This window comes from Euleptes europaea, chromosome 10, assembly GCF_029931775.1.
Source record: "Euleptes europaea isolate rEulEur1 chromosome 10, rEulEur1.hap1, whole genome shotgun sequence".
Lineage (NCBI taxonomy): Eukaryota > Metazoa > Chordata > Lepidosauria > Squamata > Sphaerodactylidae > Euleptes > Euleptes europaea.
Genome location: NC_079321.1, coordinates 63423120 through 63567298, shown reverse-complemented (window position 1 = coordinate 63567298; position 144179 = coordinate 63423120). Strand labels below are relative to the sequence as shown.

At 41.7% G+C, this 144179-nt stretch overlaps 3 protein-coding genes across 3 annotated transcripts; 1 reads left to right on the top strand and 2 right to left on the bottom strand.

The window, feature by feature from the left end:
* Nucleotides 1-8417: 8417 nt before the first annotated feature.
* Nucleotides 8418-32633, bottom strand: QRSL1 (glutaminyl-tRNA amidotransferase subunit QRSL1). Its single transcript, XM_056856196.1, has 11 exons — nucleotides 32040-32633; nucleotides 28753-28912; nucleotides 25734-25832; nucleotides 23499-23595; nucleotides 22113-22289; nucleotides 20299-20474; nucleotides 20083-20195; nucleotides 18556-18748; nucleotides 10571-10688; nucleotides 9159-9364; nucleotides 8418-8765 (listed from the first exon to the last, which is right to left on the bottom strand). Exons 1-11 carry the CDS (start codon nucleotides 32631-32633, stop codon nucleotides 8551-8553), a joined length of 2148 nt encoding a protein of 715 aa, XP_056712174.1. The 3' UTR covers nucleotides 8418-8550.
* A 495-nt stretch (nucleotides 32634-33128) lies between these two features.
* On the top strand, nucleotides 33129-52674 carry RTN4IP1 (reticulon 4 interacting protein 1). Its single transcript, XM_056856486.1, has 9 exons — nucleotides 33129-33429; nucleotides 34824-34975; nucleotides 36165-36233; nucleotides 38047-38171; nucleotides 40897-40945; nucleotides 42855-42991; nucleotides 44942-45125; nucleotides 45266-45358; nucleotides 52550-52674. Exons 1-9 carry the CDS (start codon nucleotides 33129-33131, stop codon nucleotides 52664-52666), a joined length of 1227 nt encoding a protein of 408 aa, XP_056712464.1. The 3' UTR covers nucleotides 52667-52674.
* Nucleotides 52675-55522: 2848 nt separating this feature from the next.
* Nucleotides 55523-134250, bottom strand: CRYBG1 (crystallin beta-gamma domain containing 1). Its single transcript, XM_056856677.1, has 22 exons — nucleotides 134121-134250; nucleotides 104290-105758; nucleotides 97237-98665; nucleotides 96973-97149; nucleotides 92962-93009; nucleotides 92742-92860; nucleotides 83020-83182; nucleotides 80851-80990; nucleotides 78959-79085; nucleotides 75896-75931; nucleotides 73693-73847; nucleotides 70543-70669; nucleotides 69198-69343; nucleotides 66840-66966; nucleotides 66685-66717; nucleotides 65921-66033; nucleotides 64346-64475; nucleotides 62251-62390; nucleotides 60953-61076; nucleotides 60057-60215; nucleotides 57295-57457; nucleotides 55523-55697 (listed from the first exon to the last, which is right to left on the bottom strand). Exons 1-22 carry the CDS (start codon nucleotides 134247-134249, stop codon nucleotides 55609-55611), a joined length of 5343 nt encoding a protein of 1780 aa, XP_056712655.1. The 5' UTR covers nucleotide 134250; the 3' UTR covers nucleotides 55523-55608.
* Nucleotides 134251-144179: the final 9929 nt, after the last annotated feature.

Here is a 144179-nt window from a genome sequence, read left to right as displayed (position 1 = left end):
CACCGGCTGCCCTGCCGCCTGCAATCTGCGCACCACCGCACGTAAGCATTACCCCCATAACAGTTCCTAAGACCACTGTAGCGGGGGAGGGGGTACCCGCCAAGGTTCCCATCTCCGAATCCTTGTTGAATACCCTTCGGGACCACTGCCTTTTAGAACGCTCTAATCACTCCCTACCCCCTGGTGTAATAGAACAGGGGGGCTCTTGGTACAAAGACTCAAAATTATATGTACCCAAAGCACTCCGAAAAGACGTTTTGCACTTAGCTCATGGAGTAAAAACAGCCGGACACTTTGGATTCCTAAAGACTCTCCACTTATTGCGCAGACAATTTTGGTGGGGGGGAATGCGGTCCGATGTTGATTCTTTTATTCGCAGCTGTCCTGTTTGAGCCACAATGAAACGATCACAGGGCAAACCCCCAGGTCTACTGCAACCTCTAGAAATACCCAACAGACCATGGGAAGTGATTACTATGGACTTTATGACTGATCTCCCTCTCAGCGGGGGAAAAACTGTCTTATGGGTTGTTACTGATTTGTTTTCCAAACAAATCCATTTAGTTCCATGCGCAGGGATCCCCTCTGCTCAAAAATTGGCCCGCCTCTTCGTGACACATATCTTCAGGTTAAATTCGTTTCCGCGCAAAATAATCTGTGACCGCGGCAGTGGTTTTGTTTCTAAGTTTTGGAAAGCATTTCTCAAGTTGGTGGGGGTGGAACAAGGATTGTCTACTGCATACCATCCTCAAACAAATGGTCAAACTGAACGTGTTAATGCTGTACTTGAATGTTATTTACGCTGTTATGTCAACTACCACCAAGATAACTGGGTGGAACTATTATCTTTTGCAGAATATGCCTACAATAATGCTGTACATCAATCTACAGGTTTTAGCCCATTCTATGCAGTGTATGGACAGGATTTCGGTCCTGTTACTCCCGGAAATAATGGGGAGGGGGAGGGAGACCCTGACGTTGCCTCCTGGGCACACACCCTCCGTACCACCTGGCCCTGGCTCGTTAGCAATCTCGATCGAGCCAAGCGCAAATACAAAGCACAAGCCGACAAACATCGTTCCCCCGGGGGTGACCTGCGAGTGGGTAAAATGGTCTACCTTTCCACTAAAAATCTACGTTCCACCCGTCCGTGCCCTAAGCTCAATGCTAAATTCATTGGCCCATTCCCCATCACACGGATCATAAATCCGGTCACAGTGGAGCTAGCTCTCCCCAAAACCCTGAGGCGTGTGCATCCCGTTTTCCACATTAGCCTCCTGAAGCCCCATACTGCTTCTCCACAGTGGCATCCCGATCCGCCTCCCGAACAGCCCATTATGGTGGGGGGGGGGAGGAGCACTTCGAGGTCTCCAAAATCCTTGATTCTCGTATTCACCATGGAAACCTACAGTACTTGGTCCGTTGGAAACACTTCCCCCCTGCCTACGACGAATGGGTTCGCGCACGAGATGTCTCCGCCCCCAAACTCGTCAATGCCTTTCACACTGCCTACCCGGCAAGACCAGCCCCCTTACAGACTGGGAGGGGGCCTTAAGGGGAGCAGGATGTCAGGCTGCTATCTCGGTTTCAGTATTGTTTCTGTGTCTGTGCTGTACTGTCTAGCCTCAAGGTCGACCACACATACCAAGGCCTGGGAATGCTACTCCTGGGAAAGTGTACTCTGTTTATGCGTTGCTGATGCTTTGTAATCTCCCGCCATTTACTGCTTTATATTATCGTTCAGCTAGTGAGACTCTCATAGCTGCCATAGTTCCCTGTATGCACTGTATTGCCTTTTTGACCAGTAAAAGCCATCTGCTTGGATTCTATATGACTCTGTGGTGATTTCTGGTTCGAAGGGTCAGGAGCTTACATGTGAACAGTATTTTTTATAACGTTTTCAAACTCTTAATACATTAGTGGGAATACACAAAAAGTGCGAACAGTATTTTTTATAACATTTTCAAACTCTTAATACATTGCTGGGAATACATAATACGGTAACCCCCGGAGTTAGGTTTTCTCAGTGACTTTTGTAGTTGAGTGGGGACTTTAACATGGATTTCCCTTGGTCTAAGGGCCAAGACTCAGCTACCCGGTGTACAGGAGCCCAGTTTGGATTGGGACCATGGCATTACAGTGGGGGGAGGTTTAATCTTCCCTTCAAGCCATTTTCCCACTTTAAGTGGCTTCAAGAGACTGCTGTTTGCCACATTGGGGAAAACATACAGGTACAGTACCTGTATGTTTTCCCTAAAAGGGAAAATAGCGGTTCTTTATTCTGATCCATCCAGACAATTATTTTTACTTTTGCTGTTCATCATAACTGCTCTGCCCACCTTTAAATAAATGTAAAATATCAGTAGCTGCTGCAACAGGGATTGAAATAGATTGGCGTGCTTGCATTTGGTATTTGTTCCTATTGTATGTGACACTCCTATGCTACTTTAGGGTTCGCGAGGGACTGACATAGGCTCTTGTTCATATGATCCCAATATTTGAAATCAGCCACTGTATGTGCTTGGATTGTGAACCTAAGGGCTAGGACCTATGTACGGTATTCAGGGGTACTTCTGGAGCTTCAGTAAAAATAAATGTTGATGAGATGATGAATCTAAATAAGTGCTGGTGTATAAAAGGTTCTGGGGTTGTTTCCAATATTTCATTTGCCTGTCTGAAATGAAGGTTCTAAATTGGCTAATATCTTTCTTAGTTGTGTCTTCACTGGCACCTGGAAATTATTCAGCAGAAAATCTAACCACTGAACTTTTCCAGGCTGCCAACCAGTTAGCCAAATCACCCTGGAAGCGAACAAAATGGATTGCTACATGACTTCTCTGTTCAGTTATTCAAAAATGCCGATACGGTAATTACATTGACCTGTGCTTTTGTGAGAAGTGGCGCTTGAAGGGCTATTCTCCCCCCCCCATCTTAAAATGAAATTGAAATATGTCCTGAAATGGTTGCAGAGTGATGGTATTTCATTAGCACATTTACTTTATGAATGCTGCCCAGCATGGAAATGTGACATTTGGTTAATGAGTTTGCTCGGGAAAACTCATGGGTGACGATTTAATGAACTGCCGGTGCTTTCTGTGAGAGTGGAAGGAGGAAGGAAATTCTGCACACCTCTGAGAGGTAAGCCTGGAGATTGCTATGGTTACTGACTTTTAAATCTTCATTCTCTGACAGCAGTATATACTTTTACACCCCCCAGAGCCATTTTTCTTCCTGTTTCTGAAAGGCTTCTGCACTATTCATGGCCTGTCCGTGAATCGGAACTTTAGGAAAACAGGTTTGTTCATGTAGAGCAGGAAACAGAATGAAGAAAACAATTTTCATGATGCCAGAATGGAAAGCCACTAGATCAAGCACAGCTTCTGCATTGATGTTCTTTATTAACTAAATGCAAATGTGACACTAGTTCCTTTTTAACTTTCTTCATGAAATCTAAAATATGCAATTACTTCTTTTCTGTTGAAGGCAGACCCTAAAGGGGGCTCTTTGATAAGCTTGCCTTAAGAAGGAAGAAAAAGGCCTGTGCTGCACAGACTGGTGAATAGGACTAGCATTGGTGTTGAGGTTAGGTTCGATGGATCGTTTGATTATGGTTAGGTAAGAGTCATTTAGTGCACACAAAATAAACAGAGTCCTTGTTTCAAGAATAACAAAATCCTTTCTAAGGAAAGGGTTACTGGGATACAAAACAATAAAAATCCTTACTATCAAATCTAGTTCCCTATAAACTTGCTAGAAATAATTTTCGCTGCGTCTCTGCTCATGAAAGCAGAGACATGCATCTTGATGGTGTGAAATCCAAAGTGCATATGTGTTGCTCCAAAACGTTTCTTCTCTTAACAAAGGGAGAGCAATAAAACACAATTGTCCCTATGTGACTTAAGACATGTCCTCAATGGCAATTTGCTGACCAATTAGCTATTGACACATTGACATTGCATCATCATCCTGCGTCTGTATAAACAATCAACATAAACAAATTAACTCTTTACTCTCTGACAGAAACGAAACTCGCTCTTTCTATTCCCAACAATTGGGACTAGGCCTTGTTGGGCAATTTCTAAGGCTCCAAGGCAGGGATGCCAGGTCTTCCTCTATAGCAGGAGATCTTCCAGCAGCAGCCCCCAACTCCTGCTGCCTTTTGGAAAGGTGGCAGGGGGAAAAAGCACCAAAATTTCTGTCACATTGGAACACAGGCAGGATAATGCTGCTGTAGTTTTGTTTGTGGGCTTCCTAGAGGCACCTGGTGGCCACTGTGTGATCAGACTGCTGGACTTGATGGACCTTGGTCTGATCCAGCAGGGCCTTTCTTATGTTCTAACTGGCAGCTGAAAGGAGAGAAACTGAGTGGAAGGTGTGCATAATCCTGCAGCCCACTTCCTTGAGGTCCAGAGCTACACTGAGTATTTCATAAGCCCTGAGATGTAGTGACTGGCTCAAGACAACCAAGGTAGCTTCATGGCTTAAGTGAATTGGATCTCCAGTATCCAAACCAATAATTTTGTCCAGAGAATCACATACAAACAGCACTTGAGGGTGGCTTCCTATGTTACATTTTCTACTTGGGAACCAACTGCTGAATGTGAAATATATGCACATGTATCATTTAATAAGGAGCACACAATATAGGTGATGGCTTGGATCCAGCAATGTGCAAGCAACAATACAAATGGACTTAGTGCAGTTCTGCTTGCACAAGATCTAGGGTAACACATAGTTATTTCTTCCCTGTATATTATAGTGACCAGAAATTAGAGGCACAAGATCTTGCACAAGTGGAAACATGCATGGGTTAGTGCAAGTGGCTACTGTGATCTCTTTTTTTGCATTTCTGCTAGTACAAGACCTCTGCACTGAATCCAACCCCATATCATTTCCCAACAAATGTCCAGGTGGTTACATTTTTTCAGGGAAAGTCATGATTTGCATGTGTAAGAGTTCCTAAAATGACATATGCAATGTGCACTTGGAATTTTGTTTTAAGTTCAAAATATAACATTCAAAATATAACGTATAAAGGGGCCCAGTCTGAACCCAGCAATTCCCAGTACTAAAGCCTCAGGTAGTGTTCTTTTGCGGGGGCAGGGGGAGGATTGCAATTATGTGGCCTGTGAGGCTAAGCTGGAGCAGCCACGTTGGTACAATAGACTAGCAGTTTCGACGTTCTTTTAAGACAATCCAGCATTGGAATTTTTTGTCCTGGAGTCCTCTTACATTACCATGCCAACCTGGAAGAAATCCACCCTAATGTGTGATGTCTGAAGCTTAAAATGGGGTATTAAATTGCAGTTTTGGACTGTTAGAAAGGTCTCTCACAGGACTGAATAGAAAGCAAGAGGTTCTCTTTCCTATCCTTTGCTAGTTTAAAAGAACTGCTGAGAAAAATACTACTGTCTTTGTTATTGCAATAGAGGTGCCAAAAACTTCAGCTGAGGGTAACCGAGGGGCCTGATTCCATAAAGAGTACATAGGATTTCTTTACTAACCCTGCATCAGCTAGCTGTAGATAGTATTAAAAGTCTTCAGGCTTGTCCCCTCCCCCCCGCTTTGAAGGTCTCCCAGGCAACTGAAGGGAGGGAGGAGGCAGTTGTCACAGCTTCTTTGGATTGCCGTTGGTTCTGTTGCACTTGCAAAAAGTGGTCCCCTTGAGATAGTTCTGCTAGGTTTCTCTGGGTTGACATTGTTATGCTGGACATGCAAAAGTGCCCCCTTCCTTGCTTGAGATTGTTCTGTTGTGCTTCTGTGGATTGCCCTTGGTTCTTAAAAACAAACAAACCCCACTCTGATTCTTTGGGTTGACATTGATTCTGTTGAGCTTGCACTGATACATTGGCCATGGGTTCTGCTGGACTTCTCTGTTCCACATTGGTTCTGTTGGCCTTGCAAAAGAGCCCCCGCTTGATTTTGTTCTGCTGGGATTCTCTGGTTTTACATTAGTTTTGTGGGTTGTGGTGGGATTCTTGTGTTCTGCATTGGTTGATTCTTGGCATGGGCGGCATTGACCAGTGGTCGCTGCAGGCATGCCTCTTGGCTATTGCCATGGAGAAAAAAGACTCCCCCCCCCCATTAGAAACAATGAAGGATGGATGGGGGGCATCTTGTTTGGGGGCCCATAGAATTGGACTCCATGATCCAATCTTATTCAAACGTGGCGGTTTTTCTGTGGACAAGCACCAGCAGTTGTGGAGCAATTTTTATGCCTCTAGCTTAAAAACAGCCCCCCCCCACCACCCAGATAGGTTGCCCATAGGCTATAATGGAGCTGAATAATATTGGATTCCCAAATAAATCCTAGATCTGAATACCATACCGGTATTGGGATCCAAAATATAGGGAATACTGATTATTTTTGGCTCCAATATACCGTACTTAGATCCAGAAAAAAAACTTTTTTGAATGCACACCCCTACATACCAGTCCTACACACACTTTTAATTAAATTGCCTTGAAATTAATGGGACATGCTTCCACCAAATAGTTTCAGGGTTGTAGTGCAAGAGGACTGTTCTGTTGGGCTTTCTCATGTTACAACTTCCAATCAGTTGTGATGGGATTATTTTTGATTAAGGCAACATTTTGAAAAGATTTTCTTACTGATTACCATTACTGAGAAATAGCTCTTCTTATGTGACTGCTGTTTTATGATTAGTGTTCAGAGTGATTAATTTGCTGATAGGAAGCAAAAAACTTCACTTCATCACACCCTAAGTACTCAAGCTCTGAATGCATACTCCTAAGAGGTGAAGTTTCTTTCTTTCTTGGAAGAAGGCAGAAATGCTGCAAGAACCCAAGATATGAAAAATTACTTTGTTATTCTCAAAGAGAGACCGGCTCGTTCTTTTTGACTTTCCTTAGTCTAGGCATAATTTGCAGTCTTTTTTAAAAAATCACCATACCGTTTATCTATAGCCTACTAAGTGCTTTCTTCAAATGACTGGCCTGGCCCAAGGGAGTATGATACTGATTCAACAATCCATGTAGTGGTGGAAGGCAGGGGAAATGTGTGTGGCAGATCATAAGGGGAGGAAAAGACTATAGACTTGTCCAGATCTTACCCTCTTCTAGCTTTCTTCTACACTTGAGATCTCAAGGAAATCAAATCAATCATCCATCAAACACGCTGGCCCTTATCTGGTTGGCTAAGACGCTTCTAGTCCAGCTGCTGCCATTCACATGGTATGTGACGTGGGTGAGAAAAGAAGGAAGGTGGCATGAGAAGTCTACAATGATTCCACCTCCATCATCATGTTGCCCCTGAGGAACTTGACTTAAAATTGAATACCTTCCCTGTATATTTATTCATGCTCACTGAGGTCACAAACATATTATCTTCTGTTAGTTGCTGTATGGACTAAATTGGTGGCTGCAGCTGGTCAGGTAATCTCTGTCTCTATTTTTTTTAAAAAAAACTGTAGATCCTAGACTCTAGAACCTGATACAGCTGTAGTTCAAGGGATCCAGGATTTGGATCATCTGATCTCTCTTAAAGCCCCTCACCCATTTATGCAAAAGGTTATATTTGAAAACTAGATTATGTTGTAAACTAAAGGTTTAAATGTAGCCCAGTGCTTGTTTAATGGTTGAGAGATATGACTTTTACTTTTAATGCTTTATACCTCGTTTGGAGAATTTACCTGCCTTAAATATTGTCCATTAAAACCAAACAAATCACACATTTTATTCAAGTAGTAGTAACTGCTTTCTGGATTATACCACCCCTGCCCTCCCGAAATGAGAGACGAATAAGGCTACAGCGGCACACTGTCACATTTGGTAGGATGCTGTTATCTAAATTCCCTAAGCCCAGTGTTTGGAACCGACACATAGCAGTTTTGGAGATACCCTATGTTGAAGTCAACGGAACATTTTCTGAGCAAAATGGGCTGCAGAAGTGTTGTAAATTCTAATCATAAGAGCTCACCATCATAAAACCTGGACACCACAGTTACTTGCAGTTCAAAAATATGGGTGGAGGTGTAGTACATCTCTCTGATCTTTACTGCTAGACTTTTCAATCACGTTACGTCTGTGCCTACACAGACTTGCTCAAGCCCGACTTGTACTTCTGCAGTCCACATGGCTGGCTATTTGGACTGGTGGATTTGGGTTGAATAGAATTATTTCAAGTACCATATAGACTTCAATTTAATTACTGTATTTACTTTAGAGGAAAATAAGACATTCCCTCCCAAAAAGTGTTATACCAAAAAATATTTTTTTTGGGGGGGGGGCATAACTGTCACTTGTATGCAGTTTTAAAACATCCCCCCCTTTCTTTTGATGTCATAGCTGGAAAAAAAAACTACTTTTGCATTTGAGCAAATATTGTATTTAGAAACTGATTACACTCCCAAGCCTCATACAAACTTAACTGCACTCTAAAGACTTCCGTTGATTTCTCTTTGTATTCCATTCTAATGTATTTGCTTCTTGAATCAGAGCCTTTTTCATATAGAAATTGTATTCTTGAATCTTTGAACACAGATGTAGGCTGCTTCAGAATCTGTATAGTTAATCATTTCCAGTCTTAGATCAGGGGAAAGATGCTGATTTCTCCTCTTGAGAGACAGCATCAACCTGTTCCATTATCTGTTCCTGTAGCTGAATCGCCGGGAACTGGACTTGCTCTTCAAACCACTTAGCTACAGTGAGAAGCTGCAGCTCACAGAATGCACGGCCAATAAACTGCAGCCCGAGTGGCAAGCCTCCCTCAGAGAGGGCTGAAGGAACGCTTACAGCTGGTAGCCCTGAAAGACAAAAGATACCTTTAGTGGCACCAATCGATGATAACTCATTGGTTGATCATAAAACCCAGGCTATAGCTATCTGCCCTGAACTGAATGGCCTCACAGAATCCATTTCAAAATCCTCAATGGAAGGATGCTTTCAAGCTATCCAAACTGTTTTGATATAGCAGTGTTATGAGCCCTGTATACTGATCAGGCTGATGAGGTGGTGGATACGGGACAAAATAGTCCTGGGTCAGTGGAGTATCTGAGGAAATCAGCGTGGATATAATTTTTTTAAGGATCAGAGGTTGTACAGCACTGCTGGAACCTTCCAGATCACAAAGATGGCTGAGTGGAAGTGACAAAGACTGGAGGGAGAGGGAGAAAAAGAAAAAAACAGTGAATTGTTACCAGCCATGTTAGCAGCCTGAGTGAAAAGGTCATCCTGGGCGCTGCGGGTTCTATTATCTTCTTTGATGAACTCTACATATGGCACACTGTGGCTGAGAGTAGTTGGAGTGAGCAGAATGTCAACACCGGAACTGAAGACTTTTGCAAAATCAGCAGCAATGAGTCTTCTCACTTTCTGGGCTTTAATGAAATAGGTCTCGTAATTCCTAAAAGACAAAACAAACAAACAAAAAACCCTCCTGTGAGAAGTGAGACCAGGAAAGTGACTGCCAGTCTTCCAGTACTAGAGCTGAATGAGAGCTGAGAGGGATGTGTCCAAGTTACAGTAGGAACTCAATTCTTCTGAGGCTGTTGCTCAAGAAAAGGCATTTTCTCCAACCTGCCCATTGTTAATCAGCTTAAATTATCTATCTATCCATAACACACAAGGTCTTCTGAATGCTTTTCTACAGCACCATCTGTAGCTCACTGCCATATTGGATTTCGCGGTTCCTGTTCCTGGTATGTTTCCACATCACAGCTAACCAAATTTCTCTTTATATCCAGCATTGGATCCAGGGATCTGCTGGTGTGAGAACTGCAGGTCTTTCCTTTCCCCTCCCCCACAAGCAATTCCTTCTGAGCCCAGGAATATGGCAGAACCACCATGGAGTAACAGCCTTACAAGTCAGTTGGCTGCAGTGAGGAGGGGGAAGAGGGCGAAATCGCTCCCTCTTCCATCAGCACAGCTCCTCTGAAAAGAAGAGGAAGCAATTTTGTTCCCTTTCCACTCCTTCCTGCAGCCCACTAGCCTGCATGGCTATTACCCCATGTGGGTCCCATGACCCCATGAATCAACTTTTCCAGGGTCAGAAGCAACTGCTGGGGGAAGGAAAAAGAGGGGAACACCTGTGACCATCACTGCCCTCCACCAACATATTTCAGGATTCAACCTGCAATATAGAATGTACTTTGATGTTTCTTAAGGCACTAAGTTGAACTAAAAAACAAAACTAAACTAAACTAAAAAACAAAACAAAAACAGCCTTGCCTCTCCCCGGTCAGTCAAATGAGACTGCAAGGGAGTGCCTCACCTGTCCACAGCAAACAAACTTCTGAATTATCTTGTTTACCAGAAGAAAGAAACTTGTTTTTAATACGTATACATACAGACATCTTAGATTAATGAAAGCACCAATAAGCTCCCAGCTAGGAGACAGTGTGAGAAGAAAACCACAATCCACCTATTAGATAATGAAGAATTTTAGGAAACAGTGTTTTGCTGTATAATACAGCTATAGCAGAATCAGCAATAATAATATTGCCTTAACTAGGTGGAAAAAACTGTCCAGCATGAGTAATTTCATCCTTAACTGCACAACAAATAAAATGCTGGCTTTGTAGATCTGAGCTTTAAAATGTGCTGAACTTACTGTTTTAGCAAGAAATAGTTTCCCGACAGAATTCGTCCCCTTACAACATCATTAAAGCCTTCCCGGCGCGTTGCTGCATACAAGGCTTCGGTGGACTTGTCAGCACGGCTGCGATGCCCTGAAATTAAAAGTCACCAGCAATTTGGGGAATGTGTCCAAGAGCCGTTCAAAATGACCTCATGCATAACCAACAGAAATCACCGGAGTGTATCAGTTTGTACGCTGTTGTGTCAGACAGCTAGATGCCACGGCATCCTGTTTGCTCCTTGGCAGAACAGCTTAAAAGTGACTAAGGACCAGCGGCCGTTTCAGGTAGCTAGCCAGGCGGTCAAATGGCCCATAAGACAGTGTACTTCAAGTGTGCTTCCACAGATGCAGGAATATCTGTGCAGAAGTTCTAGAACTTACTGTCTATTGTCGAAGGCTTTCACGGTCAGAGTTCATCGGTTCTTGTAGGTTATCAGGGTTGTGTGACCGTGGTCTTGGTATTTTCTTTCCTGACGTTTCGCCCACAGCTGTGGCAGGCATCTTCAGAGGAGTAACACTGAAGGACAGTGTCTCGGAGAGTCACACAACCCGGATAACTTACTGTCTATTGTTCCTACAACTGGAATACACACACTGAAGTAGCCTACTGATGTTGGCAGGCCTGTATACATCAATAATAGTTACCTACAGGATTAGAAATTTAACAGATATTAACTAGTAGGAACACACTTGCCACACCAGTGGAAACAGGGGAAAACATTCCTTAAGTGATAGTTATCAGAGGAAGATGGAAATGTTGTGATGATCTGTGGCTATTGTGTAAAAAAATTTGGTTTCTGTTAAGGTGATCCGGTTAAGCACTGTATGCATGATCTTTGTGATCTCGAGTGCAACCTGCAACTTGCTTTTGTACTGTCCAAGAAATCTAGTTAATGTTTATTCCAGTATCCACCACAAATATGGATTAACAGAGCTCTATGTATTTAATAGCTAAGTTCGCAGATACTTAAATCTGCAGATTGGGGCCACACTGACAACGAACAGATTTTTCTGCAAACTTGGGGCACCCCCCAGGTTTGCAAAAAGATCTGAAATGTTAACAAAAATACACTGGGGGATTTAAATTGCCCCCCAAATAAAAAAGCATTCTCTGTGCAAGTGTAGAGAACGCACCTACCTTTGGCATAGACATTGGTGGCGCCTGGGAGCCGCAGTGGGGTTGGCGGCAGCTGCCAACAAGCCCAGGAGCTGCAGTGGGCCCAGCGGTGTCTGCCAAGGAGCCCAGTGAAAAGGTGGGTGGGAGATGGAATTCCCCCCTGCGAGTATCATGGGCCCACACTTACAGCTTATATTTCTGTTCAGCAGACTCGTAAGATTACTTACATTCATGCCAGTTATAAAATAGCCCTACACATAACCATTTAAAAACACATCTGTATATTAGTGCTGTGCAGATAGCATTTTAAGTCACAATAATTTCCAGTGCTACTATCACTTACTATGCCAGTAACAAGAGTGACACCTTGGCTTATGTGCCCTGCTGTAGGCCTTCCATGTACACCTGGCTGGTCCCTGAGTGAAACAGGATGCTGGACTAGATGGACCCTAACTCTGAACCAGCAGACTCTTCCTATTTATATTCTGCCTTTCTGATAAAAAGAACACCCAAGGTGGCTATCAAATATAAAACAATCCCTTAAAATAGAACATGGGATTTACCCACATTAGTTAATCTAATAATAAACTGCTTGGAAACAGCCTGTGGGAAACAAGATGTTTGAATACAATATTTCAGCTGGCCTGGCACTGGAGAGTACAGGGGTACCAAACAATGCAATTCAAGGGGCTATATGAGGAGAGTTACCTGATTCCCGCTCCTGTACTTTGCAAAAGGAGTTCAGGGTTATTTCAATAACACTGTATTCCCTCATCGGTTGACCTTGAGCACAGACTAACAATAGAGTTGAACAATGCATGTACTCTGTGCTGCAGAGTACACTCTTCTAAGGACACAGCTGCGACAACATTTCTGTCATAATAAAAAACATGTTCCTAGAAATAATGATAAGACAGAAACCACACCCAGCAGCTGGAGTCAGTGAAAGACTTTTCATGAAGCTAAAGAGGCTTTGATACATATCTGATCTTTCTTTGATTAAAATGCATTTCAGAGATGATGGCTCACTGGAGTGGGAGGCACATTTCTTCTGATATCAATGAATCTGCATCTACTCCAGACAATTGGTTACATGCTGTGATTCGTGACTCAGACAGTGATACATAAGCAGCTCAAGTAGTCTTCAAAGGGTTTTTTTTTTTGTTAAACAGCTGGCTTTGGTTTTTAATACAGACTCCTGCACACTGTGGCTTAACTTCGGCTGAACCACGCCTTGCATAGCTTAGCCAGCTTTGTATCAGATCATCAGTCTTTGAACTGCTATGCAATAATCCTTGCTTTTTTGCTACAATGAACACATTAAGCTGCCTTATACTGAATTAGACCATTGGTCCATCAAGGGCAGTATTGCTTACTCTGACTGGCAACGGCTGTCCAGGGTAGCAGGCTGAGGTCTTTCATATCACCTGCAACTTGATCCTTTTTAACTGGACATGTTGGGGATTGAACCTGGGATCTTCTGCATGCCAAGCAGATGCTGTACCACTGAGCCACTGCCCCCTCCCAAAAGGCAATAGTTGAGGTTAACTCAACTCTGCAGGGTGAAGGTTTGTCTCCCATCCTCAGAGCCGATCATTTCCATAAAATATGCAATAAACCTACAACCACACTAGAGGCTTCTGTCTGCTCCTAAGGCCAGATATGCACAGTGGATTCTCCTAGGCAAAGGACCATTCCTTTCCCAGAAGCCATCTGTACTCTTAGTGTGCCTTTTTGGGAGCTTCAACCCCAAATGTCAAGCTCAACTAAGAGTAAGGACCAGGGACTGCATTAGGGTCTGAGCTGTGCAGGATTTAGGCGGCTGCCGGCCTTGTTGACATCAGCTAATTGGACAACCTGAAGACCGGGGAAAACTATTCATGTTTTTGTCTGTCCATTCTGCCACTGGGGAGTCGGGGAGGAAGGAGAAGAAAGGAAAGCACAAGTTATAGAATGCAGTTAAATTTTAGTATTAAAACGTGTTTTAATACTAAAGAGCTGCAGCTTAAATTATGCAAACATTGCTTCTAATGCATTGGTATCAATTTTCAATAGCAGATCTAGCTACTAAGCACACTGGACTGTGATAATGTATAACACAGGCCAGCAATTTTCAATTATATAGCAAGGAGGTGTGTTTCACTATCTCACCCACAACTTTGAAGTTTTCCATCTGATGTCTGATTGATCTGCTGCTTTCAGAGGCTGCTGGTCTTGTGTTCCAGCTTGCCATGTTTCTTTACAACTGTTTACATGAGCACATGTATATGCACACGTTATCATACAGTCACCAGTTCTGGAAAATCTAGCTCCAGAAAAAGATACTGTGAGGGTACGTCCCTTAGGCCCCGCCTCTTAGCCCCGCGCTCTGGCCGGTTCGACTCCGAGGGTGCTTCCTTGGCCTCAGAATGGGAGTTGAGGAAGGACTTTCTCCACTCCTCTCCACCCCACGGCCGGTCTCTGCTCCACTGAGCCCACACTCCACAGCAGACCGCCTCTTCCTCCTCGGCCTCCGCGCCCCTCCCGGGTCATATAGGCCAAGCCCCCTGGGGTCCCGCCCCTTTCTGATCCTCCCCTCCTGCCCTGCTGGGGCTCCCCCGATCATCCCCCACCAGCGCCTGCGTCCCGCCCTCCCCCTCAGCGAAGCCGCGGTCCTGGCTCAGCTGTTTGGCGGTTCCTGCCCCGCCTCCCCCGCTCGCACCTTCCCGCCTCTCTGGCTTTTCCTCGCCCGGCTCTTTCCCCGCCGGGAGAGGCTGCAGCTGAGCAGGGGGGCCGGGCGCAGCTCTCGGAGGCGGCGATTCTTGAGCCCTGCCGTTGCTGGGCTGCGTTGCCGCTCTGCCCGGCTCTACCTGCCCTTGGCCAGGCAGATGGCTCCCTCGGGGGTTTCTCGGGCATCGGAACAACCGGCTCCGTCCTCGCGCCGAGGGATGGGCAGGAGTCCCACCCGGTAAGTGCTCCGCCGGGCAGTCCCTCCGTGAAAGGAGGGAGGGGGGAAGAGACATGGGACCAGCTACAGAGACAGAACAAATGTAGCTCATATTGTTAATTAAAGAAAAAGGACATAGACCAGTGCTAAGTTGTGATATTATACCCTAGTTGGTTTGGAAACCAGGGGTTGAAAACCAGGGATTGGATCCCATGTAGAGTCCCATGGGCACAAGTGGAGAGGGGCTGCCTGATCCAGACCGAACTGCTGCTCCTCTTGGATGGTGGCCACAATATAATAGAGACAAAAGCCTGGATATTGGCTTTTAAATACTGGATTAAAATCTACTTTAGAGCCAACTTGAAAGATCTAATGTTCCATCTTCTGAAGGATCCATATAGGGCCAGCTGGTTCTCGGCAATTTTAGCCAAACTTAATCAAATTGAAATTAACCTGGATGAATTATTAATGCTAGAGGAAAAAGCAGCGTTTTATATAATCAAACGACTCTTAGATCACCAATATCAGAAAATATGCCCGCTCACTCCACCAGTATGTTCCCCACTTAAAATGGGTTTATCAATATTACCCGGAAGGATGCAGCAATATTTTAGTACACTTGAGGAACCTCTTCAATGGAGAGTATTTATACTAGCTCGACTCAATTCCTTTCCATCTAAGGTTTTATATGGGAGGTTCACTAAGACTCCCTTTAACAAGAGGGTATGTCCATGTGGAACAGACCAGCCAGAAGCCCTACATCACATTATTTTAGATTGCCGTTTACATGAAAACCCCCGTAAAAATTTTATATTACCCTTAATCAGCAAATGGATGGCCCCTTATAGAACATCCACTTGCCAATTCTTGCTGAACGACATTACAACTGATGCTACGGTGAAGGTGGCGGAGTTTTTGGCAGAAGTTGTTAAGGTTAAGATTCAAACTCAATTTTGGAACTTCCGGTACAGCGCTGGTCCAAGCAAGATGTCTCTCAGGATTCTGAGGGACTCCAAGATATGTTTGAATAGGGGTGAAATTAAACACCCCACCCCAGCTCCAACTAGGGGACTGGGGAGCAGGATTTCCTCTGCAGCCACGAAGAGTAGTTTTTGACTCCCATATTCTCTGAGAGCGCCTATAAGCCTCCCGGAGATATGGAATGTTGTCCCACAGGCATTTGAGAGGACTACCATCGCCATGAACGTTTTCTTGGCTTGAGGCTTCGACCTCCTTTATCTATCAACACTTAAAGAACAATATCATTGAAATGAAACCCTCACCATCCAAAATCTGAGTAAGTTACAAGAACTCTTTTGTTTTTACCTTGAATCAGACGTTTTGAAAGATTGATATAACCATCAATGCAATCCGCACCTCTCCGCCCAGAATACAAGTGACTTTGTATTTTTAAAGACTATAGTTAAACGGCAGGAGCCCTATCTATCCGATCTCTACTTAGACATAACAAACGGGACATTTGAAAGACACTCTAGCTACCAATTAGATGCCAAGGTGCTAAAAGGGGTGGGAGCGAACGGGATAAATTCCTCTGGAGCTGACGTCTTTCTGATTCAAGAATGTCCTCCAGCCACGTTTTCCCTGGAAAACGTTTTGAGAACTCTGTTTTGAGAACCGGAAGACAGCAAGGAAACACTCTCGCAGCTTCACCAAGCGAAACCATCGAGACTGAAGGGGAAAGACTATCACAGGAATTCGTAGGATCAGAAGTGCGTCTCCCTTGTGCAATGGCCAAAATATTCCTACCACCTGGAATCTAACGAGAGGGGACGACGGACGGTCCGCAATTCAACAACACCCTGCTCACTCCCTCTTTTACAGCCGAACTAGAGTGTCAGTAAAACTTGATGGTTCTTTAAAACCACACTAATTGTTTTACAACGGAGAGAAGAATCTGCAGTCATTTAACCCCGGTAACCATAAAATTGATGAATAGGAAAGGTCTCGGCTCCTGCCAACATACTTAAAACAACACTCCTTCGATACTGGTGAATTTTTGGAATTATTTTCAGAAATAAACATGGAAAAGGTCGACGATATGATACAGGAAATGCTAGCAAAACACACTGATGCCTTTACCAAACAATATGAGTAAGTATCTCAACAACTGGTTCAGCTAACCAGCATATTGACTAGTCTAACCCAAACCACTAACCAGTCTAGTCAGAAATTGGACATTTTGACAAGTGATATTAAAAATATGAAATCTCAAGTCTCTACAATGAAAACTGATATGGGAAAAATGGACATCTCAATTAAAAAGGCAGCTGAAGAACAGAAAGATATCAAAAACAAACAGATAATTCAAGATAAACAAATCCAAGCTATGCATTCCCAACAAGAAAATGCCAAGGACCAACTAGCTATGATGGAGATGAAACAAAGACAATCAAACGTACATCTTCGTAATTTTCCAGAAGAACTGGGAGGTACCAGAACAACCATCATAAAATCATTGGCTGACCTGACTCATATAAATGAACAAAATCTGGACTATGCAATAAACAAAATATACAGAATTCCTTTACCCACTAGATTGGAGAAGACAAAGGCCAGGGACATTATGATCTCCTTCTATGACATCAGGATGAAAGATTATATTATGCAAACTTTTTATGACAATCCTTTGTCAGTGAAAGGAAACCCACTCATAATTCTTAAGGATATCCGGCAACATTTGATGATGAAGAGAAACATCTACAAAGAATTTTTTGGGACACTGAAGAAGAATGGAATAAGATTTTGCTGGATCTTTCCACAGAGACTTATTTTTACCTACCAAGAGGTCAGATTTACTATCACTTCACAGGAGGATGTGGAAAATTTTCTGAAAAACCATGAAAAAGATCTAGCTGGTCTTAACCATGAGCAACAACAACAAGAAGAAGAGGAGAAAAAGGAGTTGGCCTTGACACTTGAACAAAAAAGACCAGAACCTAAAAATATCAGAAGTGTTGGAAAAACAAAAACTCACAGCAAGAATAAAATCAAAAGGAAGCATGCAGTTCATGGGTGATAGAGAGATACGGAGGGCTAAATAGGGAATTAAATGATGACTAGTGAATTTTGCTACTATTGATCTAATCCTTTTACTTTAACAATATTTCTGAAATAAAAATTTGTTACTATATTAAATTAATAAACAGGTATTAATTGTAATGAACTAGATAATTTAGAATTAATTTAGTAACCAAGTTTGACGTATTTTCTTGGATTAGAACTTCTACACAAAAGAGTAGATAAATTTATAGTAAGATGGAGGAAGATGAGGGGGAAATCTTTTATTTTAACATCTTTTTATTATTAGATGAAAATGCTTTTCGATGACACAGTTAAATTTTTCTTTTGTATTATCTATTAAATGAATGTGTTGCTGAAAAGTTACCCAACAGTAAAAAATTGTGAGAATAAAAAATTTATATATATATATAAAAAGATTCAAACTCAATTTTAATCTAGATATGTATTATCTGTTTATCTCTGACCTTGTGATCAATTTTATTATGCCAATAAAGGTTATCTGATCCTCTTGGATGGTGGCCCACTGACAAAAATCATGGGGAGGGGCCGTGGCTCAGTGGTAGAGCAACTGCTTGGCATGCAGAAGGTCCCAGGTTCAATCCCCCGCATCTCCAGTTAAAGGGACTAGGCAAGTAGGTGAAGTGAAAGACCTCTGCCTGAGACCCTGGAGCGCCGCTGCCAGTCAGAGTAGACAATACTGACTTTGATGGACCAAGGGTCTGATTCTGTAGAAGGCAGCTTCATGTGTTCACCCCCACTGCACTCGCAGCAATCTGTGCATGATCAAAGTCAAAGTTTATATTACACAGTTGCCTAACTATGGTCAGAAACGAACTTACACAAATATTAATGTTTGCTGAAAAGAAGCCTTACCATACTCCAGACCATCAAATCGGGCCATGTTTGATGCTACTTCAGCTGCGCACAGGACATGGTAACAGACAATTGAGTAACAAGTGTGGGGCAGACTCACTTCAACCACTTTGGCGCCTGCTTTCTCAAAGAGGTCGGCTGCCTTGGACCACACTGCCAGCGTTTCACTTGACAATTCTGGCGCATTGTATTCCTTGGGAAGGGAAGAAAATTGCAGTGGCATTAACCCTCTTTCTGAGTATTTTTACGGTGCTCATCCAAGCTGATGTGTTGGGAAAAAACCCTCAGGTTGCTTCAAGTATGTCAAAGAAAACTTGGGCGTGCAAATTTGTTCTCTCTGAATTGCAGATCTCTTTAATTATTATGCGACCGTGTTTCCTTTGGCAGCCAGTTGGGACACTGTGTGCCCAATCAATTCTAGTTACAGATTCAGTGCCAAAATGAAGCTTGCTTCAGAAGGCCACCTTTGCAAACCATTTGGGAATGGCTGAGATGAGTCACAACAGTTTCTAGCCCAAAGAGTTGGGATGATGAATAAGGGCATAATCACCGGCAGGGAGCTCATCAATAATAATAATAATAATAATAATAATAAAAAAGAGCCAGGGTTGTCAGTGACAGCTCTGCACAAACCCAAATGCAGACTAAGGAGTTTCATGTAGTGGTGATGGAAAGGTGTGAAGCAACATAACACTTTGCATTCTAATAGCCATACTGTGCAAGGCCCAATTCCGCAATCAGTGGTGGGCAAGGCACAGGAGGAGTGCTTTTGCTTCCATAAATTATTATTGCATAAATGTTATTTCAAAACAAAAATGCACACGTACTGTTTCACATAAAATAATGTATGTAAATATATATATTGATATTATATGTTTCATTATAAACAATGGTTACTGATCTAGATGATTAAATTATTGGCATGACAGTTCAAGACCAAAGTCATGCTTACAATATAGTAATGGTTGTTTGGGGATGATCCTTCTTCACATGGATGTTCAGCTAGAGCAACATATGTTACACAAAGGGGAGGTTATCTTTCCTGCTATTTTGGGAGAGGGATGTGTATAGAATTGGATGCTGAGGAATAAAGTATTCAAGATTACCCACCTCAGTGAGCGAATGGTCTGTTTCTTCAGATTACAAAGTATCTCAGTCATATGGATTATGTATGAAAGTGCCTTCAAGACCCTCCTACAACCCTCCCCAAATGAACTGGTGGTGGAGGAAAGTGCCATCAAATTGCAGCTGCTTATGGTGACCCCGTGGGGCTTTCAAGGCAAGAGACATTCAGGGGCAGTTTGTTACTGCCTGCCTCTGCGTGGCAACCCTGGCTTTTCCTTGGAGGTCTCCCATCCAAATACTAACCAGGGCCAACCATACTTAGCTTCGGAGATCTGACAAGATTGGGCTAGCCTGGGGCATCCAGGTGAGGACATCCTAGTATGAATTAGGATACCAATTAAATGTTGTTTTGGTGCCAGTTCAGTCACTCCTGTCCAGTGACCAATTATATACCGTAGTCACCTTTGGTATGCCTATGCAGAGATGACTTGTATCTGTAATACTGGGTAGCTGGAATGGATGAAAGGGGTCCTGTACCGTCGTTGAGTCTTTTGGATCATGTCCACCAAGTACTCCTGAAAGAAGCAAAGAAATTTTAAGCTCCAGAAAAGAGTACACTACTGGAACTAAATTAGTTTTGAGACAACTGCCCTGGGGAAACAAGTACATTCGTCATACCCAACATAGTCGCTGCATCATCCACACATCTTGTCAAAATGCCTGGCACATCCATAGAATTCACAAGTGGAATGAGGCCATGACGGGAAATTAAGCCATATGTTGGCTTCAAACCAACAACTCCACAGAGAGAGGCTGGATTCCTGGTTGACCCCCCACTATCAGATCCCAGTGCCCTATGGGATGAGAAAAAAAGTTATCGTTAGGAACAGACTTCAGGTCACAGTTGGCTTTGCCCTTATACCTATGAATGACACCAAAGGTAGATTCATTCTAATAATATACAGAATAAATGACCTTTAATAAAGAACAGTCAGTCTAGTTCATATGCAATGCAGTCCTTTGAAGTTACTCCAGTCTAAGCCCATTTCAACTCAGCAAAGAATTTCATTGTTAAATGTTAAAAATGCTAACTCATCAGGCACATGGAGTGGAATGGTATGCATACAGATGCTGACGGTGGCATAGTGAAGATGAAACAAAATATGAGCAAATTAAAGAAATTCATGCTGTGCCTTCATATGTTTATCACATATCTCCAGCAAGCATTTTTTTCTATTTGTATATTCCTTGTTTTTACCAAATAACCATGGCCCAAACTCGATAGTGCCAGTTTATCAAAAACTGGGTATCTTTTAGTTATTCCCCCTCCCCACCCCCTTTTTTAGCTTTTAAAGAAATTCTTATTGTCAGTTATGTCAGTGAGAATAAACCTAGAATCAGAAGTGCAGAAAAGAGCAACCAAAATGATTAGGGGACTAGAGCAACTGTCCTATGGGGAGCGGTTAAGACGCTTAGGGCTGTTTAGCTTGGAAAGAAGGTGGTTAAGGGGAGACATGATAGAGGTCTATAAAATTATGCATGGTTTGGAGAGAGTGGACAGGGAGAAATTTTTCTCCCTCTCCCATAATACTAGAACCTGGGGTCATCTGCTAAAGCTGGAAGGTGAGAGATTCAAAACAGATAAAAGGAAGTATTTTTTCACACAACGCATAGTTAAATTGTGGAACTCCCTGCCCCAGGATGTGGTGATGGCTGCCAGCTTGGAGGGCTTTAAGAGGGGAGTGGACATATTCATGGAGAAGAAGGGTTTTCATGGCTGTTAGTTAGAAAGAGATATTAGTCATGCTGCATACCTATTCTCTCTAGTATCAGAGGAGCATGCCTATTATATGGGGTGCGGTGGAACACAGGCAGGATGGTGCTGCTGCACTCTTCTTGTTAGTGGCTTCCTAGAGGCACCTGATTGGCCACTGTGTGAACAGACTGCTGGACTTGATGGGCCTTGGTCTGATCCAGCAGGGCCTTTGTTATGTTCTTATAAGTGTTAGAGTGAGATTTTCAGACTATTCGCTCACATTGCCATCAAAAGGTATTTCATCATTAAGGATGTTGTAGATTTAACCAAATCAAAAGGTTTGTTTTTGTGAGGTTGAGGTGCTGCACAGGTTTTTGATGTCATGGCACTTCTCAAATAGCAAAGGCTAGGAAGATCAGCAACATCCTTGCTCCTTATTGCCACAAACTTCTTTTCAAGCAGCACAAAGAGCTCATGTTGAGATTATAAAAAAGAATTTAGAACAAAATGATCTGTCAAGCCTTGGGATCTAAAAAGTCAAGGTGGGGGATTACTATGTCCTCATGACTCCTTTTGATCCACTTTAATCCTGTCTGGTCCAGAATAAATTTCAAGTACTAGTTAGAAGCTGTGTAGCCTCTGGGTACTGTTTGGCACTTGGCAAACGTTTGGCACTAAACACTTAATTAGTAGCACTATGATTTTAAATTAGAAACCATTAAAAAATGCTTCTTACGCAAAGCATGTGGAAGATGACACTGCAGCTGCACTGCCTCCAGAGCTCCCGCCTGTTATCAGCCAGCTGAGCTCTTCATCCTGCAGGCTGGAGTTTCGCCTGCACTTTTCTCTGTATTGCCGTGAATAACTCCAGGGGTTCCTCACCGGTCCAAACGCCCCATCTGTACTTCCAGACCTAGAGAAAGCAAGTTGGAGGGGAGGAAGGCACAGGCTTATTGATGGGCTCAACCATCTTTTCTCTATCGAAGTGTATTCGAAACCGCTTGCTCCCGAGTGGAACCACAAAAGGTCCGTCAGTTGTCAGTCCAGACTCTGATATCTTTACACAATAGCCGCTTTCGCATGCTATACTGAACACATGTACAGCCTTACAAATGAAACCAGGGACCAGTACCTGGATCAATGTGGACTTACTACCACACCCTGAGCAGTAATGCGCATTAAATGTACACAAGAGTTACTCAATGCACGTATAAAGGCTATACTGTACATGCATACATGTATTCACTATAACGTGGACTACTGAAAGTGGTAATTCAGGGGTAAGAAATCTGTAGTTTTTAAAGGATTTTTCTGTGGTTTTATTAAAAGATATGGGAACTTCATAATTCTGGACATAATTTATGAAACTGCTCCATAACTCCGAAGAAACAATGAGATATCATTACCCCTGTTAATCAGCATGCCCATTCAACCACAGTAGCCAAATTATTTTACATGCCAATACTGGGTAAACGTTTAGGGATGCAATTTCACACAAGTACAGAATATCATGTATTTAGTTCAATATTCAAACACCTGGAGATCTTGGCTTTTTTTCTCAAAGATAAAGTGTAATTTCCAACCACCAGGTTTGCATAGACAGGCTTGAATTTGCATGGCCACTGCCTTAGAAATAAGAGTAGGAACAAGTTTCCCTTTGGATTTCCAGGGGTGAAGGATGCAAAGGCTTCAGCAGCCTGTCATCTCCTTGCAGTTCTCCAGGATAAGCATTATTAATCCTGTAATTCAACAAGAGCGAAACAGAGCAGCAAGCGCCAAGGAAGCATGCGTGGCGATTTCACCGCACTTAAAAAGGTAAAGGTCCCCTGTGCAAGCACTAGGTCATTCCTGACCCATGGGGTGACGTCACATCCCGACGTTTACTAGGCAAACTTTGTTTTACGAGGTGGTTTGCCAGTGCCTTCGCCAGTCGTCTCCCCTTTACCCCCAGCAAGCTGGGTACTCATTTTACCGACCTTAGAAGGATGGAAGGCTGAGTCAACCTTGAGCCAGCTACCTGAAACCGACTTCCGTTGGGATCAAACTCAGGTCGTGAGCAGAGCTTGGACAGCAGTACTGCAGTTTACCACTCTGTGCCACGGGGCTCCTTCACCGCACTTACCCCATAGCAAATTCATCTAGGTTTGTTTTCCCAATAAGTATAGCTCCTTGATCCAGCAATTTCTGAACTACTGTTGCATTGTAAGGGGGTACATAACCTGAAAAAAAACCACAAATACTTTATGACATAATACCGTAGTAGCTGGATTTTGCTCTTACAAAATGGGCAATTGGATTATGGACAATTGTATGTCCTAGAAAGGCTTTACATATTGTTATGTTTAGATTTTTTCAATCTTTTTCAAAAAATTTCTATTTTGGGAAATAACTTATTAAACCATCCAAGAAAGGGATTCTACAACTAACAGGACTGATTATATGAGTTACAAAAAAGCCACTACTAGAGAATGCTACTAAATTAGGTATTTATTGACTTGCTAGCTAGTGCATCATTTAACAACCATCTCTAGTATTGTGCATACAAGGAGTCTTCTGCTGGTCTTAGCCTTACAATAACCTGTGTGTTCTGGATAGTAATGAGGAATGCTCCAATTAACTGCTGGCTAGAGATTTCCAGTTTTGCTTCTGCATCCTATGGGGCTCAGGTTCAACTCAGTTCTGCAGCTAATCACTGTGTAAGCTCAAATTTGCAACTGCTCTCAATTTTAAGAAAGCTATGAGCTGCAGAATTTTAGGGCATGATGGATGAACCCAATCCCGCCTCCTCCTTTTTTTGTAAATATCCAGCCTGACAAAGAGGCCTGGGGAATTCAAAGGCTTGCACTCACTCATTTGTGATGTTCTGGTAGGTTACACTACTGTATTCTGGTAGGGATATGTGTGCACATGTAGATAGAGTAGTGTAACTTTGTTTTATATAAAACTGAAGAAGAGAATAAGAGTTGGTTTTTTATATGCCAACTTTCTCTACCACTTAAGGAAGAATCAAACCGGCTTACAATCTCCTTCCCTTCCTCTTCCCACAACAGACACCTTGTGAGGCAGGCGAGGCTGTGAGGTAGGCGAGGCTGAGAGAGCGCTAAGTGAACTGTGATTAGCCTTAGGTCACATGCTAGATTCATGTGGAGGAGTGGGGAAACCAACTCAGTTCACCAGATTAGCATCCACTGCTCATGTGGAGGAGTGGGGAATTAAACCCGGTTCTCCAGGTCACTGCTCCTAACCACTGCTCTTAACCACTACGCCATGCTGGCTAGAGCAGTTTACGTACTAAAAACATATTAGCATATTTACATGTGTTGTATATTTGCCCCATGTCAGAGGATTTACTGAAATACATTATTCACAGAACCAGACTACTGCAATATCATGCAGATTTTTTAAACTTCAAAGCCTACAGTAATTTCTTCAAGCAATCATTTAAAATAATTATATCTAGCAAACTTTATTGAGTCACCAAGTGGCTAACAATATTGAAACAAAACTTAAAGCAAACAGAGAAACAGAAGCAAGGTAAAAACAACAACTCCTTTAAAAATCTAAATTTGCAGTATTACCTAAACACCAGCTGAAAGCCAACAGCAGTAGAAATGAATACAACTAAAGTAATCAGCAGCATACCAAAGAGTCTGCATAAAATTTATCATAAAAGGATCAGAAAATCAATCCATAGAAAGATGCAAAAAGATTTGTTGGATTTATACAGGCATAATCCACACAAAATTAAAACACAACTATATTTCATTCTGCTTGTACCTGTGACATGGCAGCTTGCACAAAATTCTTTATAATTCTCCCCCATGCCAGCCCCCCTTTCAGGACCTTCACACCATTCCTAAGGGTTGATGGACCCCAAGAGCCAAAAAGGGTACTTCAGGAAGGGAAAGGAAGGAAACTTTCATTCCTCAGGCACCACCCCTGGCTTTCACCAAGGGCATTAACTACACGTTTGACCATCTCCCACTGAATGTTCTTAACTTCCGCTGGTTCCTGCCCAATTTACATGATGAAAATAATCGTGTAAAAGAATAACTGTGCTTGTAAAGAAGATAAAGAGGCAGGAACAATATCATTCCTACAGTTATCTTAAAGCCTTAAAAGTGTTCATTTGGCAAAGAAATAGGCTTGAGCTACAGCTACCCTGCTTGATGCAACTCTGACAGCAAATCCTTGGGCTCATTTAGGGCAGCTGCATATCAATAATCCAATGAATCCACACATCGATATAGTTATATGAAAGAATACATTTTCATGTCTAAACAATAACAGTCCTGTCTGTTTCCTGAAATGATTTGAGATGAAAAAACAACCCCCCCCCAAAAAAAACCCGATTTACCTTTTAACATATTGGATGCACATGTTGTTTCAATACCCATTGTACTGAAGTTGTCTTTCACTGCAATAGGAATTCCATCTAAATCTCCCAGCCTCTGACCTACATTATGGACAACACAAGGACATTTTAAATCTTATATGTATGGAATCTTATTTACATTACTTTTCAGAGGCAGCAAGGTACATTCCTTCAATAGTGTAGGATCAGGCATCCTAACCCTTTTCATTTTATACCCTTTTGCAGGTACTGTTGTGCTTAGTGATAAGTAGCTGTACCGTACCAAAGCAAGACAATATGGTATTTCTTTGTGGTTGCATTAGGAATCTTGTGTTCAGTCACATAATCTGCCCTGACAGTGTGGTTGAATGTGCATGGACACACAGTTTGTCACTTTGTTTATCATTTGGAGAGTTCCTCCATCCAACAAAACTGATTTTCAGGCAGCCAAATCCTGTGTTGGTCTTTAATATTTGCAACACACATCTTAGTGAGCCTCAGTCATACCAACAGCAACTTGCTGTTGCACTTGACACATTAAAAAAAAGTTTCTGATGTAGTTTCACCTCTTAAGATAAATAGTAATACCTGAATGGGAAATGCTGTGGGAATCCCATGTATGTAATATCCCTGTTTCTTTAAAGGAAGTACAGCATACAAATGTCCAAGAACCAACCTTTTACCAAGGTTTGTTTTCAATATTTTGCTAAACAGAACTTTGTTCTACAAATCACTCAAGTAGGAATACTTGGTTTCAGTTGAGGTAAACTGGAAGAATGCGAAATAGACCAAATGAAAGTACTCTGTTTAAGCCAGCTAGGGCTTTAGGTTGGTTGAGTTTTTTTTAAGACCCAATGTAAGTACACGTACCATTGAAACTAACACAATATAATCCAGGTTCTTTGTTTGAGATCTGATTTAAATGTGACAGCAGCAAGGCCAAAACACCCACCACAGGACTTTGTATGGTCTGGTTTAAACTGGGTTGTAACGCATGTGCAGCAGTCACAAGAACTTCGCTTGCCAGAGATATGCAATCCTTGGGGATACTGTGCTGGCATGTGACCTGAGCTTGCAGAGCTGTTTTGCACAAGTTGTAGCCCAGTTTAAGCAAGAGGCTGAGCAAATGCAAAAGTCATGCCCTTTTCCTAGCCAGTGTCATGTTCAAATTGGGCCAAGATTTGGCTGCATAACAGCAGCTAAATATCATGGAACATGACTCCTGCTAACAATACACAGACAGCATGACAGGCACGTAATGCCAGTACAAACAAATGTGCATTGAGAACTAAGTAATAAATCTGCCATACCACTAGACCAGACCTTGACAAATTTTGTTTGGCTACTGGAACCAGCCCCAAATGTAGGGATTTCATCCCCCACGTCATCTCGGGTGAAACCTCTGCATCATTCCTCAGTCAGTCAAGCGGCGCTGGGAAACCACGTCACTTCAGACTGCCTTTGTTTAGAGGGCTTAAACAAAGGAAAGGCTTCTTCCTCCCTGTACTCTATCTGCAACATTGTACCATTACAGTGTACAAGCTATTCTAATTGCTGACTTTGCCTGTTGCACTGAATTCTGCTGCTTTGGTTAGGATATAAATAAAAGACAGCTGGCTATACATGCCAGGTCTGCTTGTATCATACTGACTGCCTTGCCTTGCTCTTTCCGATTCCCACATCTGGTGACCGCGACGTGATTCAAATCCACTCTCTCCACTGGACCCACGCTTACCACGACTGGAAAAGGTCTACGAGTACTCTCATTTTTTATCCTTTAGGGCTTTAAACTTTCTAATGATTGCTATCCTCAAACCAAATCTTAAGCTCTTCACAGTTTCTCATAACTTTATTAAAGCTATGACAACAGTATTGTAGTATATACAGAATATAGGGGTAACCCTGGTTGACATCACCAAAACAAAAGTTTACCTCTAACCCTAGCCTAACCTCTCTCCAATTTTTAATAATGCCATTAATGTTTCAAAAGCTTGATTTAATTGAATATTGGACCTATTACAGAAAGCAACTGGTTAAGAAGTGAATTCATCCACCACCACTGACTGGTGTAAAAGTCTGCATACAAACAAGCAATGACAAGAACAATTATAACAATTATTAAGTTATACCACAAAACATTTAGTGCAATCCTGAAGGGGGGTGCCGAATTGGCATAGGAGCCGGCGTAACCCCGCACTGGCGTAAGTGCCCATTTATCCCTGGATAAGGGGCACTTATGCTGGCACAGGGGGCATTCATGCCAGCCCTGGCATGCCACGCTGCTAGGCAGGGCTCTGCCAGTGGCGTTGCCTCCTGGCAGTGTTCCAGCACAGTGTTCCAAGTCCCTGCGCCGGCATCTTGGGAGGTGTTCCCAAGCGTTCCGGGGGTGGTGGCGGTGGCGGAACTGCCTTTAGGCAGCATCCTAATCCCTTTCACCCTGGGAATGCCCCCTCCAGTTGCAGTGTCGCTACACCACCTTTTATAGTGGAGTAGCCTTGCTGTTTTCTTTGAGAGTATTTTCCCCATTTTACATTTTAAATTGTTTTATTTTTACTGTCAGCATCCAGGAAGCCTCTGTGGAGGTGCTGTGGCTGCTCTGCTCCCAGCTGCCGTACATCCATTCCCCTTCAGGAATAGGCTGCTCAATGCAAAATGATAAACTTTGGGTTGGATCTTAGCCAGCTTTTTTGCTCAGTCTTGGCCAATTCCTCTCCCTATTACAGCTCCCATTCCAAATGGCTTTTGTTAGGACAGGTCTCATGATCCAAAACATTTCTTCCCTTTTCACCTGTGGAAATACTGGTTGGATCCAACCCTTTGTACATCCACTTAGAACTGCTGAGAGACACTACAATAAAATCACTGCTGAAAATACTAAGCACAACCATGAAATTTCTGGGTGCCATGGAGATTTGGTTCCTGGGATATGTCGAGCCCTGCACTAGACTAAATTAAACTCAGCTGGTACAACTTTTTTAAAATAACTGTCAAGATCACAAAAAATACTGCAGGATGAAATTACCTTTTCTGTATCTTTTTTCAGATGCTTCAGCCTGCTTTAATGCTGTGTCCTCTGTTACAGTGATATAAGCATTAAGCACTTTGGTGTCCTTGATTAAGGCCAAACACTTCTGACAGAGCTCTACTGGTCTCACTTGGCCTTCTTTTAATGCTACAGAAATCTGAGATGACAGACAATTTTTAAAAGAAATTGAGAAATAAAGACATCAGGTTTCCCGAAACAGTTTCCTACTTGGAATGAACTTCGTGCATACAGTACTTTTGTATGTTAAAAAGGCAAAATAATTGACTGAGCAAACAACTTTGTGGGTAATTATATAGAATCAAAACTGTGGTTAGGGTAATGAACTAGGGTCAGAAAAAACTGTGCTCACATCCCTCTCAGCAACAAAGCTGAATGATTGATCTTGGAACTGTCCCTCTCTGTCAAGTATCTCTCATAGGCCGGTTGTGAGGATAATACTGGCAAGGAGAGGACTGTGTCCACCACCCCAAGTTTCTTTTAAGAAGAGTAGAAAAATGTAATTAAAATAACTACTAAAACATATATTGCATAAAATAGTCCCAAGCCTTTCTGGAATAACATGGGAGGCAGTTCAGCAATTAGACTTGAAATGTATGCATTTATAGACTTAAGTTATAGCCAGCCTTTCTCACTGAGATTCAGGTTCTGTTACCCATAAATCTTGTGTTAGGTAATAAATAAATTCCTACAGTGTTATCTGATCACATGTTCCAAGAAAGATGACAGAAGTCAGCAGGACTGCTAGTGCTCCAACGAATGTTGGATAATAGCCACGACTGGGGGCCACTGACCATGAAACAATCGCCACATCAATTCCCCTTCAAATTGATCGACATTGCATTTCTCTTTACATGGCAAGCACCTACCATAGGTTCAAGTCAAAGGAATATTTCTACAGATGGAAGGATTTCCACCTGTTCTCATTTCTGTCCTCCATCTGCAGCCTAAAATGCCCCCTCCTGAAATGCTGCTACTGGAAAAGCAGGAAGGGGGAGGCAAGAAAGTCATACTATGCATACAAAAACCATTCCATCTGCAGAAATGCTGAATTGGAACCAAGCCCATATGGCTAAGGTTTTAATTTTTTTAATACTATCATAACCCCCTTTATAACCAGTGATTATAGATGCTGTACACATGTTGGTCATTTATACGTGGGTACTTTCACTCACATTCACCCCCGGTCTGTCTCAGTTGGTTTTTTGAGTTATACATGAATTTTACGTCCATGAGAGATTACCTCGCTGCCAGCCCTTGCAATGTCCAGGTCTTCCCATTCTTCTGTTAACCCAATTCTTCCCTCTCCCCTAAGCATAAGGCCAAGTGCGGGGCAAGCAAGGCAGCATGTCCAGAGGCAGGGATTTAAATAATTCCTGCTTCCTCAGAGCTCATTGTGAGCACAAAAAGGCTTTTTAAAACTGAGGCTTGGATCCCCCCCCCTTTTCAGATTGCTCCGGGTTTTGTTGTTGTTCTCAAAATGCTTTTTTATGTGGCAGTTGGGTTGGATTTCCTCTCACAGTAAGCACTACAAGTAAGCCAATTAAAAAGCAACATTTAAAGGGGCAGGGACTTGATTTGAGCTTGGAGACCGCTGGTGCATAGATTCCCAACAGGAAAGTGTGGGTCTAGCCAGCAACAAACCTCAGGTAAAACTCACATGCATAAATGACCGTTGTCTCTACACCCATTCCTAGCACAAACAGAGGTCTGGTTTACACCCTGAACAGCATGCATTTTCAGGACTTGTTATATTGTCCAGACCCTGCAATTCAAGATTGAGGATCTTCTGGGTGGTAGTATCTCAACTGTGGAATTCTCTGCCCATGAAAGTCTGCCCAGCACTTTTAGGAAGCCAAATAAATCTTTTTTCATGTTGGAAATTACTTAACAGCTAAAGGTATCAGATATTTATCTTTTCTTGACTGAATTATAACTGAATTTTTTTTTTTTTTGGCTTTTACCCATGTGCAAGAAACTTACTGAAGAAGCACTAAAAGCAAGTTAGTATTCAAAGCTGGTGTGGCCAAAATCCTTGCATATTACGAGACCACAGCAGTAGTACAATGGTCTAAGGTTTCAGAGGGATAACCATGTTAGTCTGCTGAAGCAGAAACACAAGTCCAACAATTTAAAAACTCACAGCATTTTATTCCATCAAAGAACCAGGCTAGAGCCCACAAAAACATATGATGGAATAACATCTGTTAGCCTTTAAGGTGTCTCTAGACTTCAATCCAAGAGATGGATTGACTCAATAAAGTAAGCCACAGCCTTCAATTTGCAGGATCTGAGCAGGGCTGTCAAAGATAGGACATTTTGGAGGACTTTCATTCATAGGGTCGTCATGAGTCGGAAGCAACTTGACGGCACTTAACACACACACAGACGGCACTTAACATACCACACCCTCATTAGCACATTATCTTGATACTTACAGGACAATGATTAGCAGATTACCTTTGATAATTTTTGCAGGACAATGATTCAGCTCAAACCCAACCCCTGACTATATATTACTCTTCCTACACACTTGACACTGAGAGACACTGTCCTTCAGTGTTACTCCTCTGAAGATGCCTGCCGCAGCTGCTGGCGAAACGTCAGGAAAGAAAATACCAAGACCACGGTCACACAGCCCGGATAACCTACAAGAACCAATGAACTCTGACCGTGAAAGCCTTCGACAACATTTTACGCACACAGACTTCTCTTTATTTGGGCTACAGTTGACATTTTCTTCCTTGGCATGGTTCGATACTTAGCACTTTCACACAGCCCAAATGATGCACTTTCAGTCCACCTTAACGATTGTTTGCAATTGGATTTTGACCGTTCACACAGTAAAATCCACCTTCAAAGTGCATTGAAAGCGCATTACTTGGGCTGAGTGAAAATGCTGGGAAATACAACAGGTGAAGCTTGGGAAAGCTTTTCATGTTGCCTTTCCGGCTGTCACGTCTCTCTTACCGGCACTTAAGCCCTACTGGGGAACAGGAAGCATGCACTCGCAACAGGAACCCACGCTGCTTACAAGCCGACACAGCGTCGCGGCAAGCAGAAAGAGGCAGGGCAAGAGCAACGCGAACGTTTCGACCCGCCCGACGGATGGCCGACCCCAGCCGTACCCTCCCTAACCTCTCCGAGCGAGGCGCGCAGCATCTTCCCTGCGACCCTCAAGGCTTCCCCCAGAGCGCCTCTCTACCGAGAACCCCAGGGTACTAATCACAACATGGGCGCCGCCATATTGAGGCGCGCTTCCTAACATCGCCGCCTCTAATTGGCTCAAGCCTCAAACGGCTGGTATGACGCTGCGTCCCTATTGGCTCAAACCTCCAACGGCTGGTATGATGCTGCGTCCCTATTGGCTCAAGCCTCCAACGGCTGGTATGACGCTGCGTCCCTATTGGCTCAAGCCTCCAACGGCTGGTATGACGCTGCGTCCCTATTGGCTCAAGCCTCAAACGGCTGGTATGACGCTGCGTCCCTATTGGCTCAAGCCTCAAACGGCTGGTATGACGCTGCGTCCCTATTGGCTCAAGCCTCCAACGGCTGGTATGACGCTGCGTCCCTATTGGCTCAAGCCTCAAACGGCTGGTATGACGCTGCGTCCCTATTGGCTCAAGCCTCAAACGGCTGGTATGACGCTGCGTCCCTATTGGCTCGGCAGTCCGTGCTTCCGGGGGGGGGGCGGAAATTGAATTATTGGGCGAAGCAGGGAGTTGGGTTGAAGGAGACTCGGGGCAGGTTTCTGTGAGGGCGGGCTGGGTCGGTGGGAGGAAAGGGCTGAGGCAGGCCTTGGAGTGTAGGCCATTGTGGGGTGGCTCTTCCTGAGGGGGGCTGGCTTCGTCGCCTGCCATTATCCAGAGGGGACTGGCGTGTTGACACCTCAGTAAAGAAGGGGACCGAAACGCCTGTGAAACATAGAGAGGAGCGAAGACTCAAACCCTTCTTCTGTTTTAGCTCTTCCATCCCGTTTATATATGGTCCTGATTTATTTATTACCTAACACAAGATTTATGGGGCACAGAACCCGAATCTCAGTGAGAAAGGCCGGCTATAACTTAAGTCTATAAATGCACACATTTCAAGCCTAATTGCTGAACTGCCTCCCATGTTATTCCAGAAAGGCCTGGGACTATTTTATGCAATATATGTTTCAGTAGTTATATGAATTAAGCTTGTAAATGATGATGATGCACGGTGGCTTTTGAAAATAACGTAGAGTTAAAACAGTGGTAGTTTTTGATCTGATCGTGGTTGGTAGAAAAGAGCCGTTCACGGCTGGGTCATTAACTGTGCAGTCGCCCTCTGCGCTGTGGAAGAGCCTTTGACGTGCTTCTCCGTTTGTAATCATGTTACTCAAAGCACACGCGCTTGGTAGGAAAGCGTGTCGTAGTTTGTTGCACTGTCAAAGGTCAGGAGTCGCCTGCGTCGGGAAAGGGACAGTTTGGCTCCAGTGGCTCACGTGCAGAGATTTCCACGTCTCCTGCCAACGATGTATCACCATGCCATCCTGGGTGATTGACCGTTATGGGAAAAATGATGTGCTACGATTTACGAATGACATGATGCTCCCTATAATCCACTTACCCAATGAAGTCATTATTAAAGTCCATGCTGCAAGTTTAAATCCCATAGATGTTAACATGCGAAGTAAGTGCTTCTATTAAGTTTCCTGTTAATCAGCAGAAGTGACACTACCATCATGTAGAGATTTTTGGTGCTAATTACAGAGAAAATGTATGTGAAGTGTTTTTTTTTTAAACTTTGGAAAGTCGTTTTTAAATTTTGTTATTTTTCACAGTTTTTGCTGTTCGCTAAGTACAATGCTAAATCTGATTTTACATAATCTTTAGAAAGCTCAGTTTAGAAAGGTGTAGCTCTGTTTAGGGTTGCACTGACTGTGGTATGAGCTTTCATAGGACTACTTTACATTGGGCTCTTGGTACAAAAGTTTATGCCACACTGACAGCCTGATCCTGCAGAGTGAATTAGTTCTGGATGCATTCTTATCTTTTCCTGGGATCAAACTGGAAATTGGTTAGTCTTGAAGGAGTCACAAGACAGTTAGTTGCAGTGGACTGATACAGTGACTGTTCTAGAAGAGATCGCAGTGGAAAGTACTGATTGTTATAGGCTTCATTTTTATTCAGGTTTGAACATTGTGTGTGAACATGCACATGATATCATGTCTGTCTGTCTCCTTTCTGGCCAGTTCCATGCAGAGTAAAGCATACCAACTTATTAAAATTTAAGGGGTTAAGTTGGCCTAGTTGCGAATGTTTTGTGGTAGCTGTTTCTAGTCAAGAAAATTCATTAAATTTTAGAATACGCACACACAAATATATATAGTTTGCAGTTTAGAAGAAATTTCTGTCCACTTCGCTGTAAAAGTGGCTAAAATATAAAGGGGGTGGGGAGTGTCACTGTCTTTAATGTCTGTCTTAATGGTATAGCACAGGAGTGAAAAAGTGCAATTCTTAACCCTGATATTAAACTTCAGCAGTTTTCCTAAAACAGTTGTATTTACAATTCATACTAAAATGAATGCAAACTGTGAATCTCTATGTTACTGTTTAGTTGCATCGAAGGCTTCCTGGATCATGTTGGCAATATATTATTCTAATAAATAAGTGAACTTCACTTAAAACAGTTATCTAATTTCATTGTTACTGCTAGAGACACAGTTACTTTCTATAAAAGGGGAATAATGGTAGCTACTTTCTATAAAATGGGAATAATGGTAGCCTACTTCACAAGGGTATTAAATAAGATAACGATGAAGGGCTGTTGCTCAGTGGTAGTGCATCTGATTGGCAGGCAGAAGGTCCCAGGTTCAATCCCTGGCATCTCCAGTTCAAAAGAAGAGGTAGTAGGTAATGTGAAAGATCTGTACCAGAGACCCTGGAGAACTGCTGCCAGTCTGAATAGACAGTACTGACTCTGATGAACCAGTATAAGGGAGTTTCATTTGACCCACAGGGACAAGTTTTATAAATCTAAAGGAAAACTCAACAGCTCTGCTCTGATTCTTTTTTTCCTGCTAGGTGGCTATGGAGCTTCTGCTTTAAGAATGAAGCGAGATCCTCTGCACATTAAAACCTCAGGCAGTGAATTTCCACTAACGCTTGGCCGGGATGTTTCTGGCAGAGTTATGGAATGTGGACTAAATGTGTCATATTTTAAACCTGGAGATGAGGTAAAGTACCAGATACATTTCCCCCCTTTGTTGGAATGGGAAACGATTTGAGAGACAGGAACAGGAATTAGTTTTACTTGCTTTGTAAACACCCCCTTCCCATATTAGTAGAAATGAATGACTTCAGTGGGCACCTACTTTAGCCAAGAGCAGGGTTGCCTCACTAGAGGTTGCAAATTTCCTCTCCTACTTCTTTGTGTCTTGCTTCTTTTGTGATACTTACTGGGAAGAAAGGGAAAGGAAGGTTTTTATTTCAGTGGTTTTAGACTGGAATAACGCTTCTGAAATTGCACTATTATCGAAGTTCAAGCCTAAGAATGTGTTCATACATAAGCTGACATCATCTGCGCACTCACTTGCCTGATCCAGGGACCAGTTACATATCCCAGCTTTAAAATAGGCCTCTGTACTGACACAATTTATTGTTCCTTAAGACCTACAAAGGAAAAAATAATTCACTGTCATGGAATTAGTGGTTGACCATGGCTAATTCCTGGGCCAAAAAGTCGTCAGAAGCAGTGTTTCACTAAATTCTGAGTGTGTCTACTACAAGAAAAATCTAAGTGTGAGGTGGTAAGTTGTGTTAAAGAAAAAAGCCTGAAGAGCCAGTTCCTTGACTCCCTCTCTTATGTCTGGTTCTATCCGATGAATCTGAAGTCTGCCTGCCCCAGTGTAAATTGATGTGTCCTGTTTACAAGGAGCCCTGTGGTGCAGAGTGGTAAGCTGCAGTACTGCAGTCCAAGCTCTGCTCACAACCTGAGTTCGATCCCAACGGAAGTTGGTTTCAGATAGCTGGCTTGGTTGACTCAGCCTTCCATCCTTCCGAGGTCAGTAAAATGAGTACCCAGCTTGCTGGGGGTAAAGGGAAGATGACTGGGGAAGGCACTGGCAAACCACCCCATAAAGCAAAGTCTGCCTAGGAAACGTCGGCATGTGACGTCAACCCATGGGTCAGGAATGACCCGGTGCTTGCACAGGGGACCTTTACCTTTTTAAGAAATAATGCAGGTGGGGTTGGACTCTAAAGGTGGCTAGTAGAAAACAATTGAGTACCAATTCCATGGGTGGTTTTTAGACCCCTAAGTAGTTTTGCTTGGCTTGCACTGTGAGTAGTTTTGTGGAAAGCTAACTTCTGTTACTTCAGCATTGAGAAAGGATATCTGAACCTTGAGGTCCTTCTTTTTTTTAGGTATGGGCAGCCATTCCTCCCTGGAAGCAAGGCACTTTGTCAGAGTTTGTAGTGGCAAGTGGAAATGAGGTAATGAAACAAAATCGTTGCTTGGAAATGATTTATATGCCAGAACACCAGAAACAGTACCATGTGTTTAAAAATGTAAAGTTAATGTTACAATGTTGCACTAATTTTTTGTTTTGGTCATGCAAAATATCACAGAGTTTCCACTCTTGGAATCACCCTGAATTGAAGCAGGGACATTACACAGGCCCATAGCAGAGCTGCAAGTACTTATTCAGCGTGTGATTGTCCACTTCCCTGCCTTGTTTGCCATGTGCCTTCCTTTTCTGCTTCTCCTCCTGCACAGTACTAGTATGGCTGCTTGCCTTCCTCTCTCTTTCCCAGCATTAAAATTAGGGTTGCCAGGGAGAGATAACAGCTGTAAGTGTAGAGTGCTTCAGTTTCCCCAGGTGGGAAAGCACAGCATTATGCTGTGATCAGAGCTGGTACCAGCATACCCTGAGGTGGGGCATCTGCCAGGGCCCAGGGCTTTTAGGAGGGTCCATTGTGACCAACCCCAGCCCTCACTGACTTCCTAGCACTCTACCATCTGTGATCCTTGCAGTGTACATACTTCCTGGTGCCACCAGGAAAAAGGTTGTGGGTGGTGCAGGTGGCTGTGAGCATGGGCGGTGGGAAGTCTTGCAGCAGCCAGGTAAAAGATATGTAAGCAGGTTGGAGGGAATGAGGTGGTGGTGGGAAAGAGAGAGGAAGGGGGTCCTGGGAAAGCCCTGCTCAGGGCCTCCCAAAATCTGGAACCGGCCCTGGCTGTTATCATTATAGGGGAGAGAGGATAAGAATGAACTGGCTACTGCCATGGGGGCTTTCTGCAGATGGACTTGTACAATTGCAGTGCAGAGTTCTGGCAGTGTGAAAGAATCATAGAGTTGGAAGGGACCTCCAGGGTCATGTAGTCCAACCCCCCTGCACAATGCAGGAAATTCGCAACTACCTCCCCCCCACACCCCCAGTGACCCCTGCTGCATGCCCAAAAGATGGCAAAAACAAAACAAAAAAATCCTCCAGGAACCCTAGCCAAACTGGCCTGAAGGAAAATTGCTTCCTGACCCCAAAGTAGTGATTGGCATTTCTCTGGACATTTAAGAAAAGGCCACGAGAGCCAAGCAGTGACATTCAGAGACTAGTTGCCTGTTGGTAATTCTCACTTGCTATAAGCAACAAAGTCAGTTGTTATTTAAAAGACTGATGTTATCTGAATACTATTCTAATTTTTATGAATTTATACTGTCCAGGAGTTTCAAATGTCATTTTTCTTAAGTGTATACAGATGTATAGGAAACATGTATGTGTGTTGTTCGTGGATGTGTGTGTGAACAGCGTGCATCCGATGGGAAATCTCTGCTGATGGAAGAGGTGTTTTATCAGTGGAGCAGGACTTCCTTGCCTCCCCCCTCCTGCTGCACCACAAAATGCCCCAGAACTGCTGATCCTGAGAGCAGCGGACCCCCAACAAGTAGCATGAGGGGAAGCTGGAGTTCTGCAGAGAGAGGAGGAATCAGTGAAAATTGTCCCCCTCCATCAGCAAAAGTTTATAATATCTATTTTTCTAGTATGGTGGCTTCTGAACTTGTATGCGTGGCAAAACAGGTGCTTGTGTGAATTTGATATATGATAGTGTAGATGTGTTTTGTTTGGTTATTACTGTATACATCTTTATAAGGAAAATGCCATGACGTGAAGAAGGTCTGAATTGTTTCCCCATGTGTGCAAGTTATACTGATTTCTGATGCTAAGATGTCACAGCTGCCGAGACTGATAACACTTTCTACAGGCTTGGTAAAGTCTTTCTTGGATGCATGTCTGCTCTTTTGTATAGATATCTCGAAAGCCCCGGTCACTCAGTCACACGGAGGCTGCTTCCTTGCCTTACGTTGGTCTAACAGCATGGTCTGCGATAAGACAGGTTGGGGGTCTGAAGGAGGGTAATTGCAGCAATAAACGGTAAGCTATGATTTTCGCCGTCAAGGCATCATCTTTGGAGTTTATTGTATCAAACAAGAAAAACCTGAATGTCTTCTCAATTTACATGCACTTGAGTAACAGAGAAAAAAGGTCCTTCCTCATGTACACATCTGCAACTTGTGCAATGTAGTTGAACAGTTTTGTATTTCTTGGCCCTTGAGATATGCATTTTGGTTTTTATTAAAATGTAGTAAACAAGTTAAACCAAAAGACCATCCTCTGTTATAATTGTCTGAACAGTCTTCCTGTCTCGGTGTCATATATGTTTCCAGCAGCCATTATTCTTTTTGCCATTTTATAGATGAGGAACCCTTAGCCCTAGATATAATCTCTCTGGGGTCTTGTCTTATGTGTTCTGTATCAACAGAACCTCCTAGGAGCAGGTAATGAGGTGTTAACGGAGCTGATTTCAATATATTAATTCCTTATTCTTGATTGGGAATAGCATATAAATTTGTGGTGTATATAATTATCATTATATTTTTTAGCTGCTTTGGATGTCTGCTACTTAATGAAATAATTTTGTGCTGCAGAAAGATGGCACACCACTTCTCAAAACAAATAAATTTGACTAGTTCCTGTCAAAAGCAAGAAAAGCAGGCTATTCAAGCAGGATAATTTAGTTTCGGTTTAAATACTAGTTGTTAGCCTGCTCTTCTGTGATAACTTTCCCCCCCCCCCTCATCAAATCGCAGCTGATTTTCAGTGCAAGGGATCTTCGGAGGTGATCTGCCGTTGCCTACCTCTGCGTAGTGGCCCTGGACTTCCTTGGCAGTCATCTATCCAAATTCTAATCAGGGCTGACTGTTTAGCTTTTGAGATCTGATGTGATTGGGCTAGGCTGGGCTATCAAGGTCAGCTTTCTTATACTGTGAATTATTCTTGGTAATGGCTTAAGATAGGAATAATTTTCTTTTAAATAAAGGAAATGCCATAGAACTAAGAAAGAATGCCTTGCTTCTTCCTGTTTCAGTAGCAGCTTTCTTCAAACAGTTTTTGAGAGAGAAGACGTGAAAGTATTTGAGTGTGCTTGTGTGTGACAGAGGATGCAGATGCCAATACACATTTTGTCACATTTCTCATCATTCCATTTTGTCACATTTCTTATCATTCCATTCTATTGTTCAAACATTGGCCATCATACCCTAGCTACTTCTCCTAAATGAAGTTCACCTTATTTGTGGACAGGAATGAGCCTGTGGACATTGCCAAAAACCTTTTGGGAATCCAAATACACAAAGTCCCCCACCAAAGACTGCTAAACAAACTTCACAGTCATGGGATAAGAGGACAAGTCCTCTTATGGATTGAGAGCTGGCTGAAAAATAGGAGGCAGAGAGTAGGAATAAATGGTTACTTCTCACAATGGAGGGATGTGAGCAGTGGGGTCCCTCAAGGATCTGTGTTGGGACCGGTGCTTTTCAACCTGCTCATCAATGACCTGGAGTTGGGGGTGAACAGTGAGGTGGCCAAGTTTGCAGATGACACCAGATCATTTAGGTTGGTTAAAACAAAAACGGTTTGTGAAGAGCTCCAAAAGGATCTCCAAACTAGAGGAATGGGCAATAAATGGCAAATGAGATTCAATGTGAGAAAGTGTAAAGTGATGCATATTGGGGCAAAAAATCACAACTTCACACATACACTGATGGGATGTATGCTGGTAGTGACAGACCAAGAAAGGGATCTTGGGGTGGTAGTGGATAGCTCAATGAGAATGTCAACCTAGTGTGCAGCTACTGTGAAAAAGGCAAATTCCATGTTGGCCATTAGTTAGACAAAGAATAGAGAATAAAACTGCTGCTATCATACTGCTCTTGTACAAATCTATGGTGAGACCACACTTGGAACACTGCATACAGTTCTGGTCACCACACCTAAAGAAGGATATTACAGAACATGAGAAGGTGCAGAAAAGAGCAACCAAAATGATCAGGGAGATAGAGCAACTGCCCTATGAGGAACAGTTAAAATGCTTAGGGCAGTTTAGCTTAGAAAAAAGGCAGGTAAGAGGAGACATGATAGAGGTCTATAAAATTGTCCATGGTGTGAACAGGGAGAAGCTTTTCTTCCTCTATCATAATACTAGAATATGGGGTCATCTGCTGAAGCTGAAGGGTGAGAGATTCAAAACAGACAAAAGGAAATATTTCTTCACACAACGCATAGTTAAACTGTGGCACTCCCTGCCCCAGGATGTGGTGATGGCTGCCAACTTGGAAGGCTTTAAGAGGGAAGTGGACCTATTCATGGAGGAGAGGGCTATTCATGGCTACTAGTAAAAATGGCTACTAGTCATGATGCATACCGATCCTCTCCAGGGAGCATGACTATTAGGTGCTGTGGAACACAGGCAGGATAATGGTGCTGCAGTTGTCTTGTTTGTGGGCTTCCTAGAGGTACCTGGTTAGCCATTGTGTGAACAGACTGCTGGACCTGATGGACCTTGATCTGATCCAGCATGGCTTTTCTTTTTCTTAATTTTTTTTTTATTATTTTCAAATTGATTTACAATAGCAGCATGGCTTTTCTGATGTTCTTATGTCATTTCCTTGTTTTGGATTTCTAGCTTTTTTTAATAGATAGAACCATGAGGAGCTCATTGTGTACAATATAGTCTTCATCAGTTAAACTTAATCAGTTGGTGTAGAAACATATTGTGAATTAATCTGCTAATATAACTGGAATTGCTTATGCTTCACAGGATATTGATCTTTGGTGCATCGGGTGGTGTAGGTACCTTCGCTATACAGGTAAATATAAGTTACTATATGTTTTATAGGCACCCCCTTGTCCCGGCTGTGATTTTGAGAGTTTTGGAAAATAAGCTTAGTCTGAAATTCTATGCATGGCTGCTTTGGAGAACTCACTGAGATTTATTTTCAAGAAAATACAGATAATATCAGACTGCCTTTGGTAAAGGTCCCCTGTGCAAGCAACCTGGTCATTCCTGACCCATGGAGTGATGTCATATCCTGACGTTTACTAGGCAGACTTTGTTTACAGGGTGGTTTTCCAGTGCCTTCCCCAGTCATCTTCCCTTTGGTACAGCACTGTTAATCCATGAACTGTTCGCATCCTACTTTGTAACATGATCATGATTTTACTTGTTGCTTGTAGTGAATTATACATGGCACAAGTAAGTATGTTTACTGAGAAGTGAGTTACACTCACAAATAAGTGTGCATGGGATAGTCCAAAGAGGCAGTGCGATATAATAATTGGAGTGCTGGAAAAGGGCTGAGAAGAACTGGCTTAAAATCCTCTTTGGCCACAAAGTTCACTGGATGAATAATGGATGAATAATGTTCTCTCTCAGCATAATTAAACTTTGAGTTTTTGAGGATGAAGGAAAAGTGAAGCTTGTGTGCTCCCCTGAACGTCTTGGAGAAAATCTGGTATAAATATATGACATAGGATGGTGATGACTCCTCTTACCTTCATACACATTGGCCCTATCTAGTACCTAAAATAGCAGAATGCAGAGAAAAGTGATCCTAGAGCATTTTCCTCCTAGGACACTATTAACTGCAAGTGACAGTATCCCCAAAGCACAGCCAGTTAGCACAGTTTTCTTTCTGTAAACAAAAAAAAGTGCCTGCGGTACAAAAAAAAAATCACCCAGAAATCTATTCACTTTGCCATGGGGGTAGTTTTTAAACCCTAGCCCATGTATTGGGGTAGGAAAAATACACCTTGAGTTTTTTCCATTAAACATTGCTTCAGGAAAGCCCTCTAAAGTGCTCTGGAGAGGTGTTGGCCCTTCATGACAAACTGAGGACCCTTCCTGATAAATATTCACATCAGATTACATTCTTGGTATGGAAATATACCCCAAGGAGCAAACATGTTAGACATGATTACATTTTAGATATTGTTAGATACTTTCCTTTAAATTCATGAAATTTTGTGTTAATTAAATTGGGGCAATACATTGCTCAGTTCTTGTCAGTCAACCCCAAGGTATTAATAGTTCTGTGTGTGTGTGTTGGGAATGTTTCCTCATTCCTCCCATTGGGAATCAGTGCAGAATAGCATTCTATGAAAGAATGGATAAAATGTTGCCGCTTAGAAAAATGTATACAAGAGTAAAATGTGCTGCGTCTGATTGCTTCTTTCATTATTGGTGTTGTAAAAGCTAGCACCGCCTTTTATTTGGGCAGGTGCAAAAGTAGGGCTGAGAGTCAGCCATGGGATGCCGTGTGCTTTTCTGGCCTCCTCATCTCAATAGGGCCCTCACCAGAGCTTGGAAAAAGTGCAGGAAAGGGACAACCAAAATGACAAGGGGTTGGAGCGCTTTTCCTTAGAGGAAAGTATAAAGCATATGGAGGCCACCCCTGAAACAAGGTAACTACCGATTTTTATCCTGCCCTTCCTCTAAGGAGTTCCAGCTGGTGTATGTTTTCCCCCCTTTCCCCATAAAGTAAGGGAGAGGACGTGAGAGAGTAGTGGTACTCTCTCTGTGGCTTACAGGGATCCCCATTAATATTAAATGCCCTTTGTACCATCTATTTGGGAGTGATTGCTATAGTTCAGCATATGATGGGGTGTGGATGCAGCCTTGAGTCAGACAATATTAATCTTGGTGGAATTGGTAGAAAGCAAAGTTTTAATCCGAGGAATTTTGTTTTGTTTTTGTTTGGTCTTGTGTGTTCTCCTTAGCTGATGAAAGCCTGGGGCGCTCATGTGACTGCAGTTTGTTCTCAGGATGCCAGTAAATTAGTGCAACGTCTTGGTGCGGACGATGTCGTTGATTATAAATCTGGAAATGTAGAAGAACAGCTGAAAGCTTTGCCACCGTATGTATGAATGCTGTTGAATGTTACATAGCCTTGGCCTCAAACCGAAGTCAACCACGAACACTCTGGGTGTCTTTGTGTGCAGGTCGCTTATTTCTGTCTCTTCTGCATTGATAACGTAGGTTGTGAATAGCCCCATCTCACAAAACTATAGCATGGCTGAATGAATAGGCAATGTTAAGCACTTTTGCATGAAGGCTGCAATCCTATTCTTCTCTGCTAACTAGGAAGTAAGTCTAATTAATCTCATTAGGACACTTCTAAATAAATGTGCTTAGTTTGCTCTGTAGAAGTGCACTAGAAATGCTTAATATCATGGCTTGGATCCAGTGACATACAAATGGAATCATAAATGGACGTAACACATTTCCGCTTGCACAAGATCTTGTGCACCACCTGGCACTTTTTTCGCTGTATATTATGGTGCCCAGAAATGGGTTGTACAAGATCTTGTGCAAACAGAAACACACACCAGAAGAAGGGTATGAAAGAAACAAAGCAGAGGGCTAAGTCTAGCTTGCATTGCCTGTGTCCTCTGTTTTTCTTTAAATGTAGGCACTCTGCCCCCTTTCTTTACATGTGAACTAGAGGTTGCCTATCTTATATCTATACTGGGACATAATAGCAACTCAGAGAGAAAGGGATTTCTGTATGTGAAATGGCTCAGCAGGGAGATTTAATTCCTCCAAAATCTCTCTCTTCCCGTGACTACATTGAAGGAAGATGAAGATGGATCTGAGCTCTCTCAAAATCTTAATCATTGGTTTATCTTATTTTGTCCGGCTCGACCTTAGCCTGCTTTTTTCTTGCTTGTGCTACTGATGCAAATGCTGTGGAAAGTACTCGAGACTTTAAAAAAACGAAAGCTAGGAATTAAGAGAACTTAGTATACCTATTGGTATAATGTTATATCAATATAATGATATTCTAGTGCAGGAGTGGGGAACGTCAGGCCCGGGGGCCGTTTAAGGCCTGCAAAATCATTTGATCTGATCCTTCGTGGGTTCTGGCAGATCTCTATCTCAGAAGGATCTAAGACTGGTGATCCGCCCCCTCCCGCGGACAGGAATAGCCTCTATTCGAGGCGGATGTGAGTTTGTTTTGCTGAGAAAAGGAACCTTTTTTCCCCCTTGCAGAAGAATCATTAGCTATGGAGCTGCTAGGACCGCCCAAGAAACTGTGTTAAGCCTTTCTCACCCGGGCCATGGAGAAACGTATTCCCTCTGTACTACAAGAGGGCTGGGGGCGAAAGTGGCAACAATGGAGTGTTTAAAGGAGGCAGGGCCAGAATGTGTGGCGGGTGGGGGGAGTTCTTAGCCAGTGTGTCCTCATTTCACCCCTGCAGGCAGAGGTAGCAGGAGCCGGCTGTAGAATCCAGCCCTGACCATGCGGAGCAGGAGCAAATCCGGTGCAGGAATAAATCTGCAAATCATGCGGTGCAGGAGTAAATCTGGCTACGCCCAGCTGGTGCAACAGACCATCCTGTGCCACCAGGTGGGCGAGTGCGCCACCGGTTGGATGCCTGCCTGCTTGCCCGCACCCGGGGGTCATCTGGGGCAGCTGCCTGCCTGGGGCTTGGTCGACTAATTTTTAAGTTGATAACTTTGTATGGCCCGCGAATGATGTTATAAATATCCAAATGGCCCTTGGCGGAAAAAAGGTTCCCCACCCCTGTTCTAGTGCCTGGTTTTTTTAATGCAAAAGCCCTGGTGGCCCAGGGGAAGAGTGGGTGGCTGCTGCTGGGGGACAGGGATTGGGACAGGGAAACTGCCGGAAAGCTGTCAAGTGAAAGCACCGTTGCTCTGGTGCTTGATCAGCAGCTGCACCAGCAGCGGGGCAGCCATGCAAGCCTGTTCCTGTGTGGAAAGCACCCTTGTTCAGTGACCCCCTCCTTTGACGTTTTAATGTTTCATTTATTCCAATTGTTTTTGTGCATTTTTCTTTGTTCAGATTTGATTTCATCCTAGATAACATTGGTGGATCTACTGAGGAATGGGCCCCTGGGCTTCTGAAAAAGTGGTCAGGGGCCACATATGTCTCTCTAGTAACACCCTTCTTAGTGAATGTGGATAGACTTGGTGTAGCTGATGGGATGTTACAGACCGGAATGACTATTGGTACAAAGGCTGTAAAGGTATGTTGGAAAGCCCAGATGGTTTATATTTCTTCCCTTTGTCATATTCAGGTAATCATATTCTAGTACGTTTGTAAGTTTATGCTTTTTTGGGGCTACACTTCTGTATTAATGCTGTATATGTGCTTGGTCTCTCACAGCATCTTTGTAAAGGGATCCATTACCGGTGGGCATTTTTTGCACCAAGTGGTCCATATCTGGATGAAATAGCTAGTCTTGTTGATGCAGGGAAGGTATGTATGTCTGAATTGCTAATTGTATGTTCTGTTGCCGAAGAACAAGATGCTTTGGTTAAAACTTTTTATTCTAAGTTAAGAACTAAGTGTTATTCATAGTAACAAACTAAAAGTTCAACAATTTTAAGTTGTTCAACGTTCTCTTCTTCTTGTCTTTGGATTTCTGGGTAGGGCTCTTGGTTTTTGTGGTCGTTTACAGGACAAGGTTGAAAGGGTGCTATTCTTTCGCTTTCCTAGTTTTGTCCTTCAAATGTATCAGTTCAGGTGATTGAGAAATGCTGCGCTGGGGCAACGGCCTTTGCCATCTCTCTTGACCCTAAGAAGATCCTAATCTTGGATGCTCATGTTGTCTTCTATTCTGCCTCTTTGTATCTTGACTCATCTGTTCAGGGTGTACAGAATGACTTCCTCGGCTTTGTTTGCCACAATACACAGAGTAAAGCTGAGCTTCTAGTTCTGACTGTGTTGTAGTGTCACATTTGATAGGATTTGCTGCAAGGGAAAAGACTAACCTGGAAATACTCCTAGATACAACAGTTGACCATTTTACTGGACTTCTGCAGCTTCTTTTTGGCAATAATAGCAAAACTGCTGCCCTCAAATGAACCCGCACACAATTCTGTGTAACCCTTTGAGAAAATGAGAATGCTGAAAGCTCCTGATCGTTATTTGTTTTGAGTCTTAGGCAGCCTTGGCTTGTTGATATTGAAATCAGATGTGCTTGGGAAGATTCTGTGTATGCAATAGAGTAAGGGTGTGGCTTTCAGTCATCTGCGTAAGTCTCTGGACAGCTGAATGCTAATACTATTTAAATTCCCTTCTTATGTTTGTGGATACCTGGTACTTCTTTTGTTATAAGATTAACAAAGAGTATAGAAGTGTTTGCATAGGTTTTGATTCTTTCTTTACAGAGACTAGGCCTCAAAGTCTTTTTTCTTTCCAGTGTTTTTATGCTTCTCATCATTTTCTTTAGATTTCCGTAGAATGAAGGCCTTGCACGGCCACTCTAAACCAGACCTTTTTATTTGTGTCCATCTTTTAGACACAAATATTTGGCCTCCAGCAAACAAAGTTAATGACAAATGTTTACAAGCTGTTACGTCAGGATATAAATCTGGGGCATCTTGTGCTGTGAAAAACACGGCCCACAAAATTCAAGCAGACAGAAATGGGCAGATTAATTCATGTTAATATTTTACCCTGCTTTTCTCCCATTTGAGGACTTATAAAGGATATGATATAAAGCTGACTTAAATCTGGAGTTAAAAGTCTGTAGGTCTGTTTCCACATGGGTTTTTTGTCCCAGGTTCTATGCTGTTGTAAAGCATGTTTTTTCCTGCTTCCCCACAGCACTGTGGTGTGTTCATGTCATTGTGGTGCGTTCATTTACCTCTCAGGGTTCCCTGGCTTTTCTCCAATCTTTCTCACACCTGCTTTCCATGTGGGTGTGTTCAGATTTTCCCTAACCCTATACCTTCTGTGGCTACTTCCTTCCCTTGCCATCAGAGGGTGATACTTCTTCTAAAGGTAAGCATTGGGTCATTCCTGACCCATGGGATGATGTCACATCCTGACATTTACTAGACAGACTATGTTTACGGGGTGGTTTGCCATTGTCTTCCCCAGTCATCTACACTTTATCCCCATCAAGTTGGTTACTCATTTTACCAACCTTGGAAGGATGGAAGGCTGAGTCAACCTTGAGCCAGCTACCTAAAATCGACTTCTGTCAGGATTGAACTCAGGTCGTGAGCAGAGCTTGGACTGCAGTACTACAGCTTACCACTGTTTGCCACGGTACTTCTACTTCTAAATTGAGTGTCATACAATCTGTGTACCAGGATCTCTGAATTCCCAGCTTTTGTTTTTTAAAAATGTGTCCAGCCTCTTTCGTTGCAGAGAAATGAGGAACAGCATATCTTCCCAATGACAGGGGCTAGAGGTTTTATTTAAATGAAAATTGAGAATTCAGAGAAGCTGATACAACCATCTGTCACATCATATCATTATAATTATGTTTAATTGCCATTTAAACAAATAGAAAAGACCCAATAATTTGGAGACGGTGGGTGGGTGCTGCTGGGTTTCTGGCCAAGGCAGGGAAACTACAGGGCCATTGCTGCTGCACAGAAGCCTGTCCCCATTTGTGAACCACCTATATTCTCAGTTGTGCAGGAAATAGCTTCCAAAACTTGACTGAAGAATCTCTTTTCTCTTTACAGTGTCATTGTAGTGCCTGCATAGTGTCAGGCTAAAACTTGGATATCTTGTCAGGGATAACGCAGCAGTTCAGTATTCTGGGGAAAAACACACCCATATCCTTGTTTTTACATTGGCTTGTCACTGTAAACCTGGCTCCTGTCCTACTTGAAATAGGGGGGCCTTTCTGTTGAAAACTGTTTATACACACAAACACACACACTTTCAAAAGCTAGTTTCATTTAATGGTACAAACAGATGCATACTTCATACATTTTCTGCAGTAGTCAGCTTGTCCTAACAACAGGTTTAGTGAGAATTTGGTGCTGACTTCAGAAATATGGGAAAGGGGCAGTAGTTGCAGTTTGGATCCCAGAGGAATAATAAATACGAAATAGATAAAGTGAGGCAAGGAGGGATGCCCATTAAGGGGAAAAAATGTCTGCCTGCGTAAAAGAGTATTGTGAAAAGAAGAGAGACATAAACTACTTGTTTATCTGGTGTTTCACAGCACTAGTCAAATAAAACCAACTAGACAAGCTGCTAACATTAGGGAATGTTTCGCTAAGCAATCTCCAGTATCCGCTTGCCTGCAAACAGTTCTTCCGAAAGTTGAGGCTTCTCATGGCAGGAACATTTTGCCAGTTGTAATGCACCACGGCGGCATTGGCTGCATGTGGGAATACTGTGCAAGAGAGGATATAAGTCAGGCTCTGAAGATAGCTTGGCTTGCTCATTGATTCCAGAAATTAATATACTTGAGAGAAAAGTAGGTCGTTTTTTCTGCTTTCCTTCTTGCACCCTAGCAAGAGAATTGTGGGTGCCCTGTCCAGTGATGGTGTGTGATGTTAATTGAAATTAACAAATAGCTCAGATTTTGGGGACAAATGGCCCTTCATTTTTCAAAATGTATTCCTTCTTGATTTCATGCACTTCTCATCCTGTGAAATCTAAAACTAGATCTGTATTGCAGCTTCATACATTGAGGTGGTTTGGCATAATAGCTAAGAGGATGGTCTGGGAATCCCTGGTTCAGATCTCATCTCAGGATCATGCTTCTGTTTCTTCCATAAAATGCAAATTGCAAGCTCTTGATTCTTCATTTTGCCCTGGGGTTGTGCAAGGAAGGGAGAGTTATTTAACCCTTCAACCCCCTCTTGGTTTCACTATCTGAAACCAGACTTCTTCCTTTGGTTCCATTTTAAAGGAGATAAGATGTGTTGTTTACAGGTATCCTTCAAAAAGGCATTATTCTTTCAAAACATGCATCAGAGGCAAGCCACACTCTCATCTTCTGCCTCTTACCTGTATTATTCATCAATTAAAATATTTATTAGTGTGCTGGACTATGATCCTGAAAGTATGATATAGTTCTAAAGACAGTATGAAATCCCTGGTGCTGATCATCACCTTGAACTGCAGCATTAGTTGAATTAATTTGGTTGCACCAACTCAGTGTTCTTTGCAGAAAAGTCACACTCGCACATGCTTTTTCTGTCTCTTACCAGATGCTTTCCTTCTTAATTTCACTTGCTTTTTTTTTTTTAAAGCTCTATTAGAAATGAATTGAAATGGTTCATAGCGCATTGTTGCTAAAAACTGACAACTGCAAAATACACATAACCGGGAAACCGACCTCAGTACTTTTTTTCAGACTAGCAGTTCTGTGCCAGTGTGTGTAATCCTTTCCCTCCCCAGCCCTTCATCATTTTAATCCCTTTTTCCCTGAACCAACAAGGGTTTGGTGGCTAGAGGACTGATGCGTAGTTGTAAACAGATCGGACTTCCATTGTCCCGTTAATCTCCAGTTACTGTCACATCACGATTTGCTGAATGCGTTGCCTGACTGTCCGCCTGTGCACAGGATGGGGGTATTGTCTTAGTCGGGTTGATTGCAGTAAACAGTGGATGACATATTGTACTGGGGACACGGTCAGCCCTTTTCAGGTTTATTGGAACAATGAGTCTGGATCAGTTGGCCAGATAAAGTGTTCAGTGCGGCAGTCTGCTGCGATCATCAATTTAACATTAATGTCATTTTCCTGCATTGCTGAAAGCCAGCAATCCAGTCGGATCAGAGGTTTGCAACAATGTGGCCGGTGAGCCTTTTGCTGCAGCCTTTTATAATGATCTCAGGTTAAGGTCAGGGCTCCCTAAATGTGCTACTGCGCTTGTTTTTCAAAGGAGCGTCACAGAACAGTGAAAGGATGCCCCCTAGAGATCAGTTCTATGAATGACATCGCATTTTTAAAAACAGTCTAGGTTCTGAATTATGATGGCAGCATATTGAGCTTATTGGCATAGCAGCGGGGCCTTGAATAACAATAGCACAACCTGGCTTCTTGGTCAGCCCTCAAACTACATTCCACTAGTTTGTGAAAGTATTATGTAGGAGGGCCCTTGCTGGAAATTTGAAGTCAAACTTACCTATTATGACAGCATAAACACTAGCAGATTTATTATTTTCAGCTTTCATGAGATAAAGCACATGTTGTCAGTTGTATAAAGTGTTTGATAGGAATATATATGGGTACAAAAGGAAGAAATGATGGAAAAGATGTTCTTTGTGGTTTCTGTGTCACACTGATGGACCACTTGAAGAACATTGGTTACAGGGAAGCAATCTGGTTTTTGGTTTTTTTTAATCACGAGTCCAGAAAATCAAACAATCCAGGAGATGGGAACAAATGCATTAATGCTGTGAATGCTTGGCAACTGAAGACTTGTGTGAACTATGGTGATAAAAACTCACAAGTATTCTTAGTCCTGAATAGTTTAAAGTTTGAAAATGTCTGCTATATCGTCAGTTGGAACAGACAGTTCAGAAGTAGTGTGGAATTTTTTAAAGCACATGTTCAGCACATGCCAAGGCATCTGTTTCCAAGGCATGAGAAAAAGAGATCTGTGTTGTTCATAGTGGTCAATCTCATGGCTCTAGGAAGCCAACAAATAGCACTTCAGGGAAATGGCCTTCTTCTACTTTTCCCCCTCTCCAGCAACCAGTACTCAGTAGCAGGCTGGCTCTGAAGATGAGCTTTCTGCATAGCTATCATGGCTGATAACCATTGATACGTATGTGTTCAAATTACTTCTCCATACTTAGAATGCATACCTGTTTTCACTCCACATAATAATAGAATTCTATTTGCTTTCCATTATTCAGCCCTCCAGACAATGGTCTCATGTTACAAGATTCTTTGCATAAGGAGGGTTGTAAAGGTTTTAAGGGAGAGTCGTGGCTTTCATAACTGGCCTCTGCTTAACCAGACCTTTATAGTGTAACGTTGGGCCATTTAGTACATTCAGTGTAACTTACCTTACAGGGTTCTTGTAAAGGAGGGACACGAGTGTATTTCACTCTGACCTCCTTAGAAGGGGGGGTAGGATAAAAATTTAATATGATTAGGGTTACTTTTAGTTAATGGGATATAAACTATTCCTAATCTAGTAACATGTTTTTTATTAAAAACATACCCTGCACTTTCAGTTTTCACACCCAGGGCAGCTTCCAAAAGTCCGTTAAAATCAATTACAAGAAGAAACAAGAGCTAATAGAAGACAAAAAAAGTACAAATCACTAATAGCAGGATAAGACCATTTAACAGGGAAACCAATTAAATAAAACTAAAATGGCAGCATCAGTTCAAGGCCACCAGGAATGTATACTAAACTAGAATGACGACACAAGAGGAGTCTGATTTGGGATTGCTGTTAGATTTGTGACGGAAGCACAGATCCCCTTGGTGGCATTTAGCCATCACCGGTTGTAACCCCTTCCTTGAGGGAAACATTCTGGCCACAGCTGTTGATGCTCTGATCACATCCATGCTAGATTATGTTTTATGTGTCTGCCATGAAGGCTGTTCAGAAGCTTCAGCTTGCACAAACCACAGCTGGAAGGGTATTTGCACGAGTCAAGTACAGGAAGCACATTATTTCCTGAGAGCCAACGGGGTATAGCGGTTAAGAGCAGTGGTTTGGAGCAATGGACTCTAATCTGGAGAACCGGGTTTGATCCCCCACTCCTCCACATGAGCGGCGGAGGCAAATCTGGTGAACCGGGTTGGTTTCCCCACTCCTCCCCATGAAGCCAGCTGGGTGACCTTGGGCTAGTCACTGCTCTCTTAGAGCTCTCTCACCACAACAGACACCTTGTGAGGTAGGTGGGGCTGAAAGATTTCTTAGAGAACTGTGAAGCCCAAGGTCACCCAGCTGGCTTCATGTGGAGTGGGGAAACAAATCAAGTTCACCAGATTAGAGTTCACAGCTCTTAACCACTACATCACACTGGCTCTCGAATCATGGAACTTCTTCTCCATGGAGGATTTCCTGGCATCAATCTTGTTGAGGCCACATCTCTTTTACACTGAATTTTTAATGATTCTGTAAAGAGTGATTTCTTGGGCTGTATAGAGTGGCAAGATTTGCTATGGTTTTTCAGATTTTGAAGTTTCTTGATAAACATGGTGTAGTTTGTACATACTGGCCTTTAGTCTATTTTGTTCACCCAGTTGGACATTTTTTATGTTGCTGTGACCTTTGATTTGACACTAAAGAACAGCAGCAGAACAAAAGCCACAGGCTCTCTGTATTTATTTGAAAAACAAGTGCTTGATTTGGGCAGAATCTATCTGGTCTTGTCTAGTTTTCCAGTAAAGCGAGCCATTACTGACAGCTTGCCCCTTACCTCAGTTACACTGAACGCCACACTAGACATTGCAGCATCTACAGAGCAGACCCATGGATGCTTGATACCCAGCATGGTGAGACCGGGCAAACTCCTTTCCCACCCTCACCCAGTTGCTGAGACGACTGTGGAGTTGCCATTCACAGGCCAGGTCCATGGACACTGTAATGTCTAGTTTGGCCCTGAGAGAGATTATAGGCCTTCTGAGGTGCAGTTCAGGTGCCAAGTCACTGACAGGGTTTACTGATTTTATGAGCTGTGCAGTGTAGTACACAGGGTAACTATTTTTTCTCTCCCTATAGATCCATCCAGTTATTGATCAAGTCTTCTCATTTGCTGATGTTCCCAAGGCTTTCCAGAAAGTGGAAGAAGGACATGCACGTGGAAAAACAGTGATCAATGTACCTAATAAAAAATAATGTATTAACTCAGTTCTGATCCATATGATATTTTTTAGCTCATACCCGGGATTTAAAAAGGTTCTTTCCTATTGGAAACCTTGGTATGTTGTAAAATGTTCAGCGTTCAGTGGGACACTGCAATAGGAGTGTCTGTGGTGGGGAGATTTTATAATAATTTTGATATAGATGAAACATGGAAAAGTCCTTCTATACTACTTCATCTTAAGTGAGTGTGAATTCCAAAAAAAGCCTTGAAGGCCTACTCAAGGGATGTTTTTGTAGTCTGTACTTGTGTAACAATTTAAGGGGTAGAGGGAATTACTCTTTAGAAAGCAGTTGTAAGTAGTTGATCTATTTGTTAAATTTTGTATGTTTTGTATAAGAGTTCCAGGAGGCGTGGCTTAGGAGGAAAAAATGGCCTGGGAAAAGGACCCCACCTCCTGGCTCCCCAAAGGAGAAAGAGTGCATCTCCTTTGTTATAAGTGGCTCAGCATGGTGCTCATCTGAGGAAGGAGATGCTATGGGGAAGGAGATGCTGAGTAAAGAGGAGTAGGTCAGTGCTGGTATGTTCCACTCAGCAGTGGTAATTCCATTAAATTTCTATATTAGGCTAGGGAAAAACTGCTGATGGCGCTGGCTTTTTTGGTGGCGGCTGAAAGGTTCTTTCGTGTGCTCTTATTTTTGTTATGCAGCTGCTTTCATGGTGCCTATAGAGAATCTGCCACGCACAGCAAAAGCAGTCTACTGGTCCTCTGCTTCTTAGATATTCAGCCCATTCCTGAAGTGGGGGTGGTTAGATGGTGCCCAAAGGTGGTGCAGCTGTGCCACCTTCAGAGCGGCTTGCTGAAAGGGGTTAGGAAGCTGCCTATAGGCAGCTCCTCCCCCAGGAACGCCCTGGGAGGCAGCACTGGCGCAGGAGGCTCATGCTGCTGTGTGGCGCCAGCATAAGTCACCCTGTACCGGCGTCAGCGCCACTTTATGAGGTGCAAGTGGCATGGACGCTGGCATAGGGGTCATGCCAGTTCCTATGCGGCTCCACCCCCCCTCATGAATGGGCAGCCCTTGTCAGAATTCTGATCCTACTTTCAGAAAAATAACAATTTCATTTGAATAATATTTTTATTTGTAAAATAGGCATGTTTATACAACAATTTGGGTACCAAAACATTTTGAATGTAGTATACCTTAAAATTAAAAACAGTGTCAAGGACATAATTCTTGAAACAGAAAACAGTTTCTATATCAAGAAAAGAAGCAGCACATTTTTACAGAGAGGACCAGATTATAGTTCATGTGGTCTGGAATATGGTAACTAAATGCAGGAGTTTGTGCAACAAACCAAGGTGAGTCTCCTAACAGAAAATAAAGAATTAACCGAGTAACGGTGCAGAAGAAGTATTAAATCCTAATAGATTATTTTTCAGAATGCCTGACGAGTGCCACTAGCAGTTTGTAATAAATGGTCTACTTTGGAATTACTGTACAGGAATGTGGTGGCAGAAATATGACACTAAAAATATTTAAACACTGAAAAAATTATAGCAAAGACAATATTGCATGAACAGTCTTAAATTGCTTTATATATATATATACACACACACACTGGGTTGCTACTTTCTCTTGAAAAATGCTGTGCTTACAGATTTTTAAACAGGTATTTAAAGATAATTTTGTACTCAATATTGATTTATGGTATTGGTCACAGGAGAAATAGCTTCTTTATTCTTGACTACAATGTGTTTGCTACCCAAGATTAATCTAGGATGTAATCACTATTTTACCACCTTGATGGGGTTCATTGCTGGGACTACATCTAAAAATGCCTCCACTCCTGTATGGTTTGTACATAATCAGGGGTAATTGGGTGCTAAAATCTGGTTTAGTAGCCAATAAATTAGCTGAAGTTCAAGGGAGAACTTGAACTGTGGGGTTCATAGATACATCACAAAATATTGGATGCCTCATGTTTTCAAATGCATCCGTGCAGCACGTTCACTGTGTAGGGTAGCAGTGACGTTTTCTTCAGCATATAGGGGGATGAGGTAAAGCAGGGGAAATCTGGGATCTTCAGGTGTGTGTCTGCAGGTGCTACAGAAGTGAAAAATGTAGGTAACACTGATGTAACAGAGAAGAATCAGATGTATAGGAGTATGTGCAAATGCAGGTGGAAAGTTTTATAAGATCATAAAGCACAGAAGTTTATACACAGAATAGCATGTAGCAAAAAGTAAGTGGTACAGTTGCTGTGTTAATTAAGCCATTTTAAAAAATCAGGTATTTTTCTTTACACATTTCTATTTAGAAAGAACACTTTAAAATGTGAAGAAATATACTTCCCCTTTATAAAGAAGGGAATATTTTCCCTTCCCCCTTTAATACTTTAAAACTGTATAAAGCAGCCATGGAGATTCATAATGGGCAAATTATTCATGGTTAACAAATTCACTTAGCAGCCCAATATGTTTGTTTGCAAACACATTCTGGGTTGGGTACTTAGCATGATGTAAAAGTACAATCACAAGCTTTAAAACATTTTCTTTACTAAAATGTATTTGAATGTACTGTACACATTTTGTACAAGTAATCACCTAATATGATCTAAATATTTAAAGATGAAACATTTCATTTTTTGTGCTAATAAAATATATACTCATGAGCCTAAAGCACTAGGAGATTAAAATTGGACTTCAGAAATAATTTTAAATTGCACATTAAAAAATACTCTGGTTTAAAATTTAATCCTGCTATGAAATAACTGTGCTGACAGATATTTTATTTGGAAAAAAATAATGAACAGAACTGCTGCTTCAGAGCTTTTTTACTTTTAGCCAGTTAAATTGTATATATATATATTTAATCAATGACAGGCATACACCAATGTCTACTCTTCTGCCACTCTTCATGTATATTGCTCTGGATGGATCTGATTCTTAATTCTTCCCTCTGAAGCAGAATTATTTTTACACAACCAGTGGCTCCCAGCATTGTGTTGCCTTCTCTTCACTAGCTGAACTGACAATGAGGTGGTTTCGATCATAGTGTGTTCCCCCTAAAATGGAATTTTAGACATTAAAAAAATTAAAGTGTAGCATTTCTGATACAGGATTCTGTTATCTGTAACATTTAACATAAAGTTACATACAATTTTTCTGTAATGGTGCAAGGAAAACATAAGGTCAGTTACCCTCCTTGTGCTTGTACTTCAGAATAATATGAAGGAAGAAAGTGTTCAAATAAATGAAGTGTTATTGTATAATGACAATTTAGTCAAGTATTCTACTGTATATAGCCAATCAGAAGTTTTAGGTATATCTATATGTTTCCAAAAAAATGCAATACATATTTGTGCAGTAGTTAACAGATTTAACACTATTTCTAAATCAATGCCTAGTACCACAAATTAAAGATAGCGTAATAAAATTACTTTTGGATCCCAAGGAGTCCCATACCCAATAATTTCATGTATTATTTTCAATACTGCAGTTCAGACTATCCATAGCTCAACACACTCCCAAAAACAATGTCATTAGTTGACTTTGGAATCATGACACCACCAACAGATGTAAATATGAATCTCATATATATGTGCTGATATTTCTATGTTTTCTGTTCCAATCAGTTTTTGGGTACTGATTCCCACACCGAAGCATTACTTTATACAAGCAGTAAGGCAGCTAGTTTATGGGGCAATACGGGAGTGTCAAACATTTAACACCACAGACCCCATGTTACACAAGCAAATCCCTTCCAAGCACTGTATATAGTCACAATTGTGCAGGTAGGAAGGAATAGTAGTATTCCTGTACCTCTTTTTTGACTGCCATTGAAGTTAATGAGTACCTCTGCAGAAGACTGCAGTTAGTTTGCCTACTTGTGATGCATACACGTGAGAGATCAGTTGTCTTAACAGATGTGAAAATACTGAAATAGTCTGGGTATGCTTCATGACCCCCGCTATGTCCTTTCCTTTATCCCTTAGAAGCTCCTTGATCCATTGATCTCGAGCAGCATATATCTAATGTTTGAAGGATATAAGGACTGAAACAAATCTTGCCACTGACAATGTAGCCTTGGGATCCCTGTCACTTAGTAAAAACGGCATTATGTCAGACACAGAGGCATTAGATTTATATGTTAAAAGGGGAGATATATAGTGTGATCGAAGTTCCTCATAAAAGCGGCATTCCAAGTGGGCATGAGCTAATGAATTGATAGCCAGAAGAGCAAGGACAGGACCTGTCTGGATATAGTATATTCAAAATTCTGCCCTGCATAACCATAGAGGGGTTAGCATTGACCCCCACTATGTAGAACTTTCCTATATCTCATTATTAAAAGCCATGGGACTTGATAGCTGAGACAAACATGATTTTTCGCCATTTAGCAACAACAAATTTTAATTGGATTGGATCACTTGTTTAGACTTTGCTGATATAATTGGAATCCAATCTAATCCTGAAGAAGAGTCGTACACATAAACCCCTTCCATGTGTGTTGCAGACAGGTATGTCTGTTTGAACTGCAATAATTAGAACTTAATTGCAATTGCAACTATGTGGCGACCTGGTCTTACATTCTACGATATCCTATGGAATGTCTTAGTAAACATCAGAGATGTTAATAAATTCCAACCAAGAAGTTTTTACCTTTAATGTCTAGCACTAAGTTTGGTTTTATCTTGCTGTAGATTCTTCCATCTGGACTAATATTCCACTGTTGCTTTTCCTCATTCTGTTGAAGTGCCAGGCCCAGTTTTGCACCTGGAGTGATCAGACTTCCTACAATCGTCAAGCAGAAGTCCTCTGCCATCTGTGTAGTTAAACAAACAATATCAGTCAAAAGAGGCTTCTTCTTACTGCTGTACTAGTTATTAATGCCTATGCAAGGACAAAATTATTTATATTTTCTTTCTTACTAGGTACATACTGGTTTTCATGGTTTAAGGATTCCAGTAGTATTCCTGCAGATTCAAAATACTTGTTGCAGCTCTGGAAGCATCATTTAATTACAGTTTCATTATTCAATGCTATTTAAGTACTGAGGTTTCTTTAGCACATTCTACCACACAACAGGATTCAAAAGTTATCTTGGCAGACTTCATAGAGTCAAAGTCTCAGTGACACTTCTATTGTCTTCCTGTGTTTGTGAGACAATTTGCCTCATTCCTAACTACTTTAGAATGAAGAATTTCTGTGGATTTCCTCCTATAAACTGTACTGGTGGAAGCAGATTTTTCCCAGCCTTTCCCCAGCAACTCTGTGACCCCTGCAAAGGCAATGCCAAGGATCAGGGTATCCTCATGGACAAAAAGTGACACAGGTCTTCATTGTCATTTTACTCGCTTCTAAGTTCCTGTTTCTTTCGGAGGTTTTGCTCCCTCTAATGGTCCATTTGATATAACACAAGTTTAAATCCTGATTTAAACCGCAGGTTTTTATACCAGATTTACTCTTGTGTTATATCAAATCTACTAGAGGGAGCAAAACATGTGCAGAACTGGAATCCCCCCCCCCCCGAAGAAACGAACTTAGAAACAAGGAAAATGAGAATGGGTAAATGCGTAATAATGATAGGGAATCAGTAATCACCCTCACTCCCTCTTCCAAGCAAGAAATGTTGGTGGAGGAAGCTCTTTGTGGATGGAATGGGGAGGAAGGGAAGTCTGTCTGATTTTTCTCCTCTTCCTGTAGTATCCTTCCTTCCCCTTGTGTTTATTTGCACCTTGGTTAGAAGTTTCTTCTGCTAATGGTGCATAAATTACAGATAACCTTGTCAATCAATCTCAGGCACAGGATTAAGCAACTATGGGTGATGGTATGCTTTCAAAAAATTGTAAACATTTCTGTTAAAAATTTCATACTCCAGAGCTTGCCTAGGGTGGTTCTGTACTGTATAATGTAGAGGAGGAGCTAACAGGAATGACAGAAAACTTGTCAAAGCTGACAAGTATCACTTTGTCAAACTTTAAATATAAAATCCCTCACTTTGAATAATCCAGAGCTGCCATTCAAAGCCCATTTTCAACCTGAAAGTGAATGCAACCAAGTACACTTAGCTTGACCATATGAAAATATGACTCTGACGGACACTCTCACATAATTAAGCCCATCTCAATACAGTCTGCTTTGACTAGCAGTACTCCATTACGGACTCATATACAGGGTTTTTTCAGCACTACTTGCTTGAGATTCTCTTAACAAGAGACACCAGGGATTGGACCTGGGACCTTTTTCAAGCAAAAAGAATGATCTCTGCTACTGAGCAATGGTCCCTCCTGCTTTGTGCTGGGTTGCAAGAATGTAGCTGCCTGCATTCTTAAAAGAACGAAAACCATGTGGTAACACCAGGTGAATGTTACCACATGTCAGCTTTTCAATAGTTTTAATTATATTTTTGAGTTAAAAATCAACACTTCTTTTTGCAGTCTGTTGTAAGTTAAAGCTTTGGATTTCAGTGTTCAAACATGTTCTTGGCTTACTGAAAGGCAGGAAACATTCTTCTCCCCCAGAGCATAGTTGGTGTTGAGAAACCTCTCCCTTTGGCAGAATGCTGTTAATGATGCTATACAACTTTTAAGAAGTTGATATTTGGCTTGTCACTCATATTGTATTAACTTCATTTGATGTTACAGCCCCAAAGAAAACCTAAACACTTTGATCAAAGAAGTATGTAACTCAGTGGAATTTACCTGTAAGGGAAGTGTTTAGGACTCGTCTGCTAGGCTAGTGTTGGAAGATACTAGTAGGGCAAGTCTTAGGGTAGGAAATGGATATCTAAATTGATCAAAAAATGGCAGTGTTTTACTGTAAAGGATCCAGTAGCAACAGGATTCCAATGATTGCTCTAAAAGAGTTTCAACATTTCCTTACATGGAGGAAATGGAGTCTTGAGCATAGGTTCAAGATACAACTATGGAGATCAGTATAGCAGATCTATTAACAAATGGGAAAGTATGGTCCTTCAAGATCTGTTAGGAAACCCAGCTCTCTTTTTATTTTCACTGAATATAAACTGGCCTAATAATTATGCAAATAACTACAGCAAAAACCACTGTATTATTTAACAAAGCAGAAATGACTCAAGCACTGGTCTTCACAGTTAAGAAAAAGGAAGAAGGTGGTCAGTTTTTTTGCAGTCAGAATACCATGAACAGCCACACTTTAGATTAAAACTATCCAAAAACTAATTTTAGAATACATTAAAAAAAAAAAAAGAATAATCATAGAATTGCATGGGTTCTCTGAGGGGTGTGTGTGTGTGGCAAAATAATTGTGTTTTCTTTCCACAGGGACTTTTTGTGTTCAGCAGGGCTTATCCTTGACTTTCTGCTTTTCTTATGTAAGACATGTGAAGGATGGTGGATTGCATCAATTACAAGAGGCAAAAAACATTTACTGTAAAAGTTTACCATGCATTTGAGATATCCTCCTTGGTAAACCCAGACTTGCTCATCAGATTTATCATCTTCTGCAACCTGCATTCTCAAAAGATTCAAGTCATCTACATTTCCATCAGTTGATACAAACTGTCTTGTTTCTTTGTTGCGAAGTTTGAAGTATGCTCTTTTCTGTGAAAAGACCAGAGCTCATGCATCATAATATCTGAAAGCAATATGTCTTATTATTACAACTACAATGTAATGTTCTCAAGCATCAGCATATTAGGGTGCATCACTCTTCTACCATTGTTGTAACCTTGGCTTATTTACATGCACCTTAAACTCAGGGCCACTTTATTGTTATTTCCACGTGGGAAAAGAAAGTAAATATCACACGCTCATTTAGGACGGTATAAACATGGCAAACATATGTTTTCCTATGAGTAGGCGATGCCATGTATGAAGACTGGTAGTTACGAGATGAAGCAGCCCTTCATACCAAAGATGTAAATGAATTCTTACACAAGTCTCTTAAAAACTCACTAACCTATCTGTAGAGGTAGTCAAGTAAACAACTGTTAACTATTTAAGATACTTTATTGTGTGAAATTTATAAAGGAGAAAAAAATCTACACCATCACAAATGAGAAAAGGAAGCTACATTTTGGTTTGCAAAAGTGCACTCATAGGGGAGGATCATTAAATTAAATATATATATCTTGAAGAAGCAGAATTGTTAATTAGATCTAATAGGTACAATGCATGTCACCAAATCTTATAGATTTAATTTTGTGTCTGCAAGGAGATTGTGTTTGTACTATTCAATCTGATACCAGAACAAAGAATAAATATAAAGCAAGCTGATCAAGTCAATTATGAAACATTTACCCATGCTTTGACATGTCCGAGTGGGCTGTAGTTCTTACCTGCAATAAAGGTCGCAGGGAACCTATTTTGTGGTAGCCACTTAACGCGTGCCAGTTTGGTATTTTTTGAGGTTTTAATAAAATTTGACGACCTTTGTAATTACTGTGTTCATAAATAAGCCACCTTATAGTAAAAAAAGAAAATATTATTTCTATAGAACAATGTATATGAGGTAAGGCAATCAGAATCATTTTTAAAACTCCTTGCAGCAATATGAATACACAAAGCTTATATATTCACTAAGGCTGCGATCTTAAGTATGATATTACATAAACCATAGACGAGTGCTTCTGAGTACCAATATCTAGGTTGGAAGATGTATAGTAAGACTGCACCAAACACTGGTGTACATTTGGCACAATAAAGCTATTGTAATACTTGGTACTTTAAAAGGAGTTACAATAGCATAGTAGTGATATAAGTAAAGGGGAGAGCTAAGTCTGTCCATAGCTTCTCAACCCTGTGAAGGATGATACTAATTGTCTAATATATTGATTCACAGCATAAATACCCCAAGCTCTTCAAACAAATGCCCAGTGCAGCTATATTCCTCGACCATGGTTAAAGCTTGGCTGAGTATCTAAATTATAGTTAAGAACTAACTGTGCACACTGCGTTGTATTTTATACAACTGAATGTATTTCAGAAGTGGGTTGCTTCTGGTGCTTAAACATCATATAAAGCACTACAGTACCAGAACAGATCTTGGAAAATTCAAAACAATTTTCTCAAAAACTGCCTTTAAAAAGCACCTTTGTTAAATTCCACTTACATAAATGACTGCCCCCCAAGATAGGACACTGACAAACCTCAGTTCAGACTATCAAGACCATTAACAATTTTTAACATTTAAAATCTGCAGCACTGTAGTTTAGATGAAAAATTAAATTGCATGCATTGTAGGATTAACCTCTATTCAGACAGACTGCCAGGGTAATCAACACGTTCTTCACCAGTTAGGATGGCTAAATAGACAGTCTCTGCTGACAAAGCTATAACCAGGAAGAACAAACCATATAAGGGTAGATACGGGTTGCAGCCAATTGAGCTGAACACAGGACTATTACCTTTCATCAATTGAGGCCCCCCCTTGCCAAAGGTGCTTTTAGCCCCAGTAACCCTAATCACCTTTCCCTCACAAATTCTCCTTAAATCTCACACTCACTCCATAGCCCCTAATGCCACTATTTTTCAGGCTTAATTCCCCTTATGCAAACTTATAGTAAAGTACTAAATATAATTTAATGGTTATTTAAAGTCTACAAAAACAAATCCCAATGTTCAAAAGTTAACTTACATGCCACCAGAAACCTGTACTGAAGCTACATGAGGATTGTAGCCAAGAAACTTGAGGTTTATAATTTCTGTAGTAAATTCCATTTTCTTTCCCCTGAAGTTTTCCTTTTCAAAAAGAGCTATGACTGGCTCAGAAAGTTCCTGTTTTAAAATAAAAGGACTCATTTATTTGCTTTAAATCCGTTGAAGGGTGTTCATGAAGAAATACAGATATTAAAGTTTTTCATCCCTGACTGTGGATAACATCTCTTAATTAGTACACCACCACTACCCCACTACAAAAATCACTATTTTCCAGCATCTTGGATTATCTGTTTAACCAGTTCTGCCACAGTGGGAGTCTTTGTTGGGTCTGATTCAATTACGGCTGCACAGGCCATAAGAAAAAACTCAGTACTTGCAAAAACTGCTTTAACTGATGAATTGAGAGAAATGAAAAAATGTCCACAGGATCAGAGAGGTAGATGGCAAGACTGCAAAAAAAGCTCATTACTCATGAAAAAATTATTCTAGGTGTGGGGTGGAAACTGGAAGGAGAACAAGGTGATTACTTACAGCCACACCTTCCATTCTCTGCTGGCATTTTCATGACTCAGCAACACCTATAATTGCAGAACTTGCCCTACAGCTATCTGGATAAACGGGTGTGATATTAATTTTCAAACCTTTACTTCCTTAAACACTAGGAATTCTTAAAAACCTGGCATTCTTGAGCTTATATTTAACATTTTGCATTCTTATTCTATGTATTTGATGCAAAACGTGAATTTTAGGACTGAAATCAAAGATTTAAAAGTATGATGAATTAACATTCTTATCTGGAACTCCTACAGGAGTAGAAAAGGGAGTGAAAACAATTTGTTTTGCAGTGCTCATAGTCTGATACATGAAGGGTGTCTTCAGCCATCTGAAAGTTACTACACGCCCAACTTGATCATGTAGCACAAATGTAGAAGTACATTAAAGTTCCGAGGGGAAAGTATGTGCTTTTTCCTATGGGAAAGCCCAAGTCTAATGCAAAAAGTCAGTCTTGTATATCGCATAACCTGCTCTTCTCAGCATCATCCAAGAACAGACATCAAGCACAGGCTGCTGTACTCCACAGGTCTGGATTGTGCAGGACAGAATTTTGCAGTCTGCAGTTGCCTTCTGTTTTAAAAAATTCATGTGTAGCTGTAAAACTGAACAAAGTAGGCCTGCTTTCTAAATATGCTCTATTAATCCCCACAATGCTTCAATTAGCTTTTCATTTGTAGTTTCTAGATTATAGCATTAGACACCAGGTGTTCCATTTAGTGGGACTTATTTGGTAAGCCTGACCAATGAGAAATTAAATAAACCTTCAGAGTGTTTATGTGTATGAAAAAGCAGGTGTCTTGTCATTCATCTGTTTTATAAACAGACTAAAGTAATCTAGCAGTGATGATTTTGCAGCTCAGACTAATAGCTATCATACTGGTAAACATATATCTTTTGCTTCAGGAATTATTCTGAGATGCCAAAGTGTATTTTTTTTATAAATGAAGAATAGATCATTGGATTGGCTTTGAGTCTTCACTGTTGAGGAACAACAGAATATCTTACTATGAATGTATTAAGAAATAAATATTTCCTGTAAGGGCTGCCCTGAATTTCCACTCACAAAAAGCCTTTTCAGAAAGCAAGGTTTGTGTATTTACCAAACATATCTTTATTCATGGCTTTCCACAGCCACAGACAGTGCAATCCTAAGGGGGGGGGGATTGGCTCTGTTGCTTCTCTACTAACTAATTTAGTTCAAAATTTCAACTACGGTTGAAGCTTTAGATCTTTACTCTTTTATTTAAATTAAAGCTTGCAGACCTATCTTTCAGGAGCCACAAAATATGCTCTGAAAAAGGACTCTGTTTAGCCATTGTAACTATTAAAATGGGAGTTTATTGATATCTAAGAATACTCACAAACCATGACAATTTTTGTGCAGAAGTGGATGTCAATTTCATGGTGATACATCTATACTTTCAGCTAAGTTATGTCAGATCACCTTTATGTCTCATTTGGTAAGCAAGTCAAGCTTTCCCACCTCATTTGCTCATTCAAATATTTCTCAAACTTACAATATTTATAACTTGTAAAGACTTCAAGCAAGTTTGGGGTAGGCAACCCATTGCAGGCAGATCCGGGTAGGCACCTTCTTCTAACACATACTGATTACCAGAAAAGTCTTCCTTGTCATATGCAATCCAACTACAAGAAATTAAGAAAATGAGGATGTAAAATCCCTGCTCTGAAATAAGAGATGTCAGCATGAGAAAAAAAATCTGAATAGGTTCTTCCTGAACAGGAGCACAATGTGGTTTGAAAGCTTGCTGACAGAATTCTAGGTCAGATGCATTATTGATTCTTATTTCCTTAATGATGGTTGGTGACATCATTTTTATATTTTAGAGTCAAGTCACAACATACAGAATGTAAAATATTGTCTTCCATTTAGTTTATTCAAGAAGACAGAGGTTACTTTCAAAAAGTGATTTACAGTGCCATCTTAAGAAGAGTTACACCCTTTGAGGTCAATGGGCTTAGAAGGTGTAACTCTGCTTAGGATGGCACTGCTAAACACACATGCATCTTATTCCAAAGTATTCATTTCCAGGGCACACAGTGTGCTTTCACAATACTTATGACTGCATGCACACGTACATCAAAAGGAAGCTCAAAGCATTGTGATTTTAAGCTCACTTTTTAATGCACATGTGGCTGCAGCATAGCAGTGAACTGAATGACGGCTTATGGTAGAGCCACTGACTGGCTGCTCCATTGCTTGTACCTCTTCACCACTTTTTTCTATTGGACCATGGAGTGCCAGGTAGTAGGTTGCCTGAGAAAGAAGATTGTGCTATTTCAGGTACTCAGGACAGGGAATTTCTTTCCTAGCAGCAGAAGGAGCTTTCCCCCCACTTGCTTGCCTTCTCCCTCACCACCAGCTCTTTTTCCTCCTTTTGTTGCTGAGGATATCTTATAGCCAAGTGTCTGAGATAGAAGCAGGCAACCAGTTATGGGGTACCTCATTCTCCCGCAGCAGGACAGGAGGGGGCAGCAGCTAACTAGTTGCATGTAACAGTATTCAATGCACTGCTATAACTACACATACATTAGAATGAAGCTAAGGTACATCCACTGCCCTGACCTGGATGGCCCAGGCTAGCCTGATCTTGTCAGATCTCAGAAGCTAAGCAGGGGCAGCCCTGGTTAGTATTTGGATGGGAGGCCACCAAGAAATACCAGGGTTGCTGTGCAGAGGAAGGCAATGGCAAACCACCTCTGCTAGTCTCTTGCCATGAAAACTCCATAAGAGGTCGCCATAAGTCGGCTGCGACTTGAAGGCACTTTACACACACACACATCCACTGCACTGTGAGCCTTCATTTTGATTATTCTCTTTCTGCTGCTTCAGCATGTCTGCCTGTCTTCAACGTAGTAACTCCCTTAAATTGCAGTGTAAATTATATTGCAAGCCCCAGCACACTTCTGGTCAAGTGCAACAACCGGTGGCCCCAGATGGAGAATGCATCAACATTAATAGCCCATTCAGTGGGGTCCAGATGATATGCACCTACTTCTCACTTAGAAGCCTGCTTCTCTGAGCTTGACTGATGGATTTATTACTTTTAGTGATGCAGCTTCATACTCACCTGCCAGATAGCACCTTTGAAGACCTTACAGGAAACGAGTCATCAATCTGAGAAGTGTCTTTCTCAAATACTTGACTTCTGCCCTGGAACTCTGGTTCTGAAAATAACTGGACCTGTAAAGATAAAGCACCAAAGCATCTAGCACTGCATTTGTAGCACCCCTCCCAAATGCTCAGCTATTAACCTGATAAATCTAACATCACTTTTATATTGAAGAATACATGCTGTTTAACTTCTTTAACAGAAAAATGTATGTAAGTTTACAACTATAAGCAGCCCATATTTTTCAAAAATATGACACTACACAATAAATAAAAGGTTCAAACCTATTTTATTAAGGTGATCCAGCAGTGGAATTTACCTCTCTGGCAGTTCTTTTCCCTTTCCACATATGTACCATATCTATATGATGATGTCATCTAAATAAACAGTCTCAGAATATGGTTCAAACTTTGGAAATTACTTCTTTTAGAGTCTGATCAATCCAAAGTCTGAACATCTTAAAAAATATTTGGTCTTGCATTTGAAGAGCCAGGGTTAGGTGCTAAGCATGAGCATTAGCTATGCATCACAGAAAACGGGACAGACTTAAAATATCTACCCCCTCTGCTGTATTGCCTTCTCCTGGCTACCAGCTCCATACAGCATTCTTTGTGTATCATGCTGATTGCCTTACATAAACTTGCTTGTCAATACCACCACATTCAAGAACGTTTCTTTAGCTTACACGCTATATTTGTTAAACTAAATCTTAGAAGTTTTACCTTAAATTTCCTCATACAATCACTGGTGGTATCCTAAAAAAGGAGAATAAAGAACAAATAAGAAATAAATTCGATGGAGAAATGGTTGATAACATAAATTGTTAATCAAGCTTGGGGAAAAAAAACAAGTATAACCATACAAAAGGACTCCTTACCAAAACTATGGGTTGAACTGAAGATATCTTACAACTCCGACCTCCCCAGGTCTCATAGTTGGGGTACATTCCTTTATCAAGTATGTACTGCTCTCCTGTGAAGTCGGGATTTTCATAAGCCACCCACCTGGAGAATAAACCCAGTATATTATTTTGGTGTATAGTCATGATTTAAAGTGCACTGATTTTTTATTTCACCAATTATTTAATGTGTTTTATTAAAATACATTTTATCAACATTTAGTTTTGAATGTTATAGAGAACAGACTGATACAAAACAAACTTAGCTCAATGAATTTTCCAACAGAGCCAGCACTTTATTAATATTATTGGAACAGTTATTTGTATGTCTTCTTCAAAATACTGGCAGATAGTAAGCGACTTAAAGAGAGAGAAAAATCAACAATGTTAAACTATCACATTGTGATATGAATATAATGGTTTTCATACTTCAGAAGTCATTTTCCTGAGTCCAGTTTGTTAGCTACTCAGATTTTGCTGAATATAACACCTCAGAAATAAAGTATCTACTATCATTCCATGTTTCTCAAATGAGGCTATTTAGTCACACTCTGCTCTTCTTGTACTGTAACACTTATCATTGCTCACTTTAAAACACTTTAATTTTTTCACATTAAATATGAAACCACTTTAAATAACTGTATGAAATGTTCCTGTTCTGAATAGCAAGATTTATTTTGCTCTGACCCAGAGAGGGCTAGATAAGCAACATAAGTTATACAGTGAATTATTGTACCTGCTACTTGAGATGGGAAATGAAATCTATGTGGCATCATGGGAACTTTGCACAGTTTTCCCACTTATGCATCATACTCTGTAAATTTACCATTTTTTCTGATTCTGACACATTTGTTTAACCAATTTTATTTTACACCTTGTTCAGTAATCATTTGAAGCGTAGGAGTACATCCAAATTGCCTTGTAAACTACTTAGTCAAAGTGACAGAGGAATGAACAGCATGATGATCAGAAAGTTCCATACATATCAGGACATGTTTATCATTGCACACTAGCAGTCTTTAAAACAAAAATCACTTGGCCAGTCCCTTGTACATATACATTTACACTGTTCACTCAGTATCGCAAAACATTATAGTGAACATGTATTCCTGTGTGTGAGAGTCCAGGAAAATTTATGAATCTTGGAAGGAGACCCACAAAATAAACAAAGAAGTGGAAGTAACAAAAATTCAGAAATATGCTGCACGTTTTATTGCAGAAATTAATATTCATAGAATTACCTAGGTATTTGTGTCTGCTTTTAACTAACATGTTTACAGTAAAACATATGCAAAAGAAGACAATGAATTTTATATGTAGCATCATCGTCATCATCATCATATGATAGTGCTAGTTAATAGCACCAAATATGATGTTTATAGTTTAAATTTCTAGGAAGTCCTACAGGTAAGAAATGGTACTGTGATATATTGAGTGCCTGAGCAAGTCCACTGGATAACTCTGACCCCCCCAAGTTCATTACCCTTACTAAGGGAAGTTATTAATTTGCTCAGCAATTAATTATTTGATTAAACAGAAGATAAGGTCAAAAACATACATAGCCCCAGCAAATGAGCATTCCTTAAACTGCAATCTTAGGAACTCATTCCTGGGAATAAGCTGCAACAAATAAAATGTTTACTTCTGATTAAACGTGCACAGGAGTGCACAGATAGACACACAATCTGTGATAAGGACAAGGATGAGGGATTTGTACACTGAAGATATTATGCATGTCTAGTCTGTACTTTATTCTCCTTGATCAGCACCTGTCTTCCTGCAATGTCTAGACAACTAGCCTTTTAAGAAATGCATCATGCTGCCTCTTAATTCACCACTAAACTAGTCTGTCTTGTATGTAACTAAAATAATATCTCTGATATGCTGACCAATATCAGTTCACATCTCAAGCATGTTGATATGGACAGCAAAGCTGTCCATATCTTTGACCTACATTTGACAAAGAAATAAAAGTTTATAATATGTGTGTTTCCACCTAGCAACTAAAACTTATCTCCTCCTCTATGAGCAGGTGGGATAATAAAAGAAAATCTTTACAGACTGCCATTCCTTTTATTGGCGCTCAGATCAGAACTACAGAAGGTGAACAGTTTATTGTTTTATATTTCCACAGAATAAAATCTACTTTTCTCTGTAGATTTTTAACACCATACCTGTCCATAGGGGATAGCTCAGATTGAAATTAGACAAGAAACCCACATTTTAAAATTGTGATCCAACTGACCAAACTTAAGGGTTAATACCTTTTCCTCTAATATTTAATAATTTGCCAAAACTAATCATTAAAATAAAAATGAAGCTAGACAGCTGACTTACACTCCACTCAAAACATTTATGGATTGTGTCCTCAGTCCATAGCCAGTGTCCTTCAAACTGGAAATAATTCCTAACACGTTTATACTGGAACCTTTAGTCCCAAAATCTTTTTCAGTGTACATTACCATGTGCGGCTGAGTCAAATTCTATGGAAAGAAAACCAACAGAAAACAATCAAGACACAGTAAACACAAAATGTCTTTGCCTGGAATCTAGTAAGATCTTCACCCCTATATTAGTAAAGAGGGTGCCTGCCCTCTGTGCCAAAACGAAACAGCAGAGCTGAAGGGGACCTCTACTACCAGGTATGCAAATAAATCCTACTTTTAAAAAAGTTGCTAGACTTCAACACACACATAGATACACACATTCTCTCTCTCTCTCGCTCTCCCTCTCTCTCTCACACACACACAGTTAATTAGCAGGGACCTAGTGATGGCATTTGTGTGATTGCCTAAGATAGAAAAATTTGGAAGCATAGAGAAGTATGCAGTTATGAGCCCTCCTCCCTCACTCCCGTCCCCACCTGTGGGCTGTTCCCATAATAATTTAAAGGGAGGTGATTTATATTGCAGGAGATGTGCTTCCAAAGACCAGTGCCTCCCCCACACCACCTCCAAAGGATCCTTTAACTCTGAATTTTAAGGATCCTTTAATTCTGATCCTTTAACAAATTCTAAGGCCAAGTTGACATCCTTAAATGATTATTTAAACAGAGATGGGGAAAGCCTATTTGCAAGACCACATGGAAGAGAGAAAGCACTCACTGTGCTTTCCAAGCCCAACACTCCCCACTATAAGATTCCCTCAACAGCAATGGCACATGCCTGCTTGCAGTTTGAAAGACTGCAGGATAAATTGGATGTGAATCCAAATGCACATACAAACACATGTAAGGTCTATATTTCACCACGTCTAACAGAATGCACACTGAGTTACACATCCCAATAGTTATAGGAGGCACAGCTGAATTCCTTGGATACCAATGTAGTATGGATAGACAGCATCTATACTGGGATATGCATTTGGGTGTACAACCACTGCTCTTGACTAAAAAGTAGTTTGAGCACAAAGACTGCTCTTGACTAAAAAGTAGTTTGAGCACAAAGACTGCTTCCATGTGCAGGTCTTAGCTAGCCTGGGTTAAAGGACTATGATATGGGGATGCAGCAAGAGGGTAATAAAAGGGGGGGAATGTCTTCCTTTTTGGCCAGCCCATCTTCTCCTTTGCCTCTGCAAATATTGTGTGTCTTCAAGCAAAACACGAGGGTGGGATACAACAGCAAAACAAAAAAGGTAGAAGGAAAATACAGGAAGTGGTATTTAATTTTTTTCCTACACTTACCCCTAGAACAGGCCGTAGCGATTGCACCTGTTCGTCATAACCACCCCAGTCCATCCATTCCCAGTACTCTCCTTCTTCCAGCAAATACTGATGGCCTGTAAACCCTGGCTTCTCATAAGCAACCCAGCTAAAATGAATTAAAATAATTAAAAAACAAATATAATTAAAATAATTTAAAAACTGCATGATAAAGAAAATGTGACAGAACTTGTAAACTTATTTCATTTGCGCTTTCATGATAACATTGTAATTTCCATTTTTTATCTTTATTTTAATTTTTTGTTGCTGTTATTGCAATAAGGGACATGATCAATTATTTCAACTGGGGAGATTTAAGCACTGTGGCTGGTTGAGATGTTACAGCAACTGTAACACCTCAGCTCAGATTTCAGCAGCAGCATGAAACCCAGAAAGAACGCTGTCCTTGCCTCTGTTGGTTTGGATCTTCTGAATGCTGAGGATGGCGATTTGCGTGTGTGTGTGTGTATGTGCTGAGGCTGTCCCCACCCATCCTGAGTTGCTCCTCTAGCACTGCTGGGTGGGCTCAATCCCCCCTATGTGACTTCTTCTCTCTCTGTTCCTCATGATAAGAATGAAGGGAGAAAAGGAGTGCTTGAGTGACTATGCAAGCACATCAGGAAGAGGCCTCCTCAGTGCAGATCCCCAAGTGAGAAACAGAAGCTTTAGCTCACAGGAACAGTGTGCTCTCTTTCTACTTGTTAAACTTTAAGCTCAATCTTGTTATTTCACAGGCAAAAGCCACAGTACCATCAGTCAGTTAGATAAGTATGTGTACGACTGCTGCCTTAAGATTGAAATCTTAAACATACTTTCTTGAGGGGAAAACATGCAGAAACAGAGCAAAACGATGTGGTCCATGAAGGGAGATCTGCAACCCTCTGCAGACCAATCCTGATCTTGTTCATTCAAATGTAAATCCCAGTGAATAAAAAAGGGAAGTGTATTTCCTGTTTGGTTTATTAGGGTTGAGATTTAGGTGCCTAACATTCTTCCATAATTTCCCTGCATACTTGCTCACAGCTAGGTGGGAAGATTATGGCTAGGATTGCAGGGCTGACCCATTCCACTCGGGCTACTATCAACAGCCATTATGGTCCATGTAACAGTTTGAGCTGTGTTCCCTTTATCTATGGGAACTAGATCAGAAACAACAATAAATTAAAATTAGTCTCTCTAACACATACACACTGAAATCACACATATTTCAAAATCAAACTACATGAAATGAGGTAGGCTTACCAATAGGCATCACCCTACAATATAGCATTTATATTGTCGACGCAATATCAAAACAGTGGCTCAGACATAAAGCCAAACCATGGATTGGCATTACACAAGTGAGGCTCAGGCTTCTGCACGTCTTCCTTTTTACTTCTCCCCTCTTACACTGCAATGTCCTCTCTCTTGTTCCGAACCAAACCATAGCTGCTGTGGAGAAATGCCCTCCAATCTAGAATCTACCTCAATATTTTATTGTGGGGCTACAATCTACACATGCTCCAGACGCTACAAGGCTAGTAAAAGACTGGCAAAAGGAAAACTACAGGAGATGAGCCAAAAGGCTAGAGAGTAATTTCTTCCTCTCGACACAGAACAAACTCAGAAGGGGACAGACTCCCAAGGGGAGATTACAAATTCTCAGGACATGAGGAAGAAGATCTCATGCTCTCCTTGCTCATCTTCCTTGGATGGGCACAAGATATGAAGGACTAAACCTTTATTTAGGGACTCTACCTTGTCCACATGGTGAGATACAATTGGCGGATGTTCTAATTCTGAGAACTTAATAATGATGGACTTTTAAATACTGGTGGTGGAAAGTGTCTTCAAGTTGCAGCCAACTTATGGCGACCCCAGAGGGTTTTCAACAAACTACCAAAGGTGGTTTTGCCATGGCCTGCCTTTGCATAGCAACCCTGGACTTCCTTGGTGGTCTACCATCCAAGTATTAACAAATTGTTAGTTCTAACCAGGGTTGATCCTGTTTAGTTTCTAAGATCTAACGAGATCAGGCTAACCTAGGCCATCCAAGTCAGGGCCAAGATTTACTAGTCTATTCCAATTAAACACCATTTAAGATAATCATAGAGCTTAGAGTTTAGAGGATTCCACGTTTTCACCTTTTCTTTGTATCCTTATTTAGCCTGATATTTAGACCACATGCACTCTTTATTTTTGTTTGTTGAACATATTTTGAATGCTCTAAGCCTGATCTCCATAAATACACCACACCTATTTGGTCTTGCTATCCAAAGAATGGTAAAAGGGCGGCAGCATGTGAGTTCACCAGCCCTTGAGCACAATAGCTCAGCATTGCAACAGTGTGTGTGATCATCCCCATGCTAGCTAGTACAAGCAAAGCAGGAGATGCAGAAACAAGGCACAAAGTGCTAGACGTGCAACTCTGTCAAGCAGAAGACTCAGATTTTTCAGTGGCAGCAGTTAGAACCCAGTGCGAAGTTAGGCACTCCCTGAGAGTAGGGGAAAGAAGTGGCATAGCTGAGCCTTTGGACAGCCGTGGGAGTTTCCCAACCTCTCATGACCCAAGGGAATATGGCTTGAGAGTCCATTCCTTCACAGCTGCTGTTATGTCTAAACAAAAAAACTATTACTTGCTCTTGCTCCCTATCACCTCTGCTTAACTCAGGGCAAGGAATCAGTTTGCACTTGCTCAAACCAGGAAGAGAAAAGGATTGCATCATGCAAAGATAGGAGAAGAAAAAGCCTTATGATTTTAAGTCCTGATCCTCTAACACCAGCAAAACCACGTGAACTGAACCAATATTAAAGCTTTTCATAAAATGTTTCCACATTTCTTTATGTCATGTCTTCATCACAAACGTCTATACTGCAGAAATACAATGGCTGCCCCACACATTATGGAAATTAGTGGCACTGTATGCAGCATGATGTTCACTGCAATGTAAGACTTATGATGCATCTCTTTTGCTCAAATCCCTTGTTTGAACTTCATCAACAGTGACTGGGGATCAGTTATGACTCTTCATGGCAAGGTACATGCCACTTGTGTGATTAACCCAGTTGACCTCCTGATCCACAGTGCTGTCTTGTAGTTATCACAGCACAATAGCTCTCAGTAGGAATTCCAATATTTTTTCTAATACTTACATGCCTCCTGTCACTTTCATGGATCCCACAGATTTGAGCAGCAATTTATTCATCTGTGACCCTTCTTCTTGATTTCCTTCCTTGGGAAGAGCTGCTAACTCTGTATCAAGTTCTATGTGATTTCCTTCAAAGAAAGGCTTCTCATAAATGATCACCTTGAGCAAAGCAGAGATAATAGCAATAATACTGCTTTATATAAATGTATATAGTGTTCACATGTATTATCTCAGTTACTTACAACAGGCCCATAAGATGAAAGAATTATCAGACTGCATACTGGGGACTGATTTTGAGAACAGAAATATCTATGAAATTCCAGTGATTCAACAGGAACATTATACCAGCAAGCCTCCAGCTCAGGGGTGTCAAACATTTGTTATGAGGGCCCGATAAATGTCACTTTGTTGGGCCAGGCCATGTGTACCATAACATTTAATGCCAGATACCAGGGATACAAACTTTATACAAGACACAGGTGAAGCCAATTAATGATATTATTCTTTACTTAATTTTTAAAAATTAAGATCAGGTCTGGGGAGGGGGGGGGGCTGCCTCGACTGGCAAGCCTGCAGCAGGTTTGCCAGCCTAGATCAGGACTGGAGGGGTAGAAGCATTCTCAGAGTGGAATAACAGCCACTGGGAGAAGCCTCCAGTACCCCTGACCTAGAGCAGGGGATGGAATTTTTCACAGAGAGACAATGGAGGGGGTGCTCTAGGTCTGTGGTCAACAGAGTGAACAAAAGTGTGCAAGGAACAGCACATCTCAGGGATGGCACACTCCAGAAATACAGTAGATAGATAGAACACAATAAAATATCTTATTGTCTAAGAGTTTGCAGGAAGCTGCAGCATTGGAAGGCAAAAACCAAAAGCAATGCACCCCTTTCTATAAGAGCCAGGCAAAATGACACCAGACAGTGTCAGCAAGAGAGACACCAAGTCGTTAGGAGGCAGAGCAACCTCACAGCCTGGTTCGGCTCTCCTAGGCTGGAGAGCCCTGCTGGTACCTGGAGAGAAGCCCCTGCTGCCTTGGTTTTTGCGCATCTGCAGGGGAAGACGCTGCACGGTGGCCGGGCAATTCCGCGGGGAGAGGGGAGGGAAGTGAAGACTTTCCAAAATCCCCCTCTTTCCACCCGACACAACAAGCCATGAAAAGATCGCGAGGGGGATCTGGACACTCTCCGGCCAGTTTGCAGCCCACCCTCGGCTCTCAGGGCAGACTGAGGCTGACCCACCAGACCAAGGTAACCCAGAGCCTTTCCCAGGGGAGGGGGTTTGCATTGCCGAGCAGAGAGACTCTGGGGGTGAGGGCAGAAGAAGAGAGGCCCTGTGGGCAGCTCATCTTGCCGGCCCCCATGCAAAGTCTGCAGCCCAGACTGGGGGGTAGCTGCCTCGTGGGCCGGATAACCATGCTCAAGAGGCTCGGTGCAGCCCAGGGGCCGTATCTTTGATGCCCCTGCTCTAGCTCATGCAGCTTCCCCCTCACATGCGCTGATTCATTCCCTTTTAAAGAAAAACTATGGTTTTCGCTTTGTTTTCTCCCACCAGAACTGGAAACAATAATCAAGCTGTGGTTTCCAAATCTGATTAGTGAGATAAGCATGAACCACAGTGTCTGAGCTGAATGCAATGGGAAACTCTGATTTGCCACAAAACAGGAAGTCCAGCAGGGGTTTGGAGTGAGCAAAAACAACAGCACGGGGGAAGCTGCCCAAAGCTAATTTGTATAACTGAGCTACTGGTGAGTTCGTGGGTGAGGTGAAATTTAAGCCAGAGACTACCAGGTTACCACGATGACTTTGAGTGTATTACTTGGCAGCAAAGTCGTGTTCTGTAAACCTTGAAATGAATATGAAACTTTAAGCATACTTTTCAGCACATATTTAAGGACTCATCCTAGTTCACCTTAGTTCAATTGTCTTATCTCCAGAAAAGTCCTTTATCGTAATTTTTAACTAGGACATCAATATTTAGTATAAATAAACAAACAATAAGCAGCCATCTGATGCTGGGGAGAGATGGTTGGTGGGATGCACGTATCAAATATTAAGAGCTAAAATATATGTTTAACAGCCAGGATTGTCAGTATCATGGAAAATGTTCATCATGCAGTGAGAAACTATAGGACAGCATTATAACGTATAGATTCAGGTCACATTTATCGTGCTGCATACTGATTAAAAGAAAATTATTACAGTTTTACCTTTGGGTTTTCTGGATGTTCAACCTTACGTCCACCCTACAAAAATTAGGAGGGAAAAGATTATTGAAAGATTACTCCTGTTTAACTTCATTTTTGTTAAGCAAGCTACTAGCATGATTCAAAAGTTACTATTCTAAACACTTCCAGTAGTCCAAAACTAAAAATTAGGAAGCTGTTGAATAAAAATTAAAATGCTTGTTTTCAATTCAGCGGAGGCAGAATTTCACCAGAATATTAAATACAAGAATTAAAACTACATTGGAGTGGATCCTTCCCCTATCGTGCCACTTCACTGAGCAAAGTTTGAAGCCCTCCTCCAGCCTAAGAAGCCTCCCTACAACTTAAGTAGCTCTTCCGCTGGAAGCCAGTGTGGTGTAGTGGTTAAGAGTATTGGACCGGGTGGGTGGGGGGAGACCCAAGTTCTAATCTCCACTCATGTCATGGGAGTTCGCTGGATGACCTTGGGCCAGTCATACTCTCTCAGCCTAACCTACCTCACAGGGTTGTTGTGAGGATAAAATGGAACAGAAGAGAATAATTTAAGCCTCTTTGGTTCCCCCACTGGGGAGAATGGCAGTGTATAAATGAATGAATGAATTATTCAAACAAATGAACAAATAAATAAACAAATAAGGTCCACTTCAGTTGGAGGATGGCTCCTTAAAGGATGCTTTGTCTAACTGGACATTAGTTATCAAAAAAGTATTAGATACAAGTCTTATATAAGCTGCCATATCAAAGGCAGGAAAATAATTTAATAAAGTAAGTTCTGCTCTAATGTTTAAGGAAACCAAAAGCGCTAAACCTGCTGAAGGTCGACTGTTTTTATTACTTTGATGAGCTGGTATTCAATTTGTAGCAAAATTTAAAACTACCCAGTCATCTAAAAGACAAGTTTCTTGCAAAAAGAATTATGTCAACCTTACGAATAATATCAAGGAATTCCAGATTTCCATTCTTTGAACACCATTCAGAAATTTTCTATGAAATATAAAGATTTGTTTGTGTGTGTGTGTAAAGTGCAGTCAAGTCGCAGCCAACTTATGGCGACCCCTTTTGGGGGTTTTCCTGGCAAGAGGTGGCTTGCCAGTGCTTTCCTCTGCATAGCAACCCTGGTATTCCTTGGTGGTCTCCCATCCAAATACTAACCAGGGCTGACCCTGCTTAGCTTCTGAGATCTGACGAGATCAGGCTAGCCTGGGCCATCCAGGTCAGGGCATAAAGATTTGTACTGCCCCTATAATTTAGTCATTGAAGTGTTTCAATTCCAATAAGTGCTTCTGATTGACTATTGAGCACACAGGGATTTGATTTTATAGGAACCAAAGGGATCTGCGGTTTTTGCTCAAAACTATCTTTCTGTACAAGATTGTCTCCTAGAACAAGAGTGACAACCTCCCTCTCACATGCTGAGTTCCTACCACCCTCTTCAACCTCTCTTCCACAGGTTCAGGGTTCCTGGTAGGTTGGGCGGTCACGCTTCACCACCTATCTTGCCTCTTTTAAAATATATAGAGAGCCATGACCATGTCACATACCAGGTCCTCTGACAGAAACACCCCCAGACAGGTTAACCCAGTTCCCTTTAATAATCATCCCTCACTCAGGCACTGCACAGATCTACTTGGAATTGGGGACTCAAACACCGTTTCATTCACATGCTGCCTCCATTTATCCATAGCTTAAGAGACATATTTATATTTAGGCCAAGATTTTAGGTTGTGCGTGTTTCTTTCCCTATGACAGCTCACAGGGTTAAACAAATAGGGCGTTAATTTTTATTTCCCGTTTGAACGTGACATTGGGGTAGATCAGGTAGAGGTTACAAAGTTTCCTTTTTAATTGAACTTTTGAACTATTTCCCTGTTCCAGCATTTGGACGCTTTGTTACAAATTGACCCTTTCCAGACAGCTTTAAGCGGCTCTTCTTTCTAGTTTCTCTCAGCCAGACTCGCTCCCAACTGACCTAACTGCTGTTTTAAAGGGTCTCCCTCACCAACATGCCATCAGCTCCCACGGGCAGCTCTGAGAGAGAGGAAGAACCTAACCAGTCCATCAACATGAGGTTCCAAGTTTCTTTGGAATCAATCCAAAACCCTAATAGGTTCTTATAACTCAGTTAAAGGAGTACTGTCAGCAGGGATAACTACAGTATTTTTAGTTCCGGGAATAGCATCAGTTCTGTTTCCACTGGCTTCTATAGGAACAGTAAAAGTTCCTTTTTTATTTTTTTTTATACATATGTATTCAAGATTATTTGGAGATGTGTGTGCGTGTTAAGTGCCGTCAAGTCGCTTCCGACTCATGGCGACCCTATGAATGAAAGTCCTCCAAAATGTCCTATCTTTGACAGCCTTGCTCAGATCTTGCAAACTGAAGGCTGTGGCTTCCTTTATTGACTCAATCCATCTCTTGTTGGGTCTTCCTCTTTTCTTGCTGCCCTCAACTTTTCCTAGCATGACTGTCTTTTCCAGTGACTCTTGTCGTCTCATGACATGACCAAAATACGATAGCCTCAGTTTAGTCATTTTAGCTTCTAGGGTCAGTTCAGGCTTGATTTGATCTATAACCCACTGATTTGTTTTTTTGGGCAGTCCACGGAATCCGTAACGCTCTCCTCCAACACCACATTTCAAAGGAATCTATTTTCTTCCTATCAGCTTTCTTCACTGTCCAGGTTTCACACCCATACATAGTATCTGGAGATACAGGTATGTTTTTTGGGGGTTTTTTTGATAACTTTTTTGCTTCAAGTATGGTTGATTCCACCCCAATATATGTTTGAAAACACTCACGACTTTATAAATTGTGTTTGGTTATTTTAAGCCTTTACCAGTGTGACCCTAAGCAGAGTTATACCCTTCTAGTTCTATTGATGTCACTTGGCTTAGAAGGATGCAACTCTGCTTAGGGATGCATTGCAAGGGTTTTATAGTAGTTCATCATTAAGTTACAGCAATTATATCACTATTGCAATCCTCAATATATATTTTTCATATCTTATTTATTTATTAGATTTATATCCCGCCCTTTCCCAGCCATAGCCAGGGATTGCACTGTTACCATTTTCAAGGGCCTCATAGACCTAACATATGCTTCTTTCTTTTCCCAGAAGGATAAATCAGGATATTCTCCAGGTTCCAACATCAAAGGGATTCCCTGGAAACCAGGTTCTTCATAAAGTAGCCATCTACAAATGGAAGACAAGGAGTTTACACGGAAGTATGATGCCAGCAATTCTAGAAGCGTTGCAAATACCAACAACCCTTCATTTCAGTATAAGCTTTCATGGTCCCATTTGTTCATACACTATGAGCGAATCCTCATTTTGCATTCATTTTATTTAGGAGGGTTCGAAGAAACAAAAAACAAACCTATGTAGAGAGCAGAAGGGTTCTGCTGATAAATATCATATTGGAGAACAAGCCAGTGGATGAGCCCAAGATAGTATAGCTGATGTTATTAGGTCCTATTACCTGAGTGTATACATAGCAGGTATCACCAGTGAATGCAGGCAATTCTATTTAGGTAAATAGTAAACATTCACCATATTTCAGGCATTAACAGTAAGTAGCATATGCATTCATATAAAGCCAAGGTTTGTCCTCTGCCCACTGTTACTTGCATAATGTTACTAATCACCATTAGTAAAAGGCAGCATTAATTACAAACCCAATGAAGACATTTTAAGAAAATAGGTGGAGTGAAGTTATTATGTCACCAATCTTCCGCTCCAGATGTGTTGACAGATTAATAATACTGTATGTCATCTTTTTTCACAACACATCACCAGTCATACCAACAGTTTCATCAGTTATAGTGTGTAAAGACACCATCCTGTTAACTAGTTTAATTGAATAAATACACTCTTGACTCCATTAATTATTGATATTATTTATTCTCTAAAATACTCTTATCTTGCTTTTTCCTCAAAAGTGGAACCCACAGGGACTTAAAACAGAAATGAGAAATTCAAACAATACTGGCCAGTTGCTTTTGGGTAAATTGGCAACAACTTCTATTCCTTTTGATTGGTTCAGTGTTGTTTTAAAAGCATTCCTCCACACAAAAGTAATGAGAACTGTTATTAATTCTACTCTGTAACTATCTGAATCCAAGTAAATGAACTCTTTGATCCCTTTCCCTAATAATGACTTATCTCCCTTTTCCTATGTAATTTTGCTTTATCCTCCTGCCTGTAGCCATACATTCTCTTGGAATTCTCACCCACTCGACAAACAAAAGGACATACTATTTGATCATTGAGCTCTATTTAGTTATTGCCTTCAAGGCAGAGATGTACTATAGGAATATAGTTACTACATCAAGTTACTACAAAGCCAGAACATGTATTTGTGGTTTATCTGAAGTATGTTTGCAAAGTCCCATTATCCTAGCCTGTCCCATTATCCTACAAAAATCAGTGTTTAATAATTTCAAGGCACATTCTTCTTCTAATCAACTATCTTCTATCTTTCAACCATAAGATAAGAGTACAGAAAATATTAAAACCAGTTAAATAAAACTCTTGGATAACTGATTAAAACCAACACTAAAGCAATAAAACAGCAGCAGTTTTAAAATGTTTAAACTTCTAAACATTAAATAATTGTTTAAAGCAGAAGTTAAAAATAACAAATAGAAAATAACAAACGGGGTCAAAAGAAACATGAGGCAGGGGAACCCAATAAAGATCCACAACTGTCAGCACTTTCCATTGAAGGATTGCAGAATCCATCCCAATGTCTGTCAAACTTTAATTGCTATATATGAAGTACTTGTATATTAAACTTAATCTGATAGATCAAGGAATGACATATTAATTGCGTTTTAAATGAACATCACTCATAGTGAATGTCATTCACTGAAGTAAAATCTTATGTATAAGCATATCTATTTCGGAACCTGAACATTTGACAAACTACTGTTTTGCGTTTACCTATTCGTGTACTTACATGCCCCAATACACTTGCATAGAACGAGTCTTCTCTATAGCACCAATTATTCTTGTTTCTTCAGTGTCGTCAAAGTATGACTTTACCATACCTAATCCTCCTGGTTCTGTAAATAGGTCAATTCGGCATAATCGATAATCCTGAAAAAAACATAAAGAAAAGGTAAATCTCAACACTGTTTCAGAATGAGAAGGAGTTTATGCTGAGTAAGAATAATGGTCTATCTGGCCTACTCTTGTCGGTCTTAATTGATATCTGCTCACTTCAATAACAGGTCTATTAGTTAAGATATTTTACCAGTTGAAACTAAATGGGATTAGATTTAGGACTATATATACCAGGGGCTGCCCTGACCTGGATGGCTCAGGCTAGCCTGATCTAGTCAGATCTCAGAAGCTAAGCAGTGTCAGCCCTGGTTAGTATTTGGATGGGAGACCACCAAGGAATACCAGGTTTGCTGTGCACCTCTGTTAGTCTCTTGCCATGAAACCCCCCCAAAAAGGGTCGCCATAAGTCGGCTGCAACTTGACGGCACTTTACACACACACACACCAGGGGCCAAAACTGGGGTAATTTGCATGCAAAGCATGTGTTCCTAAACTATGACAATCTCTATAGTCCCATCTATATCCTATTGACTATGGTTTCCCTGCCCTGACCTGGATGACCCTCGCTAACTCAATCTTGTTAGATCTCAGAAGCTAAGCTGAATCAACCCTGGTTAGCATTTGGATGAGAGACCACCAAGAAAGTCTCTATGCCGAGGCAGGCAATGGCCTGAATGTTTCTTGCCTTGAAAACTCCATGGGGTCGACATACGGTATGTCTGTTGAGACTTGATGACACTTTCCACCACCATAGTTTCTTTAAAACTAATCTTAGCTTTGTAGCCAATATACACAATTCTCTTTCCAGAGATTTAGAGACTTATTCAAAGGACCTTAACTTTCTTAATGTAAGCATGTGTAAGCATGCCTCATTCCAGGCCTCCAGTATTTTTTTCCATATAACCAAGCATTAGTCTATTTGGCGCAACACAACCTTCTTTTTAAAAACCCAGAAGCCATGTGGCATTTCTCCTTGCCTAATACATCTATAGTAAACTCACACTATTTCTTACAACCCAATGAATTCAATTTGGTTGAAAATGTGTATCTTAATGTGCATAGCAGTACCCTCTCAGTATATCAGGTTAAAGATAGTATGTCTGTTCTGTACACATGTGAAAACAATAGGCACATTCTAAGTTTTTCCTCATGTATTTAATGTTGCTTTGAAATTCTGGGACGTCTGTCACACTGATTCAATTAATTTGTTTCTGAGTAGTGGGTTGAGATATGCATTTAAATGCACACTAGCTCTTGCATCCCTTTCAAATGAAGGAAGTGTAGGATGGACTCATCTTCATTCTAGCACACTTTCAGATGCACATCTAAATTATATGCAGTTTATGCCTGCAGTGGCTCTTCTGGCAAGTGATGTGTGTAGGAACTTGCTTATATACATGTTGCTCTGCAACTGGACTGAAGCATACTTTAATGCTGAGCAAAAGTAAGTTCAATGTATGTACGATCTATTAAACTGGTAAATATTGTGAATTTGTATAGTTGCCATCTTAAAATTTCTGTGCTTATAGTTCACATTACACCACTTATGGTAAAAAACTTCCACAAAAGAAAAGAAGTAGTTCTAGTAATCACTAGTTAAACCTGTCTCCGTCAAAATGGCTGACATATATGGTTCATCCTTGTGTCTTCCCATACTTCTGCATAATGAATGCATGCAACCAACCTATGCAGTGATGGCAATATGCAAAGAACCCTCTGTCACCATTATAGTAATGAAACAAAGGAACTTATATAGAAGGAGATCCTATTTCCCCTATTTTCTGTGATAAGCTGCTCAAGTATCATGGGAACATGCAATCATATGCATGAAAGAGTACTGAAAGGAGACAAGCCAAACCTTCATCAGTGCAGCAAGAAAGAAAGCATCCCCACCCCACCTAAACTTTGCAAGTATTTGGACAGCACAGCCCTCAGCTTTGTAGAGACACAGGATTCACTTATAATTCATCAGCACTTTAAAAATCAAAGAGATAAATAACAGTGGTGGTGCAACTCAAGTTTGAGCGTCAGTAAGCAACAATGCAGTCAAGTCCTTACTTGCCTTTACTACATGCCTGATCGAACCAATCACTGCAGGCTGAGGAGATTTGCATTCATCTTTGTCATCAGATGGTTGTTCACCCCAAATGTTTGTAAGCTCTAGCTCTCCTTCCTCCAGTGGAATAGAAGGCCCTTCAAAGTTTGGTTTCTCATATAGAATCCAGCTACAAAAAGAAGCACAAATTGGAAATGTTGAATTGCACTTTTTAAATGCCAATTAGCTTATACGAAAGTTTCTTTTTGGTTAAAATATTTACTTCAACCTTACACACAAAAGAAACAAATTAAAACTGCAGGCTTTATCATTTTTACAAAATTGGTTGCTATATCTTTCATCTCAAGACAGTTAAATATTACTTTTAAAACTGACAATACTGTCCTTGATCTATATAGTGCAATAAACCAATATATTTGTAAGGCTCAGTAAATCATAGCATGCCTCTTGTTATTCTGGAGAATAAATCATAAAAACAAATGTTTGAAGCAACTGTACTACTCAGCAACACAGATATTTTTGAATACTACAGGACAATAATTCAACTAGCTCAGAGGTCAAAAGAGACAGCCATAAACTAAACAATCTCCTCCCTCTAATTAGAGGAAAAAAATCCACAAATGGGGGAAAAAGGGAAGGAGGAATCTTAGCAAAAGCATGCTTCCCACCTGTCACACAGATAAAGAAAAGCAAAACTAAACCGCCAAGAGGGAAAACTACTAAGAAAGAAAAAGTAGATAAGATAAATACAACAAACAGAGCAACACAGAGGGTGACCACTGGCTCCACCCCAGCACTCATATTGGTGTATCTTTGGAGATCTTCCAAGATGTGGAATTCTGGTCACTGGATCAATTTTTTTTCTTTCTTGGGTCTGCAATCTTCAAAATCCCGGTGGCCCTTTTTTGAATCACTTAGCTGCTAAATTTGTTTTAATAGTTGTAAATGGAGAATCTAGATATGATAACACAGGGGTTTTTACTTATCTTTTGGCCAGAGGTTGTAGTATGATTATTTTTTTGTTTCATTCTCTATCTCTGGCTGTATAAAATTGTTTTCATTGGCAAACCCCTTTGATAGTGACCATTTATCTTTACAGATGGAGTCAAATTTGGAAATAAAAGATTGTTCCACTACAAATAATGTAGGAGGATTAGGGGAGCATTAAAGCCAGGAAATGGTCCCCAAAATTGGCTCAACAATTCTGAAGTTGATGGATATAAGGAATAGGATTCTTCTGGGACACCTATATAATATTCTTTAAAAATGTTCTCAGTTACTTGAATTATTACAACTTTTTTTTTACAATTTCAAGATCAGTTCTAAAAAGTAGACCACCCTGGTATGATAGATTCTGTAAAGTTTTGAAGAGGAGGAAACCCCAACTGTTATCTAGCTTTCGTAAAAAAAAAATCTTACCCTACACTTCTGAGATATTTACATCACACAACCTTTATTGGCATAAACATCAAGAAAACAATTACAAAAGCATCAGGAGTCAAGAGAAAATCTCCTCCTAGTAGCATAGTAGAGAAATTTCACTACCCATTCAATGATATTCCTGATCTTTGTTACAAGTTTACAAATTTTACAATGATCAGATAACCCCTCAAGAGATTGCAGACTAGACTTTAAGTGAATGGTACGAAGATCCTTATAAAATTTGCAGTAAAGTAGGACATGTTCGTTATCCTCAATCTTGTTCATCTCACAAGGACACAATCTCTCTGTGTATGGAATTTTCTCAAATCTCCCATATAACACCATAGAAGGATGAACATTAAAACGAAACAACATAAATGCCCTACGAAGGGACGGTTCAATCAAACAGGAAAAGTATTCCGGAAAGGAGGGACCATAAGGAATACCCCAGAGCACTGGAGAGCAACAGCCAGAAGCAAGTCTTTTCAGTTCTTGTAACTCCACATCGATAAGTCTTTGTTTGGTCAATGCAAAGGCACTATTTTCAGAGAGCAGGATCAAATCATTAATATTAAGACCAATGACTGAAATTTTCTTATCAATGAGGGCCAGCCAATCAGAAATATGGTACTCAGCGAGCATAAGGTAAATAAGGCTATTAGGGTCACATCTAAAATGAAGACGTAGCCAAAATTTAATCGTTATCATCCAACCTTAGTTACTAGACGTCTCTGGTTCAACTCCAAGCATATGGCTGCATTAGATACGCAGGCTGGAAGCCCTAAAATTTTTCTCAAGAACTTTGCTTGAACCCGTTCAAGCAGTGCATTGAAAGAAGAGATCCAGATTGGCACACCATATAGTAATCTAGCGCAGATTTTTAAATTAAACACTTTTAAGTACAGCAGGAATAAACTGGTTTCCTTTGGTAAAAAAGAAACAAATTTAGGGATAGTTTATTTCTAGAACAATAAGTTAGAAACTGATTTATCAATCTTTTCAGTCCAATTTTCGATAGTGAAAGTAGGACTGCATCGTCAGCATATAAAAGCAATGCCACATGCTTGTTCCCTATTTTTGGGCAATGACCATCTATACCACTCAAGAAGGGGGCCAAATCATTCAAGAAAAGAAAGTGGACTATTTACAGGCTAAATGTCAACTTACTAAATATAGCCAGTTAAGAAAAAGTGTTTTTCAGAAGTGCTGTTGATTGAAATTACTCCAGGCCTCCACTGTGTGGGATTCCCATAAATTTTGGTGTTTGGTAAATTTTAGAAGTTGAGGACATTTTATTCCTCTACTTGTCCAGTAACACTTATGGAGTGGGAGAAGCAGTATTTAATGATGACTGTGTTTTGCCTGACGGCCCTTCTCTAATTATAAATTTGGATCATTTGGAAAGATGGGATCCCATTACTATTGAGGAAATCTCTACCCTTCTGGCTGAATTGAAAGTAAGAAAGGCCCTGGCCCAGACTGGGTCCCTGCTGTGTTTTTCAAGTTAGATACCAATTGGTGAGCTCCTATTTTAGCAGTTGTATTCACTGCAATTCATAATTCAGGAAAAATACCAGATTTATGGCATCAAACCATAATTGTTCCTGTCCTGTTTAACCTGCTGTCTATTTATTGCCCCATTAGTTTACTTTCAATTCCTGGGAAATTAATATGCTGCCCATCTTAAATTAAGGCTGCATCAGTGAATGAAAAAAAAGTTACATAGACATATTTTTAAAATATCCCTGGTGTTAGCAGGGCTGTTGTTTTATTAGTTTTACCAAGGTGTTTTGGGGCACATGGGCATTCTGATTTTGAAAGAGGAGCAGGAACTTTTGCTTCAAATATTTGTTTTTATGATTTCTTCACCAGCTCTTTCACCAAGGGTAATGATGTTTATTCCACTGTTACTGTTATTTTTAAGCCAGCCACTGGTTGCACACACAAAAAAGGATAATGAACACACATTCTCTCTCTCTCTCTCTCACACACACACACACCACAATCACATACACACACAAGTGGTAGCACATTAATTCAGTTATGTACGATCATTTTCATCAGTGAAATAAGAGCAATCGTAAATATCTCCTTAAGAAAATCCTATATAAAAAAAGAAATGTCTTCACTGAATACCAAAAACGTAACAGTCCCTGTTACTATGCAGGAGTTATTCCAAAACTGAGGCACCAAAACAGAGCATGACCTATGCCTAGAAGCGACCAATTTTGCTTCAGATACAGAGTGGGGCCGGCAATGATGATCTCAACTGACAGGGATACAGAAACAGGATGTTCTTTAATAACTGTTTCTCTTTCCTTGCCTTCAGATACAGTGTTATGAGATGTGGGGCATTTACTGGCGGCAAACAGAAAGAAGAGGATGGGCATTCAGTTCTAAAATAATATATTGTGGAGAAAAAAGAACACCCAGAACTACAATAGTATTCATTATGGCACATAACACTAATGAATCAACATTAACCATATCATATAATCCACAGTGAGCAAACTCAGTGAGGATATGACTAATGGATACAGAAGTGTGACCGGCATCCCAGTTTTGCCCAAAGAGTATGAATGTACCTCACCTGTGACAACAGCCACTAAAGGATAAGATCTAGTCAGGACTTGCAGTAAGGGAGAATGATGGCAGTTTCAAGAGATCAAAGTCAGAGTGGAGATCGAGAAAGTAGTCAGGCTGGAAATTAAAAAAAAGAAAACAAAGGTCCCAAAATAATTCCAAGATATAGAACCAGAAGTCAGAACTAGTCAAATCAGGTCGGGTGCTGGAAATATACAGCTTAAATCAAATCTGAATACCAAGACAGAGGAGATCGAAATCTGTATCAGACCTTGGACAGCCAACAAATACAGGTTGTCAGAGGCATGGTAACAGGTGATGACGCTCAGCAAGATCAAGGAAGGAGCAATGATATAAAGCTAGTACAAACTGAGGTGTGTTTAGTAAAGCAGGAACTTGGAGGAAGCAAAGCAAAGAGCAAAAAAAGTTTTATTAGTGAAATACTATTGCAGCTAGGATGCCAGATCCTGTGCAGAGCACAGCCATAATCTTTAAATTAAACTAGGTTCATAATAATTATGGGCACAGTCCTTCCCCAATGACATACCCAGTGTGCTTCTGCATATAGGTATGCATGCATAAATGGGATCTCCAAAGCTGTTCTACCTAAGGATTTCACAGTGCAATCCTCAGCAGAGTTACCTCCTCCTAAGCACATTGATATCACTACCAAACCCACTGCAATACATCTCTGCACTCCCAAATGTGAGAACCTCCCATGCCTAACACAGTTATCCAACTATCCCATTCCCTCCATGCCTTCATTGCACTGCCTACCCCTGAAGCATGAACAGGTTATGTGCTACAGGCCTGGAGAGGAGTGGGAAGATCATTGGATAAAGGTATGCAAAGGTTTTGCTCATGCGAAAGATGAAGGTGTGTGTCCTATACATTTATAACAAGCAGAAGCACAAAGTCATCTACCTGCAATCAACATCTGTTTAACTTAAAAATCTGAAGAGTGCAAAATTCATTTTGGTTTTGGAAGTTTGACATGGAAAGCATCTAGCGAACAAAATAGTGGACAAAACACATGAAACATCCTATTATGATGGAACAAACCAAACAATTAAAACTCCATGCTGAAATTCCAAACAGAATATTAGTTGCTCAATTTTACACTAATATGCCACCATCTGCCATGTACTGAATAATGGTAAGCAACTCAAAATGTATAAAAAAGAAGCTTCCAGAATCAACAGCAGCAGCAACTAGTATTAGTTTAAAACATACAATTTTATATTTTATTGATGTTTTAACCTTAATTTTTATATCATTGAGCACCTTGCAGAAAGATTACAGATTTTATAAATTAATAATAGGTTTAAAAATTGTATATGTAACTTATTGGTACAAAGAATTGTATATATACTACTTCTATCTATCCTTTGTGAAGGTTCTAGCTTTTAAATAAGATAAGGCAACTGCAGTCATGCCTTTCTGCATAGATACTAAACTCATTTGAACTGGAGAGCAAATTTTTATGACTATACAAATTAACTAAACTTTCCCAATCTTAATCTAGAAAAAGGATGGAATAAGTGCTAATATCTTCTTCACTTCCAAAGCTAATAATAGTAGAAAAGAGCAAGAGTCCAGTAGCACCTTAAAGACTAACAAAAATATTTTCTGGCAGGTTATGAGCTTTCGTGAGCCACAGCTCACTTCTTCAGATACAGCTAGAATGTGAATCCATCTGTCTTTTAAGTAGAGGAGAGTGAATTCAGACAAGCATTAGTATGTAAATGTCCCATGATGACGGGCTACAAGCCATTAGAAATACCATCCCTGACAACAACACAGCAGATCTGGCTACACAACTCTGCAGGTTTGTTCTCACTCACAACTACTTCCGGTTTGGTAAGGACTTATACCTTCAAATCAATGGCACTGCCATGGGCACTCGCATGGCTCCACAATATGCCAACATTTTCATGGCAGATCTAGAACAACATTTTCTGAACTCATACCCACTGGCACCTCTCCTTTACTTGAGATTCATTGATGACATTTTCTTTGTCTGGACTCATGGCAAAGAAGCCCTTAAAAGATTTCACCAGGCTTTCAATGACTTCCACCCACCATCAATCTAACTATGAATTACTCCGAACAAGAAATCAACTTCCTAGACACCACAGTACGGATCCACGAGGGACACACAAGCACCACATTGTACCGGAAACCGACGGATCGGCAAACGTATCTACATGCGTCCAGCCACCACCCCAACCATATCAGACAATCCATTGTCTATAGCCAAGCCCTACACTATAGTCGCATCTGCTCCAATCCTTCAGACAGAGATACACACTTGAGAGACCTACAGCAAACATTTTTGCAACTACAATATCCTGCTGATATGGTGAGAAAGATGATTGAGAAGGCCAGAATGATACCCAGGCACAACTTACTACAAGATAAGCCCAGAGAGAATGACAACAGAACACCTCTGGTTGTCACTTATAGCTCCCAACTAAAACCAGTCCAACATATTATTAAGGACCTACAACCAATGCTGGATTGTGACACTTCCCTCGCTGAAGCACTGGGGGGGCGTCCCTTTCTTGCTTACAGACAGCCAGCTAACCTAAAACAACTTCTCACCCATGACGATAAACTACTTAACAGGAACATGGACTCTGGCACCAAGGCCTGCAACAAACCAAGGTGCCAACTTTGCCCTCATGTAGATTCTAGGACCGTGTTAGTGAACCTATGGCTCGGCGTGCCATAAGCGGCACACCGAGCCCTCTCTGTGGGCATGCGCGGAGCCGTTGCGTCTGCCCCTCCTTCGCCCCTCCTCGCGGCCTCGACGCGACGCAGCCAACTTTGTTGTGGGGCAGAGGCGGGGGCGAGGCGGCAGGCATAGCGGTGCGGCCGGCCGGGTAGCCCTCGGGGCTGAGCATGAGTGGCCGGTGGCGGGTCTGGGGCGGCGCCTGGGTGGGGCGGTGGCCGAGGAGCTGCTGGCCCAGGCGGCCGCGACAGCAGCTTCCTGGTGCGCAAGAGCGTGGCCGGCGCCTTCGCCCTCTGCCTGCTGTGAGTGGCCCTGGCCCCTTGGGGGAAGAGGGGTTTCTCTCCCCCCGGTAGGCTGCGCTGTGATCGGCGGCAGCGAGTTGGGAATTGCTCCCCCCTTTCCCTCCCCTCGGAGCCCCCCTGAGTAGGGAGCTGCTCCGGAGCTGATTTCCACCTCCTCGCCCCCCGGCGCCGGCTTGGAAGGGTGCGTGGCTTGGTTATGTTTTTTTGCAAAGAGCGTCTCGCCCAGGGTTTGCATTTCGCTGCAGGCGGCGGAGGGGAGCCAGGGTGCCAGACCGGAGGAACGGGGTGGGAAAGCCCCCCCCAACCCAACCCACTTTTGCAAACTTGTTGCCCTTTGCACCTGCACGGCTTTTGCTGCCGGCGTGGGAAGCGCGCGAGCTTGCCCCCCCCCTCTTACCCGGGGCGCGATGCAAAGGCGCCTCTTCCTCTGCAACGCGGGAGGCTTTTGTGTGTGTGTTTGTGTCTTTGCATCGTTGGGGGGCGAGTTGCAAAAGTTTGCCTTGCGGGTTTTCGTGCAAGCCTGCGGACGACTGGACCTTTCCTCAGGGGGGGTTGTCTCTCTCTCTTCCCCCCCAATACACCCCATTGCTGGGGCAAGCTGGTCCCTCGCGCATTTTCCCCATCCAGATTCTCAAAACTCTGCATGGGGGGTAATTGGCCATTTGTGAATGGGAGGTTTTTCCTTGGATTTGCCTCTCAGATGCACATTTTCCCCATCCAGATTCTCAAAACTCTGCATGGGGGTTATTGGCCATTTATGATTGGGAGGTTTTGCCTTGGATTTGCCACTCAGAATTCCTTAAAAGTGTGGAATTCTCAGCCAAATAATTTTAAGTCAATGAAAGCACTTGGGATTGCTTTCTTCACTTTGTTTGGATCGTCTTATGCTTGTGAGCAGCTGTTTTCAGCTTTGAATTATATCAAATCTGACACCAGAAACAGACTAACAGATGACCTGAATGCTGCATGTGTTGCTCTCAAACTTATGAAGTATGAGCCAAGGGTAGACAAATTATCAGCATGCACACAACAGCAAAAATCACATTAATTGTTCAAAAGCATGCCTTTCGATAAAAAGTTGTTTGTATCATTGAAAGCTCTGTTATTGTGTTTTTCTTTTAAGGCAAAAGATGTTAACATATGAGTTGTTTTTTCTAAACTAAAACCTCAGTATTCAGGTTAAATTGCTGCATTGGCACTCAGCGATAAATAAGCAGGTTTTGGGTTGCAGTTTGGGCACTCGGTCTCTAAAAGGTTCGCCATCACTTTTCTAGTAACATCATCTCTGGACCCACCAATGTCAGCCATACTATCTCAGGTTCATACTCCTGCTCATCTTCTAATGTGATTTATGCCATCACATGCCAGCAATGCCCTTCCACAATCTACATTGGACAAACAGGTCAGTCTCTTAGACAAATATTAAATGGACATAAGTCTGACATCAGAAACCACAATATTCAAAAACCAGTGGGTGAACATTTCAACCTTCCAGGACATTCTGTTGCAGATTTAAGAGTAGCAGTTCTCTTACAAAGGAATTTTAAAGGGAGATTGGAAAGAGAAACTGCTGAATTACAGTTGATATTCAAACTAAAGTCAATGCATTTACCTGGGCTGAATAAAGACCTTGCATTCATGGCTCATGCCCAATGCTGATTTCTCCACACCCATCTCTCCCCTGGACATCATAGACTCTTCTGTATACCACACCTAATCCCATCACGCCTGCTATTCACATTTACATACTGTTAACATTTACATACTAATGCTTGTCTGAATTCACTCTCCTCTACTTAATAACAGATGGATTCACCATTCTAGCTGTATCTGAAGAAGTGAGCTGTGGCTCACGAAACCTCATAACCTGCCAGAAAATATTTTTGTTAGTCTTTAAGGTGCTACTGGACTCTTGCTCTTTTCTACTACTGCAGACAGACTAACACGGCTACCCACTGAGAGCTAATAATAGTTTATGGTGTGTGCCACCTTTAATAGACAAAACTCTGCATGAGTAAAAGAATGATATCCCTTCTTCCCTCACCACATAGCCCCAACCTCTGACCAAAATGTAGTCACATGCTGCAGCAATTTACTTCTAAAACCCTGGGAAGATTTCATCGTGGAGATCTCCCACCATCTTGTCTAGTGTGATCTAGTATGTCTTTGGATTTAGCAAGCACAGGTAGCTGCAGGATTCTGCCAACCAAAACAACATAAATAGTCTGAAGCTTTCAATCAATGTTTCAGGAGATTAAAAAAAGATGCATAGGGTTCACTAAGAGTAATCTATCTTTCCTCTTTGCCTTTTCAAAGTGAAGAACCAGTAAACATTTGGCAGAAATATGCAGAATGAAACTAGAAGTGACTTCAGGTGACAGGAAAACCCTTTAGAACAAGATCAAAGTATGAAAATAAGAAAGTATGAGTCAAGTTAACAGTGAAGGTTCCACATGAACTAGGGAAAGAAAATATACTTGCTGCAACAGTTTAAAACATGCCTTAACACACAAAGTAAACTAGCTCAAGCACAGCTAAGCCAGAAAATAGGCATGGAGCCAAACAGAATTTAGAAAAAATATCTACTGAAGGAGCAAACAAAGTATGATTAAGTATAAGTGGTGTGACTGAATTTCGAAGCCAACCAGCAGGACAAAACAATATGGTTTAACTATCTTTATTCTTACCATCCTCTGATGACTTTAATGAAAATCACAGGTGACAGCACCCAAGACGTACAATCTGGCATATCATGAAAGACTTCCACAACGTTCTCAGAAGGGTCTGATTTATTGTATATCACAATCTGTATTTTAAGGGAAAACAAATTCAAACTGTTTTAATCTAATGATGAACACACTATTAAAAATAAGTATTTATTATTATTATTATTTTTAAAAACCCTACCTTCCCTGGTCTGGGATTAATTTTAACTTGGTTCTTCCCTGAAAATGCCTGAGTAAGGAGAACAAACAACAAGAAATTAATCAGCGAGGCATATTCTTATTGACTTTTTCAACCTGGGTTATTTATTCCCAATGCTGTTGGGAAGTAGATTTCCCCCTCCTCGGCTTCCCCACAGTACCATGGTGTGTTCATGTACCTCCTGAGTTTTCACTGGCTTTTCTCTGATGTTACCCAAACCTGCTTTGTTGTGAAGGTTTTGGAAAAATCTCAGCAAAGCCTGGATGGGCTGTCATGTGGGTGGGGAAGTTTGGGTTTTCTCTGCACCATTTCCATGGCAGCAGCCATCTTCTCCTCCTGTACCACCAAGACTTTTTAAAATCACCACTAAATTAAATAAAGATATGCAACTAAGTTGTGAATTGATTTTTCTTTTTGTTTAAAGAAGAGCATTCTAAAAGGACTGCAATGCCACTTTTAAAAATAATTATTATGATTATTATTATTAATTTTTTCACTCTTTTTATTTCATTTCACGTTGTTCATTTAAATTCTAAGCTTGGTTTCCAGAGGATATATGTACGGGTCACATCCTGAACACAAGTAATCTTCTGTCTCACTCAGGACATACAGGAAACACCCAGTTTTCATACACACAAGAATTTCCAGTATTTTAATCATGATTCATCATCATCATCATCATCATAGAGGAGCAGGGATTTTAAAAGAACATGCAGTTTTAGTTATACAATCGTGCAATGAAATTTTCTCAAAGCGTTCCTGTTAGCTTAGCTCTTTCAAATAAGCAAATATGCAAACCAAACTATTAAACAAATCAGGCTATTAAAATATTAAAAGCCCTTCCTTTCAGATTAGTAGCTCTCAAAAACAGTGCTTTTAATTCATATGATTACCAACTGGAACTTGATTTGATGTATCTGCTCTGTCAATCCAGAATCCTTTCCAAACTAATTATCTCTATATATATTTACTACATTTTTATATACATTTACAAAGTATCTATCTAGTAATCAGATCTTGAAAGCTAAGCAGGGTCAGCCCTAGTTCATATTTGGATGGAAACAACCAAGGAATACTAGAGTTGCTATGCAGGGGCAGGCAATGGCAAACCACCTCTGTACATTTCTTGCCCTGAAAACCCTATGGCATCACCATAACTCAGAAGCAATTTAACAGCAAAAAACAAACAAAAACTTAATCTGGATAGCCCAGCCTAGCCCAATCTTGTCAGCTCTTGGAAGCTAAACAGAGTTGGCCTTGGTTAGTACTTGGATGAGAGACCACCATGGAAGTCCAGGGTTGCTTCACAGAGGCAGGCAATGGCAAACCACCTCTGAACATCTGTTGCCCTGAAAACCCTATGGGGTCATCATAAGACAGCAGCGATGACAGCGAAAAAATATCTTAACACCTTCAGGAATACTTATGAACTCTTACAATGATTTCAGAGGAGTTTTCAAGTAAAAAGGGTATGCTGGCTCATTACAAAAAAACTCTTAAGAAATGACAACTGACTGTTGCAGTCCAAGCAGCAGACTCAGGGTTTCCAGGTCTCCCTCTATAGCAGGAGACTTCTGGCTTGCAACCTAATCTTCCTCCTGCTGCTTGCCACAGCGACTTTTTTGTTGTTTATTTTTCTTCTGCCGCTGCTCCAAGCAACAAAAAAGTCACTGTGGCATCAATGCTGTGACATCACTTCCAGGGAAAACCCAGAACTGATGTTAACGCCTCTCTAGAAATCACTGGAAACAGTATAGTTTTACCACCGCTATGGTTTTACAATAGTTTCTGCCAATTTCTAGAGAGGCATGACACCACTTCTTGGTTTTCCCCCACATGTCTCTGGTGCCCAATTCCCACTGGCTGCCAGGCTGTACCCACTGGCAATCCTAAACAGACTTCAAGATAATTGGGATCAGCATGAACAGCATGGTCAAAATGAGGGTCTGACAGAAATACTAGCACAATATTTTATATTTTGTGGCACTGTTTCTTGAAACTTGCCCTTCCAGTTTTGCACTGATTTGGACATTCAGAAGTATCTGCATGCACGTAGAGCTCTAAAATAAGTGAACATAGGTATTTAAACCTGGAGTTTTGATGGGAGCCAGAGGACTCTTGGCCCTTGGCTCTTAGCCTAGGGCTCACAGCCTGTGACTCTCAGTGAGCTTGCCCAGTGCTTTTAGGGTCAGCCCAAGAGTTGGAGGTGTACTATACAGGTTTTTGGTTATCTGTCTAAATTATATCAATATATCTAATTCTCAACATGGCCGAATCTGTAGATACTTAAATCCAGAGACTGGAGCCATGAACAGACAAGTTTTTCTATAAACTCAAGAAAACTCCCTTCTTTGAGGGAAGACTCATCAGGGCTGGCCTAGCAGCAATCACAGATTACTTGCTACCACATGACTTGCATGACTTGCTTACCAAGGACTGGCAGCTTGCTATTGTTTAATAGCAGCCACCCCACAAAAGCCAATGTGGTGTAGTACCTAGTTTCAGACTACGATCTAGGAGACCAAGGTTAGAAACCCCATTCTCATAAGCTCATAAGGTGACCTTAGGCCAGTCACATCTTCTCAAACTAACATGTTTCACAGGGTTGTTGTGAGGATAAAACAGGGGAGAGAAGAATGATGTAAGCTGCTTTGGGTCCCCACTGGGATGAAAGGGTAAAATGAAGTAAATAAATAATAAAAGTAGATTAAGATGGGGGGCAAATAAAAGTTAGATTGGTGGGTGGGCAGGAAGGAGAGAAAGAAGCATGGAAAGATAAGGTTATGTGGGTTGCCAGGACGAGAGAAAGAGTATGGGGAGGGGAACACGGGAAATGAGGTGCCCCCACAAGTCCTTGGGGGTTCCTCACTGTACAACTGGGCCTGGCTCAGCCAGCACCGTGCAACTGGTACCACACAACTGGCCATAGTTTCCTAAGGAACAGGCTTACAGGGGGAGAAAGAACAGGAACCACAGCTGCCTTCCCTGTCACCGTGAGAGCTGGGAGTGCTACAGGAAGCCCGGGTGGGTGGAAGAGAAAAAGGAGAAGGAGCCACCACCATCAGTACAGGTGGGTGAGCAGAGGAAGAGTAGGAACCAGAAAGTGGGTGGCCTTGTGAATGAAAGGGGATGGGATTCCCCCATAAGTCCCCATATGTGTGTGTGTGAGAGAGACAGACAGAGAGAACTGCTCTGAGGTCACAGTGCAGATAAAAAGGGGGATAGAAATACGTAAATAAAATATTTGCATTCCAAATTATCGAGACCATTTGACTGAAAGAAGGAAAAGATAAGAAAAAACATCATTTTTATGCAACACATTTTGCATAACACCAGAGAATATTCCAAAGGAAGATATATGTAATTAGAATATACATTTAAACAATAAAAATTACATTGGGATTAAGAATATAAATAGAGCCTGCTGGATCAGATCTGTGGTCTATCTACTCCAGCATACAGTGGCCAACCAGTTGTCCCAGAGGGCCAAACAACAGAGCCCAAGACCTTCCCTTTGATGCTGCCTTCCAGACCTGGTATAGAGAGGTTTGTTGGCACACCCTTCACTCACCATGGCTAGTAGCCATTGATGGACCTCTCCTCCATGAATCTGTCTAACCCCCTTTTTCAAGTTATCTGTGCCTGTGGCCATCACTACCTCTGCTGGCAGCGAATTCCTCAGTTTAATTACTAGTTGACTAAGGAAGTTATTTCCTTCTGTCTTGAACTATTTCTGAACAATGTCATTTGGTATCACTGGCCCTGAATGCTTGTATTATCATGTCGGACAACTATTTATACTAGTGTCTTGTGAAGAAAACTCAAAATTTCCTTTCAACGTTTAGTTATACTTAGCTCCAACTTAAAAATATATGTATTTCACAGATGTGAAGAGGGGAAAACTCAAATCAAGTTACAATCAATTCAACATGCCAAACATGCAAATCATGCAGTCGCGTGTCTAAAACTAGATGCTGACTACATTAAAAGTACCTCCATATCTAAGAAACCAGGGGAGATGTTAGGTTCGTATTGGCCAGACTGCAACCAGCTTGAAAAACTGGTATCAGTATTTCCAAAGTTTGGCATCTGCAAAATTCTTTCGTTTTTTGCATCATCAGTTTGTAAATATTTTTCCATGTATTTTGGAGCTTTGAAACCTGGAAGAGACTGAATTACATAATCAAAAATCAAAATATGATTATTGTTCAAAGTACAGATGGTTTATGATTTTTATACAGACATTTGTTCTGTTACCTCCAATAGCTGAGCTGTATCAAATCTTAAAGGTGTTTTTCCTGTGGAATCAGCACTCTTCTGAGAAGTAAATGATGTTGTGATAGTATTTATAGAGGTTACCGAAGGCATAAACACTTTTTCTTTAGTTGAAAGCAGGTTTGAGAAGATGGCACTATTTTCAAGTCGAGATCTCTTAATGTCACCATCTGCACTATCCACGTTCTCTTTCCCACTTGGTTCTTGAATAACTGTAGGGTCTCGTCTGTTGGATAACTTCAGTGACTGCAGAAGCATGCTGTTTTCAGCAGAGGCACGTTTGGGTCTGACTTTGGCCTCTGTTTCTAGACTTTGCAATTTGAGCTGCAAGCACGGGGCCAGGTCTAGCGGTCTGTCCCTTTTTATTCCCAAGCCAACTGTAAATACATTAGGATCGAAAATCTTTTCTAGGTTGTCCTCATGTATTGGAGGCATAGCAAAGTGAGGTGCAGGTGATTTTGGAAGTTTGGTCTTTTTCTTTTTCTGAGGTATACAGACAGAGCTGTCTAGATTTTTAAGTGTTTCAGTAAACTTAGCCATATCTGAAGGGGAATCACAAATGCTCTCTTCATTGCCCGTTTTAGAGACACTGCAAGCGCTGCTCGGGCTTTCGTGCCCATTGCTATTTTGTTCAATTTCTCGTATGCTTTCCGAAACAATACTTGCTTTTTTGTTGTTACTGTCAATCTCAGAATTCACACTATTTTCTAATTCTATTTTTTTTGCCACTAAGTCAGATTGCTGGAGATTTGTATCATCTTTATAAGGGGAAGAAGTATCTCTATCAACGGAAAGTCTCTCTCCACTTTCAGGTAATATTGATGTGGAATTCATTTTGCTGTTTACGCTATTTTGGGCAGCTTCCATTTCTTTAATCTGCTGTAGAGGTGCAGTTTTTGGTAGTAAGTTGTCCTTTGCTAGCTCTGCATCATGTTTTTTAGAAACAAAAACACTCACTTGATCATCATCATTATTATCTTCACCATTTTGATTCAAAGGAGCCCCCACGCTATTTCTAACTTCATCGCTTATAACGCCTGCTTGAGTTCCTTCTTCAGTTTTTATCTTTGTCTCTGAAGGCCCGCCTTTCAATTTTGCACCATTTTGCAGTAGCTTCTGCCGATTGTTTGGTTTACTTGTTATTCTGTTAGTCTGTTCACCTTCAGCAGGCTGTTTCCCAAACTTCAGCTTTGCTCTGCCAACAAATGTATTTGATACAGAACCTTTCTTTGCAGTTGAGGATTCAGCAGGTTGATTATGAATGCTATGTTTGCTTTCAAACATGGATATTTTATTGGCAATACTGAAGTTAATTTTAGCAGCTTTGTCCAGAGAATCTTGCTCACTTCCCACATCTTCTGTAATTTTGGGAGTTTTAAGGTTTAATTCAACATTCTTTGGTTTAGCTGGTCTGCAAAAACAAAATAATAAATAGCTTTGACTATGTATATCAACAAAGTTATTCTAAATAGATGTTTCATTCTAACATTATTTTACCATCATCCTAATACAGTAAAAAGTCACAATATGAAATCTTTTGATAAGGGAAAATTCCCATTAGTGTTACAAGCACTAGCACAAAAAGACCAATGCATTTTCTAATGTTAAATAAAGGCTGCAATCATAAGTATACTTAGCTAAAATAAATTTCACTGAAATAAAATGAATATAGTTAAGATTCAGATGAAAAATCAAAGAATAGGAAAAGAGAAATCTAATTTATCATTCCAAGTGCATAGAATATTAGCTTCTCAATAGACCTTGATTGGTCATATGCTTTCATCCTACTTCCTTATTACATCAAATGAAAATTATAGCAATATCCAAGGGCCCTTCTTCTCTTACGAAAATCCTTGTAAACTTGTTTGAGAGGTTGCAGCAGTACTATCTGTCAGATAACATTCTGAACTTTGACCCTGAGAAAGCAGAAGCTGCACCATGGACTTGTTGCTTCTTGACAGGTCTTAATTATTTGATGTTTTAAATCACTTCATGTAAGTAAACTGAATTTTCAAAAAGTAAAATCCAGGAGTGTATGTGCCCAGTTTGGACTGGAGCTGCACCAGGAGGGAAGAAAAGGTATCCTTCTGCTTCTGCGGGTCTTCATTGTGACCTGGGATTTATTTTCAAAAAATGTTGAAAGATCCATGAGCTAGATCAATGTCTAGTTTGCCCCCCCCCCCAAATTAACTGTTCTTTGGCACTTGATATAACGTGTGTAGATTTCTCATTACACCTCCATCACTCCTTGGTGTTCTATAATTCCCTAATTTTAAAACTGTTTGAAGTACTGGAGAATTCATGACACAGTCTTCTAAAATAAGCATGTTTTAGTTTGCCTTTGAAAACATTCACAGCATTTAGACTGAATACTTCAAATGGGAGCACCAAACTGTTCTCTTACTTAACTGTTACAGTATTTGTTGTTCACTTTGCTGGGTTTGGTCATATGTCAAGGCATGCCCTGAGTAAAAAGGAAGTTGCCCGGGGAGGGGGGGCAGGGAGAGCACTCTGTGCCCTCTCTAGAATCAGAGGAGTGGTGGCAGTCAGGTAAGGCCCTTACCTGTTCCAGGACTGAAGGTGGCAGGAGGAAAGGAGGTGTGTAAAGAGGGAAAGATCCCTGGAAAGGACTTCCTTGCTGTGGCAAACCTGCATGGCCTTGACCCTTTCCATGCCAGGGGCCATGTTGAGAATTAGATATATTGATGGAAAAAATAGTTTGCACTAAAGCATGTCACTATGTAACTCATTTTGGCCACATGAAGGGAGGAGGAAGAAGAACAGATGTTTTTTATATGCTGACTTTCTCTACCACTTAAGGAAGAATCAAACCGGCTCACAATCACCTTCCCTTCCCCTACCCACAACAGACACCCTATAATGTAGGTGAGGCTGAGAGTGTGTGACTAGCCCAAGGTCACCCAGCTGGCTTCATATGTAGGAGTGGGGAAACAAATCCAGTTCACCAGATTAGCCTCTGCCGTTCATGTGGAGGAGTGGGGAATCAAACCTGGTTCTCCAGATCAGAGTCCACCACTCCAAACCACCGCTCTTAACCACTACACCACACTGGCTCTCAGGGAAGGAGGAAGACATGAGAGTTGGTCCATCATCCCTGAATACCCCATAAACAGTTCAGTGAGGAAGGGTCGCTCTTTGGGGAGAAAGCTCTACGATGTACATGGAAGATTTGGAACTCATAAGACTGGGTAGTTCTTGGTTAAAGTTCCTAAACAACACACACACCCTTTTCCTTTTCCTACTGCCTCTGGTCAAACAGGCTTTAGTAGGCTTTTGAAACAGTACAAAAACCTGCCCAACCTGTTTACCACAGATGAAAGTGAAATGAGTACATACAAAAAAGATCCCTCTTTGAAACCACCTTGAACTCCACATCCCTCTAGTCCTAGTTATCTTAACAAGCAGCAATGAATGCAGGTGGTCATAGATTAATGCAAGCATGAAGATAAAATATGGAAATAAAGGCAAACATTAAAAGCCTGAGGTTTTGCAGTCAAATTCACAGTTTGGTGAAAGGTAGATTTAAGTTTTAATCTTAAATATGTTTACTAAGGAGTAAACCAGAACAAATGATGCAGTGATTTACTGGTGTTTAAAAAAACAACAGTGCTCCTCCTTTGTTCTGTTTATCAACTGTGAGCTAAAAGCACAATCCTATGTATAAATATGGTCTATAAAATGTCAGTAAATAAGAATTAGCCCTGAAAAACAAATACTTTCCCTCCCCTTCCCAAAAAAGCATTATGATTAAAGAAACATGATAGTGTTTCATTTGTGTTTTCATTTTATTCATTTGTGAATAAAATAAATTAAACATACAAATTTATCATATCTATTATAATCCTGCGGAATCTTAAGGAAATATGTTTGCGTTTAGTGAATCGCAGTCTATGTTTCTACATTTCTTTCAGATATATAAAATAAGATAGAAAGTTCAACTTATACTAAGGAATAAAGTTTTTCCCCAAAATAAGATAGCCTTCATTGCAATTGAAGCCAAGTTTCTTAGTCAATGAAAATGGAGAAGAAAAAAATGCTCTTGAATGATTTATGGTCCCCATAATGCAACACACCTTACAACGCCTACATTTATAGCACATACTTTCCACTGGAAACTATGCAAACAGATGTGTCATAGCTAGAAAGGCAATGTATATCACAGACAGAGTTAGTGCCTTATTGATTTGAATATCATGATAATTAAATATTAACACCCAACTGCTAAAAAAAGATTTATCTGGAACTAAGTCCTGTTGACTTCAATGTGATTTACTTCAGCCTTTCATCCCAACCCCAATAATGCTTACCAGGAAGTAAGCTTAATTAATTTTAATGGGACTTACTCCTAAATATTTACAACTTCAGCTTATCTATTAAACTACAAGTGCATTTCTAAGAAACACCATTAAACTTAGTAGGATTGACTTCTGGGTAAACATGCTTAAAATGAAGCTATCAGTATTTTGAGGCAAATTTTGATTTAAACAACAAAATCACTTGGCTAGATTAAGAAAACATATGCAATGAAATGCATTTTGTAAGAAGAGTGCCAGAACTCAAGGCTCAAGATTCAAGATTGGTGAGCAGGTAGTAGTGGTGAGTCACATGGCCCAATACATAAGGAAATCACATTTGACAACCGAGAAGACACTACTACCTTAAAAGACGATAAAAGAACCATTGCTTTAATTTAACTAGCCAACTTCGTTTTTAAAAATCAAATTCACAAAAATTGTTCACATTTTCCAGGTGTTTGTGAACAAAGAACAGGCAGAACCAGAAATGATATAAATCAGCACAAACCCACTGATCTATCTACGGATATTCACTTGTTCAATATAACATAGTTAGAAGACAGACTATAACACCAAGGAATGAACTACATCCCAATTTTTTACCTGATTTCACTCCTTGCATTTTAAAATTGTATTATGTCATTAAAGGTATTTGTATTGTATTGTTATGGTTTACAACATAGCAAACTGTTACAAAGTTGTTCAGCTACCCTTTTCAAATAATCAAACTTCAACAACAGGCATAATATACTTTACTTCTCAAAATCAGTCATAAAATTCGACTGAAATAAAATATCCACTTTTAAGTAGCAGATTTAAGACTAACTTCAGACGTAACAGCAAACTGTGGCTTGTTCCTATGTGAACAACTCTGTGGGCTCCTTGGGTGCTTGTGCTCATGCTCCCTCTTCTCTCGCATACAGCCAAATAATTAAGAGCATTTCCATTTTGTAGCAAAGCACAGTTTGCCATAAGGTCTGAACCAGCAAACTATGGTTTTCACTTCCCCTGAGCACCAGGATTTTAAAACAGTGTTTCAATTCTGCTTTGGAATGTTGGTTTGCAAACACAGACATCTCTAATTATCTGACAACATGAAGAGAGGAGAGAGCATATCAGCCTGAGAATTCACTATGCTGGTTTGCAATAACATCTGAATCAGGTAACATGTAAATGAAGGTCTAAAAGTATACTGAGAGAAGTTTCTCTTACGTTTTTACAAAATAAATCTTTTTTCTCTAGGGCACCTCAAGCATTCATACATGCACAGTGCAGTCCTAAACAGATACACTCAGAAGTAAACATAGAACCACAGAGTTGGAAGGGACACCAGGGTCATCTAGTCCAACCCCATGCACAATGCAGGAAATTCACAACTACTTCCCCACACACCCCCAGTGACCCCTACGCCATGCCCAGAAGATGCCCAAGATGCCCTCCCTCTCATGAACTGCCAAAAGGTCATAGAATCAGCATTGCTGACAGAAATCCCATTGAATTAAATGGGACTTACTTCTTAGTAAGTGCACTTTGCAAACCACTTATTCTAGCTACATGTGGCACTAGCAGAGAACAGAACAAGTAACACAACAGTGTGATGTAATTAATGCACATGAAAGGCTGTTCTTTGTGGCAACTTAGTTGTTCACGTGAAGTGGTTTGTACTGAAGTATTTAGACTACCAGAACCACATGATACTATTTCTCACAAACACCTTTCCTAGCGGAAATACCTCCAAGCAACCATCCATTCCAAATTTTGCATCTATTAATTGGGCCTTGGATTCCTGCAAAGCAGGCCCAGATAATACCACTGTATCAAGTAAACCACACTACATCCTAAAAGAAGAGGAAAAGAACTGGGAATGCATGAAAACTTGGAAATTGGCTGTCAACTAAAATTAATAGTGATGAATCTGATAGACAGTACTCTCACTAGTACAAAAGCCAACTGTACATTACACTGTGCTCTGCATAACAACCCATTTTTTAATGAAAAGTGGCCATTACAGGCTTTAAAAGAAGACAGGTAGGAAAGAGGTCATTCAACCCTTTCCTTGCTAGCTGTTTTATCTCTTTAAATTGCACTCCCCAGGGACTTTGTCCTGAGATCAAGGGAAATCAATTTAAGGGGGAGGGAGTTCTGGAGAGGAAACATGGACATTAAAAAAAGAGTTAAGTACCTCCCCTTCATTCCTGATTTCAGCTACCACTTGCTATTTTCCTTTAAAATATAGTTAACAAAAGCCTACACTAAATTCTACGTAACATGCAATTGTGCCCTTAGACTTTAACATATGGCAAAAGTCTCCTCCAAATAAATGTTACTGAGGGCCAATAGTAAGAATTTAAGTTAAAAACAACATTAACTAATTCTATTCTTTTTAAACATTTTTTTCCTTGCTCAGCAAAAATTAGGACTTATAGAGAACTTTCTGTAAAACCTTTCTGTTATCTGGAATGTATTGTTTCACAACTAAAGAAAACAAAAACAAATTCTAATTACAGTCAGTTATATAAATCTACATAAATCCCAAGAAGCATTTGCACTGACAGCAAGTTCCAGAGTTTCTGTAAGATAGTCAAGGTAATAGTTTTTGACCAAACAGAACTCATGCATTTATGATATACATTTAGCAAGTATAATACATGCTTACTGAAGAATTTACTAACATATCTCTGTGGGTTTACCATCACACATAAAATGTGAAACTACTTACAGGTTAACTTTTGTTGTGACAGTTCTAGAGACATCCCAGCATGTATTTCTCGGCTTTGTGCTGTCCAAATCAGAGGAAGTTTGCTTTCCATTTGTTGTTCTTACTCCCCCATTTCTGTTCTTGTCAGCATGTGGCAGAACACCTCCATCACAGCTGTTAGCAGAATCTGGTCTCCCAGGAGTATGCGGTGAAGGGCCATCACCTTGGACACCCATAGAAGCAACTCTGGAAGATTCTACAGTGCTCTCACCGAAAGACAGCTTTTCAACTGAAGAGCTTTTGGACATTGGGCTTCCATTTGTGGCACTCTCCATCTGTCTTTTGGTGGATGACTCTTTCCCTTGACTTTTTAAGCCTGTAGGTGAAAGAGGAACTGAATCAGACTGGTTTTTTTTTAAAGATTTCCTCCTGTACGGGGAAGCAGTTTGGGTCTGCTGTTTGTTTTTCTCCGTTTCCATTTTAGCACACCCCTTGTGATTACTACCAGTTTTCGCCTCATGATTAGGTGTGGCTGTAATCTGTTGAGAAGTCTTAACTTTTCTTTCAGAGTTGTTTATCTGATCCACATCTGAAGAAACACCATCAAAAACAGTTTCTTCTTTTGCAGCAGTCTCAGTTGCATTTCTGTCCCCATCACTGGATGACTGAGATTTTCTCCTCTTTCCAGATCTTCTTACTGCAGATTTTTTATCCATTTCATCTGCACTAATGTAGTTGTCTTCTAATAAAGCCGCTGAAAATTCATTCGAAATTGATTGTTCGGTTCTACGAAGAAAAATATCCAATGTCAACACTCTAGAAGAGTGGGCACGGTCACTTGGCTTAGCTTCCAAAACAGATGACTGATCTTTTGTGGCTGCTGCACTTTCCAGTTCTGCAAATCGGTCCAGATTCAGCAGTTGTTTATGATTTAATATGCTATGTTCTTGGTCCTCGTTACTTATATTAGTTAAACTTCTAAAGAAATTTGGAGTTGTGGTTTTAGCTGCATCAGTGATGGGATATTTTTCTGGTTCTAGAGTCTGGAGTGTAAGATTGCTATCAAATAATGTATCTTTTATTGTCTCACTACTGCTGTGCCAGTCAGATGACCATTCACTGTCAGATGAGGCTCCTTTAGAATTCCACTCTGAAACAATGTCATTATACAAAGGTGTCAGGTCTTTAGCGTAGATGTATTTTTCTGACTCCTCAACGGTATTCTGAATTGCTGGCTGGTTCCGACTGCAAATTTTCTCAAGAAGGCACTCCTCACTTTTACTTATTTCTTTGAAGTCATCTATTAATGCCAATGGAGCTGTATTCGGTTGAGGAGATCCTGACCTTGCAGACTTAACACTTGTCCTTAAAGATTCTTCTGTAATATTTTTGGAATTTTTCCTTCTTCCTGTAGTGAAAAAATTTCCAAATTTCCCCAAAACTGGTTTCTTTTTTGCTTCTTTAGAAGACTCTGGAGATTGTGTTTTGGACTAAACAAAAGAATCAGAAGGGAAAACTTAAAGTTAGCATTCATAAAAACGGTTTACATCGTGCACATACTTGTATTATCAAACAGCTGCACGTTCAAACATAGAAAACTGGATGTGAATTGTTTACTGAAGAGGAATTTTCTTTGGGAAGAGTATCTTTACATCTAGCATCTAATTTCTTTGAACATACATATCACATTTATGTCACTGTGAAATCAAGCCCTGTTAATACAAATTTTATTGCATTTATTTATTTATTAAATTTATAACCCGCCCTCCCCAGGCTCAGGGTGGGTAACACCATTAAAACAACATAACAATAAAATACATTAAAAGCATAAATCATTCTCAAATTTTTCTAAAATCACTAACACAAGATGCCGTACATTATGGTACCTAGAGCAGAGTGCCTTCCAATTGGGTTGGCATCCCCCCCATAATTCAATAAATAGTTATAAAAAGGGGGGAGGAGTAGGGAGGCCAGCATCGATATTACCTGCGGCTGTCCTCAATCGTAGGTCTGGTGGAATAGCTCTTATTCGATTTCTAAATTGTTTATCTAAACCTTTTAAAAATATGCATCCAGCTGCCTGCAGCAGGAATGAGCATCTTTCTTCCATCGTCTTAGGGGTAAAGAAAATGGTACCTGAAACAGAAAACTTCTAGAGACGTTTTGCTAAACCTAGTACAAATATATGATTCATCACTTTGCCCTCGCTGCAGCAGTTCCTAGTGTGACTGAGGTCAGACTGTGCCTGAGGAGGGGAGCTTTGACTCTCTAAAGGTTACACCCCGAAACTGTTGCTGGTTTCTGAGGTGCTACTGGACTTAGATCTAAATGTTCTGCTGCAGTCCCACAAGGCTACCCTCTGAAACTACCGCTCCCCAAGAACTCTAGATTGCAACGTTTTTATCGTAAGCAACAGGCAGTGTGAGGGTGTGAAAGCTGGACATCGAAGAAAGCTGATAGGAAGAAAACAGATTCCTTTGAAATGTGGTGTGGGAGGAGAGTGTTACGGATACCATGGACTGCCAAAAAAAAACAAATCAGTGGGTTATAGATCAAATCAAGCTTGAACTGACCCTAGAAGCTACAATGACTAAACTGAGGCTGTCGTATTTTAGTCACATTATAAGACAAGAGTACATGGAAAAGACAATCATGCTAGGAAAAGTTGAGGGCAGCAGGAAAAGAGGAAGACCCAACAAGAGATGGGTTGACTGTATAAAGCAGTGTTTCCCAACCTTTTTGAGTATGAGAAGCCTTTTTTAATATCAATAAATGTCATGGTCCTCCATGCAACAGCAGTTGCACTTTTAATATTAATTGATTGAGAAAATACATTACATCAATAGGATCCAAATGATAATAGTGCATATATGGATTCACAGAATCCCCTTGCAATAACTCTGTGGCCCCCATGGGTCCACAGCTCACTAGTTGGGAACCACTGGTATAAAGGAAGCCACGGCCCTCCATTTGCAAGATCTGAGCAAGGCTGTCAAAGATAGGCCATCTGGGAGGACTTTGATTCACAGGGTTGCCATGAGTTGGGAGCAGGCCTCGGATTGGCGCAGTCCTCTCCGAAACAGAACTCGCTCCCCATCCCTCCGCTCCATCTCCGTCAACAAACCAGAAGTCCTTCGATATTTGGCAGCAGCCAAAGGTTCATTAGCCCTGACTTGGATGGCCCCAACAGGAGTTGCCATAAGTCGGCTGCGACTTGATGGGCGCTTTTTACACACACACACTGAATTATAGAGCCCTGACCTGGATGGCCCAGGCGAGCCTGATCTGGTCAGATCTCAGAAGCGAAGCAGGGTCGGCCCTGGTTAGTATTTGGATGGGAGACCACGGGCGCTGTGCAGAGGAAGGCACCAGCAAACCACCTCTGTTAATCTCTTGCCATGAAAACCCCAAAAGGGGTTGCCATAAGTCGGCTGCGACTTGAAGGCACTTTACACACACACACACACTGAATTATAGAGCCCTGACCTGGATGGCCCAGGCGAGCCTGATCTGGTCAGATCTCAGAAGCGAAGCAGGGTCAGCCTTGGTTAGTATTTGGATGGGAGACCACTGGGGAAGACCAGGGTCGCCGTGCAGAGGAAGGCACTGGCAAACCTCCTCTGTTAGTCTCTTGCCGTGAAACACCCCCCCCCCCAAAAAAAGGGGTCGCCATAAGCCGGCTGTGACTTGACGGCGCTTTACGCCCGCACAACGGCTCATTCAGAGGCGCTCCAAAACGATCCGCCCAAGGTTTCGCCTTGGAGTTGCCGCTCTTGAGATGCACTTTCCCCCCCCAGATCCAGATTCTCCAAACTCAACCATCAGCCCCCCTGCAGAGTTTTGAGGATTCAGATGGGGAAAAAGTGCATCTAGAGAGGGGCAAACCCAAGGCGAAACCCTTCCATGAATAAAGGACCCCCGCGCGCCCCCCCCCTTCTCCCCGCTCACCGAAAGGCGCCGAGAGGGTGCCGAACCAGCGGACGACGAGCGGACTTCCACCCCCGAAGGCCGGCCCTGGACCGTCCCTGCCTGGCTCAGCGGCGCAGGGCGAGCGCGCTGCGGGGAGAGCCTCCTGCCGCCCGGCCTTCCCCTCCTCGGAGAAGGGTCAGGGGATCAGGCTGCGGGGCTTGGCCAGCGACCTCTCCCCCCCCCCCAAAAAAAGCGCTCGCCAGCCCCTGGTCCTCGCAGCCCACCCGCCCCCCTCCACCCGCGAGGCCGGCGCGGCAGCCCTTTCCCGTCGGCGGCGAGGAGAGCGCCCAGGAGGCGCCAAGCGTCTGCAAGCCGCAGCCTTGCGCCACGCCCGCCCGGCAGAGCCGTGCCCGCCTCCGCCTCGGGCAGCGAGAGCGGCAGCTGCCCGGCTCGACCTGGCACGGCCGCCTCGGGGAGGGAGGGCGAGGGGCCCGGCTGCACAGGCAGGCAGGGAGGCAGGGAGGGAGGGAAGCGCCCTGGCCAGCCTGGGAAGCCGGAGCGGCGGGGGTGCCATTGACGCATGGGAGGTTTTGATTCGGAGTTGCCCCTCTTGAGATGCACTCCCCCCCCCACCCCCATCCATATCCTCCAAACTCAACAATGAGCCCCCCTGCAGAGATTTGAGAATTCGAGTGGAGGAAATGGGGCACTGGTTCCCAACCGGGGGTCCATGGACCCCCCAGGGGTCCAAGGTCCGCGAAACAAAGTTATAAACCCATAATAAATTAATATTTTCAAAAGTTATAAACCCATAATAAATTAATATTTTCAATTAAATAAAATATTTTCAATTTTTCAATTTTATATATATATATATATATATATATATATATATATATATATATATATATATATATATATATTTCTAAGTTTAATGTTTAACTAACAGTTACGATTAAAGTTTATTTTCAAATTCTCGGAATTTTATTTTGCACCTTGGGGTCCCTGCACCGAACAAAAAAGTCCTAGTGGTCCCTGGTCAAAAAAAAAAAAAGGTTGGGAACCACTGATCTAGAGAGTGGCAAACCCAAGGCAAAACCTTCCGTGAATAAATGGCAGGAGGGTCTGGCAAGAGCGGGGAAGCGCCTCTCTCGCGCCGGGTCGCTCTTGGCCATTGCTGCCGGGCAGGTTTCGCCTGGGATTGGCCGCTCTCGAGATGCGCGTTGGCCCCGGCCGGATCCTCCGAGATCAACAATCCGCCCCCGGGCAGAGTTTGGAGAATCGGGCTGGGGCAAAGGCGCATCTCGAGAGCGGCCCATCCCAGGCGAAACCTCCCAGGCATAGCAGGAAAGGGCAAGAGTCCAGGAGCACCTTAAAGACTAACAAAAATATTTTCTGGTAGGGCAAATAAATAAATAAATAAATATTTTTGTTAGTCTGTAAGGTGCTCCTGGACTCTTGCCCTTTTCTGCTACTGCAGACAGTGAATTATCTCCCAGGCATAATTGGTCATTTAATAGGTTTTACTTCGGAATAAACTGTCATTGGGTGGCGCCGGGAGGTTTTGCCGCTCTTGAGATGCACATTTTCTCCATCCAGATTCTCCGAGCTCAACAATCAGCCCCCGGGCAGAGTTTTGAGAATCTGGATGGGGCAAATGTGCATCTCGAGAGTGACAAATCCCAGGCAAAACCTCCCATGCATAATTGGTCATTTAATAGGTTTTACTTCGGCGTAAACTGGCATTGGGTGGCGCCGGGAGGTTATGCCGCTCTTTATGTGCACATTTTCCCCATTTGAATTTTCAAAACTCTGCACGGGGGCTTATTGTTGAGTTTGGAGAATTTGGATGGGGGAAATGTGCATCTAAAGAGCAGCAGATCCAAGGCAAAACCTCCTATGCATAATTGGTCATTTAATAGGTTTTACTTCGGCGTAAACTGGCACTGGGTGGTGCCAGAAAGTTTTGCCGCTCTTGAGATGCACATTTTCCCCATCCAGATTCTCCGAACTCAACAATCAGCCGTCCTAAGTGGCCATTGGCCCTAAGGCCAATGGTCCTAAGGCACCATTGGCCATTGACGCATGGGAGGTTTTGGCTTGGGTTCGCTGCTTTCTAGATGCACGGTTCCCCCCCCCCCCCCCCGTCTGAATTCTCAAAACTAAACAATCAGCCCCCATGCAGAGTCTTAACCATTCGGATGGGAACAAATGCGCATCTAGAGAGCGGCCCAATCCGGAGAGGACTCCCGGGCGCTTTCGAGCACCTCACCTGGGCTGGGCCACGGCAGGTCTGCCATCAGGGAGCAGCGAGTGCGAGGATGGGCGGGTGAGCCTCCGTCTCCCGGCGCCGCTCTCTTTTGAAAGCCACCTCTTGGGAAAGGGTTTTGGTGTCCCAGCCGCCCCTCGGTCCAGCAGAGGCCGTGCCGCAAGGGCAACTCGAAGGCAGGACCTCGCCGGGGAGGTAAAGGGTGGGAAGGGGGCCAGCCGACGCAGCCCTGCCCTGGCAAGGAGGCAGGGCGAGATTTGTTGGTACAACACAAGCCCGAGCGATCCGAAGTGCTGCCGCAGCACACCCTGGTCCCATCTGCTTAGCACTAAAAGCCGCCCCAAGCAAAACCGACAACCTTTGATGTGCGTGGTGAAATGCCAAGAGTTTGTGTTGTTTGGTTTTAAAATAACCATTTACTGCCAACAACGTCTGAAGTTGTCTTGATCATAAAACCAGACTTCAACTGCATGTCCAAAGACGTTTGGAATGAATGAGATGTTCAGGGTTTTTTTTGTGTGTGTGTGGGGGGGGGTTGATCTGTATGTGATGAGCCTAATTCTGAGGGAGGAGTGTGTTCTGAAAAACAAACAAACAGTTATTTGATAGCTAGCATTCCTTGTCTAGCTCCTCAGGAGCAAACTCTTCCATAGAAGCCAATGCAATTTAATAATAGTAAGTGTACTTTACCGCAGACCTGTTTAGTCTATTCAATGGGGTTACGTCCAAGAAAGCGTTCTTAGGATGGCACTGCATAGTTTGCTACCTAAAGGTTCACTGCCTTAAGAGGTGCACAGCACAGTGACCACAGAATAATCACTGTCTATTTAAAAATGCCACACAGATTTAAGCTTCACTGATTTTAATTTTAGTTGGATGCATAATAGCCATTGCAGAACAAGCTCATCAGATTCCATCTAATGCTTTTTGTACAGCTGAATTGCTTTTTCCACAGAATAGAGACTGGTGCTGTCCTAAAAAATCCTAATGACCATGGACATTTTTATTCACCTATTCTATGCATCGCCCTGACCTGGATGGCTAAGGTTAGCATGATATTGTCAGATCTCAGAAGATACCTATATCTAGAGGCATAATCCTCTAGAAGAGGGAAGGAAGAGAAAAACAGCTAAAAGCTGTTTGACTTTGGAAAGAGAGTTTCTACATCTGGAATGGGATGTACAGCTGGGAGGGTACATGTTGCTATGTGGAGATCTGCTTGTCCTGTTATATGGAGTACCTATATGTTTCTGCTGTGCTCTTGCCTGCATATTTCTTAATTAAACTTTACAAAGATACCATAAACCTTAAGTGCTCTGAAAACAGAAATATGAATAAAAATAGGTTATTGTGCAAACAATGTCTGGAACTACTAATTGTAAATCTCTTGTTGAGACAGATGGCAGTTTGTCCGCTTTCAGGAATGAATAAATATTTTTTTCTAAAGGTTCAAGTCTTGATACATGCAGCACCAAAACCCTGATCTGGTAGGTGAGGCCTGAATTCAGATATTTAGCTAGTTAACAGTGCTGTCCTAACACCACTTTCCTGGAAGCAAGCCCTATAGAATAGACCTCAGTAGAATTCTGAGTAGCCATGCTTGGGAGTTATACCCAGTCCATCGAACTAAATAGGCTTAGAAAGGTGTAGCCATTTAGGATTGCACTGTAATAGTACTATCCTAAGCAGGTCTAGTCAGAATCCTACTCAGTGAGGCTTAATCCCAGAAAAGTGTTCGTAGAACTGCACAGTAAAACAACTAAGAAGTTAAAAATATATTTTTGGCTTTCCTATGCCTTTGGCATTTTCTACATACTTTTAACTGACCTGTGAGCACAATGGTTTTAGCTTCAGCTTCTCCTCTCTTCCCAAGTCTCTACTATGTCCCTACAACATACTTCACTTGTAACTACTATGGGTAGAGTTGTGTATATTTATTTACTGCATTTATACCCTGCCTTTCTCTCCAGTGGGGACTCAAAGAGGCTTGCACCTCCTCTCCTCTATTTTATCCTCACAAAAATCCTGTAAAGTAGGATCTGTTGAGAGTGTGTGACTGGCCCAAGGTTACCCAGCAAGCTTCCACAGCAGAGTGGGAGTTTGAACATTTAAGATGAAATCTACATTCTTCACCAAGAAAGGTAACATTCTGGTTTCAGTTGTGCAAAACGTAATTTTTTTAATGTGTTAGCTTTTTTTTTTTTTAACGAAAATTGCCTCTCCTATATGACTAGTAGAAGGAGAACTAACAAAATAAGCGGAAATTCGTTGGTATCTGAGTCCTTCACTGAATTCCAGTCTGTGTTTTGGATGGCACAACAAGAAACTAACATAGTCCTGATATGAACGATGGATAGCTCCCCAAGCTTATTTGAGAGTGTTAATTACTTTGCTATGTATGACAGGCGAACCCTGTAAAACAGGTCTAATTACCACCGCCAGGTTGCTATGAAAGTAATTTTTCACAAATGAAGAAACATATACCTAAATAATATAAACATATGCACATCGGTGATAGCTTTAAACATTTTTGTGATTTTACCCCATTTGAATAAAATGTTTTGCTGCCTGTTTTTACAACTGTCATTTTTTATGTTGTTGATATAGTTTTGTGTTCCTTTTATTGTCTATTGGGTTTAGATGTTGTTTGCTACTTTCGGAATCTATTGCATTAAAAAGCAGGTTACAAATAATTCAAATAAATAAATAAACAGGAAGGACATAACAAGGCAAGGGACTTTTTTCTTTTCTATCACGTTTTTACAATTCTTTAATTGAAAACAATTGGACATAAAAGTATTCAGCCCTGGTTAAGTACCATGCCCCATCATTACATATTCAAATATTGTCCATTGACCACTCCCAAAACATGCAGTGCAATCCTAAACATGCATCCTCAGAAGTCTCATTGCACTCACGAGGGATTATTCCAGGTAAGTGTGCACAGGATTGCAGCCTAATGTCAACTAAAAATAGTTTAATAATGTAACAGGAGTGTTCCAGCAACAGCCGGCTTAGGAATCCTTAAATAACAAGAAATCTGATACAAAATGCCCGTGTGACGTAGTGGTTAGAGTGTCAGACTAGGAGCTGGGAGAACCCAATTCAGATCCCCCCATTCCCACAGAAGCTTGCTGGGTAACCTTGGGCCAGTCACACACTCTTAGCCTAAACTACCTCCCAGAATTGTTGTGAAGATAAAATGGATGAGGAGAAAATGGTTTGTTCTGCTTTGGACCCCCCCCCCCTTGGAAAGAAAGGCGGGTATAAATGAAGTAAAGAAATAACATATCACACAAACTAATCACAACTTCAGAGAAAGAAATGTATGCCACAACCATTCAGAACATAAATGTATGATCGGAGGTGGTATATAAATATATAAATTATAGGTAGACCTCATGTCTGGGGCAGAGGGAGGAACTGATAATTCTGGATAAACAGCTGGCTTTTTTGTAGTGCTTATATATTTCAAAACTGTGTGCTTTAGAGACCTGTCCAATGCTGTGAGAAATAACACTTAAATAATTGAAGGGCTCATGTGAGCCTGTGATCCACAGAGGAAGCTGGCTGTTGCATCACTGCAGGATTAACTGGCCTTACCTCCTTCGATTCAGCCTCTGTTGTGTGTTGTGTGTGTGTGTAAAGTGCCGTCAAGTTGCAGGTGACATAGCAACCCAGTAGGGTTTCCAAGGCAAGAGACTAAAAGAGGTGGTTTGCCATTGCCTTTCTCTGCTTAATGACCCTGGTATTCCCTGGTCATTTCCCATCTAAATACTAACCAGGGCCAACCCTGTTTAGCTTCTGAGATCTGAGGAGATCAAGCTAGCCTGGGAGTTGGGAGGGTGGCAAATCTGCTGAGTCTCTGCATCGGGTGTGACCAAATAATTTCATCATTCCTGATAAAAAGACAAAGCAGAATTACCTCAGAGGAGGTTTCCATTGGCAGTTTGGCATGAGCCATTACTTGGGGCATGTCTTGTTCCCATTGGAAAGCATAGTGGTAACTGATGTATGCAGTAACACAGTTAGGGTATGACCTGGGGATCATCAGATGGCAGAGGTGGACCTTATTCTTGCAACATTTTCTAATTAAACCTTTTTGAATGTTAGAACAGAATGACAATTGGGGGAGGAGAAATAAAATATTGGACCACAGAAATAGAAGTGATTAGCTATTATTCATACTTAAAAAACAAACTACAGCATTTTACAGTATATTAACAGCTACATCTAATTTATGTTTAGGGAATGAAGTAGCTTGCCTTGATCCGTCTCTCAGTTTTTTCTACTTAACACTTTTTCGTATTTCAGGCAAGAAAAATAAAACTTGTAAAATACCAACCCCAAGCTTCTTTTATAACAACAACTTAAGAAACTGGCTTCAACAGTAAAGAGAAAGAAATACAGGAATGACCTCCAGGATGAAATTAGATATGCAGTACGCATTGTTACTTCTGATTAAATAGGAAGGTCCTATTGAGCTCAATGGTGCTGACATCCTGGTAAGTGTTTAGGATTGTGGCCTCAGTACTTGACACATTTCTCTTTAAAAATTCATTTCTGCACAGTTTAAGAATCGTAAAAACTGGCCACATTTCCACATTCCTCTCCAAAGTTTTAGAAGAAGAAGAAGAGTTGGTTTTTATATGCTGACTTTCTCCACCACTTAAGGAAGAATCAACGTTTTATCAGGATTAATGAAAATATTCTAAATGAGTATTAATTAGAAAACCAGCACATACAAAGAGAGGAATGTATAAATAAAGGTGAAACAAAATTCCTGATGATCAGGCAAGCGGGACACAGAACAGAAAGAACAGCTGAGGAGACACGCCTGTTTTCAACTTCTCCTCACCCAACATCTTCCCTGATACCAAAATACCAAAATGCCACCTTCTTATTGTTTAAACAAAGACAAATGTTCTGTACCAGATAGGTTTCAGTTTAAAAGAAGATAATCTCAGGTCAGAAAAAAACCAGGTTAAGAATATTTAGCTCTCTTACCATTCTGATGTTGCTTCCTTTTTGCAGAACAGCAAACAGACAAGGATTTGTACGGTGCAGTCATGTGTGCTTTAACGCAATACATCTACTATCTCTGATCCTCCCACACTGTAACTGCTATTTTTGTTTTCCTTTCAAAGAAAGAAAATTAACCAGAGCCCAAACTGACAGATATGTTCATCCCAGTAAACAGGGAGTGACCTCCACTTAAGTAGACAAGTAACGAGTTACAACATCTGGGAGCTGCAAGGGTTAAGGAGGCTGGCATTTTTGATAAAAAAGCAACTCCCAGGAAGATAAACTTGTTTTAAAAAATTAAGGAAGAAGAATTCCGCAGATGCCCTAAGTCATTAATTATCACATTTACCACTGAAATATGGAAAGGAACAGAAATGTCACAAATGTCTCTAGTTTTTCAGGTGTACAATGACAGGGAGGGGGGAAATGAAGTGGGGGGAAAAGAAAACAGTATGGTTATTAGCCATTAATCACTAACTTTTAAAACGTGCCATTTTAACACAGGAAAATTATATTATGAGGTAATAGTAGGGGGAAAAACTATTCTAAAATTGGGCTTCTGTCCCAGTTCTTCTTGTACACTGTCTTTAGTTATATATTGAAATGTCAGATACAGTTTGTTTTAGATTTATTACTTGTTATAAATAAAAACAATGAATAAACTTTAAAGATACATAAACATTTTATTTGGTCTAATTTCAGCAGGATGTTTGCAGGAGACACAAATCTATTCAGCTGCTCACATGAAGTACCATTTGCCATAATCTCACAAACAGAGCAAAATATAATTATTTTCAAAGCAAAGTGCACATCCTTTCCCCTTCCAGCAGTTCTCCCATATACACCACCCTGCCACACAGGTAAACAATATCTTAAACATCTGTATGACATTGTTTGTGTTAACATAATATTATGATAATAAGAGCATGTAGTGAAATACACACACATTTTATCTGTGTCATCCACAAATAACAGTGGCTGCAGTTCTATAACCAACTATATATGCTTATTTGTACAGAGATATCATTGCAGTTATAATATAGTAATTGGATACAGAAGACTTAAAAATAAACATTTTTGATAAATGACTGATTAAAATCCTAAATGTTTAAGGCAGGAGGGTCCCCCCCGCCAAGCCTTCAGTACAGTTGCCAGCCCATTTAATTCTGGATAGAAATCACTGTATCTGCTCTTGGAAATGTCTTCTGTACTGCATATACACTATATTACAGCTATCATAACAATCTCTTCTCATAATTAAATAATAAGATTAGTGGTTAAAAAATGAGATCGAGAAATAACAAGAGTCTTATTAAGTCACTTTCCCCTTCTGTTAAAGTTATAAAAAGAACACGTGAAATGGCCTTACAAAGAGTGAAAACATTAGTTCATCTATTCCAATACTGTTTACTTTGACTAGCACCAGCTCTTTAAGTTCTCAGGCACAGAAGTCTGACCCTATCTGAAGATCTATCAGTGGAGATGTTGGGGACATGGGTCTTTCTTATACAAAACACGGGGTTACTGCACTTTGTATTCCCAGCGATGTATAAAGAGTTTGAAAATGTTATAAAAAACATTGCTTTAAAAGGGTTTTTGGATACCACCGCTTATAAATGGTTGGAAGATGTCTTCACAGCTAAAGGGGCCAAACAAACGAACACCGAACAGTATTTTTTATAACGTTTTCAAACTCTTAATACATCGGTGGGAATACAGAGAAAGTGCGAACAGTATTTTTTATAACATTTTCAAACTCTTAATACATCGCTGGGAATACAAGTGCGGTAACCCCCATACATTGTACCAACAGAAGTTATTTGCTTCACTGAAATGAATGTCCTATACCAAGAATTCATAACGTATGGCTGGACACATCCTTCCACTACTACCCTGAGGTGATCAATAGTACTTTCTGTAGGAGTCACACAGCAATTTTTATCATCTTGGCACACTTAATAAAACTTTATCTGATGTTTTCTTCAACAAAGCTCTAAAGGTATACTAAGCGTGCAATTCCAAGGAGGCGCGAAACTCCTTAGGAGCCGGAGGGACCCCACGCCGGAGTCAGTGCCCCTTTAACCCGGGATAAGGGGCACTTACATTGTTCCAGGGGCTAACACACTGGCATCGGGGGGCTGCAGAGCTGCACCGGCCCCGGTTGCTAGTGCAGCCACGCCAGCAGCAAATTCTTGGAAGGGAAAGCCGGTGGGGGAGGTGTTCCCAGGGCATTCCTGGGGAAAGAATTGCCTTTAGGTCACCCTAGCCCATACCCAATTAAAATAGTATCTGAGATATCAAGACGGGGAAAACTGGACAAGAATCTCTGCATCCTGCCCATATGTCCCACAGGCCACCACTAGCACAGCAGCAGCAGCAGCCATAGCAGGTAGTATGTCTGGAGGCAGGGAAAGGAACAGGATGATAAGAGAAAAGAATTTTTAATGACAATGTGAGCCAGAGAATAATTCATGGCTGCAGTGCTTACCTTCATAATGAAAGTGAGCACAACAAACTGCTTAAGTTTCATACTTCAAACACAGAGAGTTTGGGTGGCATACCTAGTCAAATATTCTTGATAATCTGCATTGTCAAAAAACAACAACAACAACAAAACCCTGAGGATTGTATTAGAAAAGTACTTTCTAGAGACATGTCATGCTAGTTTGTGCTCATCTTTCCAATTAAACATTTTCAGTGCAATAATGAAAATATGTCATCCAAACAGGTCTTACAGCATTCAGAAAGCTTGCAGTATCTCATTAAACGATCAGTTTATTGCTAAAGAAGCCAATGAGTAATTATCACAATGTCCAATGAGTTCAGAGAAAGATGTTGCCCTTGATTGCTAAGTGCTACGCCTACATCCAGGGCTATAAAGAAAACAGCTCTTAAAAGTAAGCTGATCAGCAAAATGAAATACAGTGATCCCTTGCAGATGAAGATGCTGTGATGCAGGCACAGGCCTTTAAGGATGCATACAGAGACAACACACCTACAAACAGGAGCAGGTACAGATGAGCTCTGCTTGCACAGATGCCATAGCCACCAGGAGGAGAAACAGACTGCCCCTTCCCCTTTGCCCCTCCATCCTGCAGTCAAAGCTCTGCTCATGACCTGAGTTCGATCCTGACGGAAGTCGGTTTCAGATAGCTGGCTCAAGGTTGACTCAGCCTTCCATCCTTCCAAGGCTGGTGAAATGAGTACCCAGTGAAGACGACTGGGGAAGGCAATGGCAAACCACCCAGTAAACATAGTCTGCCTAGTAAATGTGATGTGTTGTCACCCCATGGGTCAGTATTGACCCAGTGCTTGCACACAGGACTATTTTTATCTTTTTTAAATACAAGAGGGGCCCCAACAAGGACTTTCAGGGGTTATCTCATTTTCCCTTCCTCTGCTATTTCCTGTTTCTTTTCCCTGAAAGCCCCCATAGCTTCTCCCCTTTTTCTGCCTCCTTCATTCCTTCTCAACCACCATCTATCATACCTTTAGAAATATAGATAGCTCAGTTTGTGACAGGTGTGTGGACTGCATGGTGAATTGCCCGGGCTCCTGCGAAGGTTCCAGACATCATTTTTCATCTATATAGCTTGGCAGATAGTGCTGGGGTGCAGTCAGTGGTAGTGGTGCACATTGGCACCAGTGACATGGGGCGGTGTAGTCATGAGGTCCTGGAAGCCAACTTTAGCTGTTAAGTAAGGTGACTAAAAGCCTGGACCCCCCAATGTAGCTTTCTCTGAAATGCTACCTTGTTCCACGCACAGGGTCAGCTAGACAAGCACAAATTGGGGTGTCTCAATGCATGGATGGAGACAACAGTGTAGCAACCAGGGCTTTAGATTTCTTAGGCACTGGTAGACATTTTGGAATAAGGGATCGACTCCACTTGATCTAGAATGCAACCAGACTGCTGGTGCATAACATAAAAAGGGTGGCAGAGCAGCTTTTAAACTGAACCCAGGGGAAAAGATGACAGGACCTGAGAAGCATCTGGTTTGGGCAGATTCGTCCCAAAGGGAAGAAGGGGAAAATGCTTCTAATTGCACAAATGTGGATTGGGTGGATAAGGAAAGTGAGGATCTAGAAAGCAGGATAGCCAATCAAAGAGGCCAAAGGGATGGAGTGGAAAAGGCACATGCCAGAGATGTCTAGAGAGAAATACAGTGTGGAGGTGTTTCTAAGCAAATGCCAGAAGCCTCCAACACAAAATGGGGGCGGGGTTGGAGTAATTGGTTTTAAGGGAAAACATAGATCTAGTGAGCATAGCAAAAACCTGGTGGAAAGAAGAGAACCAATCATTCCTGGATACAGGGAAGGGCATACTAGAGGATGTGTTATTTATGTCAAGGAAGACATAATGACTAACAAGCTAAAAACCTTTAAAAGGGCCAACTCCTCCACAGAATTGCTGTGGGGGACAATACTATTCCCCAAAAGTAATTTAGTACTTGGGGTGTGCTATCGGGCCTCTGACCAAAATGCTCAGGGTGATCTAGAAATGGAAAATGAAAGCAGGGAGGCATCCAAAGGGTTTTAATAATGGGGAACTTTAGCTGCCATCATATTGACTGGATAAATGTGTATTCCAGTCACACCAAAGGAGTTAAATTTCTAGACACCCCAAATGACTGTGCCCTAAAACAACTGGTAATGGAACCAACCAGAGGGGAAGCAACCCTGGATTTAACCCTCAGTGGTATTGCCCAGGATCTAGTGCAAGATGTGGAGGTGACTGAAACAGTGATCACTATGGCATCAACTTTAATTTACATGTGTGTGAAATGTGCCAGGGAACTCCAACATGGACATATTTGACTTCAAAAGAGAAAACTTCTCTGTGATGAAAAATCTGGTAAAAAATTGAACAAAACAGTTAAGAGGGTCAAAAAATCTTGAAACGGCTTGGGGGTTACTCAAAACCTTCATACTAGATGGCTCAGTTAAAATGTATGCCACAAGTCAGGAAAGGTAGTACAAAGTCTAAGAGGTCACTAGCATGGCTAACAAGCAGGATGAAAGAAGCTAGTAGAGGGGAAACAGCTTCCTTCAGAAACCGGAAGGCTTACTCAAACAAGGCAACAACAAAAAAACCCAACACAAACTTGTACAAAGGAAATGCAAGCAGACAATTAGAGATGCAAAAAACTATTTTGAGGAATGTATTGCTAAAAGCATAAAAACCAACAATAAAGAATTCTTCAGAAGCAGGAAACCAGTAGGGAAGCAGTTGGACCATTGGATGACAATGGAATTAAATGAGTACTAAAGGGGGATAAAGTGATTGCTGAGAAGCTAAATGAATTCTTCTCATATGCTGAATATGTAAAGCAAATACCTGTTCCTGAATGGATGTTTTCAGGAGGGGAGGATGTGGAGCTTAGACAAATAGCAGTGACAAAGGAGGAAGTTCTAGAACCTATAGACAAATTGCAAATTAACAAAACATCAGGACCAGATGGTATCCATCCTTCAGAGTCATGGGACAATTCCTCTTATGAATTGGAAATTGGTGAAAAAACAGGAAGCAGAGAGTAGTAACAAATGGTCATTTCTCACAAAGGAGGGATGTAGGAAGTGGGGTCCCTTAGGAATCTGTATTGGGACTAGTACTATTTAACTTATTCATAAAGGCGAAAGATTTATACGATCTGCTGACAAATGTATTCTAACTTGTCCATTTTAGGATATTTTATTCAACTTCCTATCACTTCAGTTATCAGTGTGTGTGTATACACACACACACACCTGTACTGTTTTGTAATTTTATGCTGGCCACTGGCCGTAACAAATACAACAAACAAACAAACTTATTCATAAACGACCTGTAGTTAGGGCTGAGTAGTGAGGTGGCCAAGTTAGCAGATGACACCAAATTATTTAGGGAGTTAAGACAAAAACAGATTGTGAAGAGCTCCAAAAAGATCTCTTCAAACCGGGGGAATGGGAATAAAATGGCAAATGAGATTCAACGTGAGCAAGTGTAAAGTGATGCATATGGGGCAAATAATCCAAACCTCACATATACACTAATGGGATCTGAGCTGGCAGCAACAGGCCAAGAAAGGGACCTTGAGGTGGCAATGGACAGCTCGACGAAAATGTCAACCCAGAATGCAGCTGTTGTGAAAAAGGCAAATTCCATGCTGGCCATAATTAGAACAGAAATAAAGAATAAAACTGTGCTATCATACTGCCTTTCTACAAATCTATGATGAGACCACACTTGGAATATTGTGTACAGTTCTGGTCACTGCACCTGAAAATGGATACTGTAGAACTTGAACTTGAAAAAGGTTATAGTAGGGCTGTTTAGCCTAGAAAAATGGTGAGTAAAGGGAGACATGTATAGCGGGGAGAGAGTGGACAGGGAGAAACTCACCACCCTCTCCCATAATACTAGAACCCAGGGTCATGCACTGAAGCTGAAAGGTGGAAGATTCAAGTCAGATAAAAGGAGATTCGGGACAGATAAAACTGTGGAATGTGGTTATGGCCAGCTTGGAAGGATGAGGTCCTGGGCCACCAACCTGGCAGGCTTTAAAAGGGGAGTGGACAAATCCATGCATGACTGGGCTACTAATCATGATGGATATCTACTCCCTCCAGTACCGGGGGTAGTATGCCTCTTTAAATCAGTTACTGGGGAGCACAGACTGCTGTTACAGTCTTCCTGTTTGTGGGCTTCCAGGAGATAGCTGGTTGGTCAGTGTGTGAGTAGAATGCTGGACTTAGATTCAACATGGCTCTTATGGTCCATTCTACTTGAAATTTTGGGGTTGTTTAAAGGACAGTCACCAGCAGCTCTGCTGCAATTTTGGTGCATGTACCTTCAAAAACACACACACACCCCCCGTGAAAATTTCCCCACAGGGAATAACGGACCTGAAAAATCTGTCCCCCCTCAAACCCCGTATCCAAATACCACATCAGGATTTGAATTTGGGAATATCAGGAATACCAATATTTTCCAGGTCTAATATACCCGATCTGGGAAAAAAAATGTTTTTTTGTTTGTTTGTTTGTTTTTTGCACACCTCTAGTTCTAGACTTGCTGGGGAAATTAAAAACCGAAAGGTCTCCAGGTTCTAACGTCATACACCTGAGAGTTCTTAGGGAACTCAAATGTGAGATAGTTGATCTACTAACCTGTCTATGTAAACTATCACTAAATTCAGCTGCTGTACCAGAAGATTGGAGAGTAGCAAATGTTACTCCAGTTTTTAAAAAGGGGTCCAGAGGGGAACCAAGAAATTACAGTCCAGTCAGCCAATATTTGTCCCAGGCAAATTAAAAGAAACTGTAATCCAAGTTAGAATTATGAGACTCATAGAGGACAAAGCATGCTGAGGGAAAATCAGTATGGCTTTTGCTAAGGGAAGTCCCACCTCATCCCCCTTTTGGAGTTTTTTCGAGAACGTGAACAAGCATGTAGATAATGGTGACCCAGTAGACATTATATACTTGGACTTTCAAAAGGCTTTTGGTAAGGTACCTAATTAAAGACTCCTGAGTAAACTTAGCAGTCATGGGATAAGAGGACGAGTTCTCTTATGGATTAAAAACTGGTTAAACTGCAGGAAGCAAAGATTAGGAATAAACAGACAGTTCTAACAATGGAGGAAGTAAGCAGTGCGGTCCCACAAGGATCTGTATTGGGGCCAGTACTATTTAATTTGTTCATATAAGATCTGGAACTATGGGTGAGTAGTGCAGTGTTCACACTTGCGGATGACACAAAATTATTCAGGATGGTAAAAATCAAGGATGATTGTGAAGAGCTCTGGGAAGATCTTCATAAAATGAGTGAGTGGGCAACAACGTGGCAAATGAAGTTCAGTGTTGGTGAGTGTAAGGTGATGCACATTGGGACCAAAAATCCCAATTTCAGGTATAGGCTAATGGGGTCTGAACTTGCTGAGACTGAGAGAGGAAAAGATCTTGTGGTTGTAGTAAATAGCTCAATGAAAATGTCGATCCAGTGTGCTGCAGCCGTAAAAAAGGGAAACTCTATATTAGGAATTATTAGGAAAGGGATTGAAAATAAAACAGCCAATATTAAAATGTCCCTGTATAGATCTATGGTGTAGCCTCATTTGGAATACTGTGTACAGTTCTGGTCACCATACCTCCAAAACAACATCGCAGAGCAGGAAAAAGTACAGAAGAGTGATGGGGGTGGGTTGGAGCACCTTCACTATAAGGAAAGGCTGAACAGTCTGGGACTTTTCAGTTTAGGAAAGACAACTAAGAGGGGGGATATGTTAGAGGTTTTTAAAATAATGCATGGAGCAGAGAGTTGACAAAGAGAAATTTTTCTCCGTCTCCCAAAATACTTGAACTTGAAGATATCCTATGAAGCTGATGGGCAGTAGATTAACATAAGAAAGGCCCTGCTGGATCAGACCAAGGCCCATCAAGTCCAGCAGTCTGTTCACACAGTGGCCAACCAGGTGCCTGTAGGAAGCCACTAGCAAGACGAGTGCAGCAGCACCATCCTGCCTGTGTTCCCCCGCACCCAAATAATAGGCATGCTCCTCTGATACTAGAGAAAATAGGTATGCAGCATGACTAGTATCCATTCTAACTAACAGCCATGAATATCCCTCTCCTCCATGAATATGTCCACTCCCCTCTTAAAGCCCTCCAAGCTGGCAGCCATCACCACATCCTGGGGCAGGGAGTTCCACAATTTAACTATGCGTTGTGTGAAAAAATACTTCCTTTTATCTGTTTTTAGTCTCTCACCCTCCAGCTTTAGCAGATGACCCCGTGTTCTAGTATTATGGGAGAGGGAGAAAAACCTCTCCCTGTCCACTCTCTCCAAACCATGCATAATTTTATAGACCTCTATCATGTCTCCCCTCAGCCGCCTTCTTTCCAAGCTAGCATGGACAAAAGGAAATACTTCTTTACACAGTGATCAAAATGTGGAATTCGCTGCCAGAGGATGCAGTGATGGCCACAGGCATGTGTGTGTTAAGTGTCATCAAGTCGCTTCCGACTCATGGTAACCCTATGAATCAATGTCCTGCAAAACATCCTATCCTTAACAGCCTTGCTCAGATCTTGCAAATTGAGGGCCGTGGCTTCCTTTATAGAATCACTCCATCTCTTGTTGGGTCTTCTTGTTGTTTCTTCCTCTTTTTTGGCTGCCACAGGCATAAACAGCTTTAAAAGACAGATTAATGGAGGATAACTGTATCAGTGGCTACCAGTAGGGTTGCCAACCTCCAGGTACTACGGTAGCTGGAGATGTCCTGCTATTACAACTGATCTCCAGCCGATAGAGATCAGTTCACCTGGAGAAAATGGCCGCTTTGGCAATTGGACTCGATGGCATTCAAGTCCCTCCCCTCCCCAAACCCCGCCCTTCTCAGGCTCCGCCCCAAAAACCTCCCGCCAGTGGCAAACAGGGATCTGGCAACCCTAGCTACCAGCCATGGTGACTAAAGGGAACCTCCACATTCAGAGGCAGTCAACTTCTGAATCCCAGTGCAACATCAGGGCCTTGGCCTCTATGCCCTGTTGTTGGACCTCTTTCAAGGCAAGAGACATTAAGACATGGGTGGGGAACCTTTTTCCTGCCAAGGGCCATTTGCACATTTATAACATCATTCGGGGGCCATACCAGGTGTAGATCTCCCGGTGGGGGGAAGAGGCTAGGGTTGCCTGGTCCCCGGCCACCACCTGGAGGTTGGCAACCCCAGGGGAGGCCACGCAGAGAAGGCCTGGAGGGCTCCCCCTGTCCTCCCCCCCCCAGGCGGGAGGGCAGCCAGCAGTGGGCCCAAGCAAACGAGGCGCCAGGGAGGCACAGCCCACGGTCGATCGGCAAGGAAGGAAAACAGAGAAAGAGGGAAAGGGAGAGAAAGAGAAAGAAATGGAAAGAGGGGGAGAAAGAAAAGGAAGGAAGGAGACAGACAAAGAAAGGAGACAGAAAGAGAGGGAGAGAGAAAAGCCTTCCTCCCCTCCACAAAAAATGTCCTCGGGGGCCGCATACGGCACCCAGGCCTGAGGTTCCCCATCCCTGCATTAAGAGGTGGTTTGCTATTACCTGCCTACACATCATTCCTTGGAGGTCACCCATGTAAATACTAACCAGGGCCAACTCTGCTTAGTTTCTGAGATATGACATGTTCAAGCTAGCCTGGGGCTAGGTGCGGCAATGTGACCCTCGGATGCCAGCTTGGCTTCCTGCCGGAGTCCTGCTGGCGCAAGTCCTCGCACCATCATCCAGGAGGCGTTCCCGGGGCATCCCGGGGGCACAGCTGCTGGTAGACAGCCTCCTAACCCCTTTTAGCCCGGGAACACCCCCTTAAAAAACAGCGTTGCTGCACCAGCTTTTTGCTGGCGCAGCATCGCTGTTTTCAATAGGGCTCCCCCCCCAAGTTCTATTTTTTTTAAAGCCCTATTTCCCCTTGCTGCAGCAGCGAAACCTCTTTGGAGGTGCCATGGCACAGTCCATGGCCAATGCAGCTCTCAGGAATGGGCCGTTAGTTTTGAAAACCATATTTGAGGGGGGGAGTAATTTTGTATAATAAGAAAATGCCTGTTTGTAGCAATATTTATTGCACTCAGCAATTGTTTTTCAGAGGCAAACAGAATCACCTTGGCACTGACAGGGTATTAATGCAGATGTTCAACAAAATTTATGGAATGTTGACGAACTACTTAACATTCTGATGAACAGGAAATGAAGCAAGATAAAGAGATGGCTGTAGATTGCACAATGCCTTAAGCAGCTCTTGCTCTTTCCTCAGACCCATCTGCTTCAATGAATGCACCATTATCTTTGCCAAGACACAATAAAATGGGTTTAGAGGACTGCCCTATCATGCCATTTTAAGACACAGCCAGGAGGCGTAAGGCCTTCCTGCAGTAAGTGACAATTGAAGCTGCTGTGGGGGAAAAGGCTGGGTCAGGGAGCAAGAATCTACAGCTGCTTGTTCCAGTATTCAGTCTAAATGTGATGGTTCCTGACAACTTCTGCATAGTTTAGTGAGGTCATCACAAGAAGCTACTGCCCAGTATCGGGCTTTAAGAGAAAACATGTCGTCTGAGCAATGAGTGAATGATTTTTTGTGGTAGATTTCTGGATAGAGGTGAGAGAATTGAAGTGGGACAATGGAATGACAGAGAAAATAATAGTCAAGGTGGCAGACAATCAAATGTGAAACACTATTTTCAGCAGCAGTTGAGAGGAAGGATCACCGGTTTGCAGTATTATACAGAGAGAAGTGATATCACTTAGCAATTTACTGAATAAGGGAAGTAGAGGAAAAGGAAAAACTAGGCATATCCCAGCTTTCGTAACCTGATCCATTATACAGTCTGAGACAGTGATGCAACATCAATGTGAAAATTTCAGGCACCTGAGATGTGGTGTTGGTTGGAGGAGAAAAATACTGGAACAGAGAAGTATAACCAGTGGCGTACTGGGTCTAACATATTGGTTGCCAGGAGACAAAGGGGGCCCACCCACAACTATAAGGCTATCACTTAATTTTTATAAGAAATACATAAAGTTTTCAAAAAATACATAAGTGGGAAAAAGGTACAATTAATATTTTTGTGAAATAAATGTATATTTTTAGTAATTACAGTACACATATATTGTACATATACCTGGCAGTATACTGTAGATACTAAATGTAGATACAGATTGTTATAATTGAATTTTTAAATTATTATTTTTAATTTTAAATAAATGGTGGATATTTTAAAATAGTTTGCTTGTACTGAACATTTTACACATTAATAGGTAGTTCAAAAGCATATTTCATGCAGTCCAGTATATTAAGAGCAATAGTTTGAATTCACTAGATGATTGTGCAAATCTGTCAATAATTGCTTCTGCAATCCAATTCATCTAACAATTCCTTTTCAATGGATAGCAACATGTATGATTCCATGTTCTCCTCAGACAGTGAATTTCTTAGCCTTGTCTTTATGATCTTTAGCTTTGAAAATGTCCTCTCAGATTGGACTTGAGTAACTGATAGTGTGCAGATGACTTCTCTCAGATTGGAGTCCTCTCAGATTGGACTTGAGTAACTGATAGTGTGCAGGTGACTTTATAAAGTTCATAAAGGTTATCATATGCCTTGTTATGTTGTCTGATGTTTAAGGGGGCCCCACTTCATCAGGGGCCCACAGGGCCCACTTGCCACTGGGCAAGCTGACACCCTGGCCAGTCAGCCACTGAGTATAACTTGCTATTATCAGCATGGGGTGGACAGCCTCATGGTGGGGCCTTTTTGGGATCTCATCTTCAAACTGCAGAGATCAGTTCCCATGGAGAAAATGGCAGCTTTGGAGGATGCACTCTGTGGCATTATACCCCACTGAGGTTGCTCCTTTCCCCAAACTCCAGCCTCTCCAAGCTCCACCCCCAAATCTCTGGGAATCTTCCTAGGGTTGGCAACCTTAAGCTTGGTACGCCAAGCCATGGGATTTGATGACTTAATCCAGGAATAAACACAGGGTTTAAACAGTTACGGCTGGGAACGTCTACTGAATCATTCTGAATCATAGGTAGTGCATTAGTTCTCAGTGTATCAGGCAGATAAATGGTAATGAACTAATTTATTGTGTAACAGGAATAGCAAGTGCTGCTCAAGATAAGCAATGTTGCAGCAACCATGTTGGTTTTGCAGAAGTCAATTTACTGGCTTTTGCTGTCCTTGCACTGTTCCTGATAAAATGCCAGTTGCAATTAAAGCTCTGTGTCATAATCAAATTCAGGTGTATGAGAAGAAGAGATAACATTTATCCAAGTAGAATCAGATGTCTCACCAGGAAGGGCACAACAGACCTGGCCCATTTTTATTGCTGCAGTGGACACAATAGCCTTAGAAGTCTGCTACCTTACAGCATAATTTACCACCAAATAATAAGAAACCCTGATGGAGACACACCAGGGAAGGGCAGCTCCTATTCTCATTACCTATGGATGGAAGAGATGAGCAACTAGTAGATGCATTACAAGATTCTGCTGGGAGGTACGAGAAGCTTAAGGCCAAACACTACACTCTAGAACAGGGGTGGAGAACCTCAGGCCCGGGGGCCGTATGCGGCCCCCGAGGACATTTTTTGTGGCCCTCGGGAGCTCCGGGGCCCTGCTGCAGAGGCGGGGCGCAGGGTGGCCCTCCCAGAAAGTGTTCTTGGTGCCATGGCTTACAGCGGTGCCGCGGCGCCCTTTTTTTGGGGGGGACCTCCTCTCGCCGACTGTCGGCTGTTGAGCAGCGAGAGGGAGGGGGAAAGAGGCTGGTGGATCCCGGCGGCAGAGCATGCATGCAGGAGCCGATCGGGCTTCAGGGGGGCCCTTTTGTGGACTCTGGGGAGGAGAGGGCATGGAGACTGGGCCCGGTCACGAGTGGCTCTGTGCGCCGCCGTGTGTGTGTGTGTGTGTGTGTGTGTGTGTGCAGGGGAGGCTGGGGCCCGGTTGCGCGGGGCCAGCGTGCGCGTGTGTGTGTGTGAGGGGGGGGAAGGCTTTTCTCTCTTTTCTTCCTCTTTTTCTGTCACTCTTTCTCCTTTCTCTCCCTCTCTTTCTCCCTCTTTTTCTGTCTCTTTCTTTGTCTCCCTCCGTCCTTTTCTTTGTCTCCCTTCGTCCTTCTCTTTCTTTCTCCCTCTCTCTCCATTTCTTTCTCCCTTTCTCCCTCCCTCCTCCTCTTTCTCTGTTTTCATTCCTCCCTTGCAGATCGACTGTGGGCTGCGCCCCCCTGGCACTTCGTTTGCTCGGGCCCACTGCTGGCTGCCCTTCCGCCTGGGAGGGGGAGTGGGGGCACCCTGCAGGCCTTCTCTGTGTGGCCTCCCCTGGGGCTGCCAACCTCCAGGTGGTGGCTGGAGACCTGGCAACCCTAGCCTCTTCCCCCCCACCAGGAGATCTACACCTGGTATGGCCCCTGAATGATGTCATAAATGTGCAAATGGCCCTTGGCAGGAAAAAGGTTCCCCACCCCTGCTCTAGAAGGAAGACATACAGCATAGCAAGAAGAACAGTCCTAGCGAAGATGAATAGAAGTCAGAGGTTGTATTGACTTGTCTACCCCAGGAAACTATCAACCAGCTACAAGTACAGCATTATGAAAGATGACTCCACGATCTTTATCACTTCAGCACAGGATTAGACTGAAAGTGGATATCATGCTCAAGTACAGAAAAACAATAAATACCCTTCTTACATTTAAACAAAGTGTAATGTTGAATTTATAAAGTAGTGAGTACTATTAAATCCCATTATTGCATCCCTATTTGCATTATCATCAGAGTGCTACAGATACCGCTACTGATTGGGTACCAATTAACTCAGCGTCTAAGGGAGAGTGGATCTGAGAAATGTGGTCAGCAAAGAACCATGCAAACACATCACAGCTAAATGCCAAATCACAAACATTTAGAGGCTCACTCCTGGGAGCTGTCAACTGCCTCATTGATCTAAACCAGTGGTTCCCAACCTTTTTTTGACCAGGGACCACTAGGACTTTTTTGTTCGGTGCAGGGACCCCAAGGTTCAAAATAAAAATTCCGAGAATTTGAAAATAAACTTTAATCATAACAGAAAGTTAAACATTAAACTTAGAATAATATTTGAATATATTTTTTATAATAGAGAACTTTTAATTGTAAATCAATGTGATTTTTGAGCTTGCATCCTTTTTACAAGCTGGGCAATTCTGGGGCTAATACTGTTGCTCAGAGCTACACGAATATCATCACTTGCTTCCAATCGATTTCTTGTTGTGTTCTTAATTATAAGCAAAGCAGAAAACCCTTGTTCGCATAAATAAGTTGTGGAGAAGAGCATAAGATATCGCAAGGCGAATCCCCGAACTGTAGGATATGAAATTACTTTTTTACACCAGAACTCTTCAAGAGAAACTGATTCAAACGCATCCTTACAGTGCCTATCATTTTGGAATTCAATGAGCTCTTCCTGGATTTCTTCTGCAACCTCTTCAACAGCAATACCAAAAGGATTGCGAATCAGCTTTTGGGTATCTTTTGATTCTGTCTGGTTATATTCTGGGAAGTAACGGTGGAATTCATCGACCAGCATTTGCAGATGACTTCTGATGTTGTCTTGTATATTTGCGGTGATCATGTCAACTTTACTATCATCGACCAGTGCTTTTAATGTCACAAACGCAGAATAATTGTTTTCGCCTACCCATAACTGAAGTTTGCAAATAAAGGCACGCAGTTTATCTTCAAACGTAAAAATGTTTCCCACACCTGCTAAATTTATGTTTCCAGAACCTTGTAACTGTAAGTTTAGTTTATTCAAATGTGAGAAAATATCCACGAGATAAGCCAAATGCATCTGACTTTTCAAATCAGAAAACAGCTCTAGTAAATCTTTAATTTTCTTCTCGGCTAGAAACAGCTCAACCTCTTTTCTTAGTTCAAATAACCTTCCCAGCATATTGCCTTTCGATAGCCAATGAACTTTGGTGTGGAAAAGAAGAGTCTCATGATCAAAGTCCATTTCAGTGCACAGTTTTTTTTAAAAAGGCGTGTATTTAAGGCGCTGCTTTTAATAACATTGACCACTTTTATGGCCATTTCCATGGTATTAACAAGGCTTTTAGGAAGAGTCTTGGAAGCTAACGCCTGACAATGTATGATACAATGAGTTGTTATTGCTGAAGGATTCTTCTGTTTTATTAATGTTGCTAGACCGGAGCGTGATCCTAACATGGCTGGAGCGCCATTCGTACAGAAGCCGGCGAGCTTTTCCCACATAATGCTATGTTTCTCAAAATACTCCGCTATTATATTCATGACGTCGATACCTTTTGACGTCGTTTCCAGTTTCCGTGAAATCAATAATTCCTCTTTAATAATGTTGTAGTCGTCTAAAAAGCGGACAAATACGAGCAACTGACTGCAATTAGAAACGTCTGTCAATTCATCACACTGCAAAGCGAAACATGGCGAATTTTTTATTTTCGAAACAAGCTGCTCCTCGATGTCCTTTGACATAATTTCAATTCAAGCTTTTACCGTGTTGTTTGATAGAGATATTTCTTGTATTTTCTTTTTTGCTTCCAACCCTAAAACCTCTTTGACAGCTATCATCAAACAAGGTTTGACGAGTGTTTCTCCTATTGTGTGTGGTTGTGTGAGGCTCGCTTGCACCCTCCCCCGGCCTCCCCACCCCCGCATGTTCCTTACTTGTCGCGCGCCGCTCCCGTGAGTCACCACCGCATGCCACAGCGCTCTGTGCCCATGAGCCGCCACCATGCCGCCCGCGTAAATATTAATTTATTATGGGTTTATAACTTTGTTTGCGGACCCCTGGTTTAGTTCTCGTGGACCCCTGGTTGGGAACCAGTGATCTAAACAATTGCAATGAGGCAGTTTTAAAACCTGCTCGTTGCTGTATACGTATTACATTAATTTTTACCATATGTTTGTTATGGTTGCTAATATCAGGTTTCCTAACTTTTGCCTTCTTAAACAGACATGGGTCTCCTCCTACTTCTATTGGGGCCAGTCATTGGAATGGGTGCTGGGAGAAGTAGACTGTTGGATGACCTAAAAAGAAGTGTGATGGGGGTATTCAGGGGGATAGGCCAGCCAAGACACAATGGTGTTTTATGCACGGTCACTTTAACTTCCTTTATCCCCCGTTTCAGCCAGGATCAAATTTTTCGGTATGCATGATATCTCATTCCTTGGAAGCTCAACACTGTTTCAACTAAAACAAACCCGGCTTTTCCCATCCCTGGCCCAAATTAAACCATTCATCCTGGCTCATTCCGGAGTCACAGAGCATGCATACTCCGTTCTCGGGTTGAGCTTCCCTGCGCCATCACGCCCCACCCTTTTCCAACCCCCTCCTCAAAGCAGCATGCCAATGGTTAAACAGGGAAAACAGAAGATTGGCTTCTCACACAGCCAGTCACAAAGCAGTGTGTAAAGAGGCGGGGATTAAAGTGCTTCCTGCTACCTCGGAGCTCTTTCTGAGCAAAAGGCTTTTTAAAAAATGAGTCTTGGATTCCACCCCCCCCCCTTCTTTCAGGTAGCTCCGCTTTTTGGGTTTTGTTCTTAAAATGCTTTTTTTATGTGGCAGTTGGGTTTGGGGGGAAGGAAATCTTCTCTCACGGGTTGCACGGGTTAAAGGGGTGGGACTTGATTTGAGCTTGGGAGACTGTTTTTCTGTATTCATGGTTCAATTAGCACACAGTTTCATCCCTGATCATTCAAGCCAATGCATACAGTTTCCCCCAATCCGGGCTACTTTAATGTGCGATGAACCCAGGTCCAAGCAGGGAGATTCAACCCACGCATAAAAGACCAATGTATTCTATACAACAGTAATGAACTCAATGGTGATTCAAAAAAGGTACCATCTGATACCATTGCCCCCCGTTGATGCTACCACCTCTCACCCACCCCAGTCTCTACCATTTATCACCATACCCTCCCCGGAGCTACCATTCCTTATCTCCTATTTCCCCAGTGTGGCAATTCCCAACGGGGCTTCCCCAATGTAGCTAACCCAGGACACTGACCCAAGCCACACACTTAAAGATGGCCAGGGAATGAGGAGGGAAGAAGTGTTCTGCTCCAGCTTCTGGGCAGTGATGGAACTAGTGACTGCATCACCAACTAACCCCTCCCCCCCCAAAGAAAATCTTCCATGAGCCTGATCTGATTTTAGAGCCATCCATGAATGTAATGAGTTTGGAAGAACTCTCAAGGGAGAAGGAAGGGCTATTATAGCATGGTCTATATACTGGATCAAGGTGTAGGATTGCTACCTTTGACAATCCCCATAAAAATGCAGGAGTTCTGCAGTTTCAGTATTAGAAACTTTTATATCTATACACATATCTCATTTCATTAAAGTGATGTAAAAAATTTAGCAAACTGTTTTCTAGGGTTCCAAAAAAGTTGCCAAAGATGGCTCATCTTTACATTTCATTTTTCCAACCAAACTAAATGGCCAGTTTCTAACCTGTGATTTACTGCTGCTTGTGGGAAAGCCAGATGCTTTTAAAATAGGTTACAACAAGAAAGGGCATTGCTCAATGTTGTCTGCCAGCACAGTTCTCACACTAGAAAAAAAAACAATTAGTATCCTCCTCTATACTATCTTGCTGGCGTGACTTACTACTTATATCAATATGGTGAATAATATGGCTGGAGAAACTGAACGGAAGGAATAGTTTCATCAAAATTCTGTTTAGCCTAGCAGACAAAATCAGGTTAATTTAGTTTCACTGATCTTGGCCTGAGGCTTGAGTTAATATAATTTATCCCATCTTAGCCTAATCAGTAAAAGCATAACTTTTGAGAGAAATCTGTGTACTAAGGCATTTGTTTTAAAATTGGATGATCCACTTCTAAAGCTAAATTGTTTCTGTACCTATAGTTGTTATGTCAATAAAGGTACCTGAACTTAAAAAAACAAACCACTACCTATAGTAAGCCTACTCTTTCTATTTCTGTACCTTATACATATTTTATGGATCCACATGCTTTGAGGTGAAAATGCATGCACAGAACCTTGATATATGGCTTCTTTGTTTCTGACCAAAATTTCCACATTCTATGTGGCTCTTCTTATGCACCATGCAGGACAGAGTCCCATCTTTAACACCATGTCACTGACTTTTAAGTGTGTTTAGTTTCCACTTACCTTTCTGAATGATGATGGCAATGTAGCTGTAGATATTGAATCCATTGAGATAGCAAAAGGAAACTGTGACTCCTGTGATGGAACTGGGGATGGCTGATTTGCCTGGACACCAAACTGTGCGTCAGGCATGTCAAAATATCTGAAAAATACAAGAAAGGAACTGTGTTAACCATAGAGACAGTGTTGGGACTGTTAACACTGAAACTTTATTAGATACTATTAGGATAACACTTGAAAACATAGAAAACAAAGCTAAACAGTAGTAACCAATGAAGTACATAATAAAATCCTCTGCCTGTTGAATCCGTGTACCAGCGACGCTCCTCATCTCAAGCTCTTGTTGCCTTCCCACAAAGAAGGCTGGACAGCAAAAGCCCATCTCAGGCTTTTTTGTGGCTTCCCAGATGCTCTGGAATGGGCTACCCCTGGAGGTGAAGACTATTTCTTCCCTGCTGGTTTTTTAGGAGACCTGTTAAAACCATTCTGTTTTAAAGAGTTTTCTGCTGGTTTTCATTTTGATGTCTTTATATGGCAATTTGCGGATATTTTAATGATGTAGATGGTGTTAAAGTTGTGTTACCTATTTATCATGTGGAGAGGTTTAATAGTATACTATCAACCACATTACGCAAAGTTTGTAGGGAAAGACGTGTTAGAAATATTTTAAATAAATACATAGATGTAATTAGAGAGTAATTGTATGCCAATAATTAGACAGACAGAAAAACTGCATTAACCTGCGGGAATTTTCTGGTCTTATAAATATTATATTGGTAAGAGACCAAAGGAAGATGCAAATGAGCGTGCAGGAGACGAACAACTTCCAAAAAGCATTGTAACTGAATCAGCAGCTGTTTTCTTTCAGTTATCTGAATTTTTTGTTTTAGTTCTTGTTTATGGTTCTTGTAGTTCCCTTTTGCTCTCAAGTCACAGCTGTGTCACTAAAGCTGAAATCTGGCCAATTCTGAAAGATGTTTTCGAGTTTCTGCTGAATTACTTGCATATGCCCTATAGCTGCGAAGTTATTAATAATTTAGTCTGGGACACAGCTCAAACAACAGCTCAGAGTACCATTTAATGAGAGGGTAGTTACTCCATATTTTAGTAAGACTATCTGTATCTCAGGTTATTATGACATACAGGTTTCAAAACCACACAGCAAATACTTTTAAAATATGCTACTTTAACACACTTTAACACTGAGTGTATTGAAAACTGGTATTCAAAACATGCTAATTCCCACCACCCACCACCCCCAACCAACTGAAATCTGAAATTGTGCTCTTGCAGACCTATGCTAGCCAAGGAGCCTTTCGCTTCTGTCCATATGAATAGTTCTGCACACTTCATTTATTTTCATGTCTTCAGTACATGCTGGTTCCTGGCATAACTTATATTTATCTGAAAACTTCCAAGACTGTAGCACAATCATTTCCTGCTTTGGCTTCTTTTCCTTTGACAACCATCTTTCTGTCTTCTTTATATTTTTTATTAGTTTTGTATTCTAAAGTTTCAACAGGGAAATTGTATCATTAAGTACATGCAGCAAATGGAACAGAACAGCTTTCACCTGTGAGCAGATGCTGGTCTGACTACAGGAACGAAACAATGCTGCTGGCCCAGAGCACATTCAAGCCAACGTACATATAGAATTCTTGCATGAATTAACTTCCTCATTCATTCACTTCAGTGCATATATGGAGCCTCTCTGTGCTTGTGGCGCTGTTCCCTCTGTTGAAGAGAAGCTCCCCTTGATAACAGAGAATTTCACATGCACGCTGCTGCTCCAGTGCCGGCAAAGAAGCACTGAATTGGGAGATTATTTTATCATTCACTCATGCATTGACTGTGGTTCAAAGCTCCATTTTCTTCCGTAAGAGAAGATGCTCCAGGCTAACATTAGATAGTTGAGAGCCTTAGATGATGATACTGGCAAATCCCTGGTCTCCCAAATGTGAATTATTTCATGGAAAGCTGCAGTAGGAGCTAACCAGTGGAGTCCTCAAGGGTTCATTTTCTCATATCGTCAACATTTATATGAGGCCACCTAGTAAGATTATCAGGAGCATTGGTATTAGCTGTCACCAGTAAGTGTATGTCACACAGTTCTAAGGTCTCTGTTGTTATTGTTGTAGACCAGTGACCTGAAGCTATAGTCAAGTTGTACTCAAGTAGGGAAGGGGGCAAGCTGCCGGTAAATCCAGACACAATGGAGGTTCTGCTGGTTAGGAAGGATGATGCTTTGCATGGGGCTTGATCTGCCTATTTTAGATGAAGTAGGATCGTCATTAGGAGATCATAGCCTTTGAGGGAAACGGGAAGAGCAGGTTGGCACCATTACTATTAGAGTTGCCAACCTCCAGGCGGCAGCTGAAGATAGCCCGCTATTACAACTGATCTCCAGGTGACAGAGATTAGTTCGCCTGGAGAAAATGGACGCTTTAGAAGGTGGACTCTATGGCATTATGCCCCATTGAAGTCCCTCCCCAAGCCCTGCTCTCCTGAGGCTCCACCCCCCAAATCTCCATGTATTTTCCAACCTGGAGCTGGCAACCCTAGTTACTATGAGCACCTTCTTTCAGTAACATTGACCTCAGAAGTGCTCTCTCCATCTCAATTCACGTAACCTAGTCATGTTGGTCCATGCTACAGTAACCCCTAGGTTGGACAGCTGTAACACATTTTCAATGGGGTTGCCCTTAAAAATACAGTGTAAGCTTCAATTAGTGCGGAATGTGGCTGCTCATCTTTTATCTGGGGCAAACCACTTTTAACACATATTTTGAAATACCTACACTGGCTGCCTGTTTGCTTCAGGGTTCAATTTAAGTTTCTGGTGCTCACCTCCATGACCTGGAATCTACATAACTTAAGGGCTGCATCTCCCTATATGAGCTACACAAACTAATCACACAACCAGTTGCTGCCCATGTATGGAGCTCTCTTAGGAATCTGTGTGATCCCACTGTTCATTCTCTTGCATTCTTGATTGTTTGGATGGATATTACAGAACACTTTGCAAGGAGTCACAGTGACACTAGCGTTGTTAACTTTCTGGAGGGTTTACAAAGCCTTCCTGTGGCCTTTTATGCATGGGAAAGACCCGGCGTTCCCCCCACCCCAAATTTGGGCAATTATCAGGCGATTGCAAGTGGGAAGGATGCAATTCACTGCAAACATGGGAACATGATGATATAGGGGAACGGGGTGGGGAGTGTTTTCATTCTCCACTCATCCTCCCTAAAAGTTTCCACCACCACCACCACCACCCCAACTTCAAGGAGAGGGAAAATCTTGTTGCCTTCTAACTCAAATTGCCCAAATGGGGGGGGGGGAGTGCCCGGTGATAAATCCGCCTGGCTCTGCTCAATCCCCGAGGTCTGAAATGGAAAACACTCACTGTGAAACTGCCCAAAGATGATACGTATAAGGGGAGGGCAGCAAATCAGCCTGGCTGTTCGATCCCTGAGGTCTGAAACTGACAATACTCACTGCGAAACTGCCCAAATAAGCAGCCTCATAGTATTCCAGCTTCAAGGGGAAGGGTTGGGTGAGGGTTGGGAAGGATAAGTGGGAGGAGTGAGAATGTGAGCATGGGGAGACAAACCTGAAGTAAACCTATGTAAACCTACGCACAGGAGAAGCAACAGAGCTGGTCTCGACGCAGGTGTTAACTTTGCAGTTAAACAGCATCCTGAAAACTTGGGGAAAATGTGGGGGGCAGCAAAATGAGTTCTGTAGGTCTGAAAAAAAGTGCATAATGAAAACTAAGCCCCAAAGAAGTTGGGGGGGGGTGAACGCAAGGGAAACAACCCATGCACAAAAGGACTGTGTTAGAAGAATTTCAGTTACAGATTCCTTATGGGAGTGAAAATCTTTTCTAATCAGAAGTCTTATATGCCCTTGCGAATTTAGTACCTTAATTGAAACACGCTTAGTGTAGATTTTAATGTTTGTACACCACATTGCTTTTTTGTTGTGGTCTTGAATTTTCAGAGATGGGCAAGATATAAACATTTGAATAAACAACATTTTGAAATGCTGTTTAACATGCATATAAATCATCTGGAGAGACTGTCTGGAATCACATCATCAATTACGCCCAGTTCTACTTTTCTTTTTCTTCCGATTCAGGCAAGACACAAAGATTTCTTGAACAGGAGTCCAGATAAATTCAGTCCAGATAAGGCAGAAATATTTGTGGTGATCCAGATGTTGGGGTATGCCTTTTAAAAATATATCTTCCTTGACTATTACAAGTACCAATTCACATTATACTGTTTGAGATCAGGGCTATGCCATATGAGGATAAGGGGCTTCAGCATTCCTCCCTCCTCATTTGCCTGACCTGAAGCAGTCCTGAGGAGCCACCTGAGGCTGTTTCAAATGGAGAAAAAGTGGCAGGGGGAGACTGGAGCCCCTTCTCCTCACACACCATAGTTAGGGTTGACAACCTCCAGGTGGTGGCTGGAGATCTCCCACTACTACATCTGATCTCCAGGTAACAGAGATCAGTTCACCTGGAGGAAATGGCCATTTTGGAAGGTGGACTCTATGGCATTATACCACATTGAAGTCCCTCCCCTCCTCAACCCATCTCCTTAGGCTCCACCCCCCAAAATCTCCACATATTCCAACCCGGAGCTGGCAACCCTAACCATGATTCTAATCTAGATCAGACCTAAGCATACCTGGGAACTGAATTCCCTGCATGGAACTTCAGGCACACATTGTGTCTGCCATATGTCTATAATGTGGAATTTGTATTACAGTCACCCAGCCCTCATATTCACAGCTTGGGAATTCTTTACCCAGCACTGCTTTCCATGTACAAGAGGTATCTGGGGAAAGGAATGCATTTGGACAGTTGTGTCCTTTTTGAATGACAAGGACTCAGCCACTCTCGTGAATGCCTTTCCAGACAAGAGCAAGAGTCCACTAGCACCTTAAAGACTAACAAAGAAGAAGTGAGCTGTGGCTCACTCATACCCTGCCAGAAAATATTTTTGTTAGTTTTTAAGGTGCTACTGGACTCTTGCTCTTTTCTACTACTGCAGACAGACTAACACGGCTACCCACTGTGAATTATTTCCAGACAAGATTACTATAGTGCGTTCTACTTGGGAAGATCCTAAAGAATGTTCAGAAATTCCAGCTAGTACAAAATGGAGCAAATTATGGGTCAGGACTGGAAATTTAGAGTACAACTTTGTACTGCTGACTGATTTGTACCTGTTACCAGTTTATCTGTGTCCAGAATCTAAGGTGCTGGTTTTAAATTTAAAAGCTCCAAATGCCTGGGCTATTTTAAGAGTGCTTAATCTTCTATAACCTCTCTTTGTGCTTTTGCTCAGATTTTCAAATTAAGCTCTGCTCTGGATTTCATCATGTGCAAACAGGGCTGCTTTACCCAATGGAAAAAAGCAACAATTGCTCCAGGCCCACAAACATCAGGGGCCCAATGTCAGGCCTGTAATAATGTCCCTCCTCCACTCTAAGCAACAGCAGTTCTACTACCTCTCACTACATGCCACAGCTTGCAGGACCAAGAGTTATAATTAAGTGAGATGCGGGAGGTATCTGCCTCAAGGGTGTTTATTGGGGTGGGGGGTTGTATTGGCAATCAGCTTCCCACCCATCACTTCCAGCCGGCTCCTGCTGTTCCCTCCTGTGCAGGAGCATGGCCAGTTCCTATTCTCAGGTGGCAGAGCTGATCCTGCTTCAGTGAGAATGAACACAGAAATCTGTGACTCTCAGGCAGTGGCAGAGCTGCCCCTGAAAGCCTGAGAGAGAGGCTGCATCCAGTCCTTTTAATCTCACTCCCCGTCCCACTGGGAATGGTCAGATGATCTACCGAGCTGGGACTTCTCTGCAGCTTCATCTCAAGAATCTGTATGTCTCCAGGCTAGAATGCTCAGTGCATAAGCAACTGCCTTTTTTCCTATGTATAGAGTTGTGCTTTGCATTTCACCATAAGGAGTGGTTTCTTTCATGGAATATGAAATAGTACAAGCTACTTCTCTACATTTGCATATATCTTCTTATTTATTCTTCTTCTGCTAGACATAAACTGCCATGTGTAGGACACGGCTCCCCAAATCCCAATTAGCTTCTACACACAAATAGGACAGCATAAATATGAGGTTAGGCATGAGAGGGTAGACGGCTGTCTATTGGAATCATGGAAAACAAGACGAGTCCTGATTATAGTGAGTGGCGCATTGAAATTTTTAGTATTAGTATAGCAATCTCTTAAAAACAAAAATAAGCAATGGGCCCACCAATGCCTAAATGCAACTGTATGTACTGCCCAAAGCTACACATGTTAACTTGTGTGTAAGACCTACTGAGTAAAATAACTTTTCCACTCAAGTAATTATGCAAAAGTCTGTACCCTTAGAAAAGCCAGGTTAGTGGCCATAAGAAGGCCTTCTTTCCAATGGATATACTCTCGTTACAGAAATCTCTTCTTAGAGAGACCTTCTTGGTCGCTTTGTTTCTCAAAGTTAGGAAGTTAACTAAAAGCTTCTTTTTAACGAAAGCATAGGTAACTGCTTCCAGTAGCAGCCAGCGGACTCTGCTAGTTCATATCTACTATTTTAATAAATAGGGGAATCTCATCCCCTGGCTGAATCTCCTCCACTTTCCCTCCTTCCCAGGTTGCCACCAGCATCCCCAGAGCTTTCAGAGCATGGCAATAAGCAGAAATGTCATCCCACAGTATTTCATCACATCTACCCAGAATCCTGGATGTGACATCAGTTCATTAGGCAACACCCTGGCAGTTCCTGAAAACTGCATAGTATTTGCCATGGAGACAGCTATGGAAACATAAAGAAAGTCCCATCCAGGATTTCAGGCAGATGTGTCATCACACATCAACAGACATCATTTCCAGTCCTAATCAACCAGTTTAATGAAGATCCTGGGTAAAGACTCCTCTGGTTGACATTTGGCATGCAGTTTTGCTGACAGTCTTTGGAAGGTTGCTTTTCCTTTGGACAACAAAGCAATTTATTAGGGAAGCTGAATTAAAAAAAACTAATGTAGAGTGGTTTGAAGTTAACAGTGCAATAATTCAGGGCTAACTGAGCTGCAAGTATAGTACATTTAGAATTTATGGAACTAACAGCTATAGTCTAACTTGCTGGGCCATGAATATTAACCACCACCCCAAAAAACTCCTCTCTTTCTTGGCTATTTTTCAGAAGAACATGGTAGGCAAAAATATTAATTGTGCAGCTCCCTCCACAACCACCATTGTGGGGGGAGGGAGGGAGGCTAATTTTTTCTCCCTTCCTCATAATATTGAGGAGATAATTTTTTCCCCTGCCTCATAATATTGAAACCCGGGGGTACCCAGTGAAGTTTATATCAACTTCTGTAGATTCAAGATGGATAAAATTTAATCATTTTACTCAGCAAATCATTAAACCATGGAATTCCTTCCCAGTAGACATAGTAATGGCCACAAATATAGATAGCTAAAAGTGGATTAGACAGATTCATGGAAGATATTAGCCACATTTACTTAAAAACAACAACACTCCATGGCCAGAGGCAATAAACTTCTGAATATCAGTGCCAGGAGGCAACATCAGTGAAAGGCCTTGGCCTCTATTCCTCTTTGCTGATCCTCCAGTTAGATTATTGTAATATCCTCTGCATGGGTCTTCCCTTGAAGATCACTTGGAAACTCTGGCTGGAACAAAATGCCATACCTCAATTAATAACAGGAGCTATGCATATTACACTTATTCTGCTATCGCTCCTTTGGTTACCAGTGAGTTTCTGGGTTGAATTCAAGGTAGTGATTATCACCTGCAAAGCCCTAAGTGTAGGACCATATCTCCCAAAATACTCTGCTGCAAAGCTCCGCTTATTGGAATAAAGCCTTCTGAATATGCCATCCTGCCAACAGGTACATTCAACAGCTGCCCGTACCCAAGTGTGGGGCTCCTACCTGGTGTCATGACCTGCCTGATGTGATTACCAAGGCGCCTACATTTTTATCATCCCACCGAACCTGCAAAATGGAACCATCCAAAAGGGCATTCTTAGAAAGCGAGTAAAGTTATAGTTAATTAGTTTGAGGAATTTAAGGCAGTCTTCGCTGTGCTTTTTGTTGTTGTTGCACTGTTCTTTAATTTTGTATTCCAGCTATATTAATCTGTTTTATTGCGTGCCATGTTTCACTGCATTGTTCTCTAATCTTGTAATTTTCATTTTACTGTCTGAATCATATTGCATTTTTTTAAAGATGTTCTCTAATTTTAGTAGGTGAATGTAATTGGTCTTACTGTACTGTTTTCAGCTTTAATCAGCCTTGAGTTTCAGTGAGAAAGGCGTACTATAAATGAAGTAAATGAACAAACTGCTTGGCTACCCTGTGACAAAGGGATGCTGGACGAGATGGACCACTGGCCTGATTCAGCAAGCCTCTTCTTATGAGGGGCAATGCTTCACCATGTAGCTAAATATGATTGGTTACATTTGTGATGTCATCATGCCAGCTGAATGATCTGAGTTCAAGTAGCCAGCAAGAACAATATGCAGGCTGGGGGAAAATGGTCCTGAAACAGCCAATTGGGGGGTACAAACCAGCAGATATAAAAGCAACAAAAAGGGGATTTGCGCAAAAATAATTCCAGTCTTGTGAAAAGACAGAGAAGCAGAACCATAAGTATAAATAGCAACGTGATTTAAGTTTGGGGGGAACTCTGCCACCTAGTGGATTGATTACACGGTAAGAATATTTTGAGTCTGTAAAAGAAAACTTTCAAAAATGGACCGTGTTCACAATATTCTGGTATGGAAGTTTCTGAATCATACAGAAGACGATTCCTCAGCCTCTATGTTTTTAAAATGTACTTTAGAATAACATTTTGTTGTTCCTGAATGGGGGCTTGGGCATGGTTAAGGCCCAGTTTAAACCTTGTGTGTAGAATTTCTCTTCATCATTATCATATTGCAATGTACAACATATAACAAGTGACAACTTGTCAGTAACCTAGGCAACCAGATAAGGGTAGGTACTGTTTACGTGCATGGTTGAAGTGACACAATGGAGGAAGTGAGAGAAAAGAACTCTACTGAAAAAGATAAGGAGCCCCGTGTCAGCACCTGGAACAAATGAGGATGAGTCTGGTCGGCTGCAAGAAGGTCCAGATGCAACACAGAAAGACAAGGGGAAACAGTCTGAAGCCGAGAGCGGGACAGCCTGCCACCCTTCTTGAGACAAGTTCAACTATGAAAGGAAAGACACATCAATCTTCATCACTCACAAGAGGAGTACAGAACTACTGCACCGCCTCCATCCAAGCAAGACAGAAGATCAAACTCACCAAATTGTAGATAAATTCTAACTTCATTCTGACATTACCAGATCTCCCTCTCCCTCTTACCTTTTCTCTCTCTCTCTCTCTCTTTGTGTGTGTGTGTCTGTGTAATGTGCTGTCAAGTCGCAGCCGACTTATGGCGACCCCTTTTGGGGTTTTCATGGCAAGAGACTAACAGAGGTGGTTTGCCAGTGCCTTCCTCTGCACAGCAACCCTGGTATTCCTTGGTGGTCTCCCATCCAAATACTAACCAGGGCTGACCCTGCTTAGCTTCTGAGATCTGATGAGATCAGGCTAGCCTGGGCCATCCAGGTCAGGGCCCTTTTCTCTCTACTCCCCCTTAATTCATGCATCTTGTATTTTGTGCAGAAAGGCTATGGGGGGGGGGCTTTCTTTACTGATGTGTACTGCTTTGGAAGATAATTGTCTAAAAAGCAGGATAAGAATATAACAAACAAACACATTGTTCTTCTTGCTGCTGTGTCATGTCTCAAAACTGCCATACTTATGAACTGAGAGCCCGATCCTAAGACCTGGGTTCCAACTAGATTTGATTAATATCAGCTTAAGAAGATGGTAGGAGATCCATGAATTAAACCTGCATGGGAACTCAGTGCTGCACAGGTATGGGGGAAAGAGTTTAAATCTTCCACCCATGCCTTCTTTTGTGAGTCATCTGGGCCCACACACTGATATTATGCCTTTAAAGGAGAAAACTAGA

Excerpts from the sequence above, each read along its gene's own strand:
- QRSL1 (XM_056856196.1), bottom strand. The coding sequence starts at position 32,633 with ATGGCAGGCGACGAAGCCAGCCCCCCTCAGGAAGAGCCACCCCACAAT. Across the intron at positions 28,913-32,039 it reads AGCCAATTAGAGGCGGCGAT|ATTTCTGTAGCATTAAAAGA; the intron begins GTTAGGAAGCGC and ends CTGTCATCTCAG. Across the intron at positions 23,596-25,733 it reads TGCATCCAATATGTTAAAAG|GTTATGTACCCCCTTACAAT; the intron begins GTAAATCGGGTT and ends GTTTTTTTTCAG.
- RTN4IP1 (XM_056856486.1), top strand. The coding sequence starts at position 33,129 with ATGTTACTCAAAGCACACGCGCTTGGTAGGAAAGCGTGTCGTAGTTTG. Across the intron at positions 36,234-38,046 it reads TAGTGGCAAGTGGAAATGAG|ATATCTCGAAAGCCCCGGTC; the intron begins GTAATGAAACAA and ends TCTTTTGTATAG. Across the intron at positions 40,946-42,854 it reads TAGGTACCTTCGCTATACAG|CTGATGAAAGCCTGGGGCGC; the intron begins GTAAATATAAGT and ends TGTTCTCCTTAG.
- CRYBG1 (XM_056856677.1), bottom strand. The coding sequence starts at position 134,249 with ATGCCTGACGCACAGTTTGGTGTCCAGGCAAATCAGCCATCCCCAGTT. Across the intron at positions 92,861-92,961 it reads TTAATCCCAGACCAGGGAAG|ATTGTGATATACAATAAATC; the intron begins GTAGGGTTTTTA and ends CTTAAAATACAG. Across the intron at positions 64,476-65,920 it reads TCAAAGGTGCTATCTGGCAG|TTGGATTGCATATGACAAGG; the intron begins GTGAGTATGAAG and ends AATTTCTTGTAG.